The 143,727-nt window shown below is 49.8% G+C and overlaps 4 protein-coding genes across 5 annotated transcripts; all 4 read right to left on the minus strand.

The window, feature by feature from the left end:
- Positions 1 to 15,288: 15,288 nt before the first annotated feature.
- LOC308105951 (E3 ubiquitin-protein ligase TRIM35-like) lies at positions 15,289 to 21,282 on the minus strand. Of its 2 annotated transcripts, XM_080456923.1 has the most exons (4): positions 21,187 to 21,267; positions 21,034 to 21,099; positions 19,043 to 19,206; positions 15,289 to 17,834 (listed from the first exon to the last, which is right to left on the minus strand). In XM_080456923.1, exon 4 carries the CDS (start codon positions 17,628 to 17,630, stop codon positions 16,197 to 16,199), a length of 1,434 nt encoding a protein of 477 aa, XP_080313049.1. In that variant the 5' UTR covers positions 17,631 to 17,834; positions 19,043 to 19,206; positions 21,034 to 21,099; positions 21,187 to 21,267; the 3' UTR covers positions 15,289 to 16,196. The 2 variants fall into 2 exon arrangements, with proteins under 2 accessions (XP_080313049.1, XP_080313048.1); XM_080456922.1 differs by lacking the exon at positions 21,034 to 21,099 and having other exon boundaries at positions 21,187 to 21,282.
- On the minus strand, positions 19,167 to 30,514 carry LOC308073399 (kelch-like protein 7; the record flags this gene model as incomplete). The annotated part of the gene is made up of 13 exons (XM_080412273.1): positions 19,167 to 19,206; positions 22,638 to 22,781; positions 23,705 to 23,888; positions 24,054 to 24,151; positions 24,592 to 24,789; positions 25,138 to 25,397; positions 25,839 to 25,981; positions 26,751 to 26,925; positions 28,395 to 28,570; positions 28,782 to 28,906; positions 29,538 to 29,631; positions 29,849 to 29,951; positions 30,446 to 30,514. The coding sequence occupies 13 exons, from the start codon at positions 30,512 to 30,514 to the stop codon at positions 19,167 to 19,169; spliced, it is 1,809 nt and encodes a 602-aa protein (XP_080268399.1).
- Positions 30,515 to 34,112: 3,598 nt separating this feature from the next.
- On the minus strand, positions 34,113 to 36,428 carry LOC308073400 (retrovirus-related Pol polyprotein from transposon 412; the record flags this gene model as incomplete). The annotated part of the gene is made up of 1 exon (XM_080412274.1): positions 34,113 to 36,428. One exon carries the CDS (start codon positions 36,426 to 36,428, stop codon positions 34,113 to 34,115), a length of 2,316 nt encoding a protein of 771 aa, XP_080268400.1.
- Positions 36,429 to 50,783: 14,355 nt separating this feature from the next.
- Positions 50,784 to 68,386, minus strand: ubxn4 (UBX domain protein 4). Its single transcript, XM_080457103.1, has 13 exons — positions 68,122 to 68,386; positions 65,211 to 65,310; positions 64,086 to 64,114; positions 63,491 to 63,609; positions 62,889 to 63,078; positions 60,387 to 60,519; positions 60,026 to 60,080; positions 59,416 to 59,580; positions 58,443 to 58,570; positions 57,823 to 57,925; positions 56,633 to 56,764; positions 53,374 to 53,591; positions 50,784 to 51,594 (listed from the first exon to the last, which is right to left on the minus strand). Exons 1-13 carry the CDS (start codon positions 68,201 to 68,203, stop codon positions 51,456 to 51,458), a joined length of 1,593 nt encoding a protein of 530 aa, XP_080313229.1. The 5' UTR covers positions 68,204 to 68,386; the 3' UTR covers positions 50,784 to 51,455.
- Between the last annotated feature and the right edge of the window lie 75,341 nt (positions 68,387 to 143,727).

The following is a 143,727-nucleotide window of genomic DNA, read 5'->3' on the forward strand; positions in this document are numbered from 1 at the left end:
AAACATCCTTCAACCAGCAAATGCATTGCAATTGGCAAAACCACATGGGTACATTTATTTCTATGTGAAATGTAATGATGCATCACTTAATGCTGGCATCACAATAGAGGACAATTTGGAAGATATTGGCCATGGTGTGGATGTGTTTTTTTGCAATGAAAGACCAAATCACAATATGTGTGAAGCCATACCATTACCAATACTAACATTTCTAAAACAGACATCTGCTTTCCAAAAATGTCACACACGGCTTGCAGCAGCAGCAGCAGCAGCGCAGTCCCCAGCATTGTTTAACAAAGCTTGAGAAACTCAATGTTGCCAACACTCAGGTGGTGTCATTAGTGTCTCGGCAATTTTCTATGACAGACGTGTGCCACATATTAGACAGCTTTGTGGATGACACACTTGGGGCTCCTTTCCTTGGAAATGACCTGCTTTGCCTTAAAAGTCTTGGTCGCTATATTTGTACTCAATGTGGTGACCAGGCCAGGCCATTTCCTGCTCAACTTGACCAATGTAAAACATGTAAGCAGGACTTAAGCTTATCAACCTATAAAGTAATTCACAGCCCACAGTCTTTACTTCTCCTGCTAAGATCTGGTGCAGAAATTCCAAAAACGTTCACTCTCTCCTGTCTGTACCATCAAAATGATTATGCTGTGTCCAGTATTTGTGCATTTTTTGATAAGTCACCATATGTGTCATTATACACCTGTAAAGACCAGCAATGGCATATCATGACAAATGCATCCAATGACACAGCAGGCTATACCTTTGAGCTGATGCAAAAAATACTGACCACAGCTAGTTTCTTTGTCGTGTCATACGAGAAAACGAATAGTGTGAAACTAATCAACTTTCCGCAGGTCAAACGAAAACATAAATGCACAGCCAGATGCAAACAACCCAAGCAGACAAGGGATAGAAAAGTGAGACCCATTTCAAAGCCAACTGTGAAGAATAACGGGTGGCTGAGTGATAAGACGATCGATGAGTACCATCAGCTCTTGCTTTCTGGTGTTGAAAAAAAAGCGTATATTTGTCCCAGCACTTTTGTCAGCCAACAGTTACAGAGTACTTGGTGTGATGACATCAGTGTCCTGCCAGATGTACCACGAGCATCAGGCAATTGGTGGAATTATGAGTTGGTGATATTGCCTGTCAACGCAAATAAGTCCCATTGGGGAGCCATCGCGGTAGATTTCTCAAAAAAGACAGTGAAGGGTGATGTTATAGCATTAGATGTTGTGATAATGGATTCACTACGTGTGTATGAGCAAGACCTGGTTAAGGTATTTTTTCCACTGCACTTCCACTTACAGTACTTTGCATTGTATGGCAGAGGTATGAGTATCACATTTAGATATGAGTGTTATCACAGTTGTCCCAATTTCATAGCACAAGAAGACGGCAGCAGCTGTGGTATTTTCACTTGTTTGTTTTCCAAAGCTATTCTGTTTGATGTGAGCCTCAACACTTTCAAAAGCTATGCACTGAAAAAGGCCCTTTTCTGACCCCTGACCTCACTGGACGGCCCGCCACTTTTCAAAATGCACCTGTGCCGCTTAGCGGAGCGTGTGGCGGTGTAGAGGGGGTCTCCCCGAACGCGTGCGTACCTTGCAAGTTCCGGCACCAAGCTCCGTCTCCTGTCCAGTGTCCAATTTGTATAGGCTATGCACTGAAAAAGGCCCTTTTCTGACCCCTGACCTCACTGGACGGCCCGCCACTTTTCAAAATGCACCTGTGCCGCTTAGCGGAGCGTGTGGCGGTGTAGAGGGGGTCTCCCCGAACGCGTGCGTACCTTGCAAGTTCCGGCACCAAGCTCCGTCTCCTGTCCAGTGTCCAATTTGTATAGGCTATGCACTGAAAAAGACCCTTTTCTGACCCCTGACCTCACTGGACGGCCCGCCACTTTTCAAAATGCACCTGTGCCGCTTAGCGGAGCGTGTGGCGGTGTAGAGGGGGTCTCCCCGAACGCGTGCGTACCTTGCAAGTTCCGGCACTAAGCTCCGTCTCCTGTCCAGTGTCCAATTTGTATAGGCTATGCACTGAAAAAGGCCCTTTTCTGACCCCTGACCTCACTGGACGGCCCGGGGTTAGCTTCCTTGTTGTTGTTCTTCTTCTTTTTTTGCGTCTTTTGAGTGCATACCGCCACCTATCTTCCCGGAGGATGCATAACATGCTTTTTTACCAGCGTTTTGCTGAACATGTCAGATATAGATTATGATGATGTGATGTCTGTGCTGCTGCTGGACTGATATTCAACATTTGCAGGATTAGGTCTCAGCAGCAGCAGAGAGCAGCAGCAGAGAGCAGCAGCAGCAACAGCCTGTGTGGAATCTATCAAATACTAAGTAATCCTGTGTATTTCTTTATTCAAAGTTTTACCAGCGGTTAATAAGAGTTCTCACATAACTCACAAAGTATAATTTGTAGACTAGCTGGAATTTGGGTCTGAAATTGGATTGAACCCAAGATCAGGGCTAAGCCTAGCCTGCTACTACCAGGCTCCACCAGGCCAGCAGTAGTACTCCAGCAGTAGTACTCTCCAGGCCTACCGGGCTCCATCAGGCCAGCAGTAGCCTGCTACCGGGCTCCACCAGGCCTACCGAGCTCCACCAGGCCTACAGGGCTCCACCAGGCCTACAGGGTACCACCAGGCCTACCGGGCTCCACCAGGCCTACAGGGCTCCACCAGGCCTACAGGGCACCACCAGGCCTACCGGGCTCCACCAGGCCTACCGGGCTTTACCAGGCCAGCAGTAGCTTGCTACCGGGCTCCACCAGGCCAGCAGTAGCCAACTACAGGGCTCCACCAGGCCTACCGGGCTCCACCAGGCCTACAGGGCTCCACCAGGCCAGCAGTAGCCTGCTACCGGGCTCCACCAGGCCTACCGGGCTCCATCAGGCCTACAGGGCTCCACCAGGCCAGCAGTAGCCTGCTACAGGGCTCCACCAGGCCTACCGGGCTCCATCAGGCCTACAGGGCTCCACCAGGCCAGCGGCAGCCTACTACAGGGCTCCACAAGGCCTACCGGGCTCCACAAGGCCAGTAGTAGCCAGCTACCACCGGGATCCACTCGGCACCACCAGGTCAGGAAGTTCCATTATGGCTAAAAATGTATCAATGGCTCAGGTGCATGAGCTATTGGAGCAACAAAAAGACTTCTTTAGAGACTCCTTGAAACAACTTGAGGACAGCTATAAGTGCTTTGTGAATACTATTATGGATAACACCAGCAAAAGACTGGATGGTATTTTGAAAGAGGTGGAGGAGATTAAAACTAGCCTCCAATTCACACAGAAGGATGTGGACCAACTCAAAGAGTCATGCAGCAGGCTTTCCTTGGACTGCAAAACATTTGATAAGGACATTGGGAAACTTGGGGAATCTGTCATCTCAACTGATTCTAAATCTGAATATCTTGAGGGTCAATCGAGGCGAAATAACCTAATTATTGATGGTATTCCAGAGATTGATGGTGAAACATGGGCTGACACTGAACTGAAAGTGCAGGATATGTTCAGAGAAAATCTCCATCTAGACCCTACTAAGATAGAGATTGAAAGGGCTCATCGTACAGGAAAAATTGTCACGAGGTCCAGTACCCAAGCTGAGGCTAACAGGGAACAGGGGTCTGGAAAAAAATATGACAGGCCGCGCTCCATTATTGTTAAGCTCCTGAGGTTTAAGGACAGGGAAACAGTGCTAGGAAGGGCAAACAAACTCAAAGGAAAAAATATATTTATTAATGAAGATTATACAGAAGCTGTCAGACTTAGGAGGAAAGAGCTACTACCAAAGATGATGGAGGCAAGAAAGAATGGTCTTTTTGCTGTTCTGCGACGTGACAAGCTAATTATTCGCCCTGGTCGCCAGCAGGGGAGAGATAGTGGGTCTGATTAGAGGAGGTCATGTTGTTATGGTAACAAGTTGATTTACTATGTATCATGGTCTGTACTCTGGATCATTTTAACAGAGAAAAGATAGTTGTTAATATTTACTATTACATTTTCTATTTTGGTCATTTCAAATGTATTCAATGTGGCCATATTTTTGGCAGGTACTTGGTAATGTATGGCAGTAATTTAAATAATTTAAATACCTGTGTTAAGGGAGGCTGTATCATTTTTTTCACATTGTTATGTCTAAATTTCCAACAAAAGGCCTAATAATGGCACATCTAAATGTATGTAGTCTTAGAAATAAAGTTCATGAGGTACAGCGCCTGGCTTCTCAGCAAAATATCCATATTTTTACTGTTTCAGAAACCCACCTTGAACCCGCATTTGGTAATGCAGCGGTGTCAATACAGGGTTACAATATATTCAGAAAAGACAGAAATAGATTTGGTGGTGGTGTGGCAATATATATTCAAAGTCATATCCCTGCTGAACCTATGAATGATCTAACTAAAGATGGTATAGAGGCATTATGGGTCCTGGTACATTTACCACATACTAAACCATTTCTTATAGGATGCTGTTATAGACCCCCCAGTGCTGATATGAGCTATCTGTCAGACATGTGCAGTATGGTTGATAAAGCCTCAGATGGAAATAGAGAAGTATACTTTTTGGGTGACATGAACATTGATTGGCTTTCTGATAAGTGTAATATGAAATGCAAGTTATTATCTATGGCTCAAGCATGCAATATGACACAAATGGTATCTCATCCGACACGAAATTTTACTAATAAGAATGGTAGTACTTCTTCTACATGTTTGGACCTTGTATTTACCAACTTTCCAGAACGCTGTTCTAAAGCAGTTTCTATAGCAGTAGGATTTAGTGATCATAATTTGGTTGCATTATCTAGGAGTGCTAAAATCCCTAAAGGAGGTAGCAGAGTTATTAACAAGAGATCCTACAAGCACTTCAATAAGGAAGTATTTGTTGGTGAGGTAGAACAAGTGGACTGGTCAATAGTGAGCAAAGAGAACAACCCTGAAATAGCACTTAATGTGTTTATGAATCTGCTCATGGAAATAGTAAATAGACATGCACCATTTAGAAAATTTACTGTTAGGTCCAAAGGTGCTCCATGGCTAGATAAAGAAATCCTCGACTTAATGACTGCGAGGGATAATGCAAAGAAAACAGCAAATAAACTAGGTTTGAAGATAGATAGACAAATCTACTGTCAATTAAGGAATAAAGTAACAAGGCTAAATAATAAGAAAAAAAAAGAGTATTATAAACATAGGATTAGTGAAATAAAAAACGATGGGAAAAAACTATGGTCAACACTGAACGAAATAATGGGCAGGAAATCTAATACATCTATTTCATTCATACAGTCTGAAGGGATCTTCATAACAAAACCTTACGATATTGCAAACTACTTCAATGATTTTTTTTAAAATAAAGTTGATAAATTAAGAGGAGGTCAACAAAGTAGTGATGGTTCACTATCACACGCACTAATAAAGAAAGAGATAATGAAAGACAATAATTGTCTCTTTAACTTTAATCAGATTGACAAAGAAACAGTTCAGAAATTAATTATGTCACAAGCAGATTCCTCTTCCTCTGGTATAGACAACTTAGACAGTAGAATACTCAAACTTGTGGTTAACTCTGTAGCTACTCCCATATGTCATATATTCAATCAGTGTTTAATCAGTGGGGTTCATCCAACAGTATGGAAGGACGCTAAAATCATCCCACTTCCGAAAGACAAAAATAAAACATTTAATGGTCCAAATAGCCGTCCCATCAGTATTTTACCGTTGCTAAGCAAAATAATAGAAAAAATAGTATTTAAACAGGTTATGGACTACTTTTCCAATAACAATCTACTGTCTGACTTTCAGCATGCATACAGGGAAGGCCATTCCACAAGCACTGCCCTTCAGCAAATGAGTGACGACTGGTTATCATGCATGGATAATAAAAAATTAGTAGGCGCTGTTATGTTGGACTTCAGTGCAGCATTTGATGTAATTGATCATACCTTGCTTGTAGATAAGTTACAGTGTTATGGTTTTACCTCCAATGCATTGGCATGGTTTGTTCATTATCTCTCAGGGAGACAACAGAGAGTCTTCTTTAATGGCAGCTATTCAAACTGGAACACTATTAACTGTGGGGTTCCGCAAGGTAGCTGCCTAGGGCCTTTGTTATACTCCATTTTCACTAATGATTTACCGTTGTGTGTAAAGAATGTTAAAACTATTATGTATGCTGATGACACAACATTATACAGTGCCGCAACATCTGAGCAAGTTGTAACTGACTCTTTAAGAAGTGCCTTAATAGACATCTATAAATGGATTGAATGCAACAAGTTGGTGTTAAATATTTCTAAGACAAAGGCCATTGTGCTTGGATCAAGACACATGTTGGGCAAGAATCCTCTGTTAAAACTGTCAATTGGTACCACACAAATTGAACAAGTGAATACAATAAAACTTCTGGGAGTAACTATTGACAGCTCTTTATCTTGGTCTAAACATATAAACAATATTGTCATCAAAATGGGAAGAGGAATAGGGATGACTAGGAAGTGTTCTGGTTTCATCACTCCCTCTATAATGAAATCAGTTATTCATTCTTTAGTTCTGTCCAATTTAGAATATTGCCCTGTAATCTGGTCGTCAGCTACACAAACTGATTTGAAAAAATTACAGGTTGCTCAGAATAAAGCGGCTCGTCTGGCACTAGGATGTTCATACAGGACAAGTATAAGCTATATGCATGAACATCTGGCATGGCTGATGGTTCAACATAAATTATCGGTGAGTCTTCTAATGCTACTGCGGAACATTATTAGCACCAATAAGCCGCCTAGCTTGGCAAAACAGTTACACATGACTTCAGAACATGGGTACAACACCAGGGGAGCAGCTTCTGGTAATTTAAGAACAAAAACACCCAAAACGAATTTTCTAAAACTCACTGGTATATACAGGTCAATAGAACTCTGGAATGCTCTGCCCAAAAACATCTTATGTACAATCCATAACAAAATTATATTCAAAAAACTAATTAAGAGATACCTTGCAAGTAACTTGTCAAGTATATAACTGTTATTTGTTTAATTTGACTGGATTGTTGGATTTGATTTTAAAATGTTAATTTGTCTTTTTGTATTCATTTTTATTTGTATTTATTTTTATTTTTTATTTTTACTATTTGTATTTTTAGTTGTACATTTGTATTGTATTTGCTTTGTTCAGGACCCCAGGAAGACTAGAGGCTCAGTCATGTGACTCTAATGGGGATCCTTTAATAAACATAAACATAAACATTCACAATTATTTAGTCAGTGGTTTCAGGGGTAAAAGTTATATAAAGTTTTAATACCTTATAACATATTTATTGTTTAATAAGCTGATTATTCAGTTCTCTGAAGAAAGGTTAGATGTAGGCAGTGAACACTTTTGTTTTTGAATAAGAAACTTTGCATATAGGATAATGTAATTAATCAGTCTATTAGTGACACCTGTTTATATCCTGTCTGTACCATTTTTAGTTGTTTGCTTCTGTTTGCAGTTTAGGGCAGGGGTCTTCATTTGGGGGAACAAGCGGGACCCCTAGGGGTCATAACCACTTGAACCCTAGCATCCCTATTCTGGGGAGATTAACTTTAGCCAAAAATAGCAGATCTACAAGTTCACAACACCAGGCTTTGTGAGCTTGTAGATCGCCTATTTTCGGCAAAGAGGTGTAGTGTAGATGGAAGTATTGATGGTTTAAGTGGTAAAATGTCTGAAAAATACATATTAACATGAATCCAAAATACACTGATGATCGTGTTGTCAAACAATGAAACTATATGGAATCTACAAAAAGTTTAATCTATTCTAGAACACAATTGTATATAATATGTAGTGGGGGTCCCTGCTTCATCTCTCTCTCAGCTAGGGGGTCCTTGGGATGAAAAACGTTGAAGACCCCTGGTTTAGGGTGAATTGTGGTTAAGAGCTCATGCAGCATGTATGCACCGCCACAAGGTGTCACTGTGGCACAAGTTCAGGCAGAACCATAATGACTATCAGGTTAAGTCTATGGTGTTCATAGAAGGCCTACTTGACCTTCTTTAATACAGTTTTGCATGAATAACTTAATTGTAATATTTCCATTGTTGTTATATTGGATGTTAATTTAATAATGGAATCACTATAGGCCTAGTTAAGCAATGTTACTGCACTTTTTCCCCAATAATATGTTTTTTTCCTTTAATGACAAAGACAACACAAACAAAAACACAAAAAGCTCAGCTCAGATATGTTACAAAACAAAGGACACATACAAGCTCCTCATACCAACACAGGAACACAAAATACAACATCTTATACATGCTATATGTTTGAGGATTGACAATCTTGCACTACCATATAAGGCCATGAGAGATCTGAGGCGATAAAATAAAATAAAATGAATGAAAACAAATAAAGGAGGGTCAGTGATCCTATCAATCAAGGTTGGCGGTGTGCACTGTGTGAAGTTGATAAAAAGACAGATGTGTATTGAGTTAATGCTACTATAGATATTGTTAGGCAGAAACATGTAAGCTTGATTTTAACATTTTTGGACAGTTCCTATTTCTGTTTCCTTAAAGTACACACACACAAACCATATTAGTTTATTAATCTGCTACATTTTATCGTAACACACTGTATTAGTAAAAGCAGTGAATGTACAACTCACTCACTCAGGAAATTCAAAGTAGAGTGGCATAGAAAAAACACATCCAAGGCAATGTGATCAAGTTCAAACACTTTATTTCAACAGTCAGGAACATTGACACATTTTGATTAAAATAGTAACAGTGTATAAAATTAAAGGCACGTGTGCAGTATTTAAAACAATTTAAGGTCACATGAAATACTATCAACTGTCCACTTAAAGAACTCTAAACTGACAGAATCAATACACAGGTACAAACAAATGTAAATGTAACATCATACTTGAACTGGTAACATAGGAAATCAATAAATCTGAGTATTTACTTAAACATAAAAAAGAGGAAAACAATAAATCTGAGTATTCACTTAAAACATAAATGGCCAACATCAGTGTTCAGTATAAACAACTTTTCCATGGAACTCTACAATGATCTACAGGCAGCAGGGGTCTTCAACCTTTTCAGGCCAGGGACCCCCAAACTGATGGGGAGATGGAGCAGGGACCCCCTACCTCGTAGGGTAGGGGGGGCTACCACATTGTATATTTATGTATAAAATTGTGTTTTATATTGCCTGCTCCTACGCACCTGCCCCAGTAGGTGTGCAAAATAAAAATTCTCTACAAAATATGTATAAACATACCATGTTATTGTGCATTGTGCCTCCATTTATCTGTTTGCTTTGGATTCATGTTATGTTTAAAGACAATTTGACATTTTGGGGGGAAAAAAGAAAAAAAAATGTTTTTTCAAACAAAAATATTGTTTTATCAAACAACAATTTCGCGGACCCCCTGTTGAAGACCTCTGATCTACAGTATGATACTAAAGCCTTTTCACTTCAAAGACCACCAGTTTAACCCATTTTAGTCAGACAACTCTTAGATTGGATTAGAATATATATTTATTAGCAATATATATTTGCAAGCTTGAGCATGGTATAGAAACAAGAGGAAGCATAGTTTGGCGTCAGGCCTCTGAATCCATTCATTCCCTGTAAGGATAACATTTTAATGAATGTTACATGCCAATTAGCATTTACAGGGAATGAATTAAACCCCCATGGGGATCTAGAAACAGAGCCTACAGGTGGATGCCGGGGAGGCGGGTGGGATGACTTTCATGGGCAGCAGCAGGTAAGCAGCGAGCAGCGGTAGCAGATCTCAGCAATAGCAGCAGCAGCAGCAGCAGCAGTGACACACGTCAGCTTAGCAAGACAGGGAAGCCAGAGTGAGCAGGTAACAGAGCAGTACCTATAACCACCCGATCAGGAGGAAAAGTGCATGTGACCTAGTCACCTGATCGGTTGCCCCAATCCCTTGAGTTGCCTGGCCTGAACTAGCTCCATAAACTGCGCCTCATTTCAGTCAGACAACTCTTAGATTGGATTAGAATATATATTTATTAGCAATATATATTTGCAAGCTTGAGCATGGTATAGAAACAAGAGGAAGCATAGTTTGGCGTCAGGCCTCTGAATCCATTCATTCCCTGTAAGGATAACATTTTAATGAATGTTACATGCCAATTAGCATTTACAGGGAATGAATTAAACCCCCAAAACAGCAAGAACCCCCAAAACTGCTTGGGAGCACAGAGCCTGACGCCAGACCAACCATCTGTGAGAATGGTGGAGCTCCATAACTTGATTCTTACTAACATGGTAGTGTTCCTCAACATTAAATTTTTTAAGTTTACTTAAACAAATGCTGCATGCATCCATGTGTTCAACAAGCCTGATGAATCCAGGTACCTGCTGATCCCTGAATTCAGGAGTCCTAGACGATATCCTAATATGGAGTCCACAGCTGTGCCGCACCAAATCGGATTCGAAGAGGACATTCTATATTTATTTCTTTTTCAAAGAAATCTGCTATATATATATATATATACACATATATATATATAAATGAGTCATCCTATGATGAATGATAACTATTGTTTATCATCCATAATAAATAAAGTGTACTGACTATGTGTGTAAAGACGTGCTATCTTTACTTAACATCTGAATCAGTACTATATATATATATATAATATATTAGCCTGACTGTATAGTCATAAATAGCCCAACATTTTTAAAACCCAACATATTAAATAGCCCAACATTTTAACGCCATGAAGTCACCAATAACTAAATCCCCAGCAATCCACCCGAGTTGTAATTAAAGCGAGCAGCATTTATTGAATTAGCGATAGACCAGCGAGAGCGCTCATACTCATGAGCTTTTAGCCTGCAGAATGTCATCCTTATTAACCAATATCTACGTAAGCTCCTGAGGACCATTGCCCTATAGATTTAAGAGAAGCGGAAGGACAAGCAGCGCTGCAGGTGTTGCTACACCAATACGGAGGATGGAGAAAGCCCACAGCTTGAGCAGATCTCGCAGCTTTGCAGTGAACCAGTTCAAGTTTAGGCCTACAGATGGAGAGACAAACACAATGTTATTGCAATTCTGGATTAGCCCGGCCATCCTATGACCAATTTAACCCATTTTGGGTTCATGTTGCCATTTACCGTATAGCAACATGCATTTTATATATATATATATTTTTTTTTAACTATTTGAAGTTTCCAGAACTTAGTCAGATTTAGAAGGAGATTTTAGAATCGGCCTCGGTCTAAATTGGTTAAACGCCATGTGGCGCATATTAGCAACATAGCAGTTGATGCAGAAAAAATACGGTATACAAGCTTAAATTATAGCTTGCAGAGCTTGACGCAGATTATTAGACATGTGAATAATATTAACTAACGCCGATATCCCTCTCCATCCATAGCCTAATATATTTAGCACGAAATGCCATCTGTTGCAAGTCTGGATCGGCCCAACAGAGCCAGACGGTTGGCAGAATTGATTTAGCAGAGTTTTAACAGCAAGCTAGGCAGCTCAGTAGATGATGCAGCATAGGTGCCGAGAAGACATTGAGAAGCCCACATCTCAAGCGCTCTCTCACGCTGCCTTGAGAGCCTTGTGCTAGCCCGCACAGTAGATGATGCAGCATAGTGTTGAGAACATTGAGAAGCCCACATCTCAAGCAGCTCTCTCACGCTGCCTTGAGAGCTCACAGTGCCGCCAAGAGCGTAGGTAGCTCAACCTGGAATCTAGAACCAGAAGCAGAATTATCCTTGCAATTACCATGGTAAGCCACCCTGGACGAGATGACGCCGTTATAAACCGCTGGGACAGGAATTTACTTCCTGAAGCCACTCACACATCCCCGGTGAAGCGTGCGTGCTTCACTTGTGGATGTGTGGGGACGCATGCTGCACGTCAATGTGCGAGAGTGGCCTCAAATCCTGACACAGTCAGTCGCACACCGCAAACTGCTGGTTGCGCTGCAACACTCGACACCAGTGATGAACACACCGTGATGTGGTGCTAAATATGCCGTGAGCATCCCACTCGGCGGATACAGCAGCGCCTTTTATACGGGGACAAATACTTCCAGTCACCCAGCTTTTGATAAGCATGAGACAAGCAAAGAGCCCATCAACATAGTGTAACTATTGATAACAGGAGCAGCCAGCATCGGAGTCCCTCTTTTATCCGTCCAGCGAGATATGTCGCGGCAAAATATTATTATATTTTTAATTTTATTTAATTGGTGCACACCAGCCAACATGGACAAATGACTGATATCTTGACTCTACTGAAGCCCCACTATCTATCCTGTTGCAAACTTTACTTCTGAACTCTTGATGCTCCTAACATGACAACATCACTTGGCAACCAACTTTTCTATATACCATGAACCTCCCATATGGAAGCAAGCATGCCGTGTTTAGCTTGTGCTACGACAATCCAGAGCTATCTACATAAGCATGCAGAGTTAGCTTGTGCTACAACCAATTTGATAGCTTTACGCATGGGAAGCAAAACATGCTGTGTTTAGCTTGTGCTACCAACAATCCAAGCTTCCACATGAGAAGCAAACATGCTGAATTAGCTTGTGCTACGAACAATCCAAGCTTCCACGTGGGAAGCAAACCATGCTATGCTAGCCTGTGCTACAAACGATCCAGAGCTATCCACGTAGCAAGGCATGCTGAGATAGCTTGTGCTAAGACAATTCAAGCTTCCACGTAGGAAGCAAACCATGCTATGCTAGCCTGTGCTACAAACAATCCAGAGCTATCCACGTAGCAAGGCATGCTGAGATAGCTTTTGCTAACAATTCGGCCTCCACGTAGGCAAACATGCTGTGCTAGCCTGTGCTATAACAATCTAAAGCTTCCACATAAGAAGCAAACATGCTGACTAGCCTGTGCTACAACAATCTAAAGCTTCCGTACAAGAAGCAACATGCTGTGCTAGCCTGTGCTACGACAATCTAAAGCTTCCACAAGAAGCAAACGTACTGTGTTAGCCTGTGCTACAACAACTCTACCATGCCATTTTTCCTACTCTGCAATTAGATACCAGTTATAGCTATACAAGAGGTAAATAACTATAGCCACCATCGGCACATGGAGATAAATCATCCCTACCCCTATTATCTGTCCATAAATAAATAACACGATATAATGCCAGTCTGCACAACTACAGACTGCTTTAAGCATAGAATGAGCTATGCACATCCTTACAACATACTCGCAGCCTTCTGATTAAAATACTGCTAAATGATGATTGAATCCGAACGGACCCGTAACCTATAATATTTAACACCAACTAGACTTGCACATTTATTAATCCTACACTGATACTTGCATGCATTATTGCTGCTTTACTCACATTTGCAAATCGCAAGTAAGTTCATAACATTAATACTTTTATAAATATAATACTTTAATTGCTGTGGCTTACTATAATTACTTACCATCTTATGCCATTCAGCCTGATTGAAATGTATTTTACCACGCAGACTACATAAAATGATAAATATAGAGACTACAATTCCCAGTTTACACCAGAAAATCAACCAATCATAGAGTAGACAGCTGAATACGGAACAAAGCTTACCCTTTTATCCCATAACGTAATAGTTCATTCATTCCTACTCCAACTCTTGAACACTATCTCACAAGTTAGTTTCTCATCTCTCATCCGCCTGGGTAGAGATGTGTTCGGTCATCAACTATAAGCCTCAAATACAACATCTGGTGGACAAGCTCTTCAGAATAAGAGTACCGTCTAAAGAAGCCACTGAACTATCCATAAATATATTAAACTATAAATTAAGCAAGATGCAGCCAACTGAGCACATCCGTGTTTTAACCAGTACATAAGATATTAATCTGAACATTAGAGCCAGAACAAGCAAAGCAACTCACAAAAGTGACGCCATGCCTTTTCTATCTCTCTCCCTCTCTCCCTGCACCGCGAACGCCATCCATTCCTCTGTGATCGACAGATTGGTGTTGCCATCTCTTGAGAGAGAAGCAAGCAGCCAGGTCTAGAAACCCAAATCTTGAGATAAAGTGAACTCCATTGAACAAATACACGCTAAACTGGGGACCATAACAGAACCCCGAGCCCATCGTTACTTACGATAAGAAACATAGCAATTTAAGCAACACTGTTGGTGAACTACCGTTAAACCAGTGCCATAAAGAGAGTTCTGACACTAGCGTCGACTCCCATTGTAAGAATGGAATGCGGAAGTGCTCCGTCTAACTCAATGAGGCAGTCCCATTGTTTGGAACTATAACCGGAATGCGGAAGTGCTCCGTCTAACTCAATGTTTGGAACTATAGCCCAAGGAGCCCGCTTTGCGGTGGAATCAAGCGTGTCGTTACTCTATTTCTACACTCTAGTTGACCATACTGATATCGATCAATGACGAACGCTACTGCTTTTGAGCTGAGCGTTTAGCAAGAAATTTAGCCATAATTTAATTTAGTTTTTTTACTTAAGTAAAGAAAGTAATACCACGATTAGAACCAGTAGCACGCAGCTGAGTAGCTATGATTACAACCATCAACCAAGGAACAACGACGCCGTATGACCACCTACATGAACAATATGAGACTATTCATGGTCAGCAGCATACATATGTACCCAGCTGTTTTTTGGACTACCAGCCGGGAACTAGGCGCCGCTGATCGGACGCAGAGTCGATCTCTTTGGCCGGGGGACCCGGGATGCCCCCAGGGGGAAGGGTCGCGATCCCGGTGTCCGGAATTTCCTCCGCACCCCGTTCGCTCCCCGTGTCCGTGGAGGAGGAGGACATGGCGAGGAGTACGAACGACCAGGAGATGATGAGTATATGACTTTCATGGGCAGCAGCAGGTAAGCAGCGAGCAGCGGTAGCAGATCTCAGCAATAGCAGCAGCAGTGACACACGTCAGCTTAGCAAGACAGGGAAGCCAGAGTGAGCAGGTAACAGAGCAGTACCTATAACCACCCGATCAGGAGGAAAAGTGCATGTGACCTAGTCACCTGATCGGTTGCCCCAATCCCTTGAGTTGCCTGGCCTGAACTAGCTCCATAAACTGCGCCTCATTAAGACCTGGAACGCATCTGTGTCATTTTTTTATTTGAGCTAAAAAGCGTTATTTTACACTTTGGCTATTCAAAAATAGCAGATCTACAAGCTCATAGTGCGGCGACACTGAGCGCCGCACTATGAGCTTGTAGATCTGCTATTTTAGAAAAATCTGGAAAATGTGAAAATCTTTGAATATATATATATATTATTTTAAAGCGAACATTTTGTATTGAAATCTTTGCATCTGGGGGTCCCTGGACCAGAATATTTTGAGATGGGGGTCGGTGGCCAAATACATACATTTCCTTGACATGAAAATGTTTTTCATAATACTGTTAGAAGACATTTGTCAAATGTATACATTTTTAGAAACAGTGATCCAAACAGTAGAGAACCACCATGAATACCCATCAAGGAAGTAGCAAAAATAAGGCAACAGCAATGCAAAATTATTTTAGCGACAAAGTGGAAAAAAATATATAATATATATAAACACCAAGTGGATTTCACAATGAGAGTTTACAGAGATGGAAAAATAAACTGCATTCATGACACCACACAGTTCTGATGTTATCACAGTGAAACAACATATAAATGTGATTATATGTCTTTTAATAATTGATTACATGTATCATTCTTGAGGATCACCCATGTGTTTATTAAAAAGTACTAATACCCAGTTTAGGGCTGTATCTAGCACTTATCTTCTTAGCAATTATTATATCGATAACCTTTTATATTTAGCAAAATGGTAAAGCACAGATCTTTTTAATAGTAATTTGTATACAGTATATCAATGAATAAACACAAGGATAATTTTTTTTATATATGATTGAAAAAGTCTGATTAATAGTTCTTGTGTCATGTGAGTTGGTATATCTGCTATTTTTGAAAGTCAATTATTTTATTAAAATAAGTGATCTTTTATAATCAATTAAATCGATTAGTTTAACCGTTACACCCCTAACCCAGTGCAAAACTCCCCTCTTTCTCCAAATGTAAACATCATCACTAACCATCATTAACATTCTCATGCCATTATGAGCATATAATAATCTGCCATTATTATTAGACCACATGACAATCATTTAGATTCTCAAAATTAAGTCATGTCTCAGCATCATCATGTCTAACTATGTTGTTCCAGAGTTACACTGACCTTCCTTGGTAACATCTTCAGAGGGAGAGAATCAGTGTAAAAGTATGGATAGAGCGTGTCAGTGAAAGTGTGTGTGAAGGTGTGTATGTGTGTGTTAGTATCAGCATCAGAGAATGACAGCTTTCCTTCATTCCAGTCCAGCTGCACTCTGATCCTCTGAGGTTTCTGCTCCACTGAGAGAAGTGGAAGAGTGGATGGCTCTGATAACTTGTTGCATGCTATGTATTTACCTTCCCTTAACATTATATACCACATTATTTGACCCATATAGTCTCCCTTTCTCTGAAAAGACTCTGCTAACACACCCAGCATCCAGAATGGATTGTCTCCAACCTCAACATCCCAGCTGTGAGTCCCTGAGTTAAAGCCCTCAGAACCCAGGACTAAGGCCATAGAGTCAAACCTCTCTGGGTTGTCAGGAAGCTTCTGTCTTTCTCCCCATCTCATACTGGTCAGATCATCAGACAGGATGAGGTATGGATTGGCAGTGTTGGGGTCCAGAATGACTGGAGTGTAGGAGACAATGTCCTTCATCTTGTCCCAGACTCTGAAGGTCAGGTTGCTCAGGTGTTTGGTCACGTTCATCAGTGGTCCTGAGACCAGCTGTGGGTCCTGCAGTGTGAACTGGACTCTCTCCATTGTGGTCTTGTAGTTGTGAAGGAATGAGATGTGTTCAGCTCTCAGCACCTCCTCTATGGCTCTGATGTTATTTGAAAGGGTTAACATGTCTCTGTTCAGACCCTCAATCTTCTCCTTCATCATCTGACTCTTCTGCTGCTCTTCCTCCCTCAGTGCAGTGATGCTGGCCTCCTCTTCCTCTTGTAGAAACTGATGAATCTTCTTAAACTGGTCTTTAATCTGCCTCTCTGTGTGCCGGGTCTGAGCCTTAATGTGTTCTGCTGTTTGGTCACAGGTTGCTTTAACTTTAATAAAGACCTTCAGTTTCTCCTGTAAAGGCTTCAGTGATTTCTGGACTTCCTCCTTGTGATCCAGAGCAGCTTCATCGATGGGTCTGAAACTGTGGTTGGTGTGTTTTTCTGAATGAAGACACACAACACACACTGGCTGTTGACATTCCTGACAGAAGAGTTTGAGTTTCTCAGCATGCAGACTGCAGAGATCCTCAGACCCTGATGAAGTTCTCTGACGTTTTGAAGCTCTCTGATGTCTCTCCTGTATGAAGGCCTCACACAGGTTCTTCAGAGCCAGGTTACGGGGTGGATGATCTGTTGAATGCATTTCCTTACAAACTGGACATTGATTTATTCTCTTCTGTCTCCACCATTTCTGCAGACATTCTTTACAGAAGCTGTGGCTGCATGACAGGAGAACAGGATCTTTAAAGATGTCACGACACACAGGACAGGAAAGATCCTCTTCTGGAAGAGACGAGTTGGAAGCCATTTTGTCTCAGAGTGAAGCTACAAACACTCTGCTCAATACTTCAGCTGACAGAGGGCAGGTTCCAGTGGTCTGGGTCAGTATTTCCTCCTGTAGCTGTGGAAAGACAGTCTGTTCCCCTCACTGGAAGTTGTGTTTGATCTGAAGGTCAATCTTATCGTCTCAGATGAGTCTGGCAGGGAGCGGAGCTTCAACACCACCACAGACCTGTTGCAAAGTACACACATTCACCATTTACACACACACACACACACACACACACACACGATTTAATGAGATCACAGTCAAGTTTATTTCCTATACAATTAGTATAGACAGGGAACAATAGAGGGGGGGAGAGAGCCTATTTAAACCATGCAAAAACCTAGAGTACTGAAATCTGAACATACTGTCAGTACAATAACTGAAAAGCTTGGCTCCACGTTGCCTGTAGACATTTTATTTATATATTTATATATATATATATTAATGTATAGTGTTCTACTAGCCTGGTTCCAGACGAATCTGCCATTGCAAAATTGCATCGCACTTTAGCCCTCGGCAGATTAGGTCTGGCCCCCCTCCATAGAGATTCCATTTCTCTCCCTCCGCAGTTGTGCGGAACCAACCAGGGCCCAGTATCCAAATGTGGGCGGGCTTATCACCTTATTTGGAGCAATGACGTACAAGGAAGCACTGTTCTGATTGGTTCGTGAACAAGGAAGCACTGCTCTGATTGGTTTAGGTCTAACCAATAGAGTCCGTTTGGATCTTTTTGTAACCGCCCCTTGGAAAAAAATCTATCGTTGATAGGGACCAGACTAATATCCACGCAGTGTGTCGTGTGATATTGTCTGGCCACGCGAGGCTAGTGTACTACACCATTGCTGATGAAAAAAGAAAGTAGTTTGATATGAAGTGAATGAGGACACTAGAAAGCCGCTATCTGACATGCATTAGAGTTTTGTTGATCACCAAGGGGAAAAGTGTCCCTCGACTTAAGCATGCTTAAGCATCCAAACTGGCCCCTGTAAAAGTCATAACCTAACCCCTCCCCCTTCAAACTGTTTACTGTACATATTTGTTTTTCTTAACTTTAAAATGTTTATATGATGTTCTGCATAATAGTGAATATCTGTCTGTTATTTATGTCTCCATGAATTGAGTGCGTGAGGACCCCAATTGAAACAATCCAGTAGGCTTTTCAATCCTTTTTAGTTGAATTTTGAACTGTACTTCCATGTGCTTTTTTCTCTGCAAACTTCTAAATAAAGTATTCAATCAATCAGTCAAATGCTAACTATCCACTGTCCTGCATCAGGAATGGACACAGATGGTGTCACCCTTTAAAAAAAAGATGACAATATTTCATTTTCATCGTTAACGTGTTGTCAGCTTGTACATCTGGTGTATTTGTGAGGAAAGTAAATACCAACCTCTGTGTTTACTGGGTCGTCTCAGGTAGGGTTGAGTGTAGGTGTGAAACGCTCCCTAATGTGATGGTCATGGAACTGACTCTGGTTCCTCAATGTTGGTCCGGTTCCAGATCCAACCCTAGTCTCAGGGGGTCAGGTAAGGTTCAGCTGTGTTGAACAGGATTCTAAATCAAACACAGAAAAAAGAAAATAACTCAGTTCTTCTCTGAACTCGAATACTTTGATTTTTTAGTTTTTTTGTTGCATTCCTGAGCCAATAATTCAATAATTGAGGACTCGGTAAATGTTTTTTTTTAATTTATACTATAAAATAATATAAACTCCAAAACAACTATCACAGGGATTACTGATGAGCCTACTAATGATTCAGGTTAGAAAAAGATATGGTTTTGCTCTTGTTAAGATTGGTCTCCTATTAACTTCATTAGTCAAATATTGGATTATTGGCTCATGTGACAAACACAAATCTCCATGAATTCAAGGCTTCATGGGGTGAGTAATTGATAGAATTTCTTTTTTTTTTAAAGATAAGTATTCATTAACCACTTAAACCTAGATGCTACTTTGTTGTAAGTCAACAAATCACTTCAAAACGACAGGCTGTTATTACCCGTTTCTAAATTGCACATAAACAGGACATTGAGTTATGCAAAACGAGCGTTCTCCAAAACATTCGTTGGAATTCGGCTCAAATGCCGTTTATAATGACCACACACAGGTACATAGGTTCAGACAGTGGTGGAAGAACTACTTATGTTTTGTTAGTGAAGTTAAAGTACTAAGTAGCAATATCACAATGTAGAAATAAATGTACAAGTAAAACATCCTACTTTAAAACTTTTACTTGAGTAAAAGTACAATATTATCAGCAAAATATACTTGCAGTACTCATTATGCAGAATGTCCCATTTCACAAAATAGCAGATCTATCAGCTCACAACTTGATGTGACACATTGGGAGCTTATAGATCGGCTATTTTAGAATATCCTACTAATAAATAGGGCTTAATTGGTTAATGTTAGTTTTATAAAACTATAAATAAATACAACTGCAAGGTAAGTAATAAATAATAAGTAAACTATAAGAAAATATTCTGAGATGTAGCAAAGTAGATGAAATGTAAATAATCTCAAAATTGTACTTGAATACAGCACTGAGTAAATTCAGTTATTTAGTTATTTAACCATTGTGTAAAACAACAAAACAAGAACACTGTATAAAAATGCAATGCTGCAGATTCACATACATTAGTCAGAAAGTCTGTCATAACATGACAAAAGTGGATTTTTCTACTGACAGACAAACATTGTGTTTACATTGTGATAGCTTCACTGTGACACATTTACATAAATTATTTTAGCCCAAATACAACATTAAACAAACAAACACTCACACTAAGCATAAACCTAACAGAAACGGTAAACCTAGCCATGGTTCACATGACGCTTGCTTATCCTGTAGCCCCGGATGTTAACTCAGCATTCGGAGTATTTGTTCACTGTATTAATCCCCATTTTTCAATAGATATGCGTTTTAATCCCGTCTGTGCCTGAACGCCATTCCCCCCCTCGTTTACATCCCGTTTAGATTGAGTGCAATACCGACTTTGACCTGATCCGCCCCGTCACCACCACCCATTGAGGAATAAAGGGAACTTCTGACAGAATCCGAAAAACACGGGATTAAAACAGATCTATAGCAAAATACAGACTAATACAGTGAACACGTGTTCCGAATGTCTAGTTAACATCCGTTAGATACTTAATATGATTGTTTTGAACATGTGAGGAGAAGTACGGGCTTTCCGCGTGGATGTTCAGTGACTATTAGTGGGGTTGAGACCAAGACTATCATAGATACGAAAGTAAAAGTCAGACTCGATAAAATCCATGCATGATAGTCTTGATCCAAGGCTAAAGTAAACCTGTATATAGTGAACAAACAAACAGATGTAATGATAATAGAAAATACACTTCAAACAAACACATACCAGGCTGCATACAACTGATGAGGGAATGACTCCAAGGAGTTCATGTACAAAACAACCACCTACAAACTGTAAAGAAATGACTTAATCAAATGTCCATAACAAACAATACAATATTATCTTTTACGTAGACAAACTTCAGACAAACAAACAAACCTCATTTGGTTGAAATGGAGGAAAGTTGTTCTTCATTTACGCTTTCTTTTTACTTTAAGGAGAGCTGCTTCCTTGTTTGCCTCCGAGGTGGAGCAGTGTTCAGTCAGCAAATATAACGGAGCAAATATAAGACTTCCGGTGGACGATCTCTTCAGAATAAGAGTATCCTCTAGAGTAAAAAGAAACCATTGAAAACCATTGAAAAACGGTTCATTTGCACATTAAAACTATAAATTAAGCATTTAAAGTCTTTCATAAAACATTAAATGTGATGCTCTTACTTTGAAGGCAACCGGAAACCTTATATTTGCTAGCTCAAAAACCGGATGTTATATTTGCTACCGGAACGGAGCTCTCCCTCTCTCTGTCTGCGTTTCACTGTTCTTCACTGCACATCTACTGAGTGTTGTCTTCCGGGTTCACGATGCTTGTAGGTTCTCTATGTACCACTAGGCGTCGTTCGCTGCCTTTCTTACAGAGGTGGATGGATACAAAACGTTCTAAGCCACCAGTGGTCCTTGAGGGAGTCCAGCCAAATTAATAGTTAGAAACCAAATTGACCCTTATGTGTCTGTAACTCTGAGAGTGTACAAATGGAACCAAATGGACCCGTTACATTGTACACTCCCAGAGTTACATGAACACTATAATGATGATACGTCAGTGTAGATTGGGACCCCCAAGAAATTAAAATGGTTGAGTCCCTGGCATATCTTTTCAAATGGGGGTCCCTGGGCTAATATGTGTCAATTTGGTGGTCCTTGACACGAAAAAGGTTGAAAACCACTGTTCTAAGCTAGTCTCAAATCTCTCAACAGTCAGACATTGATGACACACCCAGCATTGAAAGCCTCATTTGCATGGAGAAAAATATAAGTGGTACTTGGCCTAAAAAAAAAAAAACCCTGGCCTGCTCTCCATCACTTGTATTATTCTTTTGTGGCAGATGGTAATAACCTAATAGGCCTACATATTTTTATATTTAAATATAGAAACATGCTAATTTGAAAACAAATGGACATAGAAGTGAATCTTTCAGCATATTTGGGTTTCAGTACCTCCACCAAGCCCCTGCAGCCATAGCTTTTGTATGACGTTCACCAGTTGAGCCACTATGGCAACTTGGTGTAATATTTGAACATAACCAGAAGCAATTTACGGTAGGTAAGAGAAGTTTATTATTATTCGGCAGCAGTAAAAAGTCACATTTTTAAAAGGTGTATAACATATTGGAGAATGACTGACTTGGCTTGTCAAATTAACAATTTTCAGTACTTGTGCAGTACTTGTGCAATGTGTGCAAATGTGCAATGCACATTGCAAATTTTTTTGTGCAATGTGCATTAAAGATTGGCACACATTTTCACGATTCTTTTTTTCCAAACATAGCAGATCTACAAGCTCATAGCGCGGCACTCGGTGCCGCGCTATGAGCACGTCGTAGGGTGCACGTCGTAGGGTGCGGCGGTGGTGGCGGCGGCGGCGGCTGCGGTGGCGTGTGTCTGGGAGTCTCCTCGTTGGCCCCGCAGGTGTCCACCACGCAGATGAGACTGTTGGTGACGGGGAACGCTCGCACCTTGCTGCACGTCACCCACCTGAAAGAAACCCCCCAAAGGAGAAAGAGGAAAACACGTCGACATGCAACCTCATTATTAGGCATGTAACGATTCACTCAACTCACGATACGATTAGAATCACGATACTAGGTTCACGATACGATTTTTCACAATTTATTTTAGCACAGAAGTATTTTCCAGACAAATTACCCAAAAAAATCATATTTTTTTAATGATTTCTCTAAAGCAAATCCAGTATTTTCTTCTCTTTTTATTATTATTATTATTTTTTACAATACTGTGTTTTCTCTTATCTTCTTTTCAATACCGTAGAAAATTACTGACTTTTATCAATTCTCTTACAAAGATCCTGTATTTTCGTCTCTTATTTTTTACGCCCTGCTTTTTGCATCGCGATAATTTTTTTTTATAAAGAGCTGGAGAGACATGGAGACTCTTTATATGGACAGGACACTCTATAGTAACGAGCTCTATCAGAACATAGACCCATTTTGCAATTATTTGAATAATTGCAAATCACTTACCCTACCTTTAAATCGATTTAAATTGTCATCAGCGGGCCGACTGATGGGCCGTGAGGATATTGCAAGTGGGCGCCCAAATATTTGTCAAAACATTACGATTTTAATGATATTATAACTTTCATATTTAACAAATAATGTACAAAAAAAAAGAAAATAACTCATGGTATTTTTTCTTTAAAACTTTGAAAGAAATGACTTTCCATTGTGATACAGATAAATAGGAACTTAGAGTATACTACGTTAGTTCCATTGATTCAAGCCGGAACACTATCGATTTGATTGATCTTTAAAATTAAACATGCTCCGAAAAATGCGCCCGTCCCACTCATCTGACAGACACACACACACACACACACACACACACACACATGTCAGTATCGACGTGGTACTCCAGGACACAGACAAACACACACAAACCTGTCGGTATCGACGTAGTACTCCAGGACGTGCCCGAGGCACGTCCGAGGCATGAAGCCTGCCAGCACGTAGATGATGTCACCCACCGCCGCACACTTCACCGTCACGCCCCGCCACGGCATGGCCGCCGCGGGCCGCCACTCGTTGGTGGCGATGTCATAGTACTCCACCGAGTCCAGCCCTCCTACACACACACACACACACACACACACACACACAGAATTCATTAATAACTCAGATTGCAAACATGAACCCTCTCATACATACAATGTATGAGAGGCCTGATGCCTCATGTATTTACACTACATGTCATTGTGTTAGACAGGTACAGTAGTGATGTTTCCATTACCCAGGGCGCCCTGGCCTCCCACAGCGTAGATCCTGTTGTTGACCACTACCAGCCCATGGTTCTTCCTGTTCTCTCTCATCCCACTCAGCTCTCTCCATCTGGGGGGGGGGTTAACCAGAGAGACAAAGTAAAGTCATTGCATCCTTATTTTAGGCAACATTTTTTCAAACATTTTCAAAATGCTTCCAAGATTTTGCAACATTTTCAAAAATAGCCAATTTTCTAAAACGTTTCGATCCATAGAACTTAATCAGGTTTTTATTTGCAATTGAAGACCGCTGCGCTGTGCAGGAGTCTTTTCTCCTACACTGGCTGGGCCTTGGTCCGATGTATCTGCTGGTCTGTAGGCGTGCAAGAGTTTTGCTCATTCTTTTAGAATGAGCTCATTCATGTAGAAAATAGCCGATCTACAAGCTCTCAACGCTTTGCTGTGCGACACGTTGTGAACATGTAGATCGGCTATTTCTGGCGCACGACACCCGCATGTACGAAACAAAGTATAACTCAGGCTTGTGTGTGTATGTTTTTGTCCACTCACTGTTGTGTGCTGGGGTCGTACACCTCACAGTTGCTGAGGACCCTGCCGGAGACGTTGTTCCCCACCGTGCCTCCGCACACGTAGATGAGGCCGCTGGCCTCCACGCAGCCGTGGCTGCAGCGGGCCATCAGCATGCTGGCCTTCACCTGCCACGACTCTGTGCGCGTGTCGTAGCACTCGAAAAGGTCCAGCGCTGAGCTGCCTGAGGGGACACGCACACACAGTAGAAAACAAAAACGAGCACACTCAGTCTGTATATAATGCAGTTTGCCGGGTGCACGGCTTACGAAGATTCACAGTACGAAGCGTAATAACCAGCAGCACTCAGGAGTCCTTCTGGTACTTTTAATTCATAGATGCACGGACGCGTTTCGGCTTCAAGCCTTCCTCAGCGTGTATCGACAATTTGCAACGCAACACACACACACACACACACACACACACACACACACACACACACACACACACACACACAATTACTGTTCGATACAGATGGCTGATGAGTTTCAGTTTATTATTACTATATACCAGACAACCACCACTCACTCACCCACTTCCAATCCACCGGACGTGTAGATCTTGCCCTGGGAGGCGCAGGCCGCCAGGCTGCCGCGCGGGGTGGGCGGCCCCAGCTTGGAGTACCAGCTGTCCTTCAGCACGTTGTAGCAGTCCATGCGCTTGATGGACTGCAAGCCGCCCAGGATGGACTGCGAGCCGCCCATGATGTACACCACGTTGTCCCAGAAGACGGCCGTGGCGTCCCGCCGCTTCTCGAACGGACAGTGAATGTCCGTCCAGCTGGAGTCCTGGTCGAAGGGGTGGGAGGAGACAGACTTTGATTGATTCATTGAATACTTTATTAACAGTTTGCAAAAAAAAGGTACAGTTATACAATAATGCTAAAAGGAGAACACAAAAAGCCCTGAGGGCTTGTTTCCATTGTGGTCCTGTGTATTCAATTAATCAAGACATGTAAAGACATACAATAGTATGACAACAGCCAATAATTTCATGAGCAGCGGAGTCGACTCAATTGAGTCTCCTACTGAGTCTCCAGTTGACCGATGACCGGTCAATCAAATTATTGGATGAATTCAAGGCTTCATGGTGTGTGTAATTGGTAGAAAATGTATGATTTTTTAGGTGAACTACTCCTTTAACGGACTGTTATCACCAGTTATACATATATGTTACACACGTGCTGCCACATAGTAAAATTTGGAGCGTTCATTTAACCGGACCAGTACCTTGGGGTTGAAGTAGCGACAGGACTGCGGCTGTGAGCCTCCAAACAGTGCGATGCGGTAGTCGTGTTTCTTGCGTCGCGGTCGGCTGCTCTCGCCAAGGTCTTCTCGGTCCTCCAGGGACAGCAGGTGATAGCGCATCCCACCTGACGGCGAAGGCGGACTGTTAATTTTGTGCGTGTCTGACTCCTTAAATCTAATCCTAATTTATATCAGACAACCGTGTTGCTCGTCAAAAATAACTATTCAAGCTATATTATAACAATCTATTCACTGTGCAACTGAAAATGCACTGCAGACGTGTGCCTTTCTGTTGTGCGAGTGTGTGTGGGGGGGGTTAAAGATGTACCAATACCATTTTCTCCTTCCCGAAACCGATTCCGTTAACTTGCGTATAGGTTGATACTGAGTACCGATCCGATTGTGTAATTTAAAAAACATCTAGGACAATGGTTCTCAAAGTGGGGTCCCTGGGGACCCTCAGGGCTCCTTGAAGGGGTTCCAAAGGGACCCTCACTAGTCTGTAATTCTGAGAATGTACAAATGGACCCATTGTACACTCTCAAGAGTTATGGGGTCCTTGAAATTAAAACGTTTTAGAACCACTGATCTAGGAATAAAATAAAATCCATTAATAATAGTTAAAGTGCAGCTCCATGTTAATAAAATAATGTAAATTGTACAGTAAGAATATATAACAGTAGTGCAACATCACTTCAATATATTACTGTAAATGAAATCTCATCATGTGAAAAATTACCTGGTATGGCATAGACTGGCATACTTGCCGATACCAATACCAGCATTTTAGGCAGTATCGGCAGCTTTTCCGATCGGTATCGGAACAACTCTAGTGTGTGTGTGTGTGTGTGTGTGTGTGCGTGTGTGCGTGTGTGTGTGCGTGTCTCCACTCACCGATGACCATCTTGAGGCACTGATTGTTGTCCTGGATGAGGGGCTCCGCCTGCACCGTCTTGGACAGGAAGGTCTTGGAGACGAGGGGGAAGCGCACGCAGCCCAGCACCTCCACCATGTGCGGCTGTCTGTTGCACACGTCGTACTTCATCCAGCACACGGCCGCGTCGTAGATCTGCACACGCAGTAACACATACTGAGTCCCACTGAACGAGTCAAATATCTGCTGTACTTTGTGTCCCAGTGTGTGCGTGTGTGCGTGCGTCGGACAAGGGTTCACTGTGGGCCCCCCTATGGAACACTTATTTACGATTAAGCTTCAATATAAGGATACAACAAAAGCACCTTGATGTAAAATGTGCTATTTTGTCCAAAATGTTAAAATACAATATTTGAAAATGGTCTTTAACACATTGAGTGCCAAGAACGCATATATGCGTTCTTTGCGTTCTTTAGAATCCATCACTTGAGTGCCAAGAACGCATATATGCGTTTTTTTTATACTTTTTTTTTTTTTTTTTTTGACCCACAGACCAAGGAGATATGATTTTTTGAAGATTTAGACTCCCATCCACTTCATTGTTAACTTAAAACTTCTGTATCTCGGCTCCTGAGTACTTTTTTTTTCTCAATGAAAAATCTCTCGCATAAAACAGCTAAAAAATCTGAAATAACTCTGGCATTCAATGTGTTGTTAAGTAATGTAAAGTACACATGATTTGAACATGCACAGTACATCATTATCAGACTTAAATTGACCCTTCAACTTCTTGCTTATGCCCAAAATGATTGGATATAAAGGTTTTGTATCAATTTGTAGCAACTGTAGAAATATTAGACCTTAATTGTGAAATGTTCCATCATGTTCTAATCATGAATACATTACACTCAAGACTGTTTTTATATATATATATATATATATATATATATATATATATATATATATATATATATATATATATATATATATATATATATATATATATATATATATATATATATATATATATATATATATATTTGTTTTTAACATTTTGGACCAAATAGACAATTTTACATTGAGGTGCCACTCTTCCTTAGTGCCCACTCTCCCTATATTATATCCAGTTATTTGCACACCGGCCGTAGGCATTTATTTAGAGACTAAGTTGAGGGGTTAAGGTTTGAAAATAGCCAATCTGCAACACGTTGTGAGCTTGTAGATCAGGTGTTTTCGGTGTGTGTGCAACACCAGCATGCCACTAAGTATAACTCAGGCTTTAGGGTTAAACATAGCAAAATATTTAATTACTGTGTGTGCGTGTGAGTGTGAGTGTGAGTGTGCGAGTGCACAACCCGATCGCCAGAGGAAAAGTTGTCATTGAACGTTTTTCAAATTCCGTGCATAGACAACTGGAAAACCCGAAAATCCGTGCATAGCCGCCATGGTGACTAAACCATTTCGGAGGCGCGCAGTCTCAATCTCTTCCGTGTTGCAACTGGTTACGCCCACCATATGCACGGATTTTCGGGGTTTCTAGGCGACTATGCACGGAATGACGTGCACTGGATCCGTGCAATGTATACTAAATTCTTGGAGATCAGGCTGGAGTGCAAGTGTGTGTGTGTGTGTGTGTGTGTGTGTGTGTGTGTGTGTGTGTGTACCTGGGCCTCTGCGCGGACAGTGAGTCTGTCCTGGTGCAGCAGGTGTGTGAGCTGCTTGACATCCAGCTGCAGGAACTCGTCCAGCCTGTAGACCTCAGTGAAGTGCAGCTGAATGAAGTCCTCCGCTGCCGCCTTCAGCTCTGGACAGTCCATACACTCTGCCAGCGTTGCGATGCCTACAGGACCACGACAACAGCACACCAAACATTATCGTCACTGTCGGGGCAGAAACCTCTTATTTCCATATACTAACTTTTTTTTGTCTTTTCACTCATTCACTGCCACGGACGTAATTAACGTAATTTACGTCCAAAATCCAATTAGCATGTGATCTAAATACTCCCACCTGTATGAGGATTATATATCTAACAGATGTGTGCTGCTCACCCAGACAGTTGGCGGCGTCAATCTGCCCTTTGAGGAACTCCACGCACATTTTCTTCACCGGCTCAATCTGGTACTGGTTGGCCGCGCCCAGCAAGGACTGGACGTTACTGCCGTTCACCGAGATCCTGACACACACACACACACACACCCACACACACAAAATGCATATATATATGTATTGTCCAATGACGTCAAACGTAATTCTGCGTCAACAGGCGTACGAGTGATGACAAATATCCAAGGCTTGAAAAAAAGAATTGAGGACAGCCCTAGTCCGGTGGTTCTCAACCTGTGATTCCAGTCAAGTGAAAATTTAAGGACTTTTAAGATCTTTTTCATAAAATAAATTGTCAAACATTGGCCAAATTGTCAAATAATATAAAAAAATGCTAAAATTGTGAAAATAGCCTATCTACTAGCTCACAACACCTCGCTTGTAGATCGGCTATTTTCACAATATTTATCTGTGGAACTAACTAACTAGTCAAACTAAATGTAATGCCTCAACTCCTACAATTCCAAGTGCTTGTTAGGGTGGGGGGTCCCCAGTTCAAATATGATTATTGTTGGGGGTCACGATCCAAAGAATATACAGAGCGGACTTTATACTGCTGAGATCCTAGTTCATACATCCTCATTTGTAAATGTAAAACTATGTTGTTAATCCTATACAGCATGCCTTCCAGTTAACCGTATACAGTACGTGACATGATGATAACAATAGATGTTCCAACCAGTACCCTGGTGGTCTCTTACCTGGCTGTGTATATGAACTCCACTAGCAACCCAATGATTTCAGGCTCAGCGCTCTTCAACTGCACCTCTTTGGATGTGGATTCCAACATACTGGCTGGACCAGGAGAGAGCAAAAACACAGACTTCATTTATACCTCATTGTATGATCGTGTCGTACAACGACTTGTTTTGCAACAGGAAAGGGTGTGTGTGTGTGTGTGTGTGTGTGTGTGTGTGTGTGTGTGTGTGTGTGTGTGTGTGTGTGTGTGTGTGTGTGTGTGTGTGTGTGTGTGTGTGTGTGTGTGTGTGTGTGTGTGTGTGTGTGTACTTACTGGTGAACATGAGTTTGAAGTAGTGGCTGCCTGCAGCCAGCACCACTCTGTGCACAGGGAAGTGTTTTCCTTGAACCACCAGGACCACGTCACACAGTGTACCCTGTACAACACACACAGTACATCACAGTGTACCCTGTACAACACACACAGTACATCACAGTGTACCCTGTACAACACACAGTACATCACAGTGTACCCTGTACAACACACACAGTACATCACAGTGTACCCTGACACACAGTACATCATTCACACACTTAAGTTCAAAATATCACGAAAAAGCGGCACTCCAAAATAAAGGATGCAAGACAGGCTCAGATGCACATTTCTTCAATGTATTGAACGTTCTCAATACATTTCCTAAACACTGCTAAACAAAAAGGCATGCAGAAGAGCTGCATGTTTTTTCTTTTACCAGTACTACATACACTATTAGGGAGAGGTACAGAGATGCACACTGGGTGACAAATACCTTACACACTCACTCACTCAATCTGCACTACCTCTCATGAGAGATACACGACTAGTTGAGTAGTACACTACATGCACTCATTCTCTCTAACCCCTCTCTCTCAGACAAACAGACAGACAGACCTGCTTCCTCAGAGTGTTCATCACTCCCATCACACTGGACAGCTGTCTGTACTCTGCTTCGTCAGCCATCACAGTCCCGTTTATGTCAGTGTCACCAGTGTGTCACCACCAGTAAATAGACAGGGATTAACAGGACACAGGTGAACTCGACAGACAATCAACACTGGGATAGGCTGGGGAACTAGGAGGACACAGGTGGAAACACTGACAAAATTACAAGACTGGTTAAGGCAGGTAAAAGTAACTAGGCAGACAGGAAACACTGGGATCAATACTACAAAATAAGGGTGACAAATGAGTTGACCTTTAAATTCACCTCAAGTAACTAACATTGCCAATTGTCTTAAGGTGGACTGAGAGGCTACTTTAGTAGTTTAGTAGTCACAGATTTGATCAATTTACTTTATGTGTGTGTGTGTTAATAACAGCACTCATTATTCAAACACAAATCATGCAAAACTGAAAAAATGTGGAAGTTCTAGGAAGTGCAAACCACACTCAAAAGTATAAAATGGTACTGCGTGCAACGTACCTAAGATGCCTTTTTGTGACACTTCAAGTGGCTGCACTATGAGTTGTGACTTGTTCTTTCTAGATGGTACGGCCTGGTCACCACATTGAGTACAAATATAGCGACCAAGACTTTTAAGGCAAAGCAGGTCATTTCCAAGGAAAGAGCCCCAAGTGTGTCATCCACAAAGCTGTCTAATATGTGGCACACGTCTGACATAGAAAATTGCCGAGACACTAATGACACCACCTGAGTGTTGGCAACATTGAGTTTCTCAAGCGCTTTGTTAAACAATGCTGGGGACTGCGCTGCTGCTGCTGCTGCTGCTGCTGCAAGCCGTGTGTGACATTTTTGGAAAGCAGATGTCTGTTTTAGAAATGTTAGTATTGGTAATGGTATGGCTTCACACATATTGTGATTTGGTCTTTCATTGCAAAAGAACACATCCACACCATGGCCAATATCTTCCAAATTGTCCCCGAACGCGTGCGTACCTCAGAAGTGCTGGCACTAAGCACCGTCTCCTGTCCAGTGTCCAATTTGTATAGGCTATGCACTTGTAGCAGGGCGGTATGGGTAAATATATATTATAGCCAACTACGCCACCTGGGGAGTTGCACCCCAGGAAATGATTACAGTGTAAACCAATCGCCTGAACAAAGATTGCTCCTCACACAAGTTCGTTGTAAGATCGAATAATTAAAAGGCAGAAACAGTGCTTTAGGCCAATATACAAAAAGCTTTATTTATAATTAAGAACAGTGTAAATGCATCAATAATAAAAAGGGCAAAACAATTAATAGCTAAAACAAAGTAACAATGCAATCAATAATAAAACCTAGGTGCCGGTAGGGCCGATGCTGGGGGGGGAGGGGGAGGAAGAGCAGGCCGACCGACCCAGAGGAAGGGCACCCCGGCACAGCACACGGTTTCACACTCAAAGCACAGCAAAGGGGGGGGGGGGGGGGTACCACAACCCGACTGGGCGGCCGCCACCTGCTTCCACACACCGAGAGGTCCCCAGCAAAAGGCCTGCAAGACAGAGAATAGGTTTTATTGGTGTCGGACAATTAGAGTAGTTTAACATTGGACTTGGATTAGGGGAGCTATGTATAATATATATATATATATATATATATATATTTACTATATCTTATATATATATATATTATAATGGAATGCCGTCTGTAGGCCTAGTCTCACCCAAAAGAAACAATAATAATAAAGCACTAAATAAACTAAATAAACAAATAACAAAAGTAATAAGCAAATAACAAAATAAGTAATAATAAGCAAATAAACAAAAGCAGATAACAAAATAAGTAATAATAAACAAATAAACAGAATAAGCAAATAAACAGAAAAGGCAATAACGCTAAATAATAAACAAATAAACAATAAGGCTGGCTGAGAGCCTGAGTGGGGACATTTGCGTCGGGAAGTGATACTCTAAACCCGTATGAGGGTGTACGCTCAGCTGAGCCAGTTGGTCCACGCCGTTTCGAAACGGGGAGAGGAGAACCTCAGCGAGGAGCGTCAATATGAGGGTTTGTAATACAGGCGTGGATGAGTCAAAAAGCAGCAGAGCAGCAGGTGGTATCACAGTGCCTGAAACGATAAGTGGCCGTGTCATTTCTACCAATTTATAATACTAATGTTCATTAAGACAGGAGCAGAGAGACACACAGTGACGTACCGCTATGCAGCAAAGGCGGAAGCCATGATGGCCCGCTTGCAGCGGCGGACACCGGTAGGAATAACTGTAGTAATATAAAGGCCATGATTATTATAGTGCCGCTATGACATAGAATTAATTGGCTTATAATGTGGAGAGGAAGGACCACCAACGTACCAGTTGTGCAGCGTGAAGCCAACACCGGACTGGGCGTAAAACGCAGACGAGGTGGATAAACACACCGAGGCTATAAATGACACAAACGGTCATGGTCAAGTTCATGACCATGCGCCACACAGTATAAGACAGTTGCATAAACAGCAAGACGGAGAGACATACCTGCGCTGGTGCGCGATGCAGATACCGACAGGTGAGCCCACCAGGCCAGCCTGAACAAGTAGTGGACCGGTGTGGAGACAGACAGACAGCTAACTAAGTTTGAGGGTGCGTTGCCTAAATACTGTTGTCAATCAGCCCACTGATGAGTGGGCGGAGGATGGCAGCGTGGGAACCCACGCCCATACTGCTACAATCCATCCCACCCAATTGCATCGTCGGCCCGACGATGACTTATCCCAACACGACCAAACCCTAACTCCAGGGTCTATACAAGGCTGAGACAGCGTTCGATGCCGAAACAGGGGTGGAGACCAGTCCTCTATCCACTGCCTGTGGAAGATGGAACAGGTTGGAATGTTGGCCAGCTGTAGACCTGGAAGTTCGGCGTTGGACAGCCTCGCCACTACTGGATGGATCCTCCGGTTGAGAGACCAGTGATCTAGAGAGTGGAAGTACCCTGTTGGACTCAACTAAGTCCCCAGGCACAACCGCAGTTGGTTCAAGAGCCGCCAGCACAATGGGGACCGAATCACCATCGTGAGGTTCCCCATACTCTGGACTCATCTGTGGATCACTGTCTCTGTTGCCGGATGGTTCGTCCAACCGAGGAACAGAGGATCCTGAATGTAAGTCTATTAATACCGCAGGGTGCTCGTTCGGATTAACAGGCCCAACCGAGATGTAATCTGGTTGGCTAGAAGGACACAGGGGAGGCCCTGTTAGAAGTGGACCTGCGGGTGGGACCAGTCGGGACTGAGGCATGTCTGAAGACAGAACAAACCAGTCTCCATCACTCTGGTCTTCACCCGCCAAGGGTGGTGGCTGCAAGGGAGGTGACTTCTCGATCCGTTGGTCACTTGGGGAGGTGCCGACCGGAGACTCTCTCCCAATCCGTTGTTTGAGGAGGGAGCGATGGATATGCTTCACTCTGCTCGGGTCACTGACCGGCGCAATAGTGTATACGGCCCCACCAGGCATGGGCGCTCTAAGTACTCTATAGACTTCGGAATGCCACAGGTCGTGAATTTTGTGGCGGCCTCTTTACTTACTTACTTCACGAAGATAAACTAGCTGCCCTTCTTCCAAGGACGGGTCCCGGACCCTGAGGTCATGATGCGCTTTCCGGCGGTCTGCCACAACCTTCAACCGATCCCTCGCGCCCCTTCGAAAGCTATCTGAAGCCGGGTCTGATGTTCAATGACCCAGGCGTTTACACTACCCGCTACCGGTTCCGGGACCCTCCCCAACAGGAAGTCCACAGGTAGACGTGGTTCCTGCCCGAACAGTAAGTAGTAGGGGGTTTCGCCTGTGGCCTGATGGGGGGTGGTGTTATAACAGAATAGCATCTGGGGAAGGTAATCGACCCAGTCCCTCTTACGAAAAGAGGGCAGAGTGCGCAAGAGGTTATGTAGAGTTCGATTGAAGCGCTCGCACTGCCCGTTCCCAGCCGGGTGATACGGAGTAGTGCGAGACTTTTGAATGCCGTACAGATTACAGAGCTGTTGGATGAGTGATGCTTCAAAGTTTCGGCCCTGGTCAGAATGAATGCGGCCAGGGACCCCTAGTTTGTAAAACCATTCATTGACCAGCACCTGGGCAACAGTTGACGCCCGTTGATCGCTAGTGGGAATGGCCAGTGTATATTTACTGAAGACGTCCGTTATGACCAAGACATTCTCCAACCCTGTCCGGGAAGGTTCTAAGATGGTAAAGTCGACGGCCACAATCTCGTTGGGCCGGGAAGCCAGTAAGTGGCCCATGTAACTTCGTGCAGGCGGTCGGGTGTCCTTGGCCACCTGACACCGCTCGCATTCCAGGCACCAGCGGGCCACATCAGCGGACATACCGGGCCAATAGCACCGCTGACGCACCAACTCTGTGGTGCGCTCGACTCCCTGATGCCCGTGGTCCTGATGTAACTGGGTCAAGACCTTGTCCTTCAGGACAATGGGCAAGACCAATTGGTCTGACTCTGCTCCTCCATCCGGGCGGAAAACCCTACGGTAGACCACACCCTCCTTCTCAACCAAGCGGTCCCATTGACCAAGCAGTGCTAACGCTGTCTTTGACAGCTGTTTGCGCTCTGTAGGATTTGGACGCGTCCCCTGCCTCCAGTACCCGAGAACCTCTTGAATGACCGCGTCCCCTGTCTGTAAAGTCTGCAAGTCAGACAAACTATGGCCTGGCAGTGCTGTGATGGTGGCCTGAGTAGCCAGAGCTATTTGCTCCGGTGGCTCCGCCAATTGCAGCATCGTTGGAAGGGCTGTCCCCGGAACCAACCCCTGTAGTGCCGTAGGCCCTAATGGATGCTGTCGAGAAAGCCAGTCAGCATTTTGGTTACTCTTGCCTGAGCGGTACTTAAGCTCGAAGTCGAATCGCGCCAATTCACTGGCCCAGCGCTGCTCCACCGCGCCCAGTTTGGCCGAAGACAGGTGAGCAAGTGGATTGTTGTCGGTATAAACGAGGCACCGTTGTCCCAGTAAGTATTCGCGGAATTTCTCGGTCATAGCCCACTTGAGCGCCACAAACTCCAACTTCATAGAACTGTAGTTGGACATGTTACGCTCAGTGGGACGGAGACCACGGCTGGCAAAAGCCACGGGGCGCACCTTGCCTCCCTGCTCCTGGGAAAGGACAGCGCCCAACCCGCTGTGGCTGGCGTCCACCTCCAGAATGAAGGGCAAGGAGAAGTCGGCGTAAGCAAGGACAGGGGCGGATGTAAGAGTCTTCTTCAAAGCGTCAAAGCTCAGCTGGCACTGCTCGGACCAGAAGGAAGGAAAGTCTCTTTCTGATGTTCTAAGGGAGGCCCTCTTAGACTTCGTCCCCGCCAGCTGAGCTACCAGTGCATGTAGGGGGGCCGCCATTTTGGCAAACCCCTCCACAAAACGGCGATAGTAGCTGGCGAAGCCCAAGAATGAACGTAACTCCGATACTGTGGCCGGCTGACGCCAGTCAGCGACAGCCTCGATTTTACTGGGATCTGTGGCGACTCCCTTGCTAGAAATGACATGGCCTAAGTAATGAAGTTCCTTTTGGAAGAAAGCACACTTCGCCAGCTTTGCTTTTAAGCCCTCCCGCTGCAGCCGGCCAAGAACGATTTCCATCCGTTCCAAGTGCTGGGCTACAGTGGAAGAGAAGATGACAATGTCATCAAGGTAGAGGAGTAAGGTCTGACATTGTTGGTCCCCGAACAAACGCTCCATCAGCCGCTGAAAAGTCCCAGGAGCGTTGCAGAGCCCGAATGGCATTCGGTTCCATTCGAAGAGGCCAAATGGGGTGCAAAACGCGGTCTTAGCCCGGTCCTTCTCAGCGACTGGCACCTGATTATACCCGCTAGCAAGATCCATGGCTGAAAACCAACGCGCTCCGGACAGAGAGTCCAGGGACTCCTCGATACGAGGCAAAGGGAATGCGTCCCTCCTAGTCTTGGCATTCAGCCCCCGGTAGTCCACACACATGCGGAGGCTACCGTCCTTCTTCTTTACCAGCACTATGGGGGACGCATAAGGGCTGCTACTCTCCCTGATGATATGGTTCTCCAGTAACTGGTTGATGTGGGCCTTTGCTACCTCATATTCAGAGGGGGGTATGCGCCGGTACCGATGACGAACAGGAGCCTCGTCAAGAAGGGGATCTCGTGGGAGATCAGGTCAGTGCAACCCAAATCCCCCTCGTGAGTAGAGAACACTCCACTATACTTCCGAAGCAGGGCCCTGGCCGGACCTTGATCTTCGCTCGACAGAGCACCCAAATCAAGCGCCTCAATCTGTTCTGGTATGGAAGTCGAGGCGGTTGTAGAGGAGATGGTAGCGGTAACTGAACCAACCTCTGTGACACCTGAAGGCAAGGTGACTACCTGAGTGCTACTCAAATGGCCCAAGATAGTCCGTGGATAAAGTAATACATCGATAGTCCCTACATTGACTACGGGGACGTAGACCGTGCCTCGAGTCACTCTGAGCAGGGCTGGAGAGGCCAACAAGCCAACCGGTAGGCCCGACTCAGGGGGCTCAAAGAGGACGGAGGTGGGAGATTCCTGCTCTATACACGTTGCCGCAACCAGCTTCATCGTGCCTCCAGGGATGCGCCATGCGTGCTTACCACGAACCTTAACCCGTCCCAGGCCACCCACAGTAGATTTAATCTCGGCCTTGTGGCACCGTTGTAAAGCCTCTATAATGAGACTGGGGGCCTGTAACACAGACCGTGTTTTAAAGAGGCCTGCCCCATGCTGGCCAAAGAGCTCTCTATAACGCCGAACCAGGACATTCATGCCCAGAACCCCCGGCGCCTGAGAAGTAAGAGTGGTGGGGGGATCTTTGACGATTAACACCCCACATTTTAGCACCGACTTCCCACAAAGCTCCACATCGAGCTCTATGTAACCCACGTAGGGAATAGGAAGGCCATTAGCTGCGCTCAACTGCAACCAGTGGCAAGACCGAAGACGATCCCGGCCCCAGGGTTCGAAATGCTGCCGGAAGAAGGACTCAGTCATTGTAGACACCATGGACCCGGTGTCGATCAAGCAAGGGACAATTACGCCACCCATACAAACATCCAAATGTGGGCAAGATGACATCAGACTTGATATCATACCTGCATCAGTAAGAACTCCCGAGCCGGTGGGGTCCCCACCCGAACTGTGGCTCTGCAGCTCGGTGGGTGTCAGTTTTCCGTCGGTGCACGAGGGTGCGACGGCCTGCCCCCACCTGAAGGTGGAAAGGCAGTAGGGGGGGTGGAGGATAGGGGGGATACTATTGGGCCTCGCATTCCCTGGCGAAGTGGCCGGGCTGCTGACACTTCCTACAGAATACCGGGCCACCTCGAGGTGGTCGACTAGGCGGTTGAGTGCTGTGTAGGAGTGACACTGTCTGTGTGAGTTGGTTTAACTGCTCCTGTTGTCTTTTATCTCCTTCAACTCTGTAAACTCTGAGCGCTGAGGCGAGTTACTGCCTGCTGGGCGCGCCCCACCATGAACAGCATACTGAGTGCCATGTGCCGAAGGAACGGAATAGCTACGACCCCTCGCACCCCCTGGCATGCCCTCCCTTTCCCACCGAATCGCTTCCTCTCGAACTGCCAACAAGGTACTGGTTGGACTACGACGTACCAATTGTTTTAGTTCCCGTCTAAGGGAGCTGTCCAAGACATGTTCAGTGAACTGATCTCGTAACAGGGCTTCGCTATTAAACATGCCAGCCGGTGCACGCTGTCTGACTCTCTCCATTAGGCTCATAAGAGCGAGAGAGAATTCCTGCAGTGTCTCTCCGTCTTGCTGTTTCCTGCAGAAGAATGCCTCCTGTAAAGCTACATAGGACTGTGAACACCCATATAGGTCTTTTAGAATGCCAATGATTTGATTGGGATCCTCCCTCTCCGCAACAGGCCGATATTTTATCTCCTCTCGTGCCTCACCCTCCAGGTGATCAAATAAGAAAAAAGCTTGGTCTAGGGCCGAAAGATAGCGAGCACGCATACAAGCCTGTGCTTCTTCCACCCATTCATTTATACTTACACCTGACTTGCCCCCGAAATATGGGCATTTTCTATCTCGCGGCACAAAGACCAACCTTTCTGGTGCAATCGCCCCAGCACCACCCAACGGGGGTGCAGGAGGAGGTGGGGCGGACACGTCAGAGGGAACTATACTAGTACCTGGCTGTGTATCTCCCTGCTCCTGTCTTAATGAACAATTATCTGCCCTTAGCTGAGCCACTAGCTCCCTGAGCTCCTGCAGCTCCGCCTCCATAGCGGTGACAGATAACTTCCACACTTACAACCAAATTGAGAACACAACACAGGTCCTGAAGTGGAAACCAGGGAGCCCGTTTAGGCGACCAATGGGTCCTCTCACGTCCACTGATACCCCCTGCTGCTCTGCTTTGCTGCTTTGCTTTAAACAAAAGAAACACAAATTAACAACAAAAACCAAACAAATTAACAACAGAACAGAAAAATACAAAAATAAAGCTAAACACGTCTCTGCCTTTGATCTGTACGTCCTGCCGACCCACGCCAATTTGTAGCAGGGCGGTATGGGTAAATATATATTATAGCCAACTACGCCACCTGGGGAGTTGCACCCCAGGAAATGATTACAGTGTAAACCAATCGCCTGAACAAAGATTGCTCCTCACACAAGTTCGTTGTAAGATCGAATAATTAAAAGGCAGAAACAGTGCTTTAGGCCAATATACAAAAAGCTTTATTTATAATTAAGAACAGTGTAAATGCATCAATAATAAAAAGGGCAAAACAATTAATAGCTAAAACAAAGTAACAATGCAATCAATAATAAAACCTAGGTGCCGGTAGGGCCGATGCTGGGGGGGAGGGGGAGGAAGAGCAGGCCGACCGACCCAGAGGAAGGGCACCCCGGCACAGCACACGGTTTCACACTCAAAGCACAGCAAAGGGGGGGGGGGCCGCCACCTGCTTCCACACACCGAGAGGTCCCCAGCAAAAGGCCTGCAAGACAGAGAATAGGTTTTATTGGTGTCGGACAATTAGAGTAGTTTAACATTGGACTTGGATTAGGGGAGCTATGTATAATATATATATATATATATATATATTTACTATATCTTATATATATATATATTATAATGGAATGCCGTCTGTAGGCCTAGTCTCACCCAAAAGAAACAATAATAATAAAGCACTAAATAAACTAAATAAACAAATAACAAAAGTAATAAGCAAATAACAAAATAAGTAATAATAAGCAAATAAACAAAAGCAGATAACAAAATAAGTAATAATAAACAAATAAACAGAATAAGCAAATAAACAGAAAAGGCAATAACGCTAAATAATAAACAAATAAACAATAAGGCTGGCTGAGAGCCTGAGTGGGGACATTTGCGTCGGGAAGTGATACTCTAAACCCGTATGAGGGTGTACGCTCAGCTGAGCCAGTTGGTCCACGCCGTTTCGAAACGGGGAGAGGAGAACCTCAGCGAGGAGCGTCAATATGAGGGTTTGTAATACAGGCGTGGATGAGTCAAAAAGCAGCAGAGCAGCAGGTGGTATCACAGTGCCTGAAACGATAAGTGGCCGTGTCATTTCTACCAATTTATAATACTAATGTTCATTAAGACAGGAGCAGAGAGACACACAGTGACGTACCGCTATGCAGCAAAGGCGGAAGCCATGATGGCCCGCTTGCAGCGGCGGACACCGGTAGGAATAACTGTAGTAATATAAAGGCCATGATTATTATAGTGCCGCTATGACATAGAATTAATTGGCTTATAATGTGGAGAGGAAGGACCACCAACGTACCAGTTGTGCAGCGTGAAGCCAACACCGGACTGGGCGTAAAACGCAGACGAGGTGGATAAACACACCGAGGCTATAAATGACACAAACGGTCATGGTCAAGTTCATGACCATGCGCCACACAGTATAAGACAGTTGCATAAACAGCAAGACGGAGAGACATACCTGCGCTGGTGCGCGATGCAGATACCGACAGGTGAGCCCACCAGGCCAGCCTGAACAAGTAGTGGACCGGTGTGGAGACAGACAGACAGCTAACTAAGTTTGAGGGTGCGTTGCCTAAATACTGTTGTCAATCAGCCCACTGATGAGTGGGCGGAGGATGGCAGCGTGGGAACCCACGCCCATACTGCTACACACTGAAAACGGCCCTTTTCTGACCCCTGACCTCACTGGACGGCCCGCCACTTTTCAAAATACACCTGTCCCGCTTAGCGGAGAGTGTGGCGGTGTAGAGGGGGTCTCCCCGAACGCGTGCGTACCTCAGAAGTTCCGGCACTAAGCACCGTCTCCTGTCCAGTGTCCAATTTGTATAGGCTATGCACTGAAAACGGCCCTTTTCTGACCCCTGACCTCACTGGACGGCCCGCCACTTTTCAAAATACACCTCTCCCGCTTAGCGGAGAGTGTGGCGGTGTAGAGGGGGTCTCCCCGAACGCGTGCGTACCTCAGAAGTGCTGGCACTAAGCACCGTCTCCTGTCCAGTGTCCAATTTGTATAGGCTATGCACTCCTTTGAACAGCATATCCATTTAGATAAATTATTAATGTTTTAAATCCGTTTTTGTTACACAGGTCAGATATAAGTTAAGGGGTTAACCCTCCAAGACCCGCAGTTGTAATATTACAACATTTGTATTTTATCAAAAACATGGTATAAATCATTTGTTTTCCTGTTATTCTTTCACCTAAACATCATCATTGGATCCTATTGTTTAGTCTTGCAATGTCATTGGCCGGGATATTTGCATATAAATACCCCCCACAGAGGCAGGAAAAGTCACAACTTGAAAATCCTTGAAGGAAGAACAATCTCTTTTTCACTGGACAGGATTTCTCACAAAAAAGTAAGTAAAATGTCTGCAATAATTTTTTTGGTGATCATTAGAATGTCTAGAACATGTACATATGATATTATTGGGAAAGATATCCCCCAAATGTAAATTAGAGCATGCTTTATACTTGTTGTTTTTTTACAACTCTGGGTCATAGTGGTAGCAAATAGCAATGCCACCTGTTCACCTGGCTAAGTGGAGTCTTATAGTTTTCACAATACATTTATACAATTATGTGTATTTTCCCCACATTGCATTACTATATATATATATATACCACAAATAACCACAAACATTACCAAAATGTTTTGCTAAAACATTATAGGCAATGAAATGTTATAACTTATAAGCTAAAGCAGTATATTTGTCTTCGAGTACAATTGGTTAAAACATACAAATTGGTATGTGTGTGTGTGTGTGTGTGTGTGTGTGTGTGTGTGTGTGTGTGTGTGTGTGTGTGTGTATATATATATATATATATATATATATATATATACCAATTTGTATATTGTAACCAATTGTACTCGAAGACAAATATACTGCATCATTAGCTTATAACATGTCATTGCCTATAATGTTTTAGCAAAACATTTTGGTAATGTTTGTGGTTAGCAATCAGTGTATGGTAATTGTTCATATGGGAGTCGCCCAGTTAAGAATCTCTCATCATTGTTCATGTGATGGGTGTTGGGATTGCCCACTTACAGTCATCCCCAATCCCTTTGTTAGGCTAAGCATCATCATTCATCACTGATGGTGCTAAGTACCATCATCACTGATGCCACTTGTGAGGATAAGCAAAGTACAATAGGTTGGCCAGACAGTATTGTGTGACTTGTGAAATATGTACCTGCAGTGAGATGTGCTAGTACTAATGTACTAATGGTATTTCTTTATTTTCATTTCAGAATGCCACAAGCAAGGAGAGAGCCTCGCTTCACTGCAAGGGATGTGTTGGATATTGTAATGAATGGAGAGAGTGATGTGGACATCGACTTTACTGAAACTGATGAAGAGTCGGATGAAGAGGCCTGTGGAGAGGAGTCCAAAGAAAACCATCCACCCAGTGAACCCAGTGAACCCACTGACCCACTGCCCCCCCCCCAACCGGCCAAACACGCCAAACCCAGTGAAAGATATCAGTGGCAGAAGAAGACCTTCATCAGCCCTAATACAGACTTTTCTCTCATTCTGGTAAGAATCAAGTTATGTTTACCATTTGTCATTTTAGTATTACAATGTTTGCAATATCTCAGACTTGTATCCTGATGAATCTTTGACATGTATATTCATTTATTCTGTTCTAATCAGGTGAACACTGCAGTCAAAACGCCAAAGAGGGGACGGCCATCTTCAGCTCAGAAGAGACAACTGGAAGATAGTCCAGACTGCAATCCACGCAAGGCACCATGTCAACATCGGCCATCAGATGTGCGCCAGGACCAAGTTGGACACCTCCCACGGAAGACAGAGAGGGGGCGCTGCAGGAATAGTGGCTGTTCAAGTTACACCAGCTTACTCTGCCACAAGTGTGGTGTTCGTCTGTGCATTTCAGGAGACCGAAACTGTTTCTGGGACTATCACTGCTAAAAAGCAAGTGATTGTAAATGGTGTTCAAATAGATGGATGAGAGGGGGTGCCCGTTTCATTTTGAGCAGGTGTGAATTGGTCTTCGGTGGAGGGCTGTTTGCATCACATTGTGACCAGTGTATATTGTAATTAGGTTTCTTTAGTACATTCATTGTACTGTTTTTCATTTTGTTCTTTTAATAAAATCAAAATTCTTAAAAATATGGCTTATTGATGTTATTATTCATAATGTACTGTTCTGAGGCCCAATATTATTCATAATGTATACTGTTCTGAGGCCAAATGATAAACCATAACCATATAAATGAACCCTTAAGTTGTTTTAGTGAAGTATATAGACATTTGCCATGCTATTCTGACAGTGAGTAAAATGGCCTATAGGAAATTCTGCTACCCGTTAGACCCACTGTTGTAATATTACAACATTTCAATAAAACCTTACGAAAACTATTTTTTTTAAAAAACATTATATTTTCCTCTCCAAAGTACTCCTAAAACACCATCTGAAAGGTTGACAATTTTTTTTTGTAAGTAGAAATATATCCGGGTCTTGCAGGGTTAACTTATATCTATGCTGAATAATTGCAGAAAGCAATGAATATAAATATGGGTATATAAAAGCTGTAAAACATACTACTGTAGGTGTAATTGTAATTATGTAATTCTAGGCGTCTGCTTTAAAATCAGGGTTGGACTGATAACATATAATTATTACCTATTACAGCAGAATGAAAGGAGAGGGTTCATTTCCTGAGACATTTAGCAGGGAAAAACGAAAGCAATAATATAAGGTTTTCAGGTTACACTTTACACTTGCAGGACAAACATTAATTAGAGAATGCATGCTTAACCATTCAAAGTGTTTCTAACCTAAATGCAGTGGTTTTCAAACCTTTGAATAAATTCCTGTTACAAATGGCCCATATTTAGGTGTGAAGTGCACATTTGATGGGGGTCAATAGCCTCAATCTGGAACAACCTGGCACTTAGAAGTGATCTAAGCCATTTAAAAAGACATACTGTACATCATGTATTTTTTATATACAATTGTGTCCTTTTTTTTAAACTTGCCACTTGGAAGTGTTTTAGTATGAGCCATTTAAAAGGCATACATCATAAATGTATTTTTAAAATAGATTTGTGTCTTTAAAAAAAAAATAAAAAAAATGTGATCTTATTTTGAAGGCAACCGGAAACCTTATTTCTGCTAGCTCGAAAACCGGAAGTCCAATTTCTGCTCACGGAACGGAGCTGACCCATAGAGCTGACCATAGCTTAACAAATGTAAGACTTCCGGTGGACGGTCTCTTCAGAATAAGAGTGCCCTCTAGAGTAAAAAGAAGCCATTGAAAACCAGTGGATGAAAAAGTACTCAAATGTTTTACTTGAGTAAAAGTATCAATACTGCAATGTAGAAGTACTCGGTTACAAGTAAAAGTCCAGAATTCAAAATGTACTCGAGTAAAAGTAGAAAAGTATTGGTATCAAAATGTAAGTACCTAAAGTAAAAGTACTAAAATGTTTGAAAATAGCAGCTCTACAAGCTCACAACGCGTCGCATCGCGACGCCTTGTGAGCTTGTAGATCGGCTATTTTCAAATAGCCTATGTATAAAATAGGGCTAAAGTGGTAAATGTATGTTTTATAATGTAATCATTTATATCTGCAAAGTAACTTGTAACTAAAGTTTTCAAATAATTGTAGTGGAGTAAAAGTACAATATCTGCCTCTGAGATGTAGTGGAGTAGAAGTAAAAGTACTGATATCTAGGAATACTAAGTACTCCGAAATTGTACCCCCAAAAGTACAGTACTTGAGTAAATGTACTTAGTTACTTTACACCACTGGTTGATGGATGGCTGGATGGACCACACAGGTCACATGGTACAAGGTCACCTGGTGCAGATGTTTACCTCAGTAGTTCTCAAACCTTTTCGTACAGAGGACCCCCAAATAAAATTTATACATCTATATTTGGCTTTGGATCTGAAAATGTTTTGTGCCAGGGACCCCCAGAAGAGAAGATTTGTTTAATTTTTTTCTTTTTTAATAATTCAAAGTTTCAAGATTTTTCAAAAAATAGCAGATGTGAGCTTGTATATCTGCTATTTTTGAATAGCCAATGTATACAATATGGATAAAGGGGTTAAAACTATTGTGATGCTGTATTAAGGAATTTTGCCGGGGACCCCTGGAACACCCTCATGGACCCCTCTTTGGGAACCACTGGTTTACCTAGTTGGCAGACCCGACACATTTATTTTTCCTCTCCAATCACAACCCATTAGAATAGGTTAAGAGTTGGAATTTTTTGGGGGGCATACAGCATATTGTACTTTTGATGACAGCCTGGTGGCTCAGCCAGTTAAGCAGTGGTTCTCAACCTGTGGCTCCCCTAATGATTGTTAGGGAATTTCTAGATAATGCGGTGATATGCAAGATTCATATTATACCTCGAGTGTACGGTAATTTACGAACAAACACAAAAAGTTAAAATATGGACACAAGGTGTTTCTGCCCGACAACGACGATATATACTGCAGGGCCGGAGTGGGACTCCCAAACTGACCGGGAGTTATACGCCCAGTCAGGCCACTCTGTGGCCGCGCGCGCGGCGAGGCTTTGGGGGGCCTTTACAGTTAAGTTACAGCAATTTCACTTGAAAAATGTACCATCTGTGACAGTCACACAACAGGCCTGACTGGCCTGGCCTGAGTTTAGGAGATTTTTTTTTTTTTTCTGCAGCACTTAAGCGCTGCGCTGGCTGTGGCTGGCTGGCCTGACCTGATGATTTTTGAGAGACAGGCAGGCCACTAAGGAGGCAGGCCACCGGGAATAGTCCCGGTCCTCCCGACGGCCAATCCGGGCCTTATAGCAATATATATATATATGAATATATATTTTACAGAAAACCGATAGGATTTAGAAGGTATTTGAAGAAAACGGCCTGAGGTCTTACTGGGTTAAAGGGATAGTTCACCCCCAAAATGCCTTCTTTTTATCGGTTTATCCCCCCCCATGGAGACTTGAATTCATGGATATGTTTTTGTCTCATTCCTAAACCAATAATTTGATGACCGGCAGCGGTTCCGGTAGGAGACACAAAGAGTCTCCTTTGTGTCTCCTGCCGGAACCGCTGCCTACGGGTCCGCTGGTCATCAAAATGATTGGCTTAGGAATGCGACAAAAAACATCCATTAATTCAAATCTCCATGGGGTGATTAATCGATGGAAAAAAGGTTTGTTCTGTCAATCACTCAACTGAACAGAAAACAATCCATGCATGCACCACTGTCAAAGTTTGACACAAGTCAAAAGTTTATTGAAAAAACAGGTCGCTTTAATTCTCATCATTAATTAATGAGAGCAGTACAGTGGTCGCCCATTCTCAACTACAGTAGTAGAAACATTCCACTGCCAACATGGCCGGTCGCCAGGAGGGTGGGCCAACTCCTTAGCTAGAAAACAAACAGTTAAACAGACTGGCCCCTCCTTCTGCCAGAAGATCCCTCACATAAGTTTTCATTAAAGAGCGTTTTTTAAATTTTTTTATTTCATACATCTGGGGTTACTGCTATATTAAATAAAACACAAAAATCTTCTTTCCAATGTTAAATATAATAATCTGGATGAACTGGCTGCCACTGAAACTCCCAACATCATCCTTTTATCGAACACATTCAGCCAGCAGCAACCCCTGGCTGCCGTCTAAGAGACAGAATCTCAGTTCAAAGCTCATTGTATTATTACTTTTTTTTTGTACTATTATTTTACCCATGCAAGGGAGGAGCAGGAGCACAGGCCTTGGACAAGAGAGAGAGAGAGAGAGAGAGAGAAAACAATAGCCCTATAAAAACAGCACAACTCTTTGTTATGCTGCCGCACACTCAAACTCAACGCTGGGTAAGGGTGGGGTAGGGGAGCAGGGGTAGAAAGACAGCTTTCATTGCTACCACTACTACTACATCTGCTGGGTGGAGTTGCCGTTCCAAGTGTTGTTCTCGTCCTCGCTGTCCTCCTGTGTGCGTAACCGGTAGATTTTGCCGTCTTTCTTGAAGTCGTCTGGCCGGTTCTCCAGAGTGCGCTTGCGGAGGGTTTCTCTGAGCAAAGAAAAAGGTGGGAAAGGGGGCAGGAAGGAAGGGACACGGAATAATTAGAATGTTAACACACCTGTTGACATCATATCAATACTGCATGTAGAAATGTAGAAATACTCTTACTCAAGTACATTTTTAATGAATATAGGACTTTTACTAACAAAGTACAAAAGTATTGGCATCAAAATGTACTTAAAGTACCAAAAGTAAAAGTACTCATTATGCAGAAATGTCCCATTTCAAGTTTTCAAAATGTATAGAAATCTTTTGAAAATAGCAGATCAACAAGCTAACAACGCGTCGCGATGCGACACCTTGTGAGCTTGTAAATCGGCTATATTCAAATAATAACAAAAAAAATATATATATATATATATATATATGTATATATATATATATTACTTTATTTGTTTATTTAGACAGGACAGAGCATATTAATGAACGTCACATGAACGTAAATACACCGGATTTGGACCGGTGTGGAGACAGACAGACAGCTAACTAAGTTTGAGGGTGCGTTGCCTAAATACTGTTGTCAATCAGCCCACTGATGAGTGGGCGGAGGATGGCAGCGTGGGAACCCACGCCCATACTGCTACACACTGAAAACGGCCCTTTTCTGACCCCTGACCTCACTGGACGGCCCGCCACTTTTCAAAATACACCTGTCCCGCTTAGCGGAGAGTGTGGCGGTGTAGAGGGGGTCTCCCCGAACGCGTGCGTACCTCAGAAGTTCCGGCACTAAGCACCGTCTCCTGTCCAGTGTCCAATTTGTATAGGCTATGCACTGAAAACGGCCCTTTTCTGACCCCTGACCTCACTGGACGGCCCGCCACTTTTCAAAATACACCTCTCCCGCTTAGCGGAGAGTGTGGCGGTGTAGAGGGGGTCTCCCCGAACGCGTGCGTACCTCAGAAGTGCTGGCACTAAGCACCGTCTCCTGTCCAGTGTCCAATTTGTATAGGCTATGCACTCCTTTGAACAGCATATCCATTTAGATAAATTATTAATGTTTTAAATCCGTTTTTGTTACACAGGTCAGATATAAGTTAAGGGGTTAACTTATATCTATGCTGAATAATTGCAGAAAGCAATGAATATAAATATGGGTATATAAAAGCTGTAAAACATACTACTGTAGGTGTAATTGTAATTATGTAATTCTAGGCGTCTGCTTTAAAATCAGGGTTGGACTGATAACATATAATTATTACCTATTACAGCAGAATGAAAGGAGAGGGTTCATTTCCTGAGACATTTAGCAGGGAAAAACGAAAGCAATAATATAAGGTTTTCAGGTTACACTTTACACTTGCAGGACAAACATTAATTAGAGAATGCATGCTTAACCATTCAAAGTGTTTCTAACCTAAATGCAGTGGTTTTCAAACCTTTGAATAAATTCCTGTTACAAATGGCCCATATTTAGGTGTGAAGTGCACATTTGATGGGGGTCAATAGCCTCAATCTGGAACAACCTGGCACTTAGAAGTGATCTAAGCCATTTAAAAAGACATACTGTACATCATGTATTTTTTATATACAATTGTGTCCTTTTTTTTAAACTTGCCACTTGGAAGTGTTTTAGTATGAGCCATTTAAAAGGCATACATCATAAATGTATTTTTAAAATAGATTTGTGTCTTTAAAAAAAAAATAAAAAAAATGTGATCTTATTTTGAAGGCAACCGGAAACCTTATTTCTGCTAGCTCGAAAACCGGAAGTCCAATTTCTGCTCACGGAACGGAGCTGACCCATAGAGCTGACCATAGCTTAACAAATGTAAGACTTCCGGTGGACGGTCTCTTCAGAATAAGAGTGCCCTCTAGAGTAAAAAGAAGCCATTGAAAACCAGTGGATGAAAAAGTACTCAAATGTTTTACTTGAGTAAAAGTATCAATACTGCAATGTAGAAGTACTCGGTTACAAGTAAAAGTCCAGAATTCAAAATGTACTCGAGTAAAAGTAGAAAAGTATTGGTATCAAAATGTAAGTACCTAAAGTAAAAGTACTAAAATGTTTGAAAATAGCAGCTCTACAAGCTCACAACGCGTCGCATCGCGACGCCTTGTGAGCTTGTAGATCGGCTATTTTCAAATAGCCTATGTATAAAATAGGGCTAAAGTGGTAAATGTATGTTTTATAATGTAATCATTTATATCTGCAAAGTAACTTGTAACTAAAGTTTTCAAATAATTGTAGTGGAGTAAAAGTACAATATCTGCCTCTGAGATGTAGTGGAGTAGAAGTAAAAGTACTGATATCTAGGAATACTAAGTACTCCGAAATTGTACCCCCAAAAGTACAGTACTTGAGTAAATGTACTTAGTTACTTTACACCACTGGTTGATGGATGGCTGGATGGACCACACAGGTCACATGGTACAAGGTCACCTGGTGCAGATGTTTACCTCAGTAGTTCTCAAACCTTTTCGTACAGAGGACCCCCAAATAAAATTTATACATCTATATTTGGCTTTGGATCTGAAAATGTTTTGTGCCAGGGACCCCCAGAAGAGAAGATTTGTTTAATTTTTTTCTTTTTTAATAATTCAAAGTTTCAAGATTTTTCAAAAAATAGCAGATGTGAGCTTGTATATCTGCTATTTTTGAATAGCCAATGTATACAATATGGATAAAGGGGTTAAAACTATTGTGATGCTGTATTAAGGAATTTTGCCGGGGACCCCTGGAACACCCTCATGGACCCCTCTTTGGGAACCACTGGTTTACCTAGTTGGCAGACCCGACACATTTATTTTTCCTCTCCAATCACAACCCATTAGAATAGGTTAAGAGTTGGAATTTTTTGGGGGGCATACAGCATATTGTACTTTTGATGACAGCCTGGTGGCTCAGCCAGTTAAGCAGTGGTTCTCAACCTGTGGCTCCCCTAATGATTGTTAGGGAATTTCTAGATAATGCGGTGATATGCAAGATTCATATTATACCTCGAGTGTACGGTAATTTACGAACAAACACAAAAAGTTAAAATATGGACACAAGGTGTTTCTGCCCGACAACGACGATATATACTGCAGGGCCGGAGTGGGACTCCCAAACTGACCGGGAGTTATACGCCCAGTCAGGCCACTCTGTGGCCGCGCGCGCGGCGAGGCTTTGGGGGGCCTTTACAGTTAAGTTACAGCAATTTCACTTGAAAAATGTACCATCTGTGACAGTCACACAACAGGCCTGACTGGCCTGGCCTGAGTTTAGGAGATTTTTTTTTTTTTTCTGCAGCACTTAAGCGCTGCGCTGGCTGTGGCTGGCTGGCCTGACCTGATGATTTTTGAGAGACAGGCAGGCCACTAAGGAGGCAGGCCACCGGGAATAGTCCCGGTCCTCCCGACGGCCAATCCGGGCCTTATAGCAATATATATATATATGAATATATATTTTACAGAAAACCGATAGGATTTAGAAGGTATTTGAAGAAAACGGCCTGAGGTCTTACTGGGTTAAAGGGATAGTTCACCCCCAAAATGCCTTCTTTTTATCGGTTTATCCCCCCCCATGGAGACTTGAATTCATGGATATGTTTTTGTCTCATTCCTAAACCAATAATTTGATGACCGGCAGCGGTTCCGGTAGGAGACACAAAGAGTCTCCTTTGTGTCTCCTGCCGGAACCGCTGCCTACGGGTCCGCTGGTCATCAAAATGATTGGCTTAGGAATGCGACAAAAAACATCCATTAATTCAAATCTCCATGGGGTGATTAATCGATGGAAAAAAGGTTTGTTCTGTCAATCACTCAACTGAACAGAAAACAATCCATGCATGCACCACTGTCAAAGTTTGACACAAGTCAAAAGTTTATTGAAAAAACAGGTCGCTTTAATTCTCATCATTAATTAATGAGAGCAGTACAGTGGTCGCCCATTCTCAACTACAGTAGTAGAAACATTCCACTGCCAACATGGCCGGTCGCCAGGAGGGTGGGCCAACTCCTTAGCTAGAAAACAAACAGTTAAACAGACTGGCCCCTCCTTCTGCCAGAAGATCCCTCACATAAGTTTTCATTAAAGAGCGTTTTTTAAATTTTTTTATTTCATACATCTGGGGTTACTGCTATATTAAATAAAACACAAAAATCTTCTTTCCAATGTTAAATATAATAATCTGGATGAACTGGCTGCCACTGAAACTCCCAACATCATCCTTTTATCGAACACATTCAGCCAGCAGCAACCCCTGGCTGCCGTCTAAGAGACAGAATCTCAGTTCAAAGCTCATTGTATTATTACTTTTTTTTTGTACTATTATTTTACCCATGCAAGGGAGGAGCAGGAGCACAGGCCTTGGACAAGAGAGAGAGAGAGAGAGAGAGAGAAAACAATAGCCCTATAAAAACAGCACAACTCTTTGTTATGCTGCCGCACACTCAAACTCAACGCTGGGTAAGGGTGGGGTAGGGGAGCAGGGGTAGAAAGACAGCTTTCATTGCTACCACTACTACTACATCTGCTGGGTGGAGTTGCCGTTCCAAGTGTTGTTCTCGTCCTCGCTGTCCTCCTGTGTGCGTAACCGGTAGATTTTGCCGTCTTTCTTGAAGTCGTCTGGCCGGTTCTCCAGAGTGCGCTTGCGGAGGGTTTCTCTGAGCAAAGAAAAAGGTGGGAAAGGGGGCAGGAAGGAAGGGACACGGAATAATTAGAATGTTAACACACCTGTTGACATCATATCAATACTGCATGTAGAAATGTAGAAATACTCTTACTCAAGTACATTTTTAATGAATATAGGACTTTTACTAACAAAGTACAAAAGTATTGGCATCAAAATGTACTTAAAGTACCAAAAGTAAAAGTACTCATTATGCAGAAATGTCCCATTTCAAGTTTTCAAAATGTATAGAAATCTTTTGAAAATAGCAGATCAACAAGCTAACAACGCGTCGCGATGCGACACCTTGTGAGCTTGTAAATCGGCTATATTCAAATAATAACAAAAAATATATATATATATATATATATATGTATATATATATATATTACTTTATTTGTTTATTTAGACAGGACAGAGCATATTAATGAACGTCACATGAACGTAAATACACCGGATTTAGCAAAGATGCTAATTTTCATCCGCAGTCCTCACACAAAACATAAAAACATAAAAACAATAACATCAGAAAACAGACAAACGGTGAAATACAATTACATTACATCACATAGCCTAAAAAAACCTAAAATATGATCACAAATGGTTGCAGCTTTGGTTTTCAAGCAACCATCTTTTCACATTGAATTTAAAAGATAGAAATGTAGCACAATCCCTTATATGTAGAGGAAGGCCATTCCATGCTACACAACCCTGTACTGAGAGGACATTTTGACCGAAGGTTGTTTGCCGGTGCGGCGCTTCACAATCTCCTCGAGTGGTTGCTCTGGTACTGATTCCTCTTTCAGGCTTCCTTTTAATGAATTCCCTTAGGGGGGGCGGGCACAGACCATGTAAGGTCTTGTATATGACCCCAACCTGTTTGAACTTTTTGAAATTGTCGAAGCTAAAAAAATTGAGCCTCCTGAGTATGTTACAATGATGATAAGAGTGAGGCTTCCTGTCAAACACCTTGAGTGCACTTTTGTAGAGCTGTTCGATGGGTTTTAGGATCGTCACGCCTGTGCAAGACCAGTTTGTAAAACAGTACTCAATGTGTGATAGGATCATACAGTGAAGATACGATCTGGCAGCTCCAACTGTCAGGAAGGGTCTAATTTGTTTAAAATTTTGAAGGTTGAATTTAATCGTATTTGTGACTTTCTTCACATGTTTTTTAAAAGTTAGGGTTGAGTCTAGTATGACTCCGAGGTACTTGAACTCTGGGACAAGTTCAAGTTCCTCCCCACCCAGAAACACATTTGAGGACTCCAACACAACTGGTCTTTTGGATATATATATATATATATATATATATATATATATATAGGCCTTAATCATTCAGTGCCACATGACGTCTAAGACGTCATGGCCTGAGCGCCCTGAGCGCCACGTGACGTCTAAGACGTCATGAAAAACAAAACAAAAAAAACAAACAAGATATGATGATTTGAAGATTTGCTGCTCCATTCACTTCTTGTTTAACTTCTTACTGAAAAAGGCTGTATCTCGGCTCCTAAGCACTTTTTTTTACAATGAATTTTGGCTGTGTCACTCAGAGCCAAACTGCCATAAATAAGCATGGCACTGAATGAGTTAAGTGGTCAATGCGGTTTAGTAATAAAAAGCTAAATCTAAAAAGAAAGTAAAAGTAAAAGTATTGAAAATTGGAAATACTCCACTAAAGTAAAGTACACACTGTGTATATGTGAGCATCTTTTACAATCCACAAACGTCTGTGGCACAAGTCATGCCAACGGCAGAGGTCCACCTTTACCTCTGTGGTTCTTCAGAGCTGGCTGTCGATGAGCCGGGCCTGGGGTGAGCGTTGGGCCGCTGGGGGCCTGCCGGGGGAGGCGGGGGGCTGGCGAACAGGAACCCACTGAGGAACCTCCACACGGCCAGCAGGGGGTACAGGATGTGGCCCAGCAGGGCCCAGAACCCACCTCCTGATCCGGTGGACTGGATCACCGTGTTGTTGGGTCGGCCCGTCTGCTGCAGGGTGAAATAAAAAGAAGGCTTTCAGAGGGATTGACCCTTTAAGACCGGGAACGCATCTGTGTAACCGCTTAAAGGGATACTTCACTTTCACATAAAATAAACATTTAAAAAATATATTAAAAATAAATGAAAAAAGTAATGGAAAATTCATGGCCCCCTCACGCATTAGAGTGTCCTACTAATGTGTGAGGGGGCCTTTATTTTGCCATAACTTCTTTAATTTTTTTAAAATATATTTTTTTAATGTTTATTTTATGTGAAAGTGAAGTATCCCTTTAAACCATTATTTTATACTTTGGCTATTAAAAAATAGCAGATATACAGACATACTCGGAGCCGCGCTATGAGCTTGTAGATCTGCTATTTTTGAAAAATCTTGAAAATGTTTGCACATCTTTGAATATATATACTTTTTCAAGCAAACATATTTTACAGATATTTACTTCTGGGGGGTCCCTGGAACAAAATATTTTGAGATGGGGGTCCGCGGCCATATACATATCATTTTGGGTCGTCCTTGACATGAAAAAGTTTGAGAACCGCTGATTATCGCAACATCAGTTTTTTTTAATTTAGAAGACATTTGTAGAATCCCCAGAAGCAAAGATTTGAGTTAAAAATGTTCGCTTTATATATATATTCAAAGATTTGCACAAATTTTATGATCAAAAAAATTGTCTATTGACTGATTGAAATAATATACTATACATTTACTTCTGAACATTCTCCAAAGCGTACCACCATGTATTGTATTCAGAATAATTATATCATAGACATTTGAATTCCCGATCATAAAACAATGCTTTATATTTTCTGCTAGAGTATTCAAATCAAGTATCATCAAGTATTCTGTAAGTATCATCAAGTATTCTGTGATTGGGATTGCCCATCTCAATCAAGAGTGTGAAGTTCATACCGTACAAAATGAATGAAAACCAAATGGTTTACTGGAAGGCCGGTAAAAATGCTAAAACGCATGAAAGAGAAAAACTCTAGACAATTACAGTTGTAACAGTCAGTAGGCATATGCAATGCCAGTTGGTACCACTAGGTGGTGCACTGCTTCCTTTTGTTTTGCGGTTTCTCAGTGTGTACAATATACCTGACATCACTTCCAATATTACCCAGTGGTATGTTGGCGGCAGTGGTGTCATAGAGGCCACACGGAGTAGGACGTAATTTTTTTGCACGCACGTGCACGCTAAAACATCCATGTGTGTGAATGGGTGAATGTAATGCACAATCTATGTACAGCGCTTTGGATAAAAGCGCTATATAAATGCAGCATTTACCATTTACCATTTACCATTTAGCTGCTGCTGCCAGTATCCTATCTGCATGCAGCAATGCCTCAGCCACCGTCGAAGAAGAGAAAGATACTTGTTCAAAGCAAACTTTTAGTTTCAGCTCTATAATTCATGGCATTCCTTGAATTAGTATTAGTTTAAAAATACGTGTTTCCTAATTTAAGGTCAAATAAAATGCGGTGTGTGTGTGTGTGCCGTGCGTCCTGCCAGTAAAAAATAAATCACCATTACACCGCTGGTTGGCGGGCAGAGTAAATGCATGGAGGTATGTTCTTGATATCTTGTTATGGATCAAAATATGTTAGTGCCGTGAGACCTGGCTTGATATGGTCGACGTTTACATGATAGGCTGCTAAATAAACAAGCCTGGTGCTGACCCAATGCTACTAGTCTTCTACTCCTGTTCCCAACACATTACGATGTACGAGTTGTGAAATTGGCAGCAGTAAAGTAAAATATACTTGACTTGTAGTCAATGGGCTAAACATGCAAATTGTCTCTGTGGAAACCTCATATGTCCAAAACAGTTTTCAGGGTTTAAATTGTAAAATAGCAATTGTGGCAGATCCACAAGCTCAAACGTTTCGAGCTTGTGGATCTGCTACTTTCAATGCTTTTGTGTGACACTGTACAGGGTCCCCACACATTTTTAGCAATGAATTTCCAAAACTTTTCCAAAACTTTTCCAGAATATTTAGCCCAATTTCCAGGCCTATATAACAATCATTCAGCGCAATAATGTGTCTCTTACTCCTATGTACAATGCCCAATGATAGGCAGTGTAGCAAAAATAAAGCATAGAATGGTACAATTCCATTCAAAATTTCGTGCAAAATTAGGGCAACACAATTGAGACATACATTAGGCTGCCATCACACAGCCCGTTCGGCGAAAAACTACTTATGTTACATATTTCGTGTAATGTTATACATGTTTATGAAAATGTTTTGTGTTAACAAAATCAATAGCCAAAAACAATGCATAGCCAAATATTTTTTCCAGGACCCTTGATAAATTCCAGGACCTTAGATCAATTCCAAACCTTTTCCAGTACTGGATTTTTTAAATTTCTATTTCAAAATATTTCCAGGAATTTCATGACCGTGGGGACCCTGACTGTAGTATGATGAAGCAGGGTGTTCATTTACGAAAAAACTCAAAAAGTTAAAAGATGGAGATTAGAGGTTTCTGCCCGACGGCAACAAAATATATCAATATGGTCTTTTATCCCATTCAATCCGGGAACGCATCTGTGTAATTTTAGATTTTTAGCTATAACCATTATTTTATACTTTGGCTATTAAAAAAGCACATATGTAGATCTGCTATTTAAGTTTTAACATTTTTAACTCAAATCTTTGCTTCTGGGGGTCCCAGAATACAGCAGCCAAATACATATAATTTCATCCATCAGTATGTTGTTTCAGGGACCCCCAGAAGCAAACATTTGAGTTAAAAATGTTGTTTAAAAAAAATATATGTATTGAAAGATTTGCACAAATGTTGAAGATTCTTTGATAAATAGCAGATCTACAAGCTAATATAAAAGCTAATATAATATAAAAGCTCATAGCACGGCACCGAGTGCCGCGCTATGAGCTTTTATATCTGCTATTTTTGAACAGCCAAAGTATAAAATAATGGTTACAGGCTATAGCTGATGCGTTCCCGGATTGAATGGGTTGAAAGCAGGGGGAGGGGTGGGGGGGGCGTTTCTCCATTACTCACAGGCAGCAGCACTATGGAGGCACTGGGGGCCAGCTCCAGCTCCAGCAGGGTCTTGTTCAGGTCCTCGCCCGTGAACTCCCTCCGGGGGAACATGGTGGCCAGGGAGAAGTTACCGTAGCGGTTCCCGACTTCCTGGAAGAGGGACAAAAGTCACATTCAGAGGCTTGCAGGGAAGAAAAAAAAACTGGCGAGCGTTCTACAGACTGAGCTACCCCGGACACAAAAATACATACAAAATATTGTATGATGGAGACAGATATTTACACCCGTTGGTTGTTAAACAAACATGGTGAGAGGGAAATAGATCTGTGGTTCATGATTCCCACTGTAAACACAATGTCAAAATCTCATAAGACGCCATCATTTGTCTATTCTGCTCCCCAAACGCACAAGTTAACTTCATTACTAATCACTGCCGTTTAAATTCACAAAGCAAAACACTGAGCTTTAGTTTCATCAATGAAGTTCAAACTGCAATCCAGAACTTATTTTAATCAATCATACAGATTGATTAAAATCCAATTAAAACCGGGAAAGCATCCGTGTAATTTTAGATGTCTTTGGCTATTCAAGAATAGCAGATCTACTATATATAGCTTGTAGATCTTGTAGATCTAAGACTAGACTAAAATATGACTAAAACTAAAATAATTGTATTCAAAAGACTGACTAAAACTACATCAAAATCTGCTGTCAAAATTAACACTGGTTGAAGCAGACGGTGCACAATTGTTGCAATTACCTCTCTGTTGGAAGAGACAACAGACATTCTTTTAGATTTTAAATATTTAACTGCCACCGTGAATAAGAAACTTCAATTCTACCTATGAGGGTGGATTCTGCCAATGCTTTTCAATGGGAATGGCGTGGTTTGATAGTCTTGCGCATCTTTCCGTGTGTCGCGCACACCTTGCGTTTATGCGTTCTATACGCCTTGTCTATTTGAAGCAGATAAATGCTCGAGACAGATGCCGCTTTTCCCCCTCTGTCCAATCGGGTGAGTCGAAGGCGGACCGTCCCAAGACCCAGGAAGAGACATGGTACTTGCGATTGAGAAACTGCGGGCTAAGGGGAGGGTCGTGCAAGTGAGTGACAGGTATGTCACTGGTTATTGGGACAGAAGCAAGCTACTCCGTTTTTTAGAATGACCGTGCCCTTATGCCATATTCTTCAAAATCACTTTGTTCTACCTGAACAGCAAACTGCCTGGCCTCCTGTAGTCTGCTCTCTGAGGGAAACTGGTTGGAGAAGGAAGAGCCGTCTGGGAGCCGAAACTGTATCCTCGCTATGGTACTGTGGGCACAAACAAACACACAATTCATTATGACAGCATTTTAATGAACTCTGAATGTAATCAGTGCCTCCACCAGAATGTTCATTTGTTGTGGTGGAAAGGCAATATTGAGACAGCATTCTTTTGGACAGAATATGGGCCACTCAGCCTTAAACAAACAATCACAATGCAACAAAATATAGATACAGGTGTGTTATTTGAATATATGTACAAACAATATTGTCTTTGTCAGGTGGAAACCTCATATGTCCAAAACTGTTACTTTTCAGGATTCAAAAGTATCAGATCTACAAGCTCAAATGCTTTTGTGTGACGCTGTAGTGTGATCAAGTAGGGCATTCATTTACGAAAAAAAACACAAAAGGGTTGGGGTTAGAATATGAAGAAAGGATGATTTGAACTTGTAGATCTACAGCGTGTTCACAGATCATTCGCAATGATTTTTCCCATTACATTCCCAACAATGATTTGCATTACTGTCTTGACTACCAGCACGTCTCTCCAGGTCTCTCATACCTCCTCTCCCTGACCATGGCCTCCTTCCTGGCCTCCATTTCGGCCTGCTTGGCCTGTAGTGTGGCCTGCCTGGTAGCCTCCAGCTCCTCCTGGTTCTTGGCATAGCGAACGGCTCTGTCGGCGCGGTCCTGCAAGGGAAGGGGAAGTTGAAAGCCTGTATCAGCCACCTAGCATGTTATTACATCATCAGCTTAACAGCATGGGGGCGGCCGATTGGATCGATTGGATTAAACATTCATTTGTTCTACAAGCGCAAATTTTACCCATCATTTCATAATGGACGATTTGCTTTTCGGGCAAGGTGGCATGACCTTTGGGCAAGTGGAACATGACCTGTACTTGCCCGACGGGGAAGTGCCTCTGAGACCTTATAGTGTCAAAACCTTTAGCACAGTGGTTTTCAACCTTTTTCATGCCAAGGACCCCTACATTTATATGCATTTGGCCGCGGACCCCCATCTGAAAATGTTGTGCCAGGGACCCCCAGAAGCAAAGATTTGAGTTAAAATGTTCGCTTTAAAAAATATATAATAATAAAAGATATGCACACATTTTCATGATTTTTCAAAAATAGCAGATCTACAAGCTCATAGCACGGCACTCGGTGCCGCGCTATGAGCTTGTATATCTGCTATTTTTGAATAGCCAAAGCTAAGTGGTTAAAATGATTGTGACGCTATGTTAACTACTTTTGCTGGGGACCCCCTGGTACCCCCTCAAGGACCACTGGTGGTCCCCGGACCACTGGTTGAGAACCACTGCTTTAGCATATCTCACTGTGTCATCCTTGCACACAAGAGGGCGCTACTTCAGTTCAATTTGTGACTTGGAATTTCTCAGCCTCAATCTGTTATCAACAATGAGAGTAAACACTAAACTTGAGTTTGGCAGCCATTATGTGGATGTCGTATTCTAGTCTAAATCATCTCATCTCATGCTACTCTAGTCAGAAGGTGGTGTGGTTATATTTTACCAAAGCGATCTGCTGTTTAACCCGATCCCTGGCGGCCTTCTCCTCAGCCTTCTCCCGGTTCCTCTCGTCCATCAGCCGCTTGGTCTTGTCGTCCTCCTGTTTCTTCTTGTAGTCCACCATGTCCTTCCCCACCTTCCTCCGCTCCATCTCCCTCTTGATCTGCTCCTGAATCACATCAGACACACACAAAGGCAGAGACCATTTTCACCCCGTCCACTACAATGTTATCATTTTTATAAAAACACATCTATCTCGGATTTCTTCTCCCAGACTGCGTTTTTGGTGAAAATGAGCGGATAACAACAGAACGGACGATCGAACAATGTTTTTGTTCCGGTGGAAAGCAGAGAGACTCTTCTTAACACGGAGACATTGTTTGTTTACATCCGGGTTGAAAAAAAAGATCAGTGGCTCCTTAAAAAGACACAAAATAAGGTAAAACCGCTGGCAGTGGCGGATGAATTAATCACTTAATACATGGCATATAGTTGATAGTTGTTATTTCTACTTGAGTGGAGTGTTGAATTTCAGGAGGAGAGACTTGATGACAAACCAGTGAAAGCCACTTAACAGACACTTGAATCTGAAGTGCAAAGAGAACCTTCCTCACCTCTTCCTCTCCTTTCTTCTTCTGCTCTCGTCTGTCCTCCAGTGTCTTTGTTAACCTGAACACAGTGGTATAGAGAATGTTTGATATGTGTCCCATAACCTATTCAGAGTGTGAAAATGAGCACGCTAGATCATTTTAGGAGTCTTCCACCTTGTCAATTCAATTACATTTTATCAAAGTGTCAAATCACAACAAGTTGTCTCAAGACACTTTACATGAGACAGACATTGTCCCACCCTGAGCAAGCAGGTACACAAAGTAAAACAAAAAAGAGTTGATTTAGGACAATAGAGGATTATATCCAATAAAAGAGTCATGTTTACCTGGCCAAATGATATGGTGTGTGTGTGTGTGCCCCTACCTTTCCACCTTGGCCTCCACGTTTTCCTCAGGCTGAGAGCTGTTGGACGTGTCATCTGATGAAGCACTCCTGTCCTCACCTGGGGTCGCCGCTCCTGAACTGCTACCTTCATCTACTGGCCTGGTCAGGGATTCTGCAGAGAATAGAATATTTAGAATCCCTGCAAACATATTTTGCACAAATAAAATGACTAAACTTTTCAACAGAGCTATTTGTATAAAACAACAAACCAAAGATTAGAAAACAGTTATTTTCTCCATTGTGCCTTCCCACACTTTGCTGGGGTTTGCCTTTACCGTCTCTTAAAGAAACTGGATGAGAGAAACATTATTTACACACATTTCTGTGTTCCCCAGCGACTAACGGATGGAAGAGAACCAGTTCCCATATAGACCCGGTACCAAATTGTCTGTGAATCACTTAGCTCCGAGACCAACGATTTCGCTTAGCGATGGACATCACAAACTCGGAAATAAAAAAAAAACGTTTAAAAAAATCCACAAATCTCTATCTATGTGTGTACGTTTTTTTCATAAATTAACGCCCCCTACTTGATCATACTACAGCGTCACACAAAAGTATCAAAAGTAGCAGATCTGCAAGCTCAAAACGCGGCGCTTTTGAGCTTGTCGATCTGCTGCTTTTTTAAAATTTGAATCCTGAAAAGTAACAGTTTTGGACATATGAGGTTTCCACCCGACAGAGACGATATCCGTCTGTGTGTCTCCTGCTCGTACCCAAACAGAGCTCCTCACCGACGTCATCAGGCATCAATATGAGATAGCTCTCTCCCGACCCTCACCACAAGGTGCACACAACTGCAGTGACATTAACTCTAAATTGGTTTATTTCTAGACTAGAAACTGAAACACAGCATAAGACTGCTTCAACAGCTGCTCTACTCTGTCAGCTGAGTGGGAGAACTTAACAAGAACTCAGAGTGATTGTAGCTTCACTCGGTCTCTAGAGAAAACAGCAAAATAAAATATCAGATGTGCCGTCCGTTTAGATGGCAACGGCGTTATCGGGACCGAAAACGTAACAAAGTGTAACCTCCTTCCAGGGTGGAAATCTTTGAAAACACTCACAGTGAACTTGTAGATCTACAGCGTGTTCACAGAGTAGCGCTGCCTCTCGCAATGATTCGCAATGATTTTTCCCAAACGAGCCATCCCAGTTATAAAACTTGATAAAATGCATCTTCAGAGAATTTTAACACACAGCCAGAGAAAGCGCTGGAACGTGCCAAAGACACACTTTCATTACAAAAGATAAAATGACCGAACCGAACAGTCTGGCCTGCCCTGTACTTGCCAAAGTTGCCATAGGCAACCACACAAATAATTAGGTGCAAGAACTATACTGTCGTTACAACATTAATTAAAATCAAGCTGGTAAAATCGCATTGTTACCTCAGGTCAAATCTAGCGTAAAAACGTTAGTGTTCCAGTTCAAATTTTGTCTGCCCATTGTTTTTATTCATCACTTCTAATTTCACTTGCTTATGCTGTATGTGTTCTCCTGATTGAATACAATTGGTATCCACAGCCTCAAAGTGTATTACTAGAGCTGGAGATACAGGGAGAGTCCTGTTACTGAAGAAGCACTCTATAGCAATGATTGCTATCTCAATATATAGAGCTGTTTAACACTTATTTTAACAAATAAGTGCTAACTGACAAATTGTCTTTAAATAGGAAAACCAAAAAAAAAAAAGGATATTCTCCCATTTTAGACAGATCAGTCAGGCTGCAGCTACTAGTTCAAGCACAACCTTAAAAAAAAACTAAATTGTGATTGAACTTTGACATAGTATGTTTTTCTTTGTTCTTCTATTACTACATTTTTGTGGTTTACTGCATGTTCTTTCCAGTAAGTTAAGTTTTTATTCAACATAGTTTAAAGTGGGCCTGGGCCGTAGCGTGACGGCACTATGTATCTTTTTTATGAATTATGTAGTTTTGTCCAATCTGTATGGTAGAGTATGTTATTACAAATACAATATAACTTATATACAATTGGGGTGGTTGTATTTTGTCTCCCTGCTCTTCTATTGAGACATTTAGATCGTGTCAAAGGTCATGTCTCACCAAGGCACAGGATCTGACAACATTTTGACCGCTCTATTCATAAAATTGCCGGGAGCATTAAGACGGTGTGCGGACTCTTTTCTTTTGTTAACATTTTGACCTGACCTGAGGGTCAAGATTCATTTCTTATTCATGATTTACCACCTGATCAAGGAGGCAGGCTTCATTAGCTCAATGGTAAAAATGGCAGCCCTTGCGCAGGAAACCGTGTTCAAATCCGGCGTAGAAGAGGAAAGTTACAAAGTGCAGCTTTAAGACATAAAACTAATGCCATGTATAGTATGTACTCTTTTTCCACCTAACAATTTATCAAAAAGTAAATGACAAGAATTGGATCGATATGCAGATTCAATGGATAATGGAATCAGAGTCCATCAAATCCTTTCAATGGCCCATCTCTACAGTGACTGACCTTTAGATGTGGCTGGAGCAGGCTCTGTGTCTTCCACTGGTTCTTCGGCGGTGGGCTCCATGGGAGCAGAAATGGGCTCTGTTGGGGCCGGGGCTGGTTCTGTGGGTGTGCTGACAGACGGACTGGCCTCCATTGGAACTTCTGGCTCTGCTAACTCTGCTCCCCCTCCATGCATCTGCTGAGAGTGCAACTGTCAAGACAAGAGACACAGGTGTAGTGTGAGCAGAGAGTACAACGTGATATAGGAACGGATGCATAGCAAAACCACTTAAGACGTCTTAAATGCCCTGTCATCCGTTTGGTCATCTCAGTGTTCAGGTAATCTCGTTCAACAGTAGCTGTCTCCCCATAACTGGATGTTTGAATCCCACCTAAGGTACATCAGTTAATCAAACTAATCAAACTAATCGATTTAATAGGTTATATATATTTTTTAATGTGGGTTTTTTCTTTCTTAAATGTTTAAATTTTTAAAAATACAATAGCAAAAAAAATGTACAAATGCAAGCCCACAATAGCATTGTGGGATCCCAACTGAAAAAGTCATCGATAAAATAATCACCAAGAAAATAACTGATAGCAGCCCTATTCCCCCCTCCTACCTGTTTGACTTTGTCCAGTCTGTTTGTGAGTTCCTCTGCAGACACGCTGCCAGCAATGACCTCAAGGGGAATACCATTCTCTCCGATGAAAAAGCTGGACGGTATGCAGACCACCGGGTCTTCACACGGGGGGAAGTTAAGGCACAAACCCACCAAAAACTCACATTTAAACAAAACATAGTCTTGGCCATACCTTACGGCGTGGCGGAGACAATTACAGTTTGAAAAAGTAACATTTGCTGCAGACCATGTGTAGCAATAGTGTCTCAGAGCCTCTGCCTGATCCTAGCCTAATATCTAGTAGTGGTTAAGATGTTGGCTTTCCACGCGGGAGGCCTGGGTTTGAATCCCGGCCGTTACACATGGACACGTGTGAGAGTCTACCTACAGTCCAAACAGCAGATAAGGAGGATCAACATGAGCACTTTGTATTCAATATCATCCAACAGGAAAACAATCTAATACGTCTTTATACAGATATTCTTGAGAGATTTGTATTTTATTCGGTCATAAATCTTCACAGCATCTTCTGGGGCCTTTGCCACATAACAACATTTAGTGCACATGGACAAATGGAGTTCATGGAAAAGGATACAGATCTGGGAGAACTGCGCACACGTATCACTGTAAGGAAACATGAGAACATCACAAGGTCAATACATTATCTTAATGCACACATCCAAAGTGACTGTGTCAAACATTAAAAACCATGCGAAAGTTTCAATCTTCCCATGTTATGCCTAATAGTTGTCGCGGAAGCTAGAAATTGATATGAGAGAACAAATACCTCCACCAACACTTCACCAGTAAGATTTAATTATGTTATTAGATCGAGGCTGATAATTAAGATGCAGAAGTTGACACCGCAATTAAATACAGTACTGCTTTGGATTACAAAAGTCTATCCAAATAGGTTTTAGTGTCATACTGTGGCTAACGATTCCGCAGTTAGTGTACTGTACTTTCATATTATGTGATTTAATTTGAGCTATTCAACTGGGGTGATATTACAGTTTTAAGTCAAGAGTCATACAGCATATAAAAGGCTAAAATGTTGTGACCTTTCACATTACATTACAGTAATTTAGCAGACGCTTTTATCCAAAGCGACTTACAATAAGTGCATCATTCAACATAGGTAGGCAAGAAAACTACTAATCACCAGAAGTCTTAAGTGCATTCTCTTCTAAAACAAGCAACTAAGAGTATACCTAAAGGTAAAAGTGCAATATATCAGCTGCCTACATGTACTTTCTTAAACAGATGAGACAAATAGGAAAATCAAATGAGCAAGAGCTAAAACAAATAAGTGTATCAAACATACTACACATCAAGGGTTCCCAAACCTTTCAGGCCGTGACCCCCAAAAATAATCATATTTGAAGAACTGGGGACCCCCCACCCTGACAAGCACTTGGAATTGTAGACATTACATTTAGTTAGACTCGGTTCCACAGATAAATATTGTGAAAATAGCCGCACTGAGAGGCGTTGTGAGCAATGTTTGCCTCTTTCTTACGCAATAGCGGTATTTGCCAATTTGGAATTAAAAGTTCTTAAAAGTCATTAAATTGTACCTTAAGAAATGTGCAGTTACCCTATCAACATACACATACTGCACCGTATGTTGGTTTGTTTACTGTTGAGTGAGAAGACAATCTTGCACATTAAGCTAATCATCTGGGGACCCCCGGATTGGGAAACCACTGCTACACATTACCTCTTGGCGTCCACTTTGATGGCCACACAGGTCTGTGCAGCTTCATGGACCGTGTCGTCCTCCCAGCTGGACATGAGCTGTGCAGACTGCTCATCGTCACCTTCAGAGGGAGAGAACGTTTAGTGATGAGTCACTTATAGTCATCATCATCATCATGCCCCACTGCCTCCACTATGTGATCATGATGTCAATGGTGATCATCTCTACAGTTAGGGTGATGACACCTTGTTTTATAATCAGATCAACGGGGTGACAGACACTGCATTATGTTGGCAACCACACTGACATTACTGAAATCGGTGCAGAATTTCAAAGTGTGAACTACTACATCCTTGTAATCTTCGGTGAAACAGGTGTTGCAGTGAAATTAGTGTCCTGTGAAATACCTTGCCTCCAGAGGTCGCAGTTTTGCATTTACGCAACAGGGGAACGTGGATGCTACGTGATGTTTGTCAGGTAAACAAAATAGAAAGGGCTCTTGCTTAACATTATTACTGACTGTTAACTGTGTACATGTACAGTATATCCATTGAATTAAATAAGTGCAATACGGGCTGTCTTAAAGGTAACTCTATCATCAATCACCAGTACGCTGATGACCTGGTCGTTCTAAGTTCATAAAGTGGAGGGTTACAGCAGCTATTGAAAGTATGCTCAAATTATGATTTTGAGACATAATTTATAATGCAAAAAAGAGTAGTGTCATGTCAAGAAATTGGCCTTTCAAGCCTTTCACCTATGTGACAGCTGTCTATCTGTGTGCCAGGAAATCAAGTACCTTGGCCACATTTTTACTGACAATCTCCATGATGATAAAGATATCTCTAGGCAGTGCTGCATACTTTATGCCCATGTTAATATGCTGCTTCGCAGGTGTTCAAATCCTGTCAAGTGTGCAGTTTTTAAAGCATTCTGCACTCCCATGCATACAGCTTTCCTGTAGTGCACATACAAGAAAGGTAAGCATGCGGAGGCTTAAAGTGGCCTCCAATGATGCCCTGAGGATTCTACTTAAGGTCCCTAGATGGCATAGTGCCAGTCACCTGTTTGTAACATGTGGAATCCACACTTGTGAGGCTCTCTTAAGATCTACTGTATGTATGGATTCATGTCTCGCCTGGATGAGTCCCGGAACAGTATTATTGAGGATATAGTAAATCCTGGGAAGAGCTGTCTACGGTACTCGTCCAGGCTGCGTAAACCCTGGAGAGTCAGCCTCTATTTATGATTTTATGTTTTTTTATGTCTTGTTATTTATTTGTGATATTTCTTTGTATATACTTTATGGGCCCCCTGTGTGTCTAGAATTAAGTTTTAATTGAAATTGAAATATGTCCAAAAGTATACATATATATCTTTCAATATATATTTTTTAAACCAAACATTTGTCAAATATTTTGTTCCAGGGACCCCCAGAAGCAAAGATTTGAGTTACAAATGTTGGCTTTAGAAATATATATATTCAAAGATCTGCACACATTTTCAAGATTTAAACAATGTTTGCAAATCTACAAACTCATACAAAATACAAAAGTATTTTTGTAGACGAATTGGTAAACATTTAACACATCGCCATTCACAACATCTGAATCATGCTCTCCCTACTGTCTATGCCATTAGTTCTCAAAGTGGGGTCCGGGGACCCCCAGGCCGTTCCCCAGGCAAAGTAGTTAACCACTATATCCATTATATAAGTTGACTATTCAAAAATCTCAGATATACAAGCTCACAGCGCGTCACTTCGTGCTGCGCTGCGAGCTTATAGATCTGCTATTTTTGAACATTTTGCATTTGCAACACTTAATCTTCTCTTCTGGGGGTCCCTGGCTCAAAATATTTTCAGATGGGGGTCCGTGGACAAATATATATCAATTTGAGGGTCCTTGACATGAAAAAATTTGAGAACCACAGGTCTATGCTTTCTCCACAGAATTTCGCCGAAACAGCGTAATCATGAATCATCATACACACAGTTTGATAGGTAACCAGTGTCCGGGTAACGTTGACATTGGCTAACATTAGCTTTGACAGCAGTGTAAACACACACATACACACACAGCTGTGTTTACATGACAGACAACTACACCAAGCCCATAATAATGTTATACTGTAATGTTTACGTTTACCTGACAGGTGTAATGTCCCCCTGTATGTTTGTGTTACAATGACGTTACCTGTCTCACCCTGGAATTAGCTAAATGGCTAGTAGCAGCTAACTTCATTAACTAGCGTTAGGTTGGCTAGCTAGCTGATAATTAGCTCTGGTCCAGAGCGTTAGTGAGTTCTCTCTGACGCTCTGCCAGGCGCGCTGCTCTGCTCATAGACCGAAAACGTCACTGTCGCGCGAGGTCTGTCTTTAGTAAGAAATAAACAAAACTATTTCGCTACTCACCAAAACAAATGCTGTTTTGTGTTGTTGAAACTCTATTCTCTACGGTGGGGAATGTCTCGGGTCCCCACCTTCTCTGTATAATACACTTTTTGGCCTGAAAAGAAATGATTGCAAAGGATAGAAACATGTTTTATTTAGTCCACTGCGCCCTCTACAGATCTGATCAATGGTCATTTATACTGACCAGATCTGTAGGGGGCGCAGTGGAGCAAATAAAATAATTTCCGTCTCGCGGACATATTTTATTTACTGAACAAAAAGTGCATTATACAGAGAAGGTTGGGTGCTGAGAGGCTTCCCACCCTGGAGAATGGACTTTCAGTCTTTGTTTCGGTGAGTAGCGAAATAGTTTAGTTTATTTTGACTAAAGACGGAGACAGTGTAATGTTGGGTCCATGAGCAGAGCAGCGCGCCTGGTAGAGCGTTAGAGAGAACTCACTAACGCTCTGGACCAGGGCTAGTTGACACAGCTAATTCAGCTAGCTAGCTAGCTAACCTACACAGACATAGATAGAATACCTGTTATAACAACGACGAAGATGAAGGTCTGCTGCTTGGCGGAGGCGATGGCAGCAGGGATGGAGCCGTCAAACCAACGCATCTTAATGGTGGAAAGGCTGTTGTCTGGTGTAAAGATGTTGTTGTTGTTGTTGTTGTTGACCAGTCACATCGATATCCTTAAGACTGGTGAAGTCAGCTTGTTGTTGGTCCTACTGGCCCTGGTGCTGAGGGTTGCCAGGTTTAATTTGCGAGAGAAATAAGCAGCTACGTCTATGAAAACAAGCCCACGGTAACAGGATGTAGGTGAGCACCAAGGAGGAGTGGGCACTGAGGAAGAGGGCACCGAGGAAGAGTGGGCACTGAGGAAAAGTGGGCATTGAGGAAGAGTGGGCACTGAGGAAGAGTAAGGAAGAGTGGGCATTAAGGAAGAGTAAGGAAGAGTGGGCACTAAGGAAGAGTAAGGAAGAGTGGGCACTAAGGAAGAGTAAGGAAGAGTGGGCACTAAGGAGGAGTAAGGAAGAGTGGGCACTAAGGAAGAGTAAGGAAGAGTGGGCACTAAGGAAGAGTAAGGAAGAGTGGGCACTAAGGAAGAGTAAGGAAGAGTGGGCACTAAGGAGGAGTAAGGAAGAGTGGGCACTAAGGAAGAGTAAGGAAGAGTGGGCACTAAGGGAAGAATGGGCACCGAGGAAGAGTGGGCACCTGAGTGTTAAATTGGCTATGTTTTCCAAAATGTTAAAAGATTTAATATTTGGAAAAGATTTTCAAGTAAAGTAAAGTATACATGATTAGAACAGGCTTAAATATTTATTTACACTAGAAACAAGTCCAATTATGCAACTTTAGAAACAAGCCCAATAGAGCGTCGCAGTTCCCGCCCACTTCCTGTTTTTTTTGGTGCCGGAAGAAAAAACTCAATGCATTTTTCCATTGACATTTCCAAAAATATTTATATCTATTAATTTAAGCCTCGAATCAAGCCATCACGAGATGACATGAATCATGACCATAAAACGTTTTTTTCTGTAATTTTTTTTTATTTTATATTTAATTATATGATATACTATATTTAATAAATACCCTTTGTTTTGCTGTTTTCAACAAAAAAAAATCACAGAATCAAACGTTTATGGTCATGATTCATGTCATGTCATGATGGCTTGATTCGAGGCTTAAATTAATAGATATAAATATTTTTGGAAATGTCAATGGAAAAATGCATTGAGTTTTTTCTTCCGGCACCAAAAAAAACAGGAAGTGGGCGGGAACTGCGACGCTCTATAGAGCATCGCAGTTCCCGCCCACTTCCTGGTTTTTCCTGGTGCCGGAAGGAAAAACTCAATGCATTTTTCCCATTGACATTTCCAAAAATATTTATATCAATTAATTTAAAGGGGTAGTTCACCCCCAAAATAACTTTTTTTCTATTGATTACTGACCATCTGGAGCCTTGAATTCATAGATATTTTTTGGTTTTTGTCACATTCCTAAGCCAATAATTTGATTATAATAAATGTGTCCCCATTGATTCCGGTAGGAGACACAAATGCATTTGTGTCTCTGCAATGCAAATGCAAATGCATTCAAGGCTCCATGGGGTAATCAATAGAAAAAAAGTTATTTGGGGGGTGAACTACCCCTTTAAGCCTCGAATCAAGCCATCCAGGGTCCTGGTGAATCATGACCATAAAACTTTTTTTTCTGTGATTTATTTTATTTTATATTTAATGATATGATATACTATATTTAATAAATACCCTCTGTTTTGCCGTTTTCAAAAAAGTTTTTTCACAGAATCAAACGTTTTATGGTCATGATTCACCAGGACCCTGGATATCTTGATTCGAGGCTTAAATTAATTTATATAAATATTTTTGGAAATGTCAATGGGAAAAATGCATTGAGTTTTTTGAAGTGGCACCCGGAAGGGGCGGGAACTGCGATGCTCTATTAAGCAACTTTAGAAACAAGCCCAATTAAGCAACTTTAGAAACAAGCCCAATTATGCAACTTTAGAAACAAGTCCAATTATGCAACTTTAGAAACAAGTCCAATTATGCAACTTTAGAAACAAGTCCAATTAAGCAACTTTAGAAACAAGCCCAATTAAGCAACTTTAGAAACAAGTCCAATTAAGCAACTTTAGAAACAAGCCCAATTAAGCAACTTTAGAAACAAGCCCAATAGAGCATCGCAGTTCCCGCCCACTTCCTGGTTTTTCGTGGTGCCGGAAGGAACAACTCAATGCATTTTTCCCATTGACATTTCCAAAAATATTTATATCTATTAATTTAAGCCTCGAATCAAGCCATCATGAGTACTATATTTAATACTATATTTAATAAATACCCTTTGTTTTGCCGTTTTCAAAAAAAAATAATCACAGAATCAAACGTTTTATGGTCATGATTCATGTCATGTCATGATGGCTTGATTCGAGGCTTAAATTAATAGATAAAAATATTTTTGGAAATGTCAATGGGAAAAATGCATTGAGTTGTTCCTTCTGGCACCACGAAAAACCAGGAAGTGGGCGGGAACTGCAATGCTCTATAAAGCAACTTTAGAAACAAGCCCAATTAAGCAACTTTAGAAACAAGCCCAATTATGCAACTTTAGAAACAAGCCCAATTAAGCAACTTTAGAAACAAGCCCAATTAAGCAATTTTAGAAACAAGCCCAAGTAAGCAACTTTAGAAACAAGCCCAATTAAGCAACTTTAGAAACAAGCCCAAGTAAGCAACTTTAGAAACAAGCCCAAGTAAGCAACTTTAGAAACAAGCCCAAATAAACAACTTTAGAAACAAGCCCAAGTAAGCAACTTTAGAAACAAGCCCAAGTAAGCAACTTTAGAAACAATCCCAAATAAACAACTTTAGAAACAAGCCCAAATAAGCAACTTTAGAAACAAGCCCAAATAAGCAACTACACTTTAGAAACAAGCCCGAATAAACATCTACACTTTAGAAACAAGCCCAAATAAACAACTACACTTTAGAAACAAGCCAAAAAAACGCAACCCGCAACTACCAATATTTACAAGGGACTTTATAGAATAATAAGCCCAAAGTCGCTTATAATAAGCAGACATGGCAACGCTACTAGTACTGAGTCATGTCAGACCACATCACTTCCTTTTCTCAAATGGCCTCTGTAGTTTTACACAATAAAAGTTCTAATATATATATATATATATATATATATATATATATATATATATATATATATATATATATATTCCGTTCCGGTAGCAAATATAACACATCCGGTTTTTGAGCTAGCAACAATAAGGTTTCCGGTTGCCTTCAAAATAAGATAACACATTTGTAATGTTTTTTAAAAGACACAAATCTATTTTAAAAATACATTTATGATGTATGTCTTTTAAATGGCGCATACTAGAACACTTCTAAGTGCTAATTTTATTTTTAAAGACACAAATGTATTTTTAAAAATATATTTATGATTTATGTCTTTTTAAATGGCTTATACTAGATCACTTCCAAGTGCTAGGTTGTTCCTGATTTAAACTGGCTATTGATCCCCATTAAATGTGCACTTGGCACAGTTTCTGACCCTGTTTTGCACTTTAACTGGATATTCTGGTGTTGGTTACATATGTATTGTTTTTGTATTGTTTGTCCATTATTGTAATGATGCTGCCTCTAGGCCAGGTCACTCTTGGAAAATTATCATGGGGGGGGGGGGGGTTTATAAAGTTGATCTCACCTATTGAAAAACTAAAATACAATACAAATAAGAATGTATTCAGAAAGATGTACACAAAATGTGTGTGTGTGTGTGTGTGTGTGTGTGTGTGTGTGTGTGTGTGTGTGTGTGTGTGTGTGTGTGTGTGTGTGTGTGTGTGTGTGTGTGTGTGTGTGTGTGTGTGTGTGTGTGTGTGTGTGTGTGTGTGTGTGTGTGTGTGTGTGTGAGAACTGTTCCATAACTGAGCGCCCCTGAACTTGATAGAAAATTGATACAGACCAGTAGTACAGAATGTTGGTGAACATTGAGAGATAATTTGTAAAAAAGGGGGGACACCTCCCCTACAACGCCACACTCTCGGATAAGCCCGAGAGGTGTAAAAAAAAGTGTGGCGGACCGTCCAGTGAGGTCAGAGGTCAGAAAAGTTTTCAGACAGCAGTGGACACTGGACAGGCGCCGGCGGACACTGCCGACACTTCTGACATACGCACGCGTGCGGGGACACCTCCCCTACAACGCCACACTCTCGGATAAGCCCGAGAGGTGTAAAGAAAAGTGTGGCGGACCGTCCAGTGAGGTCAGAGGTCAGAAAAGTGCCGTTTTCAGACAGCAGTGGACACTGGACAGGCGCCGGCGGACACTGCCGACACTTCTGACATATGCACGCGTGCGGGGACACCTCCCCTACAACGCCACGCTCTCGGATAAGCCCGAGAGGTGTAAAAAAAAGTGTGGCGGACCGTCCAGTGAGGTCAGAGGTCAGAAAAGTGCCGTTTTCAGACAGCAGTGGACACTGGACAGGCGCCGGCGGACACTGCCGACACTTCTGACATATGAACGCGTGCGGGGACACCTCCCCTACAACGCCACACTCTCGGATAAGCCCGAGAGGTGTAAAAAAAAGTGTGGCGGACCGTCCAGTGAGGTCAGAGGTCAGAAAAGTGCCGTTTTCAGACAACAGTGGACACTGGACAGGCGCCGGCGGACACTGCCGACACTTCTGACATACGCACGCGTGCGGGGACACCTCCCCTACAACGCCACACTCTCGGATAAGCCCGAGAGGTGTAAAAAAAAGTGTGGCGGACCGTCCAGTGAGGTCAGAGGTCAGAAAAGTGCCGTTTTCAGACAACAGTAAAAGAATACAGACATAAAATAAAATAATACAGGCTTTGAAAGTTTAAAAAAATACCTTTTAATTTCTCTTTACTAATAAAACAGTGTACAAATTATCAAAAACAGAATATATATAAATAAAATTTCCAATATTTGTTTTTAAACATTGCCAATTGTCTTAAGGTGGACTGAGAGGCTACTTTCGTAGTTTAGTAGTCACAGATTTGATCAATTTACTATATGTGTGTGTGTTAATAACAGCAAACATTATTCAAACACAATCAATCATGCAAAACTGTAAAAATGTGGAAGTTCTAGGAAGTGCAAACCACACTCAAAAGTATAAAATGGTACTGCGTGCAAGGTACCTAAGTGCAAAGATCACTCAAATGTATAATAAACGGGTACAACATGCAATGTACCAACGTGCAAACATCACTCAAATGTATAAAAAAGTATAACATGCAATATACTGACGTGCAAACATCACTCAAAAGTGCAACACAGCAAACTTAAAGTGCATTCATTGTACACACACACACACACACACACAGACACAAATTGATCAATAGATAGATGTACGTATATAAAGCAAAACCAGCTCAGTCCAAACATTGCATAGTCCTGTGCTCTAATGCTTGTTTTTAGATGATCACAGTAAGCACAAAGACAAAAGAAAAAAACATTTGATTAAATCAAAACGCGTGCGTATGTATGTATATATATATATATATATATATATATATATATATATATATATATTCCGTTCCGGTAGCAAATATAACACATCCGGTTTTTGAGCTAGCAACAATAAGGTTTCCGGTTGCCTTCAAAATAAGATAACACATTTGTAATGTTTTTTAAAAGACACAAATCTATTTTAAAAATACATTTATGATGTATGTCTTTTAAATGGCGCATACTAGAACACTTCTAAGTGCTAATTTTATTTTTAAAGACACAAATGTATTTTTAAAAATATATTTATGATTTATGTCTTTTTAAATGGCTTATACTAGATCACTTCCAAGTGCTAGGTTGTTCCTGATTTAAACTGGCTATTGATCCCCATTAAATGTGCACTTGGCACAGTTTCTGACCCTGTTTTGCACTTTAACTGGATATTCTGGTGTTGGTTACATATGTATTGTTTTTGTATTGTTTGTCCATTATTGTAATGATGCTGCCTCTAGGCCAGGTCACTCTTGGAAAATTATCATGGGGGGGGGGGGGGGTTTATAAAGTTGATCTCACCTATTGAAAAACTAAAATACAATACAAATAAGAATGTATTCAGAAAGATGTACACAAAATGTGTGTGTGTGTGTGTGTGTGTGTGTGTGTGTGTGTGTGTGTGTGTGTGTGTGTGTGTGTGTGTGTGTGTGTGTGTGTGTGTGTGTGTGTGTGTGTGTGTGTGTGTGTGTGTGTGTGTGTGTGTGTGTGTGTGTGTGTGTGTGTGTGTGTGAGAACTGTTCCATAACTGAGCGCCCCTGAACTTGATAGAAAATTGATACAGACCAGTAGTACAGAATGTTGGTGAACATTGAGAGATAATTTGTAAAAAAGGGGGGACACCTCCCCTACAACGCCACACTCTCGGATAAGCCCGAGAGGTGTAAAAAAAAGTGTGGCGGACCGTCCAGTGAGGTCAGAGGTCAGAAAAGTTTTCAGACAGCAGTGGACACTGGACAGGCGCCGGCGGACACTGCCGACACTTCTGACATACGCACGCGTGCGGGGACACCTCCCCTACAACGCCACACTCTCGGATAAGCCCGAGAGGTGTAAAGAAAAGTGTGGCGGACCGTCCAGTGAGGTCAGAGGTCAGAAAAGTGCCGTTTTCAGACAGCAGTGGACACTGGACAGGCGCCGGCGGACACTGCCGACACTTCTGACATATGCACGCGTGCGGGGACACCTCCCCTACAACGCCACGCTCTCGGATAAGCCCGAGAGGTGTAAAAAAAAGTGTGGCGGACCGTCCAGTGAGGTCAGAGGTCAGAAAAGTGCCGTTTTCAGACAGCAGTGGACACTGGACAGGCGCCGGCGGACACTGCCGACACTTCTGACATATGAACGCGTGCGGGGACACCTCCCCTACAACGCCACACTCTCGGATAAGCCCGAGAGGTGTAAAAAAAAGTGTGGCGGACCGTCCAGTGAGGTCAGAGGTCAGAAAAGTGCCGTTTTCAGACAACAGTGGACACTGGACAGGCGCCGGCGGACACTGCCGACACTTCTGACATACGCACGCGTGCGGGGACACCTCCCCTACAACGCCACACTCTCGGATAAGCCCGAGAGGTGTAAAAAAAAGTGTGGCGGACCGTCCAGTGAGGTCAGAGGTCAGAAAAGTGCCGTTTTCAGACAACAGTAAAAGAATACAGACATAAAATAAAATAATACAGGCTTTGAAAGTTTAAAAAAATACCTTTTAATTTCTCTTTACTAATAAAACAGTGTACAAATTATCAAAAACAGAATATATATAAATAAAATTTCCAATATTTGTTTTTAAACATTGCCAATTGTCTTAAGGTGGACTGAGAGGCTACTTTCGTAGTTTAGTAGTCACAGATTTGATCAATTTACTATATGTGTGTGTGTTAATAACAGCAAACATTATTCAAACACAATCAATCATGCAAAACTGTAAAAATGTGGAAGTTCTAGGAAGTGCAAACCACACTCAAAAGTATAAAATGGTACTGCGTGCAAGGTACCTAAGTGCAAAGATCACTCAAATGTATAATAAACGGGTACAACATGCAATGTACCAACGTGCAAACATCACTCAAATGTATAAAAAAGTATAACATGCAATATACTGACGTGCAAACATCACTCAAAAGTGCAACACAGCAAACTTAAAGTGCATTCATTGTACACACACACACACACACACACAGACACAAATTGATCAATAGATAGATGTACGTATATAAAGCAAAACCAGCTCAGTCCAAACATTGCATAGTCCTGTGCTCTAATGCTTGTTTTTAGATGATCACAGTAAGCACAAAGACAAAAGAAAAAAACATTTGATTAAATCAAAACGCGTGCGTATGTCAGAAGTGTCGGCAGTGTCCGCCGGCGCCTGTCCAGTGTCCACTGTTGTCTGAAAACGGAACTTTTCTGACCTCTGACCTCACTGGACGGTCCGCCACACTTTTTTTTACACCTCTCGGGCTTATCCGAGAGTGTGGCGTTGTAGGGGAGGTGTCCCCGCACGCGTGCGTATGTCAGAAGTGTCGGCAGTGTCCGCCGGCGCCTGTCCAGTGTCCACTGTTGTCTGAAAACGGCACTTTTCTGACCTCTGACCTCACTGGACGGTCCGCCACACTTTTTTTTACACCTCTCGGGCTTATCCGAGAGTGTGGCGTTGTAGGGGAGGTGTCCCCGCACGCGTTCATATGTCAGAAGTGTCGGCAGTGTCCGCCGGCGCCTGTCCAGTGTCCACTGCTGTCTGAAAACGGCACTTTTCTGACATCTGACCTCACTGGACGGTCCGCCACACTTTTTTTTACACCTCTCGGGCTTATCCGAGAGTGTGGCGTTGTAGGGGAGGTGTCCCCGCACGCGTGCGTATGTCAGAAGTGTCGGCAGTGTCCGCCGGCGCCTGTCCAGTGTCCACTGCTGTCTGAAAACGGCACTTTTCTGACCTCTGACCTCACTGGACGGTCCGCCACACTTTTTTTTACACCTCTCGGGCTTATCCGAGAGTGTGGCGTTGTAGGGGAGGTGTCCCCGCACGCGTGCATATGTCAGAAGTGTCGGCAGTGTCCGCCGGCGCCTGTCCAGTGTCCACTGTTGTCTGAAAACTGCACTTTTCTGACCTCTGACCTCACTGGACGGTCCGCCACACTTTTTTTTACACCTCTCGGGCTTATCCGAGAGTGTGGCGTTGTAGGGGAGGTGTCCCCGCACGCGTGCGTATGTCAGAAGTGTCGGCAGTGTCCGCCGGCGCCTGTCCAGTGTCCACTGCTGTCTGAAAACGGCACTTTTCTGACCTCTGACCTCACTGGACGGTCCGCCACACTTTTTTTTACACCTCTCGGGCTTATCCGAGAGTGTGGCGTTGTAGGGGAGGTGTCCCCGCACGCGTGCGTATGTCAGAAGTGTCCGCCGGCGCCTGTCCAGTGTCCACTGCTGTCTGAAAACGGAACTTTTCTGACCTTTGACCTCACTGGACGGTCCGCCACACTTTTTTTTACACCTCTCGGGCTTATCCGAGAGTGTGGCGTTGTAGGGGAGGTGTCCCCGCACGCGTGCGTATGTCAGAAGTGTCGGCAGTGTCCGCCGGCGCCTGTCCAGTGTCCACTGCTGTCTGAAAACGGCACTTTTCTGACCTCTGACCTCTGACCTTCTGACCTCTGACCTCACTCGGATAAGCCCGAGAGGTGTAAAAAAAAGTTGGCGGACCGTCCAGTGAGGTCAGAGGTCAGAAAAGTGCCGTTTTCAGACAGCATTGGACACTGGACAGGCGCCGGCGGACTTCGCCACACTTTTTTTTACACCTCTCGGGCTTATCTGAGAGTGTGGCGTTGTAGGGGAGGTGTCCCCGCACGCGTGCATATGTCAGAAGTGTCGGCAGTGTCCGCCGGCGCCTGTCCAGTGTCCACTGTTGTCTGAAAACTGCACTTTTCTGACCTCTGACCTCACTGGACGGTCCGCCACACTTTTTTTTACACCTCTCGGGCTTATCCGAGAGTGTGGCGTTGTAGGGGAGGTGTCCCCGCACGCGTGCGTATGTCAGAAGTGTCGGCAGTGTCCGCCGGCGCCTGTCCAGTGTCCACTGTTGTCTGAAAACTGCACTTTTCTGACCTCTGACCTCACTGGACGGTCCGCCACACTTTTTTTTACACCTCTCGGGCTTATCCGAGAGTGTGGCGTTGTAGGGGAGGTGTCCCCGCACGCGTGCGTATGTCAGAAGTGTCGGCAGTGTCCGCCGGCGCCTGTCCAGTGTCCACTGTTGTCTGAAAACGGCACTTTTCTGACCTCTGACCTCACTGGACGGTCCGCCACACTTTTTTTTACACCTCTCGGGCTTATCCGAGAGTGTGGCGTTGTAGGGGAGGTGTCCCCGCACGCGTGCGTATGTCAGAATTGTCGGCAGTGTCCGCCGGCGCCTGTCCAGTGTCCACTTTTGTCTGAAAACGGCACTTTTCTGACCTCTGACCTCACTGGACGGTCCGCCACACTTTTTTTTACACCTCTCGGGCTTATCCGAGAGTGTGGCGTTGTAGGGGAGGTGTCCCCGCACGCGTGCGTATGTCAGAAGTGTCGGCAGTGTCCGCCGGCGCCGGTCCAGTGTCCACCGTTGTCTGAAAACTGCACTTTTCTGACCTCTGACCTCACTGGACGGTCCGCCACACTTTTCTTTACACCTCTCGGGCTTATCCGAGAGTGTGGCGTTGTAGGGGAGGTGTCCCCGCACGCGTGCGTATGTCACAAGTGTCGGCAGTGTCCGCCGGCGCCGGTCCAGTGTCCACCGTTGTCTGAAAACTGCACTTTTCTGACCTCTGACCTCACTGGACGGTCCGCCACACTTTTCTTTACACCTCTCGGGCTTATCCGAGAGTGTGGCGTTGTAGGGGAGGTGTCCCCGCACGCGTGCGTATGTCAGAAGTGTCGGCAGTGTCCGCCGGCGCCGGTCCAGTGTCCACCGTTGTCTGAAAACTGCACTTTTCTGACCTCTGACCTCACTGGACGGTCCGCCACACTTTTCTTTACATCTCTCGGGCTTATCCGAGAGTGTGGCGTTGTAGGGGAGGTGTCCCCGCACGCGTGCGTATGTCAGAAGTGTCGGCAGTGTCCGCCGGCGCCGGTCCAGTGTCCACCGTTGTCTGAAAACTGCACTTTTCTGACCTCTGACCTCACTGGACGGTCCGCCACACTTTTCTTTACACCTCTCGGGCTTATCCGAGAGTCTGGCGTTGTAGGGGAGGTGTCCCCGCACGCGTGCGTATGTCAGAAGTGTCGGCAGTGTCCGCCGGCGCCGGTCCAGTGTCCACCGTTGTCTGAAAACTGCACTTTTCTGACCTCTGACCTCACTGGACGGTCCGCCACACTTTTCTTTACATCTCTCGGGCTTATCCGAGAGTGTGGCGTTGTAGGGGAGGTGTCCCCGCACGCGTGCGTATGTCAGAAGTGTCGGCAGTGTCCGCCGGCGCCGGTCCAGTGTCCACCGTTGTCTGAAAACTGCACTTTTCTGACCTCTGACCTCACTGGACGGTCCGCCACACTTTTCTTTACACCTCTCGGGCTTATCCGAGAGTGTGGCGTTGTAGGGGAGGTGTCCCCGCACGCGTGCGTATGTCAGAAGTGTCGGCAGTGTCCGCTGGCGCCGGTCCAGTGTCCACCGTTGTCTGAAAACTGCACTTTTCTGACCTCTGACCTCACTGGACGGTCCGCCACACTTTTTTTTACATCTCTCTGGCTTATCCGAGAGTGTGGCGTTGTAGGGGAGGTGTCCCCGCACGCGTGCGTATGTCAGAAGTGTCGGCAGTGTCCGCCGGCGCCGGTCCAGTGTCCACCGTTGTCTGAAAACTGCACTTTTCTGACCTCTGACCTCACTGGACGGTCCGCCACACTTTTCTTTACACCTCTCGGGCTTAGCCGAGAGTCTGGCGTTGTAGGGGAGGTGTCCCCGCACGCGTGCGTATGTCAGAAGTGTCGGCAGTGTCCGCCGGCGCTGGTCCAGTGTCCACCGTTGTCTGAAAACTGCACTTTTCTGACCTCTGACCTCACTGGACGGTCCGCCACACTTTTCTTTACACCTCTCGGGCTTATCCGAGAGTGTGGCGTTGGCAGTGTCCACCGGTGCCTGTCCAGTGTCCACTGTTGTCTTAAAATGGCACTTTTCTGACCTCTGACCTCACCGGACGGTCCGCCACACTTTTTTTTACACCTCTCGGGCTTATCCGAGAGTGTGGCGTTGTAGGGGAGGTGTCCCCGCACGTGTGCGTATGTCAGAAGTGTCGGCAGTGTCCGCCGGCGCCGGTCCAGTGTCCACCGTTGTCTGAAAACTGCACTTTTCTGACCTCTGACCTCACTGGACGGTCCGCCACACTTTTCTTTACACCTCTCGGGCTTATCCGAGAGTCTGGCGTTTTAGGGGAGGTGTCCCCGCACGCGTGCGTATGTCAGAAGTGTCGGCAGTGTCCGCCGGCGCCGGTCCAGTGTCCACCGTTGTCTGAAAACTGCACTTTTCTGACCTCTGACCTCACTGGACGGTCCGCCACACTTTTCTTTACACCTCTCGGGCTTATCCGAGAGTGTGGCGTTGTAGGGGAGGTGTCCCCGCACGCGTGCGTATGTCAGAAGTGTCGGCAGTGTCCGCCGGCGCCGGTCCAGTGTCCACCGTTGTCTGAAAACTGCACTTTTCTGACCTCTGACCTCACTGGACGGTCCGCCACACTTTTCTTTACATCTCTCGGGCTTATCCGAGAGTATGGCGTTGTAGGGGAGGTGTCCCCGCACGCGTGCGTATGTCAGAAGTGTCGGCAGTGTCCGCCGGCGCCGGTCCAGTGTCCACCGTTGTCTGAAAACTGCACTTTTCTGACCTCTGACCTCACTGGACGGTCCGCCACACTTTTCTTTACACCTCTCGGGCTTATCCGAGAGTGTGGCGTTGTAGGGGAGGTGTCCCCGCACGCGTGCGTATGTCAGAAGTGTCGGCAGTGTCCGCCGGCGCCGGTCCAGTGTCCACCGTTGTCTGAAAACTGCACTTTTCTGACCTCTGACCTCACTGGACGGTCCGCCACACTTTTCTTTACATCTCTCGGGCTTATCCGAGAGTCTGGCGTTGTAGGGGATGTGTCCCCGCACGCGTGCGTATGTCAGAAGTGTCGGCAGTGTCCGCCGGCGCCGGTCCAGTGTCCACCGTTGTCTGAAAACTGCACTTTTCTGACCTCTGACCTCACTGGACGGTCCGCCACACTTTTCTTTACACCTCTCGGGCTTATCCGAGAGTCTGGCGTTGTAGGGGAGGTGTCCCCGCACGCGTGCGTATGTCACAAGTGTCGGCAGTGTCCGCCGGCGCTGGTCCAGTGTCCACCGTTGTCTGAAAACTGCACTTTTCTGACCTCTGACCTCACTGGACGGTCCGCCACACTTTTTTTTACACCTCTCGGGCTTATCCGAGAGTGTGGCGTTGTAGGGGAGGTGTCCCCGCACGCGTGCGTATGTCAGAAGTGTCGGCAGTGTCCACCGGTGCCTGTCCAGTGTTGTCTGAAAACTGCACTTTTCTGACCTCTGACCTGACTGGACGGTCCGCCACACTTTTCTTTACACCTCTCGGGCTTATCCGAGAGTGTGGCGTTGTAGGGGAGGTGTCCCCGCACGCGTGCGTATGTCAGAAGTGTCGGCAGTGTCCGCCGGTGCCTCTCCAGTGTCCACTGTTGTCTGAAAACGGCACTTTTCTGACCTCTGACCTCACTGGACGGTCCGCCACACTTTTTTTTACACCTCTCGGGCTTATCCGAGAGTGTGGCGTTGTAGGGGAGGTGTCCCCGCACGCGTGCGTATGTCAGAAGTGTCGGCAGTGTCCGCCGGCGCCGGTCCAGTGTCCACCGTTGTCTGAAAACTGCACTTTTCTGACCTCTGACCTCACTGGACGGTCCGCCACACTTTTTTTTACATCTCTCGGGCTTATCCGAGAGTGTGGCGTTGTAGGGGAGGTGTCCCCGCACGCGTGCGTATGTCAGAAGTGTCGGCAGTGTCCGCCGGCGCCGGTCCAGTGTCCACCGTTGTCTGAAAACTGCACTTTTCTGACCTCTGACCTCACTGGACGGTCCGCCACACTTTTCTTTACACCTCTCGGGCTTATCCGAGAGTCTGGCGTTGTAGGGGAGGTGTCCCCGCACGCGTGCGTATGTCAGAAGTGTCGGCAGTGTCCGCCGGCGCCGGTCCAGTGTCCACCGTTGTCTGAAAACTGCACTTTTCTGACCTCTGACCTCACTGGACGGTCCGCCACACTTTTCTTTACATCTCTCGGGCTTATCCGAGAGTGTGGCGTTGTAGGGGAGGTGTCCCCGCACGCGTGCGTATGTCAGAAGTGTCGGCAGTGTCCGCCGGCGCCGGTCCAGTGTCCACCGTTGTCTGAAAACTGCACTTTTCTGACCTCTGACCTCACTGGACGGTCCGCCACACTTTTATTTACACCTCTCGGGCTTATCCGAGAGTGTGGCGTTGTAGGGGAGGTGTCCCCGCACGTGTGCGTATGTCAGAAGTGTCGGCAGTGTCCGCCGGCGCCGGTCCAGTGTCCACCGTTGTCTGAAAACTGCACTTTTCTGACCTCTGACCTCACTGGACGGTCCGCCACACTTTTCTTTACACCTCTCGGGCTTATCCGAGAGTCTGGCGTTGTAGGGGAGGTGTCCCCGCACGCGTGCGTATGTCAGAAGTGTCGGCAGTGTCCGCCGGCGCCGGTCCAGTGTCCACCGTTGTCTGAAAACTGCACTTTTCTGACCTCTGACCTCACTGGACGGTCCGCCACACTTTTCTTTACACCTCTCGGGCTTATCCGAGAGTCTGGCGTTGTAGGGGAGGTGTCCCCGCACGCGTGCGTATGTCAGAAGTGTCGGCAGTGTCCGCCGGCGCCGGTCCAGTGTCCACCGTTGTCTGAAAACTGCACTTTTCTGACCTCTGACCTCACTGGACGGTCCGCCACACTTTTCTTTACACCTCTCGGGCTTATCCGAGAGTGTGGCGTTGTAGGGGAGGTGTCCCCGCACGCGTGCGTATGTCAGAAGTGTCGGCAGTGTCCGCCGGCGCCGGTCCAGTGTCCACCGTTGTCTGAAAACTGCACTTTTCTGACCTCTGACCTCACTGGACGGTCCGCCACACTTTTCTTTACATCTCTCGGGCTTATCCGAGAGTGTGGCGTTGTAGGGGAGGTGTCCCCGCACGCGTGCGTATGTCAGAAGTGTTGGCAGTGTCCGCAGTGTCGGCAGTGTCCGCCGGTCCAGTGTCCACCGTTGTGTCCACCGTTGTCTGAAAACTGCACTTTTCTGACCTCTGACCTCACTGGACGGTCCGCCACACTTTTCTTTACACCTCTCGGGCTTATCCGAGAGTGTGGCGTTGTAGGGGAGGTGTCCCCGCACGCGTGCGTATGTCAGAAGTGTCGGCAGTGTCCGCCGGCGCCGGTCCAGTGTCCACCGTTGTCTGAAAACTGCACTTTTCTGACCTCTGACCTCACTGGACGGTCCGCCACACTTTTCTTTACATCTCTCGGGCTTATCCGAGAGTGTGGCGTTGTAGGGGAGGTGTCCCCGCACGCGTGCGTATGTCAGAAGTGTCGGCAGTGTCCGCCGGCGCCGGTCCAGTGTCCACCGTTGTCTGAAAACTGCATTTTTCTGACCTCTGACCTCACTGGACGGTCCGCCACACTTTTCTTTACACCTCTCGGGCTTATCCGAGAGTGTGGCGTTGTAGGGGAGGTGTCCCCGCACGCGTGCGTATGTCAGAAGTGTCGGCAGTGTCCGCCGGCGCCGGTCCAGTGTCCACCGTTGTCTGAAAACTGCACTTTTCTGACCTCTGACCTCACTGGACGGTCCGCCACACTTTTCTTTACATCTCTCAGGCTTATCCGAGAGTGTGGCGTTGTAGGGGAGGTGTCCCCGCACGCGTGCGTATGTCAGAAGTGTCGGCAGTGTCCGCCGGCGCCGGTCCAGTGTCCACCGTTGTCTGAAAACTGCACTTTTCTGACCTCTGACCTCACTGGACGGTCCGCCACACTTTTCTTTACACCTCTCGGGCTTATCCGAGAGTCTGGCGTTGTAGGGGAGGTGTCCCCGCACGCGTGCGTATGTCAGAAGTGTCGGCAGTGTCCGCCGGCGCCGGTCCAGTGTCCACCGTTGTCTGAAAACTGCACTTTTCTGACCTCTGACCTCACTGGACGGTCCGCCACACTTTTCTTTACACCTCTCGGGCTTATCGAGAGTGTGGCGTTGTAGGGGAGGTGTCCCCACACGCGTGCGTATGTCAGAAGTGTCGGCAGTGTCCGCCGGCGCCGGTCCAGTGTCCACCGTTGTCTGAAAACTGCACTTTTCTGACCTCTGACCTCACTGGACGGTCCGCCACACTTTTCTTTACACCTCTCGGGCTTATCCGAGAGTGTGGCGTTGTAGGGGAGGTGTCCCCGCACGCGTGCGTATGTCAGAAGTGTCGGCAGTGTCCGCCGGCGCCGGTCCAGTGTCCACCGTTGTCTGAAAACTGCACTTTTCTGACCTCTGACCTCACTAGACGGTCCGCCACACTTTTCTTTACACCTCTCGGGCTTATCCGAGAGTCTGGCGTTGTAGGGGAGGTGTCCCCGCACGCGTGCGTATGTCAGAAGTGTCGGCAGTGTCCGCCGGCGCCGGTCCAGTGTCCACCGTTGTCTGAAAACTGCACTTTTCTGACCTCTGACCTCACTGGACGGTCCGCCACACTTTTCTTTACACCTCTCGGGCTTATCCGAGAGTGTGGCGTTGTAGGGGAGGTGTCCCCGCACGCGTGCGTATGTCAGAAGTGTCGGCAGTGTCCGCCGGCGCCGGTCCAGTGTCCACCGTTGTCTGAAAACTGCATTTTTCTGACCTCTGACCTCACTGGACGGTCCGCCACACTTTTCTTTACACCTCTCGGGCTTATCCGAGAGTGTGGCGTTGTAGGGGAGGTGTCCCCGCACGCGTGCGTATGTCAGAAGTGTCGGCAGTGTCCGCCGGCGCCGGTCCAGTGTCCACCGTTGTCTGAAAACTGCACTTTTCTGACCTCTGACCTCACTGGACGGTCCGCCACACTTTTCTTTACATCTCTCGGGCTTATCCGAGAGTGTGGCGTTGTAGGGGAGGTGTCCCCGCACGCGTGCGTATGTCAGAAGTGTCGGCAGTGTCCGCCGGCGCCGGTCCAGTTCCACCGTTGTCTGAAAACTGCACTTTTCTGACCTCTGACCTCACTGGACGGTCCGCCACACTTTTCTTTACACCTCTCGGGCTTATCCGAGAGTCTGGCGTTGTAGGGGAGGTGTCCCCGCACGCGTGCGTATGTCAGAAGTGTCGGCAGTGTCCGCCGGCGCCGGTCCAGTGTCCACCGTTGTCTGAAAACTGCACTTTTCTGACCTCTGACCTCACTGGACGGTCCGCCACACTTTTCTTTACACCTCTCGGGCTTATCGAGAGTGTGGCGTTGTAGGGGAGGTGTCCCCACACGCGTGCGTATGTCAGAAGTGTCGGCAGTGTCCGCCGGCGCCGGTCCAGTGTCCACCGTTGTCTGAAAACTGCACTTTTCTGACCTCTGACCTCACTGGACGGTCCGCCACACTTTTCTTTACACCTCTCGGGCTTATCCGAGAGTGTGGCGTTGTAGGGGAGGTGTCCCCGCACGCGTGCGTATGTCAGAAGTGTCGGCAGTGTCCGCCGGCGCCGGTCCAGTGTCCACCGTTGTCTGAAAACTGCACTTTTCTGACCTCTGACCTCACTAGACGGTCCGCCACACTTTTCTTTACACCTCTCGGGCTTATCCGAGAGTCTGGCGTTGTAGGGGAGGTGTCCCCGCACGCGTGCGTATGTCAGAAGTGTCGGCAGTGTCCGCCGGCGCCGGTCCAGTGTCCACCGTTGTCTGAAAACTGCACTTTTCTGACCTCTGACCTCACTGGACGGTCCGCCACACTTTTCTTTACACCTCTCGGGCTTATCCGAGAGTGTGGCGTTGTAGGGGAGGTGTCCCCGCACGCGTGCGTATGTCAGAAGTGTCGGCAGTGTCCGCCGGCGCCGGTCCAGTGTCCACCGTTGTCTGAAAACTGCACTTTTCTGACCTCTGACCTCACTGGACGGTCCGCCACACTTTTCTTTACACCTCTCGGGCTTATCCGAGAGTCTGGCGTTGTAGGGGAGGTGTCCCCGCACGCGTGCGTATGTCAGAAGTGTCGGCAGTGTCCGCCGGCGCCGGTCCAGTGTCCACCGTTGTCTGAAAACTGCACTTTTCTGACCTCTGACCTCACTGCACGGTCCGCCACACTTTTCTTTACATCTCTCGGGCTTATCCGAGAGTGTGGCGTTGTAGGGGAGGTGTCCCCGCACGCGTGTGTATGTCAGAAGTGTCGGCAGTGTCCGCCGGCGCCGGTCCAGTGTCCACCGTTGTCTGAAAACTGCACTTTTCTGACCTCTGACCTCACTGGACGGTCCGCCACACTTTTCTTTACACCTCTCGGGCTTATCCGAGAGTGTGGCGTTGTAGGGGAGGTGTCCCCGCACGCGTGCGTATGTCAGAAGTGTCGGCAGTGTCCGCCGGCGCCGGTCCAGTGTCCACCGTTGTCTGAAAACTGCACTTTTCTGACCTCTGACCTCACTGGACGGTCCGCCACACTTTTCTTTACACCTCTCGGGCTTATCCGAGAGTGTGGCGTTGTAGGGGAGGTGTCCCCGCACGCGTGCGTATGTCAGAAGTGTCGGCAGTGTCCGCCGGCGCCGGTCCAGTGTCCACCGTTGTCTGAAAACTGCACTTTTCAGACCTCTGACCTCACTGGACGGTCCGCCACACTTTTCTTTACATCTCTCGGGCTTATCCGAGAGTGTGGCATTGTAGGGGAGGTGTCCCCGCACGCGTGCGTATGTCAGAAGTGTCGGCAGTGTCCGCCGGCGCCGGTCCAGTGTCCACCGTTGTCTGAAAACTGCACTTTTCTGACCTCTGACCTCACTGGACGGTCCGCCACACTTTTCTTTACACCTCTCGGGCTTATCCGAGAGTCTGGCGTTGTAGGGGAGGTGTCCCCTCACGCGTGCGTATGTCAGAAGTGTCGGCAGTGTCCGCCGGCGCCGGTCCAGTGTCCACCGTTGTCTGAAAACTGCACTTTTCTGACCTCTGACCTCACTGCACGGTCCGCCACACTTTTCTTTACATCTCTCGGGCTTATCCGAGAGTGTGGCGTTGTAGGGGAGGTGTCCCCGCACGCGTGCGTATGTCAGAAGTGTCGGCAGTGTCCGCCGGCGCCGGTCCAGTGTCCACCGTTGTCTGAAAACTGCACTTTTCTGACCTCACTGGACGGTCCGCCACACTTTTCTTTACACCTCTCGGGCTTATCCGAGAGTGTGGCGTTGTAGGGGAGGTGTCCCCGCACGCGTGCGTATGTCAGAAGTGTCGGCAGTGTCCGCCGGCGCCGGTCCAGTGTCCACCGTTGTCTGAAAACTGCACTTTTCTGACCTCTGACCTCACTGGACGGTCCGCCACACTTTTCTTTACACCTCTCGGGCTTAGCCGAGAGTCTGGCGTTGTAGGGGAGGTGTCCCCGCACGCGTGCGTATGTCAGAAGTGTCGGCAGTGTCCGCCGGCGCTGGTCCAGTGTCCACCGTTGTCTGAAAACTGCACTTTTCTGACCTCTGACCTCACTGGACGGTCCGCCACACTTTTCTTTACACCTCTCAGGCTTATCCGAGAGTGTGGCGTTGTAGGGGAGGTGTCCCCGCACGCGTGAGTAAGTCAGAAGTGTCGGCAGTGTCCACCGGTGCCTGTCCAGTGTCCACTGTTGTCTGAAAATGGCACTTTTCTGACCTCTGACCTCACTGGACGGTCCGCCACACTTTTTTTTACACCTCTCGGGCTTATCCGAGAGTGTGGCGTTGTAGGGGAGGTGTCCCCGCACGCGTGCGTATGTCAGAAGTGTCGGCAGTGTCCGCCGGCGCCGGTCCAGTGTCCACCGTTGTCTGAAAACTGCACTTTTCAGACCTCTGACCTCACTGGACGGTCCGCCACACTTTTCTTTACATCTCTCGGGCTTATCCGAGAGTGTGGCATTGTAGGGGAGGTGTCCCCGCACGCGTGCGTATGTCAGAAGTGTCGGCAGTGTCCGCCGGCGCCGGTCCAGCGTCCACCGTTGTCTGAAAACTGCACTTTTCTGACCTCTGACCTCACTGGACGGTCCGCCACACTTTTCTTTACACCTCTCGGGCTTATCCGAGAGTCTGGCGTTGTAGGGGAGGTGTCCCCTCACGCGTGCGTATGTCAGAAGTGTCGGCAGTGTCCGCCGGCGCCGGTCCAGTGTCCACCGTTGTCTGAAAACTGCACTTTTCTGACCTCTGACCTCACTGCACGGTCCGCCACACTTTTCTTTACATCTCTCGGGCTTATCCGAGAGTGTGGCGTTGTAGGGGAGGTGTCCCCGCACGCGTGCGTATGTCAGAAGTGTCGGCAGTGTCCGCCGGCGCCGGTCCAGTGTCCACCGTTGTCTGAAAACTGCACTTTTCTGACCTCACTGGACGGTCCGCCACACTTTTCTTTACACCTCTCGGGCTTATCCGAGAGTGTGGCGTTGTAGGGGAGGTGTCCCCGCACGCGTGCGTATGTCAGAAGTGTCGGCAGTGTCCGCCGGCGCCGGTCCAGTGTCCACCGTTGTCTGAAAACTGCACTTTTCTGACCTCTGACCTCACTGGACGGTCCGCCACACTTTTCTTTACACCTCTCGGGCTTAGCCGAGAGTCTGGCGTTGTAGGGGAGGTGTCCCCGCACGCGTGCGTATGTCAGAAGTGTCGGCAGTGTCCGCCGGCGCTGGTCCAGTGTCCACCGTTGTCTGAAAACTGCACTTTTCTGACCTCTGACCTCACTGGACGGTCCGCCACACTTTTCTTTACACCTCTCAGGCTTATCCGAGAGTGTGGCGTTGTAGGGGAGGTGTCCCCGCACGCGTGAGTAAGTCAGAAGTGTCGGCAGTGTCCACCGGTGCCTGTCCAGTGTCCACTGTTGTCTGAAAATGGCACTTTTCTGACCTCTGACCTCACTGGACGGTCCGCCACACTTTTTTTTACACCTCTCGGGCTTATCCGAGAGTGTGGCGTTGTAGGGGAGGTGTCCCCGCACGTGTGCGTATGTCAAAAGTGTCGGCAGTGTCCGCCGGCGCCGGTCCAGTGTCCACCGTTGTCTGAAAACTGCACTTTTCTGACCTCTGACCTCACTGGACGGTCCGCCACACTTTTCTTTACACCTCTCGGGCTTATCCGAGAGTCTGGCGTTGTAGGGGAGGTGTCCCCGCACGCGTGCGTATGTCAGAAGTGTCGGCAGTGTCCGCCGGCGCCGGTCCAGTGTCCACCGTTGTCTGAAAACTGCACTTTTCTGACCTCTGACCTCACTGGACGGTCCGCCACACTTTTCTTTACACCTCTCGGGCTTATCCGAGAGTGTGGCGTTGTAGGGGAGGTGTCCCCGCACGCGTGCGTATGTCAGAAGTGTCGGCAGTGTCCGCCGGCGCCGGTCCAGTGTCCACCGTTGTCTGAAAACTGCACTTTTCTGACCTCTGACCTCACTGGACGGTCCGCCACACTTTTCTTTACATCTCTCGGGCTTATCCGAGAGTATGGCGTTGTAGGGGAGGTGTCCCCGCACGCGTGCGTATGTCAGAAGTGTCGGCAGTGTCCGCCGGCGCCGGTCCAGTGTCCACCGTTGTCTGAAAACTGCACTTTTCTGACCTCTGACCTCACTGGACGGTCCGCCACACTTTTCTTTACACCTCTCGGGCTTATCCGAGAGTCTGGCGTTGTAGGGGAGGTGTCCCCGCACGCGTGCGTATGTCAGAAGTGTCGGCAGTGTCCGCCGGCGCCGGTCCAGTGTCCACCGTTGTCTGAAAACTGCACTTTTCTGACCTCTGACCTCACTGGACGGTCCGCCACACTTTTCTTTACATCTCTCGGGCTTATCCGAGAGTGTGGCGTTGTAGGGGAGGTGTCCCCGCACGCGTGCGTATGTCAGAAGTGTCGGCAGTGTCCGCCGGCGCCGGTCCAGTGTCCACCGTTGTCTGAAAACTGCACTTTTCTGACCTCTGACCTCACTGGACGGTCCGCCACACTTTTCTTTACACCTCTCGGGCTTATCCGAGAGTCTGGCGTTGTAGGGGAGGTGTCCCCGCACGCGTGCGTATGTCAGAAGTGTCGGCAGTGTCCGCCGGCGCCGGTCCAGTGTCCACCGTTGTCTGAAAACTGCACTTTTCTGACTTCTGACCTCACTGGACGGTCCGCCACACTTTTCTTTACATCTCTCGGGCTTATCCGAGAGTCTGGCGTTGTAGGGGAGGTGTCCCCGCACGCGTGCGTATGTCAGAAGTGTCGGCAGTGTCCGCCGGCGCCGGTCCAGTGTCCACCGTTGTCTGAAAACTGCACTTTTCTGACCTCTGACCTCACTGGACGGTCCGCCACACTTTTCTTTACACCTCTCGGGCTTATCCGAGAGTCTGGCGTTGTAGGGGAGGTGTCCCCGCACGCGTGCGTATGTCACAAGTGTCGGCAGTGTCCGCCGGCGCTGGTCCAGTGTCCACCGTTGTCTGAAAACTGCACTTTTCTGACCTCTGACCTCACTGGACGGTCCGCCACACTTTTTTTTACACCTCTCGGGCTTTTCCGAGAGTGTGGCGTTGTAGGGGAGGTGTCCCCGCACGCGTGCGTATGTCAGAAGTGTCGGCAGTGTCCACCGGTGCCTGTCCAGTGTTGTCTGAAAACTGCACTTTTCTGACCTCTGACCTCACTGGACGGTCCGCCACACTTTTCTTTACACCTCTCGGGCTTATCCGAGAGTGTGGCGTTGTAGGGGAGGTGTCCCCGCACGCGTGCGTATGTCAGAAGTGTCGGCAGTGTCCACCGGTGCCTCTCCAGTGTCCACTGTTGTCTGAAAACGGCACTTTTCTGACCTCTGACCTCACTGGACGGTCCGCCACACTTTTTTTTACACCTCTCGGGCTTATCCGAGAGTGTGGCGTTGTAGGGGAGGTGTCCCCGCACGCGTGCGTATGTCAGAAGTGTCGGCAGTGTCCGCCGGCGCCGGTCCAGTGTCCACCGTTGTCTGAAAACTGCACTTTTCTGACCTCTGACCTCACTGGACGGTCCGCCACACTTTTCTTTACACCTCTCGGGCTTATCCGAGAGTGTGGCGTTGTAGGGGAGGTGTCCCCGCACGCGTGCGTATGTCAGAAGTGTCGGCAGTGTCCGCCGGCGCCGGTCCAGTGTCCACCGTTGTCTGAAAACTGCACTTTTCTGACCTCTGACCTCACTGGACGGTCCGCCACACTTTTCTTTACACCTCTCGGGCTTATCCGAGAGTCTGGCGTTGTAGGGGAGGTGTCCCCGCACGCGTGCGTATGTCAGAAGTGTCGGCAGTGTCCGCCGGCGCCGGTCCAGTGTCCACCGTTGTCTGAAAACTGCACTTTTCTGACCTCTGACCTCACTGGACGGTCCGCCACACTTTTCTTTACACCTCTCGGGCTTATCCGAGAGTCTGGCGTTGTAGGGGAGGTGTCCCCGCACGCGTGCGTATGTCAGAAGTGTCGGCAGTGTCCGCCGGCGCCGGTCCAGTGTCCACCGTTGTCTGAAAACTGCACTTTTCTGACCTCTGACCTCACTGGACGGTCCGCCACACTTTTCTTTACATCTCTCGGGCTTATCCGAGAGTGTGGCGTTGTAGGGGAGGTGTCCCCGCACGCGTGCGTATGTCAGAAGTGTCGGCAGTGTCCGCCGGCGCCGGTCCAGTGTCCACCGTTGTCTGAAAACTGCACTTTTCTGACCTCTGACCTCACTGGACGGTCCGCCACACTTTTATTTACACCTCTCGGGCTTATCCGAGAGTGTGGCGTTGTAGGGGAGGTGTCCCCGCACGCGTGCGTATGTCAGAAGTGTCGGCAGTGTCCGCCGGCGCCGGTCCAGTGTCCACCGTTGTCTGAAAACTGCACTTTTCTGACCTCTGACCTCACTGGACGGTCCGCCACACTTTTCTTTACATCTCTCAGGCTTATCCGAGAGTGTGGCGTTGTAGGGGAGGTGTCCCCGCACGCGTGCGTATGTCAGAAGTGTCGGCAGTGTCCGCCGGCGCCGGTCCAGTGTCCACCGTTGTCTGAAAACTGCATTTTTCTGACCTCTGACCTCACTGGACGGTCCGCCACACTTTTCTTTACACCTCTCGGGCTTATCCGAGAGTGTGGCGTTGTAGGGGAGGTGTCCCCGCACGCGTGCGTATGTCAGAAGTGTCGGCAGTGTCCGCCGGCGCCGGTCCAGTGTCCACCGTTGTCTGAAAACTGCACTTTTCTGACCTCTGACCTCACTGGACGGTCCGCCACACTTTTCTTTACATCTCTCAGGCTTATCCGAGAGTGTGGCGTTGTAGGGGAGGTGTCCCCGCACGCGTGCGTATGTCAGAAGTGTCGGCAGTGTCCGCCGGCGCCGGTCCAGTGTCCACCGTTGTCTGAAAACTGCACTTTTCTGACCTCTGACCTCACTGGACGGTCCGCCACACTTTTCTTTACACCTCTCGGGCTTATCCGAGAGTCTGGCGTTGTAGGGGAGGTGTCCCCGCACGCGTGCGTATGTCAGAAGTGTCGGCAGTGTCCGCCGGCGCCGGTCCAGTGTCCACCGTTGTCTGAAAACTGCACTTTTCTGACCTCTGACCTCACTGGACGGTCCGCCACACTTTTCTTTACACCTCTCGGGCTTATCGAGAGTGTGGCGTTGTAGGGGAGGTGTCCCCACACGCGTGCGTATGCCAGAAGTGTCGGCAGTGTCCGCCGGCGCCGGTCCAGTTCCACCGTTGTCTGAAAACTGCACTTTTCTGACCTCTGACCTCACTGGACGGTCCGCCACACTTTTCTTTACACCTCTCGGGCTTATCCGAGAGTCTGGCGTTGTAGGGGAGGTGTCCCCGCACGCGTGCGTATGTCAGAAGTGTCGGCAGTGTCCGCCGGCGCCGGTCCAGTGTCCACCGTTGTCTGAAAACTGCACTTTTCTGACCTCTGACCTCACTGGACGGTCCGCCACACTTTTCTTTACACCTCTCGGGCTTATCGAGAGTGTGGCGTTGTAGGGGAGGTGTCCCCACACGCGTGCGTATGTCAGAAGTGTCGGCAGTGTCCGCCGGCGCCGGTCCAGTGTCCACCGTTGTCTGAAAACTGCACTTTTCTGACCTCTGACCTCACTGGACGGTCCGCCACACTTTTCTTTACACCTCTCGGGCTTATCCGAGAGTGTGGCGTTGTAGGGGAGGTGTCCCCGCACGCGTGCGTATGTCAGAAGTGTCGGCAGTGTCCGCCGGCGCCGGTCCAGTGTCCACCGTTGTCTGAAAACTGCATTTTTCTGACCTCTGACCTCACTGGACGGTCCGCCACACTTTTCTTTACACCTCTCGGGCTTATCCGAGAGTGTGGCGTTGTAGGGGAGGTGTCCCCGCACGCGTGCGTATGTCAGAAGTGTCGGCAGTGTCCGCCGGCGCCGGTCCAGTGTCCACCGTTGTCTGAAAACTGCACTTTTCTGACCTCTGACCTCACTGGACGGTCCGCCACACTTTTCTTTACATCTCTCGGGCTTATCCGAGAGTGTGGCGTTGTAGGGGAGGTGTCCCCGCACGCGTGCGTATGTCAGAAGTGTCGGCAGTGTCCGCCGGCGCCGGTCCAGTGTCCACCGTTGTCTGAAAACTGCATTTTTCTGACCTCTGACCTCACTGGACGGTCCGCCACACTTTTCTTTACACCTCTCGGGCTTATCCGAGAGTGTGGCGTTGTAGGGGAGGTGTCCCCGCACGCGTGCGTATGTCAGAAGTGTCGGCAGTGTCCGCCGGCGCCGGTCCAGTGTCCACCGTTGTCTGAAAACTGCACTTTTCTGACCTCTGACCTCACTGGACGGTCCGCCACACTTTTCTTTACATCTCTCAGGCTTATCCGAGAGTGTGGCGTTGTAGGGGAGGTGTCCCCGCACGCGTGCGTATGTCAGAAGTGTCGGCAGTGTCCGCCGGCGCCGGTCCAGTGTCCACCGTTGTCTGAAAACTGCACTTTTCTGACCTCTGACCTCACTGGACGGTCCGCCACACTTTTCTTTACACCTCTCGGGCTTATCCGAGAGTCTGGCGTTGTAGGGGAGGTGTCCCCGCACGCGTGCGTATGTCAGAAGTGTCGGCAGTGTCCGCCGGCGCCGGTCCAGTGTCCACCGTTGTCTGAAAACTGCACTTTTCTGACCTCTGACCTCACTGGACGGTCCGCCACACTTTTCTTTACACCTCTCGGGCTTATCGAGAGTGTGGCGTTGTAGGGGAGGTGTCCCCACACGCGTGCGTATGTCAGAAGTGTCGGCAGTGTCCGCCGGCGCCGGTCCAGTGTCCACCGTTGTCTGAAAACTGCACTTTTCTGACCTCTGACCTCACTGGACGGTCCGCCACACTTTTCTTTACACCTCTCGGGCTTATCCGAGAGTGTGGCGTTGTAGGGGAGGTGTCCCCGCACGCGTGCGTATGTCAGAAGTGTCGGCAGTGTCCGCCGGCGCCGGTCCAGTGTCCACCGTTGTCTGAAAACTGCACTTTTCTGACCTCTGACCTCACTAGACGGTCCGCCACACTTTTCTTTACACCTCTCGGGCTTATCCGAGAGTCTGGCGTTGTAGGGGAGGTGTCCCCGCACGCGTGCGTATGTCAGAAGTGTCGGCAGTGTCCGCCGGCGCCGGTCCAGTGTCCACCGTTGTCTGAAAACTGCACTTTTCTGACCTCTGACCTCACTGGACGGTCCGCCACACTTTTCTTTACACCTCTCGGGCTTATCCGAGAGTGTGGCGTTGTAGGGGAGGTGTCCCCGCACGCGTGCGTATGTCAGAAGTGTCGGCAGTGTCCGCCGGCGCCGGTCCAGTGTCCACCGTTGTCTGAAAACTGCATTTTTCTGACCTCTGACCTCACTGGACGGTCCGCCACACTTTTCTTTACACCTCTCGGGCTTATCCGAGAGTGTGGCGTTGTAGGGGAGGTGTCCCCGCACGCGTGCGTATGTCAGAAGTGTCGGCAGTGTCCGCCGGCGCCGGTCCAGTGTCCACCGTTGTCTGAAAACTGCACTTTTCTGACCTCTGACCTCACTGGACGGTCCGCCACACTTTTCTTTACATCTCTCGGGCTTATCCGAGAGTGTGGCGTTGTAGGGGAGGTGTCCCCGCACGCGTGCGTATGTCAGAAGTGTCGGCAGTGTCCGCCGGCGCCGGTCCAGTTCCACCGTTGTCTGAAAACTGCACTTTTCTGACCTCTGACCTCACTGGACGGTCCGCCACACTTTTCTTTACACCTCTCGGGCTTATCCGAGAGTCTGGCGTTGTAGGGGAGGTGTCCCCGCACGCGTGCGTATGTCAGAAGTGTCGGCAGTGTCCGCCGGCGCCGGTCCAGTGTCCACCGTTGTCTGAAAACTGCACTTTTCTGACCTCTGACCTCACTGGACGGTCCGCCACACTTTTCTTTACACCTCTCGGGCTTATCGAGAGTGTGGCGTTGTAGGGGAGGTGTCCCCACACGCGTGCGTATGTCAGAAGTGTCGGCAGTGTCCGCCGGCGCCGGTCCAGTGTCCACCGTTGTCTGAAAACTGCACTTTTCTGACCTCTGACCTCACTGGACGGTCCGCCACACTTTTCTTTACACCTCTCGGGCTTATCCGAGAGTGTGGCGTTGTAGGGGAGGTGTCCCCGCACGCGTGCGTATGTCAGAAGTGTCGGCAGTGTCCGCCGGCGCCGGTCCAGTGTCCACCGTTGTCTGAAAACTGCACTTTTCTGACCTCTGACCTCACTAGACGGTCCGCCACACTTTTCTTTACACCTCTCGGGCTTATCCGAGAGTCTGGCGTTGTAGGGGAGGTGTCCCCGCACGCGTGCGTATGTCAGAAGTGTCGGCAGTGTCCGCCGGCGCCGGTCCAGTGTCCACCGTTGTCTGAAAACTGCACTTTTCTGACCTCTGACCTCACTGGACGGTCCGCCACACTTTTCTTTACACCTCTCGGGCTTATCCGAGAGTGTGGCGTTGTAGGGGAGGTGTCCCCGCACGCGTGCGTATGTCAGAAGTGTCGGCAGTGTCCGCCGGCGCCGGTCCAGTGTCCACCGTTGTCTGAAAACTGCACTTTTCTGACCTCTGACCTCACTGGACGGTCCGCCACACTTTTCTTTACACCTCTCGGGCTTATCCGAGAGTCTGGCGTTGTAGGGGAGGTGTCCCCGCACGCGTGCGTATGTCAGAAGTGTCGGCAGTGTCCGCCGGCGCCGGTCCAGTGTCCACCGTTGTCTGAAAACTGCACTTTTCTGACCTCTGACCTCACTGCACGGTCCGCCACACTTTTCTTTACATCTCTCGGGCTTATCCGAGAGTTTGGCGTTGTAGGGGAGGTGTCCCCGCACGCGTGTGTATGTCAGAAGTGTCGGCAGTGTCCGCCGGCGCCGGTCCAGTGTCCACCGTTGTCTGAAAACTGCACTTTTCTGACCTCTGACCTCACTGGACGGTCCGCCACACTTTTCTTTACACCTCTCGGGCTTATCCGAGAGTGTGGCGTTGTAGGGGAGGTGTCCCCGCACGCGTGCGTATGTCAGAAGTGTCGGCAGTGTCCGCCGGCGCCGGTCCAGTGTCCACCGTTGTCTGAAAACTGCACTTTTCTGACCTCTGACCTCACTGGACGGTCCGCCACACTTTTCTTTACACCTCTCGGGCTTATCCGAGAGTGTGGCGTTGTAGGGGAGGTGTCCCCGCACGCGTGCGTATGTCAGAAGTGTCGGCAGTGTCCGCCGGCGCCGGTCCAGTGTCCACCGTTGTCTGAAAACTGCACTTTTCAGACCTCTGACCTCACTGGACGGTCCGCCACACTTTTCTTTACATCTCTCGGGCTTATCCGAGAGTGTGGCATTGTAGGGGAGGTGTCCCCGCACGCGTGCGTATGTCAGAAGTGTCGGCAGTGTCCGCCGGCGCCGGTCCAGTGTCCACCGTTGTCTGAAAACTGCACTTTTCTGACCTCTGACCTCACTGGACGGTCCGCCACACTTTTCTTTACACCTCTCGGGCTTATCCGAGAGTCTGGCGTTGTAGGGGAGGTGTCCCCTCACGCGTGCGTATGTCAGAAGTGTCGGCAGTGTCCGCCGGCGCCGGTCCAGTGTCCACCGTTGTCTGAAAACTGCACTTTTCTGACCTCTGACCTCACTGCACGGTCCGCCACACTTTTCTTTACATCTCTCGGGCTTATCCGAGAGTGTGGCGTTGTAGGGGAGGTGTCCCCGCACGCGTGCGTATGTCAGAAGTGTCGGCAGTGTCCGCCGGCGCCGGTCCAGTGTCCACCGTTGTCTGAAAACTGCACTTTTCTGACCTCACTGGACGGTCCGCCACACTTTTCTTTACACCTCTCGGGCTTATCCGAGAGTGTGGCGTTGTAGGGGAGGTGTCCCCGCACGCGTGCGTATGTCAGAAGTGTCGGCAGTGTCCGCCGGCGCCGGTCCAGTGTCCACCGTTGTCTGAAAACTGCACTTTTCTGACCTCTGACCTCACTGGACGGTCCGCCACACTTTTCTTTACACCTCTCGGGCTTAGCCGAGAGTCTGGCGTTGTAGGGGAGGTGTCCCCGCACGCGTGCGTATGTCAGAAGTGTCGGCAGTGTCCGCCGGCGCTGGTCCAGTGTCCACCGTTGTCTGAAAACTGCACTTTTCTGACCTCTGACCTCACTGGACGGTCCGCCACACTTTTCTTTACACCTCTCAGGCTTATCCGAGAGTGTGGCGTTGTAGGGGAGGTGTCCCCGCACGCGTGAGTAAGTCAGAAGTGTCGGCAGTGTCCACCGGTGCCTGTCCAGTGTCCACTGTTGTCTGAAAATGGCACTTTTCTGACCTCTGACCTCACTGGACGGTCCGCCACACTTTTTTTTACACCTCTCGGGCTTATCCGAGAGTGTGGCGTTGTAGGGGAGGTGTCCCCGCACGTGTGCGTATGTCAAAAGTGTCGGCAGTGTCCGCCGGCGCCGGTCCAGTGTCCACCGTTGTCTGAAAACTGCACTTTTCTGACCTCTGACCTCACTGGACGGTCCGCCACACTTTTCTTTACACCTCTCGGGCTTATCCGAGAGTCTGGCGTTGTAGGGGAGGTGTCCCCGCACGCGTGCGTATGTCAGAAGTGTCGGCAGTGTCCGCCGGCGCCGGTCCAGTGTCCACCGTTGTCTGAAAACTGCACTTTTCTGACCTCTGACCTCACTGGACGGTCCGCCACACTTTTCTTTACACCTCTCGGGCTTATCCGAGAGTGTGGCGTTGTAGGGGAGGTGTCCCCGCACGCGTGCGTATGTCAGAAGTGTCGGCAGTGTCCGCCGGCGCCGGTCCAGTGTCCACCGTTGTCTGAAAACTGCACTTTTCTGACCTCTGACCTCACTGGACGGTCCGCCACACTTTTCTTTACATCTCTCGGGCTTATCCGAGAGTATGGCGTTGTAGGGGAGGTGTCCCCGCACGCGTGCGTATGTCAGAAGTGTCGGCAGTGTCCGCCGGCGCCGGTCCAGTGTCCACAGTTGTCTGAAAACTGCACTTTTCTGACCTCTGACCTCACTGGACGGTCCGCCACACTTTTCTTTACACCTCTCGGGCTTATCCGAGAGTCTGGCGTTGTAGGGGAGGTGTCCCCGCACGCGTGCGTATGTCAGAAGTGTCGGCAGTGTCCGCCGGCGCCGGTCCAGTGTCCACCGTTGTCTGAAAACTGCACTTTTCTGACCTCTGACCTCACTGGACGGTCCGCCACACTTTTCTTTACATCTCTCGGGCTTATCCGAGAGTGTGGCGTTGTAGGGGAGGTGTCCCCGCACGCGTGCGTATGTCAGAAGTGTCGGCAGTGTCCGCCGGCGCCGGTCCAGTGTCCACCGTTGTCTGAAAACTGCACTTTTCTGACCTCTGACCTCACTGGACGGTCCGCCACACTTTTCTTTACACCTCTCGGGCTTATCCGAGAGTCTGGCGTTGTAGGGGAGGTGTCCCCGCACGCGTGCGTATGTCAGAAGTGTCGGCAGTGTCCGCCGGCGCCGGTCCAGTGTCCACCGTTGTCTGAAAACTGCACTTTTCTGACTTCTGACCTCACTGGACGGTCCGCCACACTTTTCTTTACATCTCTCGGGCTTATCCGAGAGTCTGGCGTTGTAGGGGAGGTGTCCCCGCACGCGTGCGTATGTCAGAAGTGTCGGCAGTGTCCGCCGGCGCCGGTCCAGTGTCCACCGTTGTCTGAAAACTGCACTTTTCTGACCTCTGACCTCACTGGACGGTCCGCCACACTTTTCTTTACACCTCTCGGGCTTATCCGAGAGTCTGGCGTTGTAGGGGAGGTGTCCCCGCACGCGTGCGTATGTCACAAGTGTCGGCAGTGTCCGCCGGCGCTGGTCCAGTGTCCACCGTTGTCTGAAAACTGCACTTTTCTGACCTCTGACCTCACTGGACGGTCCGCCACACTTTTTTTTACACCTCTCGGGCTTTTCCGAGAGTGTGGCGTTGTAGGGGAGGTGTCCCCGCACGCGTGCGTATGTCAGAAGTGTCGGCAGTGTCCACCGGTGCCTGTCCAGTGTTGTCTGAAAACTGCACTTTTCTGACCTCTGACCTCACTGGACGGTCCGCCACACTTTTCTTTACACCTCTCGGGCTTATCCGAGAGTGTGGCGTTGTAGGGGAGGTGTCCCCGCACGCGTGCGTATGTCAGAAGTGTCGGCAGTGTCCACCGGTGCCTCTCCAGTGTCCACTGTTGTCTGAAAACGGCACTTTTCTGACCTCTGACCTCACTGGACGGTCCGCCACACTTTTTTTTACACCTCTCGGGCTTATCCGAGAGTGTGGCGTTGTAGGGGAGGTGTCCCCGCACGCGTGCGTATGTCAGAAGTGTCGGCAGTGTCCGCCGGCGCCGGTCCAGTGTCCACCGTTGTCTGAAAACTGCACTTTTCTGACCTCTGACCTCACTGGACGGTCCGCCACACTTTTTTTTACATCTCTCGGGCTTATCCGAGAGTGTGGCGTTGTAGGGGAGGTGTCCCCGCACGCGTGCGTATGTCAGAAGTGTCGGCAGTGTCCGCCGGCGCCGGTCCAGTGTCCACCGTTGTCTGAAAACTGCACTTTTCTGACCTCTGACCTCACTGGACGGTCCGCCACACTTTTCTTTACACCTCTCGGGCTTATCCGAGAGTCTGGCGTTGTAGGGGAGGTGTCCCCGCACGCGTGCGTATGTCAGAAGTGTCGGCAGTGTCCGCCGGCGCCGGTCCAGTGTCCACCGTTGTCTGAAAACTGCACTTTTCTGACCTCTGACCTCACTGGACGGTCCGCCACACTTTTCTTTACATCTCTCGGGCTTATCCGAGAGTGTGGCGTTGTAGGGGAGGTGTCCCCGCACGCGTGCGTATGTCAGAAGTGTCGGCAGTGTCCGCCGGCGCCGGTCCAGTGTCCACCGTTGTCTGAAAACTGCACTTTTCTGACCTCTGACCTCACTGGACGGTCCGCCACACTTTTCTTTACACCTCTCGGGCTTATCCGAGAGTGTGGCGTTGTAGGGGAGGTGTCCCCGCACGCGTGCGTATGTCAGAAGTGTCGGCAGTGTCCGCCGGCGCCGGTCCAGTGTCCACCGTTGTCTGAAAACTGCACTTTTCTGACCTCTGACCTCACTGGACGGTCCGCCACACTTTTCTTTACACCTCTTCGGCAGTGTCCGCCGGCGCCGGTCCAGTGTCCACCGTTGTCTGAAAACTGCACTTTTCTGACCTCTGACCTCACTGGACGGTCCGCCACACTTTTCTTTACACCTCTCGGGCTTATCCGAGAGTTTGGCGTTGTAGGGGAGGTGTCCCCGCACGCGTGCGTATGTCAGAAGTGTCGGCAGTGTCCGCCGGCGCTGGTCCAGTGTCCACCGTTGTCTGAAAACTGCACTTTTCTGACCTCTGACCTCACTGGACGGTCCGCCACACTTTTCTTTACACCTCTCGGGCTTATCCGAGAGTGTGGCGTTGTAGGGGAGGTGTCCCCGCACGCGTGCGTATGTCAGAAGTGTCGGCAGTGTCCACCGGTGCCTGTCCAGTGTCCACTGTTGTCTGAAAACGGCACTTTTCTGACCTCTGACCTCACTGGACGGTCCGCCACACTTTTTTTTACACCTCTCGGGCTTATCCGAGAGTGTGGCGTTGTAGGGGAGGTGTCCCCGCACGCGTGCGTATGTCAGAAGTGTCGGCAGTGTCCGCCGGCGCTGGTCCAGTGTCCACCGTTGTCTGAAAACTGCACTTTTCTGACCTCTGACCTCACTGGACGGTCCGCCACACTTTTCTTTACACCTCTCGGGCTTATCCGAGAGTGTGGCGTTGTAGGGGAGGTGTCCCCGCACGCGTGCGTATGTCAGAAGTGTCGGCAGTGTCCACCGGTGCCTGTCCAGTGTCCACTGTTGTCTGGATACGGCACTTTTCTGACCTCTGACCTCACTGGACGGTCCGCCACACTTTTTTTTACACCTCTCGGGCTAATCCGAGAGTGTGGCGTTGTAGGGGAGGTGTCCCCGCACGCGTGCGTATGTCAGAAGTGTCGGCAGTGTCCGCCGGCGCCGGTCCAGTGTCCACCGTTGTCTGAAAACTGCACTTTTCTGACCTCTGACCTCACTGGACGGTCCGCCACACTTTTCTTTACACCTCTCGGGCTTATCCGAGAGTCTGGCGTTGTAGGGGAGGTGTCCCCGCACGCGTGCGTATGTCAGAAGTTTCGGCAGTGTCCGCCGGCGCCGGTCCAGTGTCCACCGTTGTCTGAAAACTGCACTTTTCTGACCTCTGACCTCACTGGACGGTCCGCCACACTTTTCTTTACACCTCTCGGGCTTATCCGAGAGTGTGGCGTTGTAGGGGAGGTGTCCCCGCACGCGTGCGTATGTCAGAAGTGTCGGCAGTGTCCGCCGGCGCCGGTCCAGTGTCCACCGTTGTCTGAAAACTGCACTTTTCTGACCTCTGACCTCACTGGACGGTCCGCCACACTTTTCTTTACACCTCTCGGGCTTATCCGAGAGTCTGGCGTTGTAGGGGAGGTGTCCCCGCACGCGTGCGTATGTCAGAAGTGTCGGCAGTGTCCGCCGGCGCCGGTCCAGTGTCCACCGTTGTCTGAAAACTGCACTTTTCTGACCTCTGACCTCACTGGACGGTCCGCCACACTTTTCTTTACACCTCTCGGGCTTATCCGAGAGTGTGGCGTTGTAGGGGAGGTGTCCCCGCACGCGTGCATATGTCAGAAGTGTCGGCAGTGTCCGCCGGCGCCGGTCCAGTGTCCACCGTTGTCTGAAAACTGCACTTTTCTGACCTCTGACCTCACTGGACGGTCCGCCACACTTTTCTTTACATCTCTCGGGCTTATCCGAGAGTGTGGCGTTGTAGGGGAGGTGTCCCCGCACGCGTGCGTATGTCAGAAGTGTCGGCAGTGTCCGCCGGCGCCGGTCCAGTGTCCACCGTTGTCTGAAAACTGCACTTTTCTGACCTCTGACCTCACTGGACGGTCCGCCACACTTTTTTTTACATCTCTCGGGCTTATCCGAGAGTGTGGCGTTGTAGGGGAGGTGTCCCCGCACGCGTGCGTATGTCAGAAGTGTCGGCAGTGTCCGCCGGCGCCGGTCCAGTGTCCACCGTTGTCTGAAAACTGCACTTTTCTGACCTCTGACCTCACTGGACGGTCCGCCACACTTTTCTTTACACCTCTCGGGCTTATCCGAGAGTCTGGCGTTGTAGGGGAGGTGTCCCCGCACGCGTGCGTATGTCAGAAGTGTCGGCAGTGTCCGCCGGCGCCGGTCCAGTGTCCACCGTTGTCTGAAAACTGCACTTTTCTGACCTCTGACCTCACTGGACGGTCCGCCACACTTTTCTTTACACCTCTCGGGCTTATCCGAGAGTCTGGCGTTGTAGGGGAGGTGTCCCCGCACGCGTGCGTATGTCAGAAGTGTCGGCAGTGTCCGCCGGCGCCGGTCCAGTGTCCACCGTTGTCTGAAAACTGCACTTTTCTGACCTCTGACCTCACTGGACGGTCCGCCACACTTTTCTTTACACCTCTCGGGCTTATCCGAGAGTGTGGCGTTGTAGGGGAGGTGTCCCCGCACGCGTGCGTATGTCAGAAGTGTCGGCAGTGTCCGCCGGCGCCGGTCCAGTGTCCACCGTTGTCTGAAAACTGCACTTTTCTGACCTCTGACCTCACTGGACGGTCCGCCACACTTTTCTTTACACCTCTCGGGCTTATCCGAGAGTGTGGCGTTGTAGGGGAGGTGTCCCCGCACGCGTGCGTATGTCAGAAGTGTCGGCAGTGTCCGCCGGCGCCGGTCCAGTGTCCACCGTTGTCTGAAAACTGCACTTTTCTGACCTCTGACCTCACTGGACGGTCCGCCACACTTTTCTTTACACCTCTCGGGCTTATCCGAGAGTCTGGCGTTGTAGGGGAGGTGTCCCCGCACGCGTGCGTATGTCAGAAGTGTCGGCAGTGTCCGCCGGCGCCGGTCCAGTGTCCACCGTTGTCTGAAAACTGCACTTTTCTGACCTCTGACCTCACTGGACGGTCCGCCACACTTTTCTTTACACCTCTCGGGCTTATCCGAGAGTGTGGCGTTGTAGGGGAGGTGTCCCCGCACGCGTGCGTATGTCAGAAGTGTCGGCAGTGTCCGCCGGCGCCGGTCCAGTGTCCACCGTTGTCTGAAAACTGCACTTTTCTGACCTCTGACCTCACTGGACGGTCCGCCACACTTTTCTTTACACCTCTCGGGCTTATCCGAGAGTGTGGCGTTGTAGGGGAGGTGTCCCCGCACGCGTGCGTATGTCAGAAGTGTCGGCAGTGTCCGCCGGCGCCGGTCCAGTGTCCACCGTTGTCTGAAAACTGCACTTTTCTGACCTCTGACCTCACTGGACGGTCCGCCACACTTTTCTTTACACCTCTCGGGCTTATCCGAGAGTCTGGCGTTGTAGGGGAGGTGTCCCCGCACGCGTGCGTATGTCAGAAGTGTCGGCAGTGTCCGCCGGCGCCGGTCCAGTGTCCACCGTTGTCTGAAAACTGCACTTTTCTGACCTCTGACCTCACTGGACGGTCCGCCACACTTTTCTTTACACCTCTCGGGCTTATCCGAGAGTGTGGCGTTGTAGGGGAGGTGTCCCCGCACGCGTGCATATGTCAGAAGTGTCGGCAGTGTCCGCCGGCGCCGGTCCAGTGTCCACCGTTGTCTGAAAACTGCACTTTTCTGACCTCTGACCTCACTGGACGGTCCGCCACACTTTTCTTTACATCTCTCGGGCTTATCCGAGAGTGTGGCGTTGTAGGGGAGGTGTCCCCGCACGCGTGCGTATGTCAGAAGTGTCGGCAGTGTCCGCCGGCGCCGGTCCAGTGTCCACCGTTGTCTGAAAACTGCACTTTTCTGACCTCTGACCACACTGGACGGTCCGCCACACTTTTCTTTACACCTCTCGGGCTTATCCGAGAGTCTGGCGTTGTAGGGGACGTGTCTCTCGGAAGTGTGGCGGACACTGCCGAAACTTCTGACATACGCACGCGTGCGGGGAGTGTGGCGTTGTAGGGGAGGTGTAGGGGAGGTGTCCCCGCACACGTGCGTATGTCAGAAGTGTCGGCAGTGTCCGCCGGCGCCGGTCCAGTGTCCACCGTTGTCTGAAAACTGCACTTTTCTGACCTCTGACCTCACTGGACGGTCCGCCACACTTTTCTTTACACCTCTCGGGCTTATCCGAGAGTCTGGCGTTGTAGGGGAGGTGTCCCCGCACGCGTGCGTATGTCAGAAGTGTCGGCAGTGTCCGCCGGCGCTGGTCCAGTGTCCACCGTTGTCTGAAAACTGCACTTTTCTGACCTCTGACCTCACTGGACGGTCCGCCACACTTTTCTTTACACCTCTCGGGCTTATCCGAGAGTGTGGCGTTGTAGGGGAGGTGTCCCCGCACGCGTGCGTATGTCAGAAGTGTCGGCAGTGTCCACCGGTGCCTGTCCAGTGTCCACTGTTGTCTGAAAACGGCACTTTTCTGACCTCTGACCTCACTGGACGGTCCGCCACACTTTTTTTTACACCTCTCGGGCTTATCCGAGAGTGTGGCGTTGTAGGGGAGGTGTCCCCGCACGCGTGCGTATGTCAGAAGTGTCGGCAGTGTCCGCCGGCGCTGGTCCAGTGTCCACCGTTGTCTGAAAACTGCACTTTTCTGACCTCTGACCTCACTGGACGGTCCGCCACACTTTTCTTTACACCTCTCGGGCTTATCCGAGAGTGTGGCGTTGTAGGGGAGGTGTCCCCGCACGCGTGCGTATGTCAGAATTGTCGGCAGTGTCCACCGGTGCCTGTCCAGTGTCCACTGTTGTCTGGATACGGCACTTTTCTGACCTCTGACCTCACTGGACGGTCCGCCACACTTTTTTTTACACCTCTCGGGCTAATCCGAGAGTGTGGCGTTGTAGGGGAGGTGTCCCCGCACGCGTGCGTATGTCAGAAGTGTCGGCAGTGTCCGCCGGCGCCGGTCCAGTGTCCACCGTTGTCTGAAAACTGCACTTTTCTGACCTCTGACCTCACTGGACGGTCCGCCACACTTTTCTTTACACCTCTCGGGCTTATCCGAGAGTCTGGCGTTGTAGGGGAGGTGTCCCCGCACGCGTGCGTATGTCAGAAGTTTCGGCAGTGTCCGCCGGCGCCGGTCCAGTGTCCACCGTTGTCTGAAAACTGCACTTTTCTGACCTCTGACCTCACTGGACGGTCCGCCACACTTTTCTTTACACCTCTCGGGCTTATCCGAGAGTGTGGCGTTGTAGGGGAGGTGTCCCCGCACGCGTGCGTATGTCAGAAGTGTCGGCAGTGTCCGCCGGCGCCGGTCCAGTGTCCACCGTTGTCTGAAAACTGCACTTTTCTGACCTCTGACCTCACTGGACGGTCCGCCACACTTTTCTTTACACCTCTCGGGCTTATCCGAGAGTCTGGCGTTGTAGGGGAGGTGTCCCCGCACGCGTGCGTATGTCAGAAGTGTCGGCAGTGTCCGCCGGCGCCGGTCCAGTGTCCACCGTTGTCTGAAAACTGCACTTTTCTGACCTCTGACCTCACTGGACGGTCCGCCACACTTTTCTTTACACCTCTCGGGCTTATCCGAGAGTGTGGCGTTGTAGGGGAGGTGTCCCCGCACGCGTGCATATGTCAGAAGTGTCGGCAGTGTCCGCCGGCGCCGGTCCAGTGTCCACCGTTGTCTGAAAACTGCACTTTTCTGACCTCTGACCTCACTGGACGGTCCGCCACACTTTTCTTTACATCTCTCGGGCTTATCCGAGAGTGTGGCGTTGTAGGGGAGGTGTCCCCGCACGCGTGCGTATGTCAGAAGTGTCGGCAGTGTCCGCCGGCGCCGGTCCAGTGTCCACCGTTGTCTGAAAACTGCACTTTTCTGACCTCTGACCACACTGGACGGTCCGCCACACTTTTCTTTACACCTCTCGGGCTTATCCGAGAGTCTGGCGTTGTAGGGGACGTGTCTCTCGGAAGTGTGGCGGACACTGCCGAAACTTCTGACATACGCACGCGTGCGGGGAGTGTGGCGTTGTAGGGGAGGTGTAGGGGAGGTGTCCCCGCACACGTGCGTATGTCAGAAGTGTCGGCAGTGTCCGCCGGCGCCGGTCCAGTGTCCACCGTTGTCTGAAAACTGCACTTTTCTGACCTCTGACCTCACTGGACGGTCCGCCACACTTTTCTTTACACCTCTCGGGCTTATCCGAGAGTCTGGCGTTGTAGGGGAGGTGTCCCCGCACGCGTGCGTATGTCAGAAGTGTCGGCAGTGTCCGCCGGCGCTGGTCCAGTGTCCACCGTTGTCTGAAAACTGCACTTTTCTGACCTCTGACCTCACTGGACGGTCCGCCACACTTTTCTTTACACCTCTCGGGCTTATCCGAGAGTGTGGCGTTGTAGGGGAGGTGTCCCCGCACGCGTGCGTATGTCAGAAGTGTCGGCAGTGTCCACCGGTGCCTGTCCAGTGTCCACTGTTGTCTGAAAACGGCACTTTTCTGACCTCTGACCTCACTGGACGGTCCGCCACACTTTTTTTTACACCTCTCGGGCTTATCCGAGAGTGTGGCGTTGTAGGGGAGGTGTCCCCGCACGCGTGCGTATGTCAGAAGTGTCGGCAGTGTCCGCCGGCGCTGGTCCAGTGTCCACCGTTGTCTGAAAACTGCACTTTTCTGACCTCTGACCTCACTGGACGGTCCGCCACACTTTTCTTTACACCTCTCGGGCTTATCCGAGAGTGTGGCGTTGTAGGGGAGGTGTCCCCGCACGCGTGCGTATGTCAGAAGTGTCGGCAGTGTCCACCGGTGCCTGTCCAGTGTCCACTGTTGTCTGGATACGGCACTTTTCTGACCTCTGACCTCACTGGACGGTCCGCCACACTTTTTTTTACACCTCTCGGGCTAATCCGAGAGTGTGGCGTTGTAGGGGAGGTGTCCCCGCACGCGTGCGTATGTCAGAAGTGTCGGCAGTGTCCGCCGGCGCCGGTCCAGTGTCCACCGTTGTCTGAAAACTGCACTTTTCTGACCTCTGACCTCACTGGACGGTCCGCCACACTTTTCTTTACACCTCTCGGGCTTATCCGAGAGTCTGGCGTTGTAGGGGAGGTGTCCCCGCACGCGTGCGTATGTCAGAAGTTTCGGCAGTGTCCGCCGGCGCCGGTCCAGTGTCCACCGTTGTCTGAAAACTGCACTTTTCTGACCTCTGACCTCACTGGACGGTCCGCCACACTTTTCTTTACACCTCTCGGGCTTATCCGAGAGTGTGGCGTTGTAGGGGAGGTGTCCCCGCACGCGTGCGCATGTCAGAAGTGTCGGCAGTGTCCGCCGGCGCCGGTCCAGTGTCCACCGTTGTCTGAAAACTGCACTTTTCTGACCTCTGACCTCACTGGACGGTCCGCCACACTTTTCTTTACACCTCTCGGGCTTATCCGAGAGTGTGGCGTTGTAGGGGAGGTGTCCCCGCACGTGTGCGTATGTCAGAAGTGTCGGCAGTGTCCGCCGGCGCCGGTCCAGTGTCCACCGTTGTCTGAAAACTGCACTTTTCTGACCTCTGACCTCACTGGACGGTCCGCCACACTTTTCTTTACACCTCTCGGGCTTATCCGAGAGTGTGGCGTTGTAGGGGAGGTGTCCCCGCACGCGTGCGTATGTCAGAAGTGTCGGCAGTGTCCGCCGGCGCCGGTCCAGTGTCCACCGTTGTCTGAAAACTGCACTTTTCTGACCTCTGACCTCACTGGACGGTCCGCCACACTTTTCTTTACACCTCTCGGGCTTATCCGAGAGTGTGGCGTTGTAGGGGAGGTGTCCCCGCACGCGTGCGTATGTCAGAAGTGTCGGCAGTGTCCGCCGGCGCCGGTCCAGTGTCCACCGTTGTCTGAAAACTGCACTTTTCTGACCTCTGACCTCACTGGACGGTCCGCCACACTTTTCTTTACACCTCTCGGGCTTATCCGAGAGTCTGGCGTTGTAGGGGAGGTGTCCCCGCACGCGTGCGTATGTCAGAAGTGTCGGCAGTGTCCGCCGGCGCCGGTCCAGTGTCCACCGTTGTCTGAAAACTGCACTTTTCTGACCTCTGACCTCACTGGACGGTCCGCCACACTTTTCTTTACACCTCTCGGGCTTATCCGAGAGTGTGGCGTTGTAGGGGAGGTGTCCCCGCACGCGTGCGTATGTCAGAAGTGTCGGCAGTGTCCGCCGGCGCCGGTCCAGTGTCCACCGTTGTCTGAAAACTGCACTTTTCTGACCTCTGACCTCACTGGACGGTCCGCCACACTTTTCTTTACACCTCTCGGGCTTATCCGAGAGTGTGGCGTTGTAGGGGAGGTGTCCCCGCACGCGTGCGTATGTCAGAAGTGTCGGCAGTGTCCGCCGGCGCCGGTCCAGTGTCCACCGTTGTCTGAAAACTGCACTTTTCTGACCTCTGACCTCACTGGACGGTCCGCCACACTTTTCTTTACACCTCTCGGGCTTATCCGAGAGTCTGGCGTTGTAGGGGAGGTGTCCCCGCACGCGTGTGTATGTCAGAAGTGTCGGCAGTGTCCGCCGGCGCCGGTCCAGTGTCCACCGTTGTCTGAAAACTGCACTTTTCTGACCTCTGACCTCACTGGACGGTCCGCCACACTTTTCTTTACACCTCTCGGGCTTATCCGAGAGTGTGGCGTTGTAGGGGAGGTGTCCCCGCACGCGTGCATATGTCAGAAGTGTCGGCAGTGTCCGCCGGCGCCGGTCCAGTGTCCACCGTTGTCTGAAAACTGCACTTTTCTGACCTCTGACCTCACTGGACGGTCCGCCACACTTTTCTTTACATCTCTCGGGCTTATCCGAGAGTGTGGCGTTGTAGGGGAGGTGTCCCCGCACGCGTGCGTATGTCAGAAGTGTCGGCAGTGTCCGCCGGCGCCGGTCCAGTGTCCACCGTTGTCTGAAAACTGCACTTTTCTGACCTCTGACCACACTGGACGGTCCGCCACACTTTTCTTTACACCTCTCGGGCTTATCCGAGAGTCTGGCGTTGTAGGGGACGTGTCTCTCGGAAGTGTGGCGGACACTGCCGAAACTTCTGACATACGCACGCGTGCGGGGAGTGTGGCGTTGTAGGGGAGGTGTAGGGGAGGTGTCCCCGCACACGTGCGTATGTCAGAAGTGTCGGCAGTGTCCGCCGGCGCCGGTCCAGTGTCCACCGTTGTCTGAAAACTGCACTTTTCTGACCTCTGACCTCACTGGACGGTCCGCCACACTTTTCTTTACACCTCTCGGGCTTATCCGAGAGTCTGGCGTTGTAGGGGAGGTGTCCCCGCACGCGTGCGTATGTCAGAAGTGTCGGCAGTGTCCGCCGGCGCTGGTCCAGTGTCCACCGTTGTCTGAAAACTGCACTTTTCTGACCTCTGACCTCACTGGACGGTCCGCCACACTTTTCTTTACACCTCTCGGGCTTATCCGAGAGTGTGGCGTTGTAGGGGAGGTGTCCCCGCACGCGTGCGTATGTCAGAAGTGTCGGCAGTGTCCACCGGTGCCTGTCCAGTGTCCACTGTTGTCTGAAAACGGCACTTTTCTGACCTCTGACCTCACTGGACGGTCCGCCACACTTTTTTTTACACCTCACGGGCTTATCCGAGAGTGTGGCGTTGTAGGGGAGGTGTCCCCGCACGCGTGCGTATGTCAGAAGTGTCGGCAGTGTCCGCCGGCGCTGGTCCAGTGTCCACCGTTGTCTGAAAACTGCACTTTTCTGACCTCTGACCTCACTGGACGGTCCGCCACACTTTTCTTTACACCTCTCGGGCTTATCCGAGAGTGTGGCGTTGTAGGGGAGGTGTCCCCGCACGCGTGCGTATGTCAGAAGTGTCGGCAGTGTCCACCGGTGCCTGTCCAGTGTCCACTGTTGTCTGGATACGGCACTTTTCTGACCTCTGACCTCACTGGACGGTCCGCCACACTTTTTTTTACACCTCTCGGGCTAATCCGAGAGTGTGGCGTTGTAGGGGAGGTGTCCCCGCACGCGTGCGTATGTCAGAAGTGTCGGCAGTGTCCGCCGGCGCCGGTCCAGTGTCCACCGTTGTCTGAAAACTGCACTTTTCTGACCTCTGACCTCACTGGACGGTCCGCCACACTTTTCTTTACACCTCTCGGGCTTATCCGAGAGTCTGGCGTTGTAGGGGAGGTGTCCCCGCACGCGTGCGTATGTCAGAAGTTTCGGCAGTGTCCGCCGGCGCCGGTCCAGTGTCCACCGTTGTCTGAAAACTGCACTTTTCTGACCTCTGACCTCACTGGACGGTCCGCCACACTTTTCTTTACACCTCTCGGGCTTATCCGAGAGTGTGGCGTTGTAGGGGAGGTGTCCCCGCACGCGTGCGCATGTCAGAAGTGTCGGCAGTGTCCGCCGGCGCCGGTCCAGTGTCCACCGTTGTCTGAAAACTGCACTTTTCTGACCTCTGACCTCACTGGACGGTCCGCCACACTTTTCTTTACACCTCTCGGGCTTATCCGAGAGTGTGGCGTTGTAGGGGAGGTGTCCCCGCACGTGTGCGTATGTCAGAAGTGTCGGCAGTGTCCGCCGGCGCCGGTCCAGTGTCCACCGTTGTCTGAAAACTGCACTTTTCTGACCTCTGACCTCACTGGACGGTCCGCCACACTTTTCTTTACACCTCTCGGGCTTATCCGAGAGTGTGGCGTTGTAGGGGAGGTGTCCCCGCACGCGTGCGTATGTCAGAAGTGTCGGCAGTGTCCGCCGGCGCCGGTCCAGTGTCCACCGTTGTCTGAAAACTGCACTTTTCTGACCTCTGACCTCACTGGACGGTCCGCCACACTTTTCTTTACACCTCTCGGGCTTATCCGAGAGTCTGGCGTTGTAGGGGAGGTGTCCCCGCACGCGTGCGTATGTCAGAAGTGTCGGCAGTGTCCACCGGTGCCTGTCCAGTGTCCACTGTTGTCTGAAAACGGCACTTTTCTGACCTCTGACCTCACTGGACGGTCCGCCACACTTTTTTTTACACCTCTCGGGCTTATCCGAGAGTGTGGCGTTGTAGGGGAGGTGTCCCCGCACGCGTGCGTATGTCAGAAGTGTCGGCAGTGTCCGCCGGCGCCGGTCCAGTGTCCACCGTTGTCTGAAAACTGCACTTTTCTGACCTCTGACCTCACTGGACGGTCCGCCACACTTTTTTTTACATCTCTCGGGCTTATCCGAGAGTGTGGCGTTGTAGGGGAGGTGTCCCCGCACGCGTGCGTATGTCAGAAGTGTCGGCAGTGTCCGCCGGCGCCGGTCCAGTGTCCACCGTTGTCTGAAAACTGCACTTTTCTGACCTCTGACCTCACTGGACGGTCCGCCACACTTTTCTTTACACCTCTCGGGCTTATCCGAGAGTGTGGCGTTGTAGGGGAGGTGTCCCCGCACGCGTGCGTATGTCAGAAGTGTCGGCAGTGTCCGCCGGCGCCGGTCCAGTGTCCACCGTTGTCTGAAAACTGCACTTTTCTGACCTCTGACCTCACTGGACGGTCCGCCACACTTTTCTTTACACCTCTCGGGCTTATCCGAGAGTCTGGCGTTGTAGGGGAGGTGTCCCCGCACGCGTGCGTATGTCAGAAGTGTCGGCAGTGTCCGCCGGCGCCGGTCCAGTGTCCACCGTTGTCTGAAAACTGCACTTTTCTGACCTCTGACCTCACTGGACGGTCCGCCACACTTTTTTTTACACCTCTCGGGCTTATCCGAGAGTGTGGCGTTGTAGGGGAGGTGTCCCCGCACGCGTGCGTATGTCAGAAGTGTCGGCAGTGTCCGCCGGCGCCGGTCCAGTGTCCACCGTTGTCTGAAAACTGCACTTTTCTGACCTCTGACCTCACTGGACGGTCCGCCACACTTTTTTTTACATTTCTCGGGCTTATCCGAGAGTGTGGCGTTGTAGGGGAGGTGTCCCCGCACGCGTGCGTATGTCAGAAGTGTCGGCAGTGTCCGCCGGCGCCGGTCCAGTGTCCACCGTTGTCTGAAAACTGCACTTTTCTGACCTCTGACCTCACTGGACGGTCCGCCACACTTTTCTTTACACCTCTCGGGCTTATCCGAGAGTGTGGCGTTGTAGGGGAGGTGTCCCCGCACGCGTGCGTATGTCAGAAGTGTCGGCAGTGTCCGCCGGCGCCGGTCCAGTGTCCACCGTTGTCTGAAAACTGCACTTTTCTGACCTCTGACCTCACTGGACGGTCCGCCACACTTTTCTTTACACCTCTCGGGCTTATCCGAGAGTCTGGCGTTGTAGGGGAGGTGTCCCCGCACGCGTGCGTATGTCAGAAGTGTCGGCAGTGTCCGCCGGCGCCGGTCCAGTGTCCACCGTTGTCTGAAAACTGCACTTTTCTGACCTCTGACCTCACTGGACGGTCCGCCACACTTTTCTTTACACCTCTCGGGCTTATCCGAGAGTGTGGCGTTGTAGGGGAGGTGTCCCCGCACGCGTGCGTATGTCAGAAGTGTCGGCAGTGTCCGCCGGCGCCGGTCCAGTGTCCACCGTTGTCTGAAAACTGCACTTTTCTGACCTCTGACCTCACTGGACGGTCCGCCACACTTTTCTTTACACCTCTCGGGCTTATCCGAGAGTCTGGCGTTGTAGGGGAGGTGTCCCCGCACGCGTGCGTATGTCAGAAGTGTCGGCAGTGTCCGCCGGCGCCGGTCCAGTGTCCACCGTTGTCTGAAAACTGCACTTTTCTGACCTCTGACCTCACTGGACGGTCCGCCACACTTTTCTTTACACCTCTCGGGCTTATCCGAGAGTCTGGCGTTGTAGGGGAGGTGTCCCCGCACGCGTGCGTATGTCAGAAGTGTCGGCAGTGTCCGCCGGCGCCGGTCCAGTGTCCACCGTTGTCTGAAAACTGCACTTTTCTGACCTCTGACCTCACTGGACGGTCCGCCACACTTTTCTTTACACCTCTCGGGCTTATCCGAGAGTCTGGCGTTGTAGGGGAGGTGTCCCCGCACGCGTGCGTATGTCAGAAGTGTCGGCAGTGTCCGCCGGCGCCGGTCCAGTGTCCACCGTTGTCTGAAAACTGCACTTTTCTGACCTCTGACCTCACTGGACGGTCCGCCACACTTTTCTTTACACCTCTCGGGCTTATCCGAGAGTGTGGCGTTGTAGGGGAGGTGTCCCCGCACGCGTGCGTATGTCAGAAGTGTCGGCAGTGTCCGCCGGCGCCGGTCCAGTGTCCACCGTTGTCTGAAAACTGCACTTTTCTGACCTCTGACCTCACTGGACGGTCCGCCACACTTTTCTTTACACCTCTCGGGCTTATCCGAGAGTGTGGCGTTGTAGGGGAGGTGTCCCCGCACGCGTGCGTATGTCAGAAGTGTCGGCAGTGTCCGCCGGCGCCGGTCCAGTGTCCACCGTTGTCTGAAAACTGCACTTTTCTGACCTCTGACCTCACTGGACGGTCCGCCACACTTTTCTTTACATCTCTCGGGCTTATCCGAGAGTGTGGCGTTGTAGGGGAGGTGTCCCCGCACGCGTGCGTATGTCAGAAGTGTCGGCAGTGTCCGCCGGCGCCGGTCCAGTGTCCACCGTTGTCTGAAAACTGCACTTTTCTGACCTCTGACCTCACTGGACGGTCCGCCACACTTTTCTTTACACCTCTCGGGCTTATCCGAGAGTGTGGCGTTGTAGGGGAGGTGTCCCCGCACGCGTGCGTATGTCAGAAGTGTCGGCAGTGTCCGCCGGCGCCGGTCCAGTGTCCACCGTTGTCTGAAAACTGCACTTTTCTGACCTCTGACCTCACTGGACGGTCCGCCACAATTTTTTTTACATCTCTCGGGCTTATCCGAGAGTGTGGCGTTGTAGGGGAGGTGTCCCCGCACGCGTGCGTATGTCAGAAGTGTCGGCAGTGTCCGCCGGCGCCGGTCCAGTGTCCACCGTTGTCTGAAAACTGCACTTTTCTGACCTCTGACCTCACTGGACGGTCCGCCACACTTTTCTTTACACCTCTCGGGCTTATCCGAGAGTGTGGCGTTGTAGGGGAGGTGTCCCCGCACGCGTGCGTATGTCAGAAGTGTCGGCAGTGTCCGCCGGCGCCGGTCCAGTGTCCACCGTTGTCTGAAAACTGCACTTTTCTGACCTCTGACCTCACTCGACGGTCCGCCACACTTTTCTTTACACCTCTCGGGCTTATCCGAGAGTCTGGCGTTGTAGGGGAGGTGTCCCCGCACGCGTGCGTATGTCAGAAGTGTCGGCAGTGTCCGCCGGCGCCGGTCCAGTGTCCACCGTTGTCTGAAAACTGCACTTTTCTGACCTCTGACCTCACTGGACGGTCCGCCACACTTTTCTTTACACCTCTCGGGCTTATCCGAGAGTCTGGCGTTGTAGGGGAGGTGTCCCCGCACGCGTGCGTATGTCAGAAGTGTCGGCAGTGTCCGCCGGCGCCGGTCCAGTGTCCACCGTTGTCTGAAAACTGCACTTTTCTGACCTCTGACCTCACTGGACGGTCCGCCACACTTTTCTTTACACCTCTCGGGCTTATCCGAGAGTCTGGCGTTGTAGGGGAGGTGTCCCCGCACGCGTGCGTATGTCAGAAGTGTCGGCAGTGTCCGCCGGCGCCGGTCCAGTGTCCACCGTTGTCTGAAAACTGCACTTTTCTGACCTCTGACCTCACTGGACGGTCCGCCACACTTTTCTTTACACCTCTCGGGCTTATCCGAGAGTGTGGCGTTGTAGGGGAGGTGTCCCCGCACGCGTGCGTATGTCAGAAGTGTCGGCAGTGTCCGCCGGCGCCGGTCCAGTGTCCACCGTTGTCTGAAAACTGCACTTTTCTGACCTCTGACCTCACTGGACGGTCCGCCACACTTTTCTTTACATCTCTCGGGCTTATCCGAGAGTGTGGCGTTGTAGGGGAGGTGTCCCCGCACGCGTGCGTATGTCAGAAGTGTGCGTATGTCAGCGTATGTCAGAAGTGTCGGCCACCGTTGTCTGAAAACTGCACTTTTCTGACCTCTGACCTCACTGGACGGTCCGCCACACTTTTCTTTACATCTCTCGGGCTTATCCGAGAGTGTGGCGTTGTAGGGGAGGTGTCCCCGCACGCGTGCGTATGTCAGAAGTGTCGGCAGTGTCCGCCGGCGCCGGTCCAGTGTCCACCGTTGTCTGAAAACTGCACTTTTCTGACCTCTGACCTCACTGGACGGTCCGCCACACTTTTCTTTACACCTCTCGGGCTTATCCGAGAGTGTGGCGTTGTAGGGGAGGTGTCCCCGCACGCGTGCATATGTCAGAAGTGTCGGCAGTGTCCGCCGGCGCCGGTCCAGTGTCCACCGTTGTCTGAAAACTGCACTTTTCTGACCTCTGACCTCACTGGACGGTCCGCCACACTTTTCTTTACACCTCTCGGGCTTATCCGAGAGTGTGGCGTTGTAGGGGAGGTGTCCCCGCACGCGTGCGTATGTCAGAAGTGTCGGCAGTGTCCGCCGGCGCCGGTCCAGTGTCCACCGTTGTCTGAAAACTGCACTTTTCTGACCTCTGACCTCACTGGACGGTCCGCCACACTTTTCTTTACATCTCTCGGGCTTATCCGAGAGTGTGGCGTTGTAGGGGAGGTGTCCCCGCACGCGTGCGTATGTCAGAAGTGTCGGCAGTGTCCGCCGGCGCCGGTCCAGTGTCCACCGTTGTCTGAAAACTGCACTTTTCTGACCTCTGACCTCACTGGACGGTCCGCCACACTTTTCTTTACACCTCTCGGGCTTATCCGAGAGTCTGGCGTTGTAGGGGAGGTGTCCCCGCACGCGTGCGTATGTCAGAAGTGTCGGCAGTGTCCGCCGGCGCCGGTCCAGTGTCCACCGTTGTCTGAAAACTGCACTTTTCTGACCTCTGACCTCACTGGACGGTCCGCCACACTTTTCTTTACACCTCTCGGGCTTATCCGAGAGTGTGGCGTTGTAGGGGAGGTGTCCCCGCACGCGTGCGTATGTCAGAAGTGTCGGCAGTGTCCACCGGTGCCTGTCCAGTGTCCACTGTTGTCTGAAAACGGCACTTTTCTGACCTCTGACCTCACTGGACGGTCCGCCACACTTTTTTTTACACCTCTCGGGCTTATCCGAGAGTGTGGCGTTGTAGGGGAGGTGTCCCCGCACGCGTGCGTATGTCAGAAGTGTCGGCAGTGTCCGCCGGCGCCGGTCCAGTGTCCACCGTTGTCTGAAAACTGCACTTTTCTGACCTCTGACCTCACTGGACGGTCCGCCACAATTTTTTTTACATCTCTCGGGCTTATCCGAGAGTGTGGCGTTGTAGGGGAGGTGTCCCCGCACGCGTGCGTATGTCAGAAGTGTCGGCAGTGTCCGCCGGCGCCGGTCCAGTGTCCACCGTTGTCTGAAAACTGCACTTTTCTGACCTCTGACCTCACTGGACGGTCCGCCACACTTTTCTTTACACCTCTCGGGCTTATCCGAGAGTGTGGCGTTGTAGGGGAGGTGTCCCCGCACGCGTGCGTATGTCAGAAGTGTCGGCAGTGTCCGCCGGCGCCGGTCCAGTGTCCACCGTTGTCTGAAAACTGCACTTTTCTGACCTCTGACCTCACTGGACGGTCCGCCACACTTTTCTTTACACCTCTCGGGCTTATCCGAGAGTCTGGCGTTGTAGGGGAGGTGTCCCCGCACGCGTGCGTATGTCAGAAGTGTCGGCAGTGTCCGCCGGCGCCGGTCCAGTGTCCACCGTTGTCTGAAAACTGCACTTTTCTGACCTCTGACCTCACTGGACGGTCCGCCACACTTTTCTTTACACCTCTCGGGCTTATCCGAGAGTCTGGCGTTGTAGGGGAGGTGTCCCCGCACGCGTGCATATGTCAGAAGTGTCGGCAGTGTCCGCCGGCGCCGGTCCAGTGTCCACCGTTGTCTGAAAACTGCACTTTTCTGACCTCTGACCTCACTGGACGGTCCGCCACACTTTTTTTTACACCTCTCGGGCTTATCCGAGAGTCTGGCGTTGTAGGGGAGGTGTCCCCGCACGCGTGCGTATGTCAGAAGTGTCGGCAGTGTCCGCCGGCGCCGGTCCAGTGTCCACCGTTGTCTGAAAACTGCACTTTTCTGACCTCTGACCTCACTGGACGGTCCGCCACACTTTTCTTTACACCTCTCGGGCTTATCCGAGAGTGTGGCGTTGTAGGGGAGGTGTCCCCGCAAGCGTGCGTATGTCAGAAGTGTCGGCAGTGTCCGCCGGCGCCGGTCCAGTGTCCACCGTTGTCTGAAAACTGCACTTTTCTGACCTCTGACCTCACTGGACGGTCCGCCACACTTTTCTTTACACCTCTCGGGCTTATCCGAGAGTCTGGCGTTGTAGGGGAGGTGTCCCCGCACGCGTGCGTATGTCAGAAGTGTCGGCAGTGTCCGCCGGCGCCGGTCCAGTGTCCACCGTTGTCTGAAAACTGCACTTTTCTGACCTCTGACCTCACTGGACGGTCCGCCACACTTTTCTTTACACCTCTCGGGCTTATCCGAGAGTCTGGCGTTGTAGGGGAGGTGTCCCCGCACGCGTGCGTATGTCAGAAGTGTCGGCAGTGTCCGCCGGCGCCGGTCCAGTGTCCACCGTTGTCTGAAAACTGCACTTTTCTGACCTCTGACCTCACTGGACGGTCCGCCACACTTTTCTTTACACCTCTCGGGCTTATCCGAGAGTGTGGCGTTGTAGGGGAGGTGTCCCCGCACGCGTGCGTATGTCAGAAGTGTCGGCAGTGTCCGCCGGCGCCGGTCCAGTGTCCACCGTTGTCTGAAAACTGCACTTTTCTGACCTCTGACCTCACTGGACGGTCCGCCACACTTTTGTTTACACCTCTCGGGCTTATCCGAGAGTGTGGCGTTGTAGGGGAGGTGTCCCCGCACGCGTGCGTATGTCAGAAGTGTCGGCAGTGTCCGCCGGCGCCGGTCCAGTGTCCACCGTTGTCTGAAAACTGCACTTTTCTGACCTCTGACCTCACTCGACGGTCCGCCACACTTTTCTTTACACCTCTCGGGCTTATCCGAGAGTCTGGCGTTGTAGGGGAGGTGTCCCCGCACGCGTGCGTATGTCAGAAGTGTCGGCAGTGTCCGCCGGCGCCGGTCCAGTGTCCACCGTTGTCTGAAAACTGCACTTTTCTGACCTCTGACCTCACTGGACGGTCCGCCACACTTTTCTTTACACCTCTCGGGCTTATCCGAGAGTGTGGCGTTGTAGGGGAGGTGTCCCCGCACGCGTGCGTATGTCAGAAGTGTCGGCAGTGTCCGCCGGCGCCGGTCCAGTGTCCACCGTTGTCTGAAAACTGCACTTTTCTGACCTCTGACCTCACTGGACGGTCCGCCACACTTTTCTTTACATCTCTCGGGCTTATCCGAGAGTGTGGCGTTGTAGGGGAGGTGTCCCCGCACGCGTGCGTATGTCAGAAGTGTCGGCAGTGTCCGCCGGCGCCGGTCCAGTGTCCACCGTTGTCTGAAAACTGCACTTTTCTGACCTCTGACCACACTGGACGGTCCGCCACACTTTTCTTTACACCTCTCGGGCTTATCCGAGAGTCTGGCGTTGTAGGGGACGTGTCTCTCGGAAGTGTGGCGGACACTGCCGAAACTTCTGACATACGCACGCGTGCGGGGAGTGTGGCGTTGTAGGGGAGGTGTAGGGGAGGTGTCCCCGCACACGTGCGTATGTCAGAAGTGTCGGCAGTGTCCGCCGGCGCCGGTCCAGTGTCCACCGTTGTCTGAAAACTGCACTTTTCTGACCTCTGACCTCACTGGACGGTCCGCCACACTTTTCTTTACACCTCTCGGGCTTATCCGAGAGTCTGGCGTTGTAGGGGAGGTGTCCCCGCACGCGTGCGTATGTCAGAAGTGTCGGCAGTGTCCGCCGGCGCTGGTCCAGTGTCCACCGTTGTCTGAAAACTGCACTTTTCTGACCTCTGACGTCACTGGACGGTCCGCCACACTTTTCTTTACACCTCTCGGGCTTATCCGAGAGTGTGGCGTTGTAGGGGAGGTGTCCCCGCACGCGTGCGTATGTCAGAAGTGTCGGCAGTGTCCACCGGTGCCTGTCCAGTGTCCACTGTTGTCTGAAAACGGCACTTTTCTGACCTCTGACCTCACTGGACGGTCCGCCACACTCTTTTTTACACCTCTCGGGCTTATCCGAGAGTGTGGCGTTGTAGGGGAGGTGTCCCCGCACGCGTGCGTATGTCAGAAGTGTCGGCAGTGTCCGCCGGCGCCGGTCCAGTGTCCACCGTTGTCTGAAAACTGCACTTTTCTGACCTCTGACCTCACTGGACGGTCCGCCACACTTTTCTTTACATCTCTCGGGCTTATCCGAGAGTGTGGCGTTGTAGGGGAGGTGTCCCCGCACGCGTGCGTATGTCAGAAGTGTCGGCAGTGTCCGCCGGCGCCGGTCCAGTGTCCACCGTTGTCTGAAAACTGCACTTTTCAGACCTCTGACCTCACTGGACGGTCCGCCACACTTTTCTTTACACCTCTCGGGCTTATCCGAGAGTCTGGCGTTGTAGGGGAGGTGTCCCCGCACGCGTGCGTATGTCAGAAGTGTCGGCAGTGTCCGCCGGCGCCGGTCCAGTGTCCACCGTTGTCTGAAAACTGCACTTTTCTGACCTCTGACCTCACTGGACGGTCCGCCACACTTTTCTTTACACCTCTCGGGCTTATCCGAGAGTGTGGCGTTGTAGGGGAGGTGTCCCCGCACGCGTGCGTATGTCAGAAGTGTCGGCAGTGTCCACCGGTGCCTGTCCAGTGTCCACTGTTGTCTGAAAACGGCACTTTTCTGACCTCTGACCTCACTGGACGGTCCGCCACACTTTTTTTTACACCTCTCGGGCTTATCCGAGAGTGTGGCGTTGTAGGGGAGGTGTCCCCGCACGCGTGCGTATGTCAGAAGTGTCTGCAGTGTCCGCCGGCGCCGGTCCAGTGTCCACCGTTGTCTGAAAACTGCACTTTTCTGACCTCTGACCTCACTGGACGGTCCGCCACACTTTTTTTTACATCTCTCGGGCTTATCCGAGAGTGTGGCGTTGTAGGGGAGGTGTCCCCGCACGCGTGCGTATGTCAGAAGTGTCGGCAGTGTCCGCCGGCGCCGGTCCAGTGTCCACCGTTGTCTGAAAACTGCACTTTTCTGACCTCTGACCTCACTGGACGGTCCGCCACACTTTTCTTTACACCTCTCGGGCTTATCCGAGAGTGTGGCGTTGTAGGGGAGGTGTCCCCGCACGCGTGCGTATGTCAGAAGTGTCGGCAGTGTCCGCCGGCGCCGGTCCAGTGTCCACCGTTGTCTGAAAACTGCACTTTTCTGACCTCTGACCTCACTGGACGGTCCGCCACACTTTTCTTTACACCTCTCGGGCTTATCCGAGAGTCTGGCGTTGTAGGGGAGGTGTCCCCGCACGCGTGCGTATGTCAGAAGTGTCGGCAGTGTCCGCCGGCGCCGGTCCAGTGTCCACCGTTGTCTGAAAACTGCACTTTTCTGACCTCTGACCTCACTGGACGGTCCGCCACACTTTTTTTTACACCTCTCGGGCTTATCCGAGAGTGTGGCGTTGTAGGGGAGGTGTCCCCGCACGCGTGCGTATGTCAGAAGTGTCGGCAGTGTCCGCCGGCGCCGGTCCAGTGTCCACCGTTGTCTGAAAACTGCACTTTTCTGACCTCTGACCTCACTGGACGGTCCGCCACACTTTTTTTTACATCTCTCGGGCTTATCCGAGAGTGTGGCGTTGTAGGGGAGGTGTCCCCGCACGCGTGCGTATGTCAGAAGTGTCGGCAGTGTCCGCCGGCGCCGGTCCAGTGTCCACCGTTGTCTGAAAACTGCACTTTTCTGACCTCTGACCTCACTGGACTGTCCGCCACACTTTTTTTTACACCTCTCGGGCTTATCCGAGAGTGTGGCGTTGTATGGGAGGTGTCCCCGCACGCGTGCGTATGTCAGAAGTGTCGGCAGTGTCCGCCGGCGCCGGTCCAGTGTCCACCGTTGTCTGAAAACTGCACTTTTCTGACCTCTGACCTCACTGGACGGTCCGCCACACTTTTTTTTACATCTCTCGGGCTTATCCGAGAGTGTGGCGTTGTAGGGGAGGTGTCCCCGCACGCGTGCGTATGTCAGAAGTGTCGGCAGTGTCCGCCGGCGCCGGTCCAGTGTCCACCGTTGTCTGAAAACTGCACTTTTCTGACCTCTGACCTCACTGGACGGTCCGCCACACTTTTCTTTACACCTCTCGGGCTTATCCGAGAGTCTGGCGTTGTAGGGGAGGTGTCCCCGCACGCGTGCGTATGTCAGAAGTGTCGGCAGTGTCCGCCGGCGCCGGTCCAGTGTCCACCGTTGTCTGAAAACTGCACTTTTCTGACCTCTGACCTCACTGGACGGTCCGCCACACTTTTCTTTACACCTCTCGGGCTTATCCGAGAGTGTGGCGTTGTAGGGGAGGTGTCCCCGCACGCGTGCGTATGTCAGAAGTGTCGGCAGTGTCCGCCGGCGCCGGTCCAGTGTCCACCGTTGTCTGAAAACTGCACTTTTCTGACCTCTGACCTCACTGGACGGTCCGCCACACTTTTCTTTACACCTCTCGGGCTTATCCGAGAGTCTGGCGTTGTAGGGGAGGTGTCCCCGCACGCGTGCGTATGTCAGAAGTGTCGGCAGTGTCCGCCGGCGCCGGTCCAGTGTCCACCGTTGTCTGAAAACTGCACTTTTCTGACCTCTGACCTCACTGGATGGTCCGCCACACTTTTCTTTACACCTCTCGGGCTTATCCGAGAGTCTGGCGTTGTAGGGGAGGTGTCCCCGCACGCGTGCGTATGTCAGAAGTGTCGGCAGTGTCCGCCGGCGCTGGTCCAGTGTCCACCGTTGTCTGAAAACTGCACTTTTCTGACCTCTGACCTCACTGGACGGTCCGCCACACTTTTTTTTACATCTCTCGGGCTTATCCGAGAGTGTGGCGTTGTAGGGGAGGTGTCCCCGCACGCGTGCGTATGTCAGAAGTGTCGGCAGTGTCCGCCGGCGCCGGTCCAGTGTCCACCGTTGTCTGAAAACTGCACTTTTCTGACCTCTGACCTCACTGGACGGTCCGCCACACTTTTCTTTACACCTCTCGGGCTTATCCGAGAGTCTGGCGTTGTAGGGGAGGTGTCCCCGCACGCGTGCGTATGTCAGAAGTGTCGGCAGTGTCCGCCGGCGCCGGTCCAGTGTCCACCGTTGTCTGAAAACTGCACTTTTCTGACCTCTGACCTCACTGGACGGTCCGCCACACTTTTCTTTACACCTCTCGGGCTTATCCGAGAGTGTGGCGTTGTAGGGGAGGTGTCCCCGCACGCGTGCGTATGTCAGAAGTGTCGGCAGTGTCCGCCGGCGCCGGTCCAGTGTCCACCGTTGTCTGAAAACTGCACTTTTCTGACCTCTGACCTCACTGGACGGTCCGCCACACTTTTCTTTACACCTCTCGGGCTTATCCGAGAGTCTGGCGTTGTAGGGGAGGTGTCCCCGCACGCGTGCGTATGTCAGAAGTGTCGGCAGTGTCCGCCGGCGCCGGTCCAGTGTCCACCGTTGTCTGAAAACTGCACTTTTCTGACCTCTGACCTCACTGGATGGTCCGCCACACTTTTCTTTACACCTCTCGGGCTTATCCGAGAGTCTGGCGTTGTAGGGGAGGTGTCCCCGCACGCGTGCGTATGTCAGAAGTGTCGGCAGTGTCCGCCGGCGCTGGTCCAGTGTCCACCGTTGTCTGAAAACTGCACTTTTCTGACCTCTGACCTCACTGGACGGTCCGCCACACTTTTCTTTACACCTCTCGGGCTTATCCGAGAGTGTGGCGTTGTAGGGGAGGTGTCCCCGCACGCGTGCGTATGTCAGAAGTGTCGGCAGTGTCCACCGGTGCCTGTCCAGTGTCCACTGTTGTCTGAAAACGGCACTTTTCTGACCTCTGACCTCACTGGACGGTCCGCCACACTTTTTTTTACACAGTAGTATCCGAGAGTGTGGCGTTGTAGGGGAGGTGTCCCCGCACGCGTGCGTATGTCAGAAGTGTCGGCAGTGTCCGCCGGCGCCGGTCCAGTGTCCACCGTTGTCTGAAAACTGCACTTTTCTGACCTCTGACCTCACTGGACGGTCCGCCACACTTTTTTTTACATCTCTAGGGCTTATCCGAGAGTGTGGCGTTGTAGGGGAGGTGTCCCCGCACGCGTGCGTATGTCAGAAGTGTCGGCAGTGTCCGCCGGCGCCGGTCCAGTGTCCACCGTTGTCTGAAAACTGCACTTTTCTGACCTCTGACCTCACTGGACGGTCCGCCACACTTTTCTTTACACCTCTCGGGCTTATCCGAGAGTCTGGCGTTGTAGGGGAGGTGTCCCCGCACGCGTGCGTATGTCAGAAGTGTCGGCAGTGTCCGCCGGCGCCGGTCCAGTGTCCACCGTTGTCTGAAAACTGCACTTTTCTGACCTCTGACCTCACTGGACGGTCCGCCACACTTTTCTTTACACCTCTCGGGCTTATCCGAGAGTGTGGCGTTGTAGGGGAGGTGTCCCCGCACGCGTGCGTATGTCAGAAGTGTCGGCAGTGTCCGCCGGCGCCGGTCCAGTGTCCACCGTTGTCTGAAAACTGCACTTTTCTGACCTCTGACCTCACTGGACGGTCCGCCACACTTTTCTTTACACCTCTCGGGCTTATCCGAGAGTCTGGCGTTGTAGGGGAGGTGTCCCCGCACGCGTGCGTATGTCAGAAGTGTCGGCAGTGTCCGCCGGCGCCGGTCCAGTGTCCACCGTTGTCTGAAAACTGCACTTTTCTGACCTCTGACCTCACTGGATGGTCCGCCACACTTTTCTTTACACCTCTCGGGCTTATCCGAGAGTCTGGCGTTGTAGGGGAGGTGTCCCCGCACGCGTGCGTATGTCAGAAGTGTCGGCAGTGTCCGCCGGCGCTGGTCCAGTGTCCACCGTTGTCTGAAAACTGCACTTTTCTGACCTCTGACCTCACTGGACGGTCCGCCACACTTTTCTTTACACCTCTCGGGCTTATCCGAGAGTGTGGCGTTGTAGGGGAGGTGTCCCCGCACGCGTGCGTATGTCAGAAGTGTCGGCAGTGTCCACCGGTGCCTGTCCAGTGTCCACTGTTGTCTGAAAACGGCACTTTTCTGACCTCTGACCTCACTGGACGGTCCGCCACACTTTTTTTTACACAGTAGTATCCGAGAGTGTGGCGTTGTAGGGGAGGTGTCCCCGCACGCGTGCGTATGTCAGAAGTGTCGGCAGTGTCCGCCGGCGCCGGTCCAGTGTCCACCGTTGTCTGAAAACTGCACTTTTCTGACCTCTGACCTCACTGGACGGTCCGCCACACTTTTTTTTACATCTCTCGGGCTTATCCGAGAGTGTGGCGTTGTAGGGGAGGTGTCCCCGCACGCGTGCGTATGTCAGAAGTGTCGGCAGTGTCCGCCGGCGCCGGTCCAGTGTCCACCGTTGTCTGAAAACTGCACTTTTCTGACCTCTGACCTCACTGGACGGTCCGCCACACTTTTCTTTACACCTCTCGGGCTTATCCGAGAGTCTGGCGTTGTAGGGGAGGTGTCCCCGCACGCGTGCGTATGTCAGAAGTGTCGGCAGTGTCCGCCGGCGCTGGTCCAGTGTCCACCGTTGTCTGAAAACTGCACTTTTCTGACCTCTAACCTCACTGGACGGTCCGCCACACTTTTCTTTACACCTCTCGGGCTTATCCGAGAGTGTGGCGTTGTAGGGGAGGTGTCCCCGCACGCGTGCGTATGTCAGAAGTGTCGGCAGTGTCCACCGGTGCCTGTCCAGTGTCCACTGTTGTCTGAAAACGGCACTTTTCTGACCTCTGACCTCACTGGACGGTCCGCCACACTTTTTTTTACACCTCTCGGGCTTATCCGAGAGTGTGGCGTTGTAGGGGAGGTGTCCCCGCACGCGTGCGTATGTCAGAAGTGTCGGCAGTGTCCGCCGGCGCCGGTCCAGTGTCCACCGTTGTCTGAAAACTGCACTTTTCTGACCTCTGACCTCACTGGACGGTCCGCCACACTTTTTTTTACATCTCTCGGGCTTATCCGAGAGTGTGGCGTTGTAGGGGAGGTGTCCCCGCACGCGTGCGTATGTCAGAAGTGTCGGCAGTGTCCGCCGGCGCCGGTCCAGTGTCCACCGTTGTCTGAAAACTGCACTTTTCTGACCTCTGACCTCACTGGACGGTCCGCCACACTTTTCTTTACACCTCTCGGGCTTATCCGAGAGTCTGGCGTTGTAGGGGAGGTGTCCCCGCACGCGTGCGTATGTCAGAAGTGTCGGCAGTGTCCGCCGGCGCCGGTCCAGTGTCCACCGTTGTCTGAAAACTGCACTTTTCTGACTTCTGACCTCACTGGACGGTCCGCCACACTTTTCTTTACACCTCTCGGGCTTATCCGAGAGTCTGGCGTTGTAGGGGAGGTGTCCCCGCACGCGTGCGTATGTCAGAAGTGTCGGCAGTGTCCGCCGGCGCCGGTCCAGTGTCCACCGTTGTCTGAAAACTGCACTTTTCTGACCTCTGACCTCACTGGACGGTCCGCCACACTTTTCTTTACACCTCTCGGGCTTATCCGAGAGTGTGGCGTTGTAGGGGAGGTGTCCCCGCACGCGTGCGTATGTCAGAAGTGTCGGCAGTGTCCGCCGGCGCCGGTCCAGTGTCCACCGTTGTCTGAAAACTGCACTTTTCTGACTTCTGACCTCACTGGACGGTCCGCCACACTTTTCTTTACACCTCTCGGGCTTATCCGAGAGTCTGGCGTTGTAGGGGAGGTGTCCCCGCACGCGTGCGTATGTCAGAAGTGTCGGCAGTGTCCGCCGGCGCCGGTCCAGTGTCCACCGTTGTCTGAAAACTGCACTTTTCTGACCTCTGACCTCACTGGACGGTCCGCCACACTTTTCTTTACACCTCTCGGGCTTATCTGAGAGTGTGGCGTTGTAGGGGAGGTGTCCCCGCACGCGTGCGTATGTCAGAAGTGTCGGCAGTGTCCGCCGGCGCCGGTCCAGTGTCCACCGTTGTCTGAAAACTGCACTTTTCTGACCTCTGACCTCACTGGACGGTCCGCCACACTTTTCTTTACACCTCTCGGGCTTATCCGAGAGTCTGGCGTTGTAGGGGAGGTGTCCCCGCACGCGTGCGTATGTCAGAAGTGTCGGCAGTGTCCGCCGGCGCCGGTCCAGTGTCCACCGTTGTCTGAAAACTGCACTTTTCTGACCTCTGACCTCACTGGACGGTCCGCCACACTTTTCTTTACACCTCTCGGGCTTATCCGAGAGTCTGGCGTTGTAGGGGAGGTGTCCCCGCACGCGTGCGTATGTCAGAAGTGTCGGCAGTGTCCGCCGGCGCCGGTCCAGTGTCCACCGTTGTCTGAAAACTGCACTTTTCTGACCTCTGACCTCACTGGACGGTCCGCCACACTTTTCTTTACACCTCTCGGGCTTATCCGAGAGTGTGGCGTTGTAGGGGAGGTGTCCCCGCACGCGTGCGTATGTCAGAAGTGTCGGCAGTGTCCGCCGGCGCCGGTCCAGTGTCCACCGTTGTCTGAAAACTGCACTTTTCTGACCTCTGACCTCACTGGACGGTCCGCCACACTTTTTTTTACATCTCTCGGGCTTATCCGAGAGTGTGGCGTTGTAGGGGAGGTGTCCCCGCACGCGTGCGTATGTCAGAAGTGTCGGCAGTGTCCGCCGGCGCCGGTCCAGTGTCCACCGTTGTCTGAAAACTGCACTTTTCTGACCTCTGACCTCACTGGACGGTCCGCCACACTTTTCTTTACACCTCTCGGGCTTATCCGAGAGTCTGGCGTTGTAGGGGAGGTGTCCCCGCACGCGTGCGTATGTCAGAAGTGTCGGCAGTGTCCGCCGGCGCCGGTCCAGTGTCCACCGTTGTCTGAAAACTGCACTTTTCTGACTTCTGACCTCACTGGACGGTCCGCCACACTTTTCTTTACACCTCTCGGGCTTATCCGAGAGTCTGGCGTTGTAGGGGAGGTGTCCCCGCACGCGTGCGTATGTCAGAAGTGTCGGCAGTGTCCGCCGGCGCCGGTCCAGTGTCCACCGTTGTCTGAAAACTGCACTTTTCTGACCTCTGACCTCACTGGACGGTCCGCCACACTTTTCTTTACACCTCTCGGGCTTATCCGAGAGTGTGGCGTTGTAGGGGAGGTGTCCCCGCACGCGTGCGTATGTCAGAAGTGTCGGCAGTGTCCGCCGGCGCCGGTCCAGTGTCCACCGTTGTCTGAAAACTGCACTTTTCTGACTTCTGACCTCACTGGACGGTCCGCCACACTTTTCTTTACACCTCTCGGGCTTATCCGAGAGTCTGGCGTTGTAGGGGAGGTGTCCCCGCACGCGTGCGTATGTCAGAAGTGTCGGCAGTGTCCGCCGGCGCCGGTCCAGTGTCCACCGTTGTCTGAAAACTGCACTTTTCTGACCTCTGACCTCACTGGACGGTCCGCCACACTTTTCTTTACACCTCTCGGGCTTATCTGAGAGTGTGGCGTTGTAGGGGAGGTGTCCCCGCACGCGTGCGTATGTCAGAAGTGTCGGCAGTGTCCGCCGGCGCCGGTCCAGTGTCCACCGTTGTCTGAAAACTGCACTTTTCTGACCTCTGACCTCACTGGACGGTCCGCCACACTTTTCTTTACACCTCTCGGGCTTATCCGAGAGTGTGGCGTTGTAGGGGAGGTGTCCCCGCACGCGTGCGTATGTCAGAAGTGTCGGCAGTGTCCGCCGGCGCCGGTCCAGTGTCCACCGTTGTCTGAAAACTGCACTTTTCTGACCTCTGACCTCACTGGACGGTCCGCCACACTTTTCTTTACACCTCTCGGGCTTATCCGAGAGTCTGGCGTTGTAGGGGAGGTGTCCCCGCACGCGTGCGTATGTCAGAAGTGTCGGCAGTGTCCGCCGGCGCCGGTCCAGTGTCCACCGTTGTCTGAAAACTGCACTTTTCTGACTTCTGACCTCACTGGACGGTCCGCCACACTTTTCTTTACACCTCTCGGGCTTATCCGAGAGTCTGGCGTTGTAGGGGAGGTGTCCCCGCACGCGTGCGTATGTCAGAAGTGTCGGCAGTGTCCGCCGGCGCCGGTCCAGTGTCCACCGTTGTCTGAAAACTGCACTTTTCTGACCTCTGACCTCACTGGACGGTCCGCCACACTTTTCTTTACACCTCTCGGGCTTATCCGAGAGTGTGGCGTTGTAGGGGAGGTGTCCCCGCACGCGTGCGTATGTCAGAAGTGTCGGCAGTGTCCGCCGGCGCCGGTCCAGTGTCCACCGTTGTCTGAAAACTGCACTTTTCTGACTTCTGACCTCACTGGACGGTCCGCCACACTTTTCTTTACACCTCTCGGGCTTATCCGAGAGTCTGGCGTTGTAGGGGAGGTGTCCCCGCACGCGTGCGTATGTCAGAAGTGTCGGCAGTGTCCGCCGGCGCCGGTCCAGTGTCCACCGTTGTCTGAAAACTGCACTTTTCTGACCTCTGACCTCACTGGACGGTCCGCCACACTTTTCTTTACACCTCTCGGGCTTATCTGAGAGTGTGGCGTTGTAGGGGAGGTGTCCCCGCACGCGTGCGTATGTCAGAAGTGTCGGCAGTGTCCGCCGGCGCCGGTCCAGTGTCCACCGTTGTCTGAAAACTGCACTTTTCTGACCTCTGACCTCACTGGACGGTCCGCCACACTTTTCTTTACACCTCTCGGGCTTATCCGAGAGTCTGGCGTTGTAGGGGAGGTGTCCCCGCACGCGTGCGTATGTCAGAAGTGTCGGCAGTGTCCGCCGGCGCCGGTCCAGTGTCCACCGTTGTCTGAAAACTGCACTTTTCTGACCTCTGACCTCACTGGACGGTCCGCCACACTTTTCTTTACACCTCTCGGGCTTATCCGAGAGTCTGGCGTTGTAGGGGAGGTGTCCCCGCACGCGTGCGTATGTCAGAAGTGTCGGCAGTGTCCGCCGGCGCCGGTCCAGTGTCCACCGTTGTCTGAAAACTGCACTTTTCTGACCTCTGACCTCACTGGACGGTCCGCCACACTTTTCTTTACACCTCTCGGGCTTATCCGAGAGTGTGGCGTTGTAGGGGAGGTGTCCCCGCACGCGTGCGTATGTCAGAAGTGTCGGCAGTGTCCGCCGGCGCCGGTCCAGTGTCCACCGTTGTCTGAAAACTGCACTTTTCTGACCTCTGACCTCACTGGACGGTCCGCCACACTTTTTTTTACATCTCTCGGGCTTATCCGAGAGTGTGGCGTTGTAGGGGAGGTGTCCCCGCACGCGTGCGTATGTCAGAAGTGTCGGCAGTGTCCGCCGGCGCCGGTCCAGTGTCCACCGTTGTCTGAAAACTGCACTTTTCTGACCTCTGACCTCACTGGACGGTCCGCCACACTTTTCTTTACACCTCTCGGGCTTATCCGAGAGTCTGGCGTTGTAGGGGAGGTGTCCCCGCACGCGTGCGTATGTCAGAAGTGTCGGCAGTGTCCGCCGGCGCCGGTCCAGTGTCCACCGTTGTCTGAAAACTGCACTTTTCTGACTTCTGACCTCACTGGACGGTCCGCCACACTTTTCTTTACACCTCTCGGGCTTATCCGAGAGTCTGGCGTTGTAGGGGAGGTGTCCCCGCACGCGTGCGTATGTCAGAAGTGTCGGCAGTGTCCGCCGGCGCCGGTCCAGTGTCCACCGTTGTCTGAAAACTGCACTTTTCTGACCTCTGACCTCACTGGACGGTCCGCCACACTTTTCTTTACACCTCTCGGGCTTATCCGAGAGTGTGGCGTTGTAGGGGAGGTGTCCCCGCACGCGTGCGTATGTCAGAAGTGTCGGCAGTGTCCGCCGGCGCCGGTCCAGTGTCCACCGTTGTCTGAAAACTGCACTTTTCTGACTTCTGACCTCACTGGACGGTCCGCCACACTTTTCTTTACACCTCTCGGGCTTATCCGAGAGTCTGGCGTTGTAGGGGAGGTGTCCCCGCACGCGTGCGTATGTCAGAAGTGTCGGCAGTGTCCGCCGGCGCCGGTCCAGTGTCCACCGTTGTCTGAAAACTGCACTTTTCTGACCTCTGACCTCACTGGACGGTCCGCCACACTTTTCTTTACACCTCTCGGGCTTATCTGAGAGTGTGGCGTTGTAGGGGAGGTGTCCCCGCACGCGTGCGTATGTCAGAAGTGTCGGCAGTGTCCGCCGGCGCCGGTCCAGTGTCCACCGTTGTCTGAAAACTGCACTTTTCTGACCTCTGACCTCACTGGACGGTCCGCCACACTTTTCTTTACACCTCTCGGGCTTATCCGAGAGTGTGGCGTTGTAGGGGAGGTGTCCCCGCACGCGTGCGTATGTCAGAAGTGTCGGCAGTGTCCGCCGGCGCCGGTCCAGTGTCCACCGTTGTCTGAAAACTGCACTTTTCTGACCTCTGACCTCACTGGACGGTCCGCCACACTTTTCTTTACACCTCTCGGGCTTATCCGAGAGTCTGGCGTTGTAGGGGAGGTGTCCCCGCACGCGTGCGTATGTCAGAAGTGTCGGCAGTGTCCACCGGTGCCTGTCCAGTGTCCACTGTTGTCTGAAAACGGCACTTTTCTGACCTCTGACCTCACTGGACGGTCCGCCACACTTTTTTTTACACCTCTCGGGCTTATCCGAGAGTGTGGCGTTGTAGGGGAGGTGTCCCCGCACGCGTGCGTATGTCAGAAGTGTCGGCAGTGTCCGCCGGCGCCGGTCCAGTGTCCACCGTTGTCTGAAAACTGCACTTTTCTGACCTCTGACCTCACTGGACGGTCCGCCACACTTTTTTTTACATCTCTCGGGCTTATCCGAGAGTGTGGCGTTGTAGGGGAGGTGTCCCCGCACGCGTGCGTATGTCAGAAGTGTCGGCAGTGTCCGCCGGCGCCGGTCCAGTGTCCACCGTTGTCTGAAAACTGCACTTTTCTGACCTCTGACCTCACTGGACGGTCCGCCACACTTTTCTTTACACCTCTCGGGCTTATCCGAGAGTCTGGCGTTGTAGGGGAGGTGTCCCCGCACGCGTGCGTATGTCAGAAGTGTCGGCAGTGTCCGCCGGCGCCGGTCCAGTGTCCACCGTTGTCTGAAAACTGCACTTTTCTGACTTCTGACCTCACTGGACGGTCCGCCACACTTTTCTTTACACCTCTCGGGCTTATCCGAGAGTCTGGCGTTGTAGGGGAGGTGTCCCCGCACGCGTGCGTATGTCAGAAGTGTCGGCAGTGTCCCTCGGCGCCGGTCCAGTGTCCACCGTTGTCTGAAAACTGCACTTTTCTGACCTCTGACCTCACTGGACGGTCCGCCACACTTTTCTTTACACCTCTCGGGCTTATCCGAGAGTGTGGCGTTGTAGGGGAGGTGTCCCCGCACGCGTGCGTATGTCAGAAGTGTCGGCAGTGTCCGCCGGCGCCGGTCCAGTGTCCACCGTTGTCTGAAAACTGCACTTTTCTGACCTCTGACCTCACTGGACGGTCCGCCACACTTTTCTTTACACCTCTCGGGCTTATCCGAGAGTGTGGCGTTGTAGGGGAGGTGTCCCCGCACGCGTGCGTATGTCAGAAGTGTCGGCAGTGTCCGCCGGCGCCGGTCCAGTGTCCACCGTTGTCTGAAAACTGCACTTTTCTGACCTCTGACCTCACTGGACGGTCCGCCACACTTTTCTTTACACCTCTCGGGCTTATCCGAGAGTCTGGCGTTGTAGGGGAGGTGTCCCCGCACGCGTGCGTATGTCAGAAGTGTCGGCAGTGTCCACCGGTGCCTGTCCAGTGTCCACTGTTGTCTGAAAACGGCACTTTTCTGACCTCTGACCTCACTGGACGGTCCGCCACACTTTTTTTTACACCTCTCGGGCTTATCCGAGAGTGTGGCGTTGTAGGGGAGGTGTCCCCGCACGCGTGCGTATGTCAGAAGTGTCGGCAGTGTCCGCCGGCGCCGGTCCAGTGTCCACCGTTGTCTGAAAACTGCACTTTTCTGACCTCTGACCTCACTGGACGGTCCGCCACACTTTTTTTTACATCTCTCGGGCTTATCCGAGAGTGTGGCGTTGTAGGGGAGGTGTCCCCGCACGCGTGCGTATGTCAGAAGTGTCGGCAGTGTCCGCCGGCGCCGGTCCAGTGTCCACCGTTGTCTGAAAACTGCACTTTTCTGACCTCTGACCTCACTGGACGGTCCGCCACACTTTTCTTTACACCTCTCGGGCTTATCCGAGAGTGTGGCGTTGTAGGGGAGGTGTCCCCGCACGCGTGCGTATGTCAGAAGTGTCGGCAGTGTCCGCCGGCGCCGGTCCAGTGTCCACCGTTGTCTGAAAACTGCACTTTTCTGACCTCTGACCTCACTGGACGGTCCGCCACACTTTTCTTTACACCTCTCGGGCTTATCCGAGAGTGTGGCGTTGTAGGGGAGGTGTCCCCGCACGCGTGCGTATGTCAGAAGTGTCGGCAGTGTCCGCCGGCGCCGGTCCAGTGTCCACCGTTGTCTGAAAACTGCACTTTTCTGACCTCTGACCTCACTGGACGGTCCGCCACACTTTTCTTTACACCTCTCGGGCTTATCCGAGAGTCTGGCGTTGTAGGGGAGGTGTCCCCGCACGCGTGCGTATGTCAGAAGTGTCGGCAGTGTCCGCCGGCGCCGGTCCAGTGTCCACCGTTGTCTGAAAACTGCACTTTTCTGACCTCACTGGACGGTCCGCCACACTTTTTTTTACACCTCTCGGGCTTATCCGAGAGTGTGGTGTTGTAGGGGAGGTGTCCCCGCACGCGTGCGTATGTCAGAAGTGTCGGCAGTGTCCGCCGGCGCCGGTCCAGTGTCCACCGTTGTCTGAAAACTGCACTTTTCTGACCTCTGACCTCACTGGACGGTCCGCCACACTTTTTTTTACATCTCTCGGGCTTATCCGAGAGTGTGGCGTTGTAGGGGAGGTGTCCCCGCACGCTTGCGTATGTCAGAAGTGTCGGCAGTGTCCGCCGGCGCCGGTCCAGTGTCCACCGTTGTCTGAAAACTGCACTTTTCTGACCTCTGACCTCACTGGACTGTCCGCCACACTTTTCTTTACACCTCTCGGGCTTATCCGAGAGTGTGGCGTTGTAGGGGAGGTGTCCCCGCACGCGTGCGTATGTCAGAAGTGTCGGCAGTGTCCGCCGGCGCCGGTCCAGTGTCCACCGTTGTCTGAAAACTGCACTTTTCTGACCTCTGACCTCACTGGACGGTCCGCCACACTTTTCTTTACACCTCTCGGGCTTATCCGAGAGTCTGGCGTTGTAGGGGAGGTGTCCCCGCACGCGTGCGTATGTCAGAAGTGTCGGCAGTGTCCGCCGGCGCTGGTCCAGTGTCCACCGTTGTCTGAAAACTGCACTTTTCTGACCTCTGACCTCACTGGACGGTCCGCCACACTTTTCTTTACACCTCTCGGGCTTATCCGAGAGTGTGGCGTTGTAGGGGAGGTGTCCCCGCACGCGTGCGTATGTCAGAAGTGTCGGCAGTGTCCACCGGTGCCTGTCCAGTGTCCACTGTTGTCTGAAAACGGCACTTTTCTGACCTCTGACCTCACTGGACGGTCCGCCACACTTTTTTTTACACCTCTCGGGCTTATCCGAGAGTGTGGCGTTGTAGGGGAGGTGTCCCCGCACGCGTGCGTATGTCAGAAGTGTCGGCACTGTCCGCCGGCGCCGGTCCAGTGTCCACCGTTGTCTGAAAACTGCACTTTTCTGACCTCTGACCTCACTGGACGGTCCGCCACACTTTTTTTTACATCTCTCGGGCTTATCCGAGAGTGTGGCGTTGTAGGGGAGGTGTCCCCGCACGCGTGCGTATGTCAGAAGTGTCGGCAGTGTCCGCCGGCGCCGGTCCAGTGTCCACCGTTGTCTGAAAACTGCACTTTTCTGACCTCTGACCTCACTGGACGGTCCGCCACACTTTTCTTTACACCTCTCGGGCTTATCCGAGAGTCTGGCGTTGTAGGGGAGGTGTCCCCGCACGCGTGCGTATGTCAGAAGTGTCGGCAGTGTCCGCCGGCGCCGGTCCAGTGTCCACCGTTGTCTGAAAACTGCACTTTTCTGACCTCTGACCTCACTGGACGGTCCGCCACACTTTTCTTTACACCTCTCGGGCTTATCCGAGAGTCTGGCGTTGTAGGGGAGGTGTCCCCGCACGCGTGCGTATGTCAGAAGTGTCGGCAGTGTCCGCCGGCGCCGGTCCAGTGTCCACCGTTGTCTGAAAACTGCACTTTTCTGACCTCTGACCTCACTGGACGGTCCGCCACACTTTTCTTTACACCTCTCGGGCTTATCCGAGAGTGTGGCGTTGTAGGGGAGGTGTCCCCGCACGCGTGCGTATGTCAGAAGTGTCGGCAGTGTCCGCCGGCGCCGGTCCAGTGTCCACCGTTGTCTGAAAACTGCACTTTTCTGACCTCTGACCTCACTGGACGGTCCGCCACACTTTTTTTTACATCTCTCGGGCTTATCCGAGAGTGTGGCGTTGTAGGGGAGGTGTCCCCGCACGCGTGCGTATGTCAGAAGTGTCGGCAGTGTCCGCCGGCGCCGGTCCAGTGTCCACCGTTGTCTGAAAACTGCACTTTTCTGACCTCTGACCTCACTGGACGGTCCGCCACACTTTTTTTTACACCTCTCGGGCTTATCCGAGAGTGTGGCGTTGTATGGGAGGTGTCCCCGCACGCGTGCGTATGTCAGAAGTGTCGGCAGTGTCCGCCGGCGCCGGTCCAGTGTCCACCGTTGTCTGAAAACTGCACTTTTCTGACCTCTGACCTCACTGGACGGTCCGCCACACTTTTTTTTACATCTCTCGGGCTTATCCGAGAGTGTGGCGTTGTAGGGGAGGTGTCCCCGCACGCGTGCGTATGTCAGAAGTGTCGGCAGTGTCCGCCGGCGCCGGTCCAGTGTCCACCGTTGTCTGAAAACTGCACTTTTCTGACCTCTGACCTCACTGGACGGTCCGCCACACTTTTCTTTACACCTCTCGGGCTTATCCGAGAGTCTGGCGTTGTAGGGGAGGTGTCCCTGCACGCGTGCGTATGTCAGAAGTGTCGGCAGTGTCCGCCGGCGCCGGTCCAGTGTCCACCGTTGTCTGAAAACTGCACTTTTCTGACCTCTGACCTCACTGGACGGTCCGCCACACTTTTCTTTACACCTCTCGGGCTTATCCGAGAGTCTGGCGTTGTAGGGGAGGTGTCCCCGCACGCGTGCGTATGTCAGAAGTGTCGGCAGTGTCCGCCGGCGCCGGTCCAGTGTCCACCGTTGTCTGAAAACTGCACTTTTCTGACCTCTGACCTCACTGGACGGTCCGCCACACTTTTCTTTACACCTCTCGGGCTTATCCGAGAGTCTGGCGTTGTAGGGGAGGTGTCCCCGCACGCGTGCGTATGTCAGAAGTGTCGGCAGTGTCCGCCGGCGCTGGTCCAGTGTCCACCGTTGTCTGAAAACTGCACTTTTCTGACCTCTGACCTCACTGGACGGTCCGCCACACTTTTCTTTACACCTCTCGGGCTTATCCGAGAGTCTGGCGTTGTAGGGGAGGTGTCCCCGCACGCGTGCGTATGTCAGAAGTGTCGGCAGTGTCCGCCGGCGCCGGTCCAGTGTCCACCGTTGTCTGAAAACTGCACTTTTCTGACCTCTGACCTCACTGGACGGTCCGCCACACTTTTCTTTACACCTCTCGGGCTTATCCGAGAGTCTGGCGTTGTAGGGGAGGTGTCCCCGCACGCGTGCGTATGTCAGAAGTGTCGGCAGTGTCCGCCGGCGCTGGTCCAGTGTCCACCGTTGTCTGAAAACTGCACTTTTCTGACCTCTGACCTCACTGGACGGTCCGCCACACTTTTCTTTACACCTCTCGGGCTTATCCGAGAGTGTGGCGTTGTAGGGGAGGTGTCCCTGCACGCGTGCGTATGTCAGAAGTGTCGGCAGTGTCCACCGGTGCCTGTCCAGTGTCCACTGTTGTCTGAAAACGGCACTTTTCTGACCTCTGACCTCACTGGACGGTCCGCCACACTTTTTTTTACACCTCTCGGGCTTATCCGAGAGTGTGGCGTTGTAGGGGAGGTGTCCCCGCACGCGTGCGTATGTCAGAAGTGTCGGCAGTGTCCGCCGGCGCCGGTCCAGTGTCCACCGTTGTCTGAAAACTGCACTTTTCTGACCTCTGACCTCACTGGACGGTCCGCCACACTTTTTTTTACATCTCTCGGGCTTATCCGAGAGTGTGGTGTTGTAGGGGAGGTGTCCCCGCACGCGTGCGTATGTCAGAAGTGTCGGCAGTGTCCGCCGGCGCCGGTCCAGTGTCCACCGTTGTCTGAAAACTGCACTTTTCTGACCTCTGACCTCACTGGACGGTCCGCCACACTTTTTTTTACACCTCTCGGGCTTATCCGAGAGTGTGGCGTTGTATGGGAGGTGTCCCCGCACGCGTGCGTATGTCAGAAGTGTCGGCAGTGTCCGCCGGCGCCGGTCCAGTGTCCACCGTTGTCTGAAAACTGCACTTTTCTGACCTCTGACCTCACTGGACGGTCCGCCACACTTTTTTTTACATCTCTCGGGCTTATCCGAGAGTGTGGCGTTGTAGGGGAGGTGTCCCCGCACGCGTGCGTATGTCAGAAGTGTCGGCAGTGTCCGCCGGCGCCGATCCAGTGTCCACCGTTGTCTGAAAACTGCACTTTTCTGACCTCTGACCTCACTGGACGGTCCGCCACACTTTTCTTTACACCTCTCGGGCTTATCCGAGAGTCTGGCGTTGTAGGGGAGGTGTCCCTGCACGCGTGCGTATGTCAGAAGTGTCGGCAGTGTCCGCCGGCGCCGGTCCAGTGTCCACCGTTGTCTGAAAACTGCACTTTTCTGACCTCTGACCTCACTGGACGGTCCGCCACACTTTTCTTTACACCTCTCGGGCTTATCCGAGAGTGTGGCGTTGTAGGGGAGGTGTCACCGCACGCGTGCGTATGTCAGAAGTGTCGGCAGTGTCCGCCGGCGCCGGTCCAGTGTCCACCGTTGTCTGAAAACTGCACTTTTCTGACCTCTGACCTCACTGGACGGTCCGCCACACTTTTCTTTACACCTCTCGGGCTTATCCGAGAGTCTGGCGTTGTAGGGGAGGTGTCCCCGCACGCGTGCGTATGTCAGAAGTGTCGGCAGTGTCCGCCGGCGCCGGTCCAGTGTCCACCGTTGTCTGAAAACTGCACTTTTCTGACCTCTGACCTCACTGGACGGTCCGCCACACTTTTCTTTACACCTCTCGGGCTTATCCGAGAGTCTGGCGTTGTAGGGGAGGTGTCCCCGCACGCGTGCGTATGTCAGAAGTGTCGGCAGTGTCCGCCGGCGCTGGTCCAGTGTCCACCGTTGTCTGAAAACTGCACTTTTCTGACCTCTGACCTCACTGGACGGTCCGCCACACTTTTCTTTACACCTCTCGGGCTTATCCGAGAGTGTGGCGTTGTAGGGGAGGTGTCCCCGCACGCGTGCGTATGTCAGAAGTGTCGGCAGTGTCCACCGGTGCCTGTCCAGTGTCCACTGTTGTCTGAAAACGGCACTTTTCTGACCTCTGACCTCACTGGACGGTCCGCCACACTTTTTTTTACACCTCTCGGGCTTATCCGAGAGTTTGGCGTTGTATGGGAGGTGTCCCCGCACGCGTGCGTATGTCAGAAGTGTCGGCAGTGTCCGCCGGCGCTGGTCCAGTGTCCACCGTTGTCTGAAAACTGCACTTTTCTGACCTCTGACCTCACTGGACGGTCCGCCACACTTTTTTTTACATCTCTCGGGCTTATCCGAGAGTGTGGCGTTGTAGGGGAGGTGTCCCCGCACGCGTGCGTATGTCAGAAGTGTCGGCAGTGTCCACCGGTGCCTGTCCAGTGTCCACTGTTGTCTGAAAACGGCACTTTTCTGACCTCTGACCTCACTGGACGGTCCGCCACACTTTTTTTTACACCTCTCGGGCTTATCCGAGAGTGTGGCGTTGTAGGGGAGGTGTCCCCGCACGCGTGCGTATGTCAGAAGTGTCGGCAGTGTCCGCCGGCGCCGGTCCAGTGTCCACCGTTGTCTGAAAACTGCACTTTTCTGACCTCTGACCTCACTGGACGGTCCGCCACACTTTTTTTTACATCTCTCGGGCTTATCCGAGAGTGTGGCGTTGTAGGGGAGGTGTCCCCGCACGCGTGCGTATGTCAGAAGTGTCGGCAGTGTCCGCCGGCGCCGGTCCAGTGTCCACCGTTGTCTGAAAACTGCACTTTTCTGACCTCTGACCTCACTGGACGGTCCGCCACACTTTTCTTTACACCTCTCGGGCTTATCCGAGAGTCTGGCGTTGTAGGGGAGGTGTCCCCGCACGCGTGCGTATGTCAGAAGTGTCGGCAGTGTCCGCCGGCGCCGGTCCAGTGTCCACCGTTGTCTGAAAACTGCACTTTTCTGACCTCTGACCTCACTGGACGGTCCGCCACACTTTTTTTTACATCTCTCGGGCTTATCCGAGAGTGTGGCGTTGTAGGGGAGGTGTCCCTGCACGCGTGCGTATGTCAGAAGTGTCGGCAGTGTCCGCCGGCGCCGGTCCAGTGTCCACCGTTGTCTGAAAACTGCACTTTTCTGACCTCTGACCTCACTGGACGGTCCGCCACACTTTTCTTTACACCTCTCGGGCTTATCCGAGAGTGTGGCGTTGTAGGGGAGGTGTCCCCGCACGCGTGCGTATGTCAGAAGTGTCGGCAGTGTCCGCCGGCGCCGGTCCAGTGTCCACCGTTGTCTGAAAACTGCACTTTTCTGACCTCTGACCTCACTGGACGGTCCGCCACACTTTTCTTTACACCTCTCGGGCTTATCCGAGAGTCTGGCGTTGTAGGGGAGGTGTCCCCGCACGCGTGCGTATGTCAGAAGTGTCGGCAGTGTCCGCCGGCGCCGGTCCAGTGTCCACCGTTGTCTGAAAACTGCACTTTTCTGACCTCTGACCTCACTGGACGGTCCGCCACACTTTTCTTTACACCTCTCGGGCTTATCCGAGAGTCTGGCGTTGTAGGGGAGGTGTCCCCGCACGCGTGCGTATGTCAGAAGTGTCGGCAGTGTCCGCCGGCGCTGGTCCAGTGTCCACCGTTGTCTGAAAACTGCACTTTTCTGACCTCTGACCTCACTGGACGGTCCGCCACACTTTTCTTTACACCTCTCGGGCTTATCCGAGAGTGTGGCGTTGTAGGGGAGGTGTCCCCGCACGCGTGCGTATGTCAGAAGTGTCGGCAGTGTCCACCGGTGCCTGTCCAGTGTCCACTGTTGTCTGAAAACGGCACTTTTCTGACCTCTGACCTCACTGGACGGTCCGCCACACTTTTTTTTACACCTCTCGGGCTTATCCGAGAGTGTGGCGTTGTAGGGGAGGTGTCCCCGCACGCGTGCGTATGTCAGAAGTGTCGGCAGTGTCCGCCGGCGCCGGTCCAGTGTCCACCGTTGTCTGAAAACTGCACTTTTCTGACCTCTGACCTCACTGGACGGTCCGCCACACTTTTTTTTACATCTCTCGGGCTTATCCGAGAGTGTGGCGTTGTAGGGGAGGTGTCCCCGCACGCGTGCGTATGTCAGAAGTGTCGGCAGTATCCGCCGGCGCCGGTCCAGTGTCCACCGTTGTCTGAAAACTGCACTTTTCTGACCTCTGACCTCACTGGACGGTCCGCCACACTTTTTTTTACACCTCTCGGGCTTATCCGAGAGTGTGGCGTTGTATGGGAGGTGTCCCCGCACGCGTGCGTATGTCAGAAGTGTCGGCAGTGTCCGCCGGCGCCGGTCCAGTGTCCACCGTTGTCTGAAAACTGCACTTTTCTGACCTCTGACCTCACTGGACGGTCCGCCACACTTTTTTTTACATCTCTCGGGCTTATCCGAGAGTGTGGCGTTGTAGGGGAGGTGTCCCCGCACGCGTGCGTATGTCAGAAGTGTCGGCAGTGTCCGCCGGCGCCGGTCCAGTGTCCACCGTTGTCTGAAAACTGCACTTTTCTGACCTCTGACCTCACTGGACGGTCCGCCACACTTTTCTTTACACCTCTCGGGCTTATCCGAGAGTCTGGCGTTGTAGGGGAGGTGTCCCTGCACGCGTGCGTATGTCAGAAGTGTCGGCAGTGTCCGCCGGCGCCGGTCCAGTGTCCACCGTTGTCTGAAAACTGCACTTTTCTGACCTCTGACCTCACTGGACGGTCCGCCACACTTTTCTTTACACCTCTCGGGCTTATCCGAGAGTGTGGCGTTGTAGGGGAGGTGTCCCCGCACGCGTGCGTATGTCAGAAGTGTCGGCAGTGTCCGCCGGCGCCGGTCCAGTGTCCACCGTTGTCTGAAAACTGCACTTTTCTGACCTCTGACCTCACTGGACGGTCCGCCACACTTTTCTTTACACCTCTCGGGCTTATCCGAGAGTCTGGCGTTGTAGGGGAGGTGTCCCCGCACGCGTGCGTATGTCAGAAGTGTCGGCAGTGTCCGCCGGCGCCGGTCCAGTGTCCACCGTTGTCTGAAAACTGCACTTTTCTGACCTCTGACCTCACTGGACGGTCCGCCACACTTTTCTTTACACCTCTCGGGCTTATCCGAGAGTCTGGCGTTGTAGGGGAGGTGTCCCCGCACGCGTGCGTATGTCAGAAGTGTCGGCAGTGTCCGCCGGCGCTGGTCCAGTGTCCACCGTTGTCTGAAAACTGCACTTTTCTGACCTCTGACCTCACTGGACGGTCCGCCACACTTTTCTTTACACCTCTCGGGCTTATCCGAGAGTGTGGCGTTGTAGGGGAGGTGTCCCCGCACGCGTGCGTATGTCAGAAGTGTCGGCAGTGTCCACCGGTGCCTGTCCAGTGTCCACTGTTGTCTGAAAACGGCACTTTTCTGACCTCTGACCTCACTGGACGGTCCGCCACACTTTTTTTTACACCTCTCGGGCTTATCCGAGAGTGTGGCGTTGTAGGGGAGGTGTCCCCGCACGCGTGCGTATGTCAGAAGTGTCGGCATTGTCCGCCGGCGCCGGTCCAGTGTCCACCGTTGTCTGAAAACTGCATTTTTCTGACCTCTGACCTCACTGGACGGTCCGCCACACTTTTTTTTACATCTCTCGGGCTTATCCGAGAGTGTGGCGTTGTAGGGGAGGTGTCCCCGCACGCGTGCGTATGTCAGAAGTGTCGGCAGTGTCCGCCGGCGCCGGTCCAGTGTCCACCGTTGTCTGAAAACTGCACTTTTCTGACCTCTGACCTCACTGGACGGTCCGCCACACTTTTCTTTACACCTCTCGGGCTTATCCGAGAGTCTGGCGTTGTAGGGGAGGTGTCCCCGCACGCGTGCGTATGTCAGAAGTGTCGGCAGTGTCCGCCGGCGCTGGTCCAGTGTCCACCGTTGTCTGAAAACTGCACTTTTCTGACCTCTGACCTCACTGGACGGTCCGCCACACTTTTCTTTACACCTCTCGGGCTTATCCGAGAGTGTGGCGTTGTAGGGGAGGTGTCCCCGCACGCGTGCGTATGTCAGAAGTGTCGGCAGTGTCCACCGGTGCCTGTCCAGTGTCCACTGTTGTCTGAAAACGGCACTTTTCTGACCTCTGACCTCACTGGACGGTCCGCCACACTTTTTTTTACACCTCTCGGGCTTATCCGAGAGTGTGGCGTTGTAGGGGAGGTGTCCCCGCACGCGTGCGTATGTCAGAAGTGTCGGCAGTGTCCGCCGGCGCCGGTCCAGTGTCCACCGTTGTCTGAAAACTGCACTTTTCTGACCTCTGACCTCACTGGACGGTCCGCCACACTTTTTTTTACATCTCTCGGGCTTATCCGAGAGTGTGGCGTTGTAGGGGAGGTGTCCCCGCACGCGTGCGTATGTCAGAAGTGTCGGCAGTGTCCGCCGGCGCCGGTCCAGTGTCCACCGTTGTCTGAAAACTGCACTTTTCTGACCTCTGACCTCACTGGACGGTCCGCCACACTTTTCTTTACACCTCTCGGGCTTATCCGAGAGTCTGGCGTTGTAGGGGAGGTGTCCCCGCACGCCTGCGTATGTCAGAAGTGTCGGCAGTGTCCGCCGGCGCCGGTCCAGTGTCCACCGTTGTCTGAAAACTGCACTTTTCTGACTTCTGACCTCACTGGACGGTCCGCCACACTTTTCTTTACACCTCTCGGGCTTATCCGAGAGTCTGGCGTTGTAGGGGAGGTGTCCCCGCACGCGTGCGTATGTCAGAAGTGTCGGCAGTGTCCGCCGGCGCCGGTCCAGTGTCCACCGTTGTCTGAAAACTGCACTTTTCTGACCTCTGACCTCACTGGACGGTCCGCCACACTTTTCTTTACACCTCTCGGGCTTATCCGAGAGTGTGGCGTTGTAGGGGAGGTGTCCCCGCACGCGTGCGTATGTCAGAAGTGTCGGCAGTGTCCGCCGGCGCCGGTCCAGTGTCCACCGTTGTCTGAAAACTGCACTTTTCTGACCTCTGACCTCACTGGACGGTCCGCCACACTTTTCTTTACACCTCTCGGGCTTATCCGAGAGTGTGGCGTTGTAGGGGAGGTGTCCCCGCACGCGTGTGTATGTCAGAAGTGTCGGCAGTGTCCGCCGGCGCCGGTCCAGTGTCCACCGTTGTCTGAAAACTGCACTTTTCTGACCTCTGACCTCACTGGACGGTCCGCCACACTTTTCTTTACACCTCTCGGGCTTATCCGAGAGTCTGGCGTTGTAGGGGAGGTGTCCCCGCACGCGTGCGTATGTCAGAAGTGTCGGCAGTGTCCGCCGGCGCCGGTCCAGTGTCCACCGTTGTCTGAAAACTGCACTTTTCTGACCTCTGACCTCACTGGACGGTCCGCCACACTTTTTTTTACATCTCTCGGGCTTATCCGAGAGTGTGGCGTTGTAGGGGAGGTGTCCCCGCACGCGTGCGTATGTCAGAAGTGTCGGCAGTGTCCGCCGGCGCCGGTCCAGTGTCCACCGTTGTCTGAAAACTGCACTTTTCTGACCTCTGACCTCACTGGACGGTCCGCCACACTTTTCTTTACACCTCTCGGGCTTATCCGAGAGTGTGGCGTTGTAGGGGAGGTGTCCCCGCACGCGTGCGTATGTCAGAAGTGTCGGCAGTGTCCGCCGGCGCCGGTCCAGTGTCCACCGTTGTCTGAAAACTGCACTTTTCTGACCTCTGACCTCACTGGACGGTCCGCCACACTTTTCTTTACACCTCTCGGGCTTATCCGAGAGTCTGGCGTTGTAGGGGAGGTGTCCCCGCACGCGTGCGTATGTCAGAAGTGTCGGCAGTGTCCGCCGGCGCTGGTCCAGTGTCCACCGTTGTCTGAAAACTGCACTTTTCTGACCTCTGACCTCACTGGACGGTCCGCCACACTTTTCTTTACACCTCTCGGGCTTATCCGAGAGTGTGGCGTTGTAGGGGAGGTGTCCCCGCACGCGTGCGTATGTCAGAAGTGTCGGCAGTGTCCACCGGTGCCTGTCCAGTGTCCACTGTTGTCTGAAAACGGCACTTTTCTGACCTCTGACCTCACAGGACGGTCCGCCACACTTTTTTTTACACCTCTCGGGCTTATCCGAGAGTGTGGCGTTGTAGGGGAGGTGTCCCCGCACGCGTGCGTATGTCAGAAGTGTCGGCAGTGTCCGCCGGCGCCGGTCCAGTGTCCACCGTTGTCTGAAAACTGCACTTTTC

The sequence above is a fragment of the Gymnoscopelus braueri genome, assembly GCF_963280865.1.
Source record: "Gymnoscopelus braueri genome assembly, chromosome: 18".
NCBI lineage: Eukaryota > Metazoa > Chordata > Actinopteri > Myctophiformes > Myctophidae > Gymnoscopelus > Gymnoscopelus braueri.

Coding starts and splice junctions, on each gene's coding strand:
- LOC308105951 (XM_080456922.1), bottom strand. CDS start 17,630: ATGGCTTCCAACTCGTCTCTTCCAGAAGAGGATCTTTCCTGTCCTGTG.
- ubxn4 (XM_080457103.1), bottom strand. CDS start 68,203: ATGCGTTGGTTTGACGGCTCCATCCCTGCTGCCATCGCCTCCGCCAAG. Junction 63,079..63,490: donor GACTGGACAAAGTCAAACAG/GTAGGAGGGGGG, acceptor TTGTCTTGACAG/TTGCACTCTCAGCAGATGCA. Junction 58,571..59,415: donor TTAAACAGCAGATCGCTTTG/GTAAAATATAAC, acceptor CTTCCCTTGCAG/GACCGCGCCGACAGAGCCGT.